Here is a 144179-nt window from a genome sequence, read left to right on the forward strand (position 1 = left end):
TATGAGCTTCTTATTGGAATTTTTCTAAAAATAACAAAAAGACATGACCAGAGGGATCTTCAGCACAAAGACATCTAAGAGTCCATTGATGATGATGCCTGACTGGGATCTCTTCCTCTTCCCACACCAACACCACCAGTTTAACACATCCAAGGCCCACATATCACATTCTTTTAAATGAAATAATCACATCATTTGAATAATTTATACAATGCAGATGCATATTTACACCACAGTAATTACATATTCAACATTATTTATGCACAGGAACTGATGTAAACTTTACATCGTGAGATAGATGGATGGGGGGGTGGGGGGTGGGGGGTGGGAGGGGTTGCCCATCCAGAAAGTTTGTCAACACACGACTGCACAAATCTTCATCTGGCACACAGTCAACACTGGTTGACACAAGTCATCATCCTCTTATACTTTATGGATGACTTTTGTGCCAGGTTCCTTCTTACTCCAGCATCATATTTCCCTCATTCGTCCAATTTACTTGACATTCAGGGAAATAAGCTGCGTATTGAGTGCATAGAGAGCAGTGTGTCAGGCCTGGGGCAGTAACGCAGACAGGATGATGGATATGAAATGATAGAAAAATATGACTGTCTTAATTATATGGAAAGGCAGTTTCAGACTTTTGCAGATTCAAACTCTGGAGTCAAAGCAGCTGCAAAAAATTAATTTTAAAAAGGAATAGTTGGTATATTTGAGGAAATATTCCCTTTCTTGCTGAGAGTTAGCTGAAAAGATTGATAGCACTTTCATGTTTGTTTCATAAATATGAAGTTATCATCATTAGCTGGTTGTCTTAGCTTATTAGAAAGACTGAAAACAAGGGGGAGGAATGGCTAAGATGACTCAATCTACCACTAAAACTCACTAATTATCAAGTTATATCTGGTTTCTTTTATTAGTACACAAACCTAAGTGTATAGAACAAGTTGTGATTTTACAAGGCATCATGTGCTGGACTGTTGACCTTGAAAAATGAGTAAAACTTTCTACAGCAAAGAGTATAAAGCAGCAACCTGCCACCGGTTCTTTACTCTTTAATCTTTATTGAGTTTTGATTCATATCTTAAAAATCCCAAAAATATAAAAACTTGCATCGTCAGACAAACACACTAATCTCCCTACAAAATATGACTTTTTATCCGCTGTGATTAAACAAACATGAATTTTCAGCTCTGTTTAGAATATCTAGAGAAACAACAGATAATGAAGAGGACACAGCTCGGTGCCATTAATGTAATTATTAGACAACAAACATCATTTCATATAATCAGTCTTCAGATAAAAGCTCATAAAACAACACTGATCCAAACTCAGAGCCAACAGTAAACTTAATAGTAGATAAGCTCAAATCTTCTATTTCTATTTTAAAGTGCTAATATTCTCATTTAACTCTCTGCAAGAAAGCAAATACACACATCGCTTCCAAAATGTCAAACTATTCCTTTTTTTGTGTTTTTTATTTTAAAGCACCCAAAAACAAAAAGGTCAAACAATAAAGGAGCTTTTATTCTGTAATTCCACTTTTTGTGCCTTCTTCCTTTGAACACCCCAACTTCTATAATGTGAGGTTTATGTGTGAGTGTGAGTCAGGTGGGGAAAAACAAAGGAATTATTTACAACATAGCAAAAAAAATAAAAAATAAATTACAGCAGTGTCTTAACTATAAATTGACAGTGTTGCATAGAAAGATTGACTACTACTGAGAAGGACAACAAAACCAATAAATATTAAATAAGTAATAAATATGTATGCTTCTGCACAATTCAAAAGTTGACCTTCTGTGTTTCGTGTATCTCAAGAAAAAAAAAAAAAAAAAAAAAAAACATCTGTTGATATATGTGTTTGGTTCCAGTGTTGTAGCAGGAAAACATTAATCAAGTATAATAAGATTCAATGCTATTCATACCTTTTGACTTATTTGTTGCAACCGAGTGGGGGTGCAGCATTTTTCTTCATGTGCTCGCTTTTTAAAATCTAAATGTACCAAATAAACAAAAAACAATGAGAGACTATAACACATACATTATAATAAATACAGACAGTCCTAGATGAAAAGCATTAAAGTAGATAAAATGTCGATTCCATTTATCTTTAAAGTATCCTTTTTGCAAAACAGATTAATTATTACAAATTTTTATTCACTTTGAGATGTCAAAAAAATGCCTCAGCTGACACTGTGAAGATTTTTGTCAGAAGAAATCCCCCCACCACTCCCTTTGTCCCCGCATGATGTTTCAATCGCTCTCTGTTGTATTACATGTACTGACATTTCAATTGTTTTCCACTTGATCAGAGGATAAATTAATTTGACATTTGAGCTGACAGGCTGTTTGCTCGCTGTCAGGCCACCCTCGCCGTTTCATTTTTCAGAGGAGAAAAAAAACACACACGTCTTTTCTCCACCTGGTGAAACGCTGAGATCAGAGCAATAAAGCATTTCCTTATTCCTAATAACGATCCCTCTGAAGCCATTTGTAAACACTTGGTATCAAACGGCCCAAATGTTACCTCAATATTTCACTTCATGGTGCGAAACCTAGAACGTGGTGGTCCTGTGAAACTTCCTCTCATGAGTTTAGTGTTCACCTGGTGCATCACCACTTGCATATGGCCAAAACATTGCCAGATTAAACAATTATGGGAATTAATTCATTTCAACCCATTTTAAAATAAATATTTAATTTCCAATTTTAAAGGATTTAGTGTAATAATTGAATGGGGAGTGCACAAGCATTAAAATAAAGGTCTTAGTTGACCAAATGCAGTTAACTTGAAATAGCTATAGATAGCTAGAGATGAACAGTCTCAGGCCATTGTGAGTGCTGATGCAAGAGGGTGGAGAACATAAACAGGACAAACAAACACAAAGACATTCGGTCTCCAGTGGTCTCTATGGACAGGATGAACAAAACTGCCTCAATGAGAGACCGGTTGGACCCCTGCTGGGACATTTTTCCACTCAAGCATCAAAGCCGAGAGCACGGAGACGCACAGAGTCGATTATTCCAACATCCACTGTCCCTGCACGCCCGACGCTTCTGTCCTTTAATGTTCTCTGGGAAACCTAATGCCTGATTTTCCTGCGTTTGTTCAGTGAACCGCGACTCCGGCTGCGACTGCGGGTCCCAAAGATTGAGTTCCAGGATGAACTTCGACTGTAGCTCCTGTAGGAGGAGTAACTGTGGCTCCGGCTCCTGCTCCGGCTCATGCTGAAGATCGGGCTGCGACTGCGGCTGCGAGTGAAGAGGCTGCTCCAGGAGGACACGCTGGTGGATCGGCTGCTGGAGGAAGGACTGGGTCTGAAGTAAGGGATGGGGCGCTTCCTGGCACTGTGGACAGTCAAATAGATACCATTAACAATTTTTAATGTGAAAGAACCCACAAAGGTGCAATTCACCTCAGCTCTATGGAACATTTTAGTGTCCTCTAGCTCTTTTTTTTGGTTTTACAGACTACAGTGATACTGTTTTGACTCTCTCTCCTCATTGTGTTGTTTTCAGTCGAAGCAGGCAGGTGGAAAAACTTTAAAAATTTGCTGCTCAGCACCAAACAGCTAACAGACACAGTTGGAAACTAGGTGGTTAACATAATGGGGCATTTAGCAGCTAAAGAGACAGATACTTTCATTGGGAGGCAAAAACAGAGTTGAAAAGAGAGTGAAGATGAAACTTACAGTCTTACAGTCAGGTGGACACAAACATGACTCAAAATGAATGCTAATATTGCTTTGTATCTATTGGATGGGTAAATGAGAAGTTGTTAAAAAGTCAGGGTCAAAAGCATCAATTAATGCAGTTTAAAGCTTGGTATAAATACATATTTTGGGAAAAAAACTCTTCTAGCCATATAAAGATGTTATAAGTGTTACTAAAACAATGCTTAATACCATACCAGCAGATGACATTGTGGACATTCAGAACAGTACGAATTTTTCGAAGACTTTGGCTGGGAAAGCTAAATCAGATCTTGGTCTGCTATGTCCAGTGAGCCCAAAGGAAACCACAGCCTTGCCTGGAGCTGCACAGACGAAACACTGCAGGTGGTGTGACTGGATGTGGAAGTGGGGAGTGGGGCGTGGCGGAGGGCAAGTTAGGTTAACTGCTAAGCCATTCAAACTGTCACTTCCAACAATCATGCTGGCTAACGTTCATTCTCTGGACAGCAAAATGGATTATATATAACCCCCACATGAGCGTTGGTCACTCATTGACATGTTGGTTTTTTTCTTGGGACTTATAGTTTTTGGATATATATTTTTAACTTTCACTGTTATGGGCTGGCAGGAACAACGTTTAGTTTTTTTGAGTATGCATATACACAAGAAAATGACAGTAATTAAAATTAATTCTTGAATCCAGAATCTTGAATTTGCATTTATTTGGAGTCCTGCTTCTGGCCACCTCACAATTAAGTCCAGTATTGTTCTCCCCCATATAACTGGGGAAATATCTCTCTTTTTAGCCTGCTAGTCGTTCCACTGTGTTTGCCATGTGATGCTGGGCAGGCAGCGTACAGCAGATGCTGGAAAATGGGGTTGATGGGAGAGGTTGCAGGCTATAAAACCATGAAATGCGGCTCAAAATTGCCTTAAAAGCTTTGTAATGCAGCAGACTTGGATGCTAATTCTCTCTGGGTTTTTAAAGTATTGATTAGCAGAGCTTTAAATAGCGCTATAAGCACACAGTTCATCAACATGAGGGAAATATTGCAGATTGGGGAATTGTCCAAATAAGGGGGCGGAGGGTGGGACCAGCACATTTGTTCACTCCCTTTGGGCACAAAAGTGAATATTGTGGCTATAAATCACCACGATGAGGAGGCTTTACCTCGTGATTCGGCGTGCTTCTAGATGGCTCGGCGAGTCTCTCCTCCTTTTCTTCATAGGAGAGTAGGATTTGCGTCTTCGCCTCTTCCGGCTAACCTTATGCTTCACATCTGTGTCTCTTGAGCTAGGTGTTCTCTTTCTGGAAAGTAGGTATTAATGTGAAAATTTAAGCACCAACAATGGTAATACTGTATATATTGATCTTAATCAGCAGCTGGGCCATTCATTGACATTCACCTGTCAGTGCTGTATCTGGAGTAGCTTCCTCTGGAGCTCGTGCTGCTGGCCACGCTGCCTCGTCGCCTCGGATCAGATGAATAACTTGGTGAGCGTGAGTACGAACTAAAACCAGAAAATGAACGTTAATACCTCGAGTCAAGCAAAGCACCAGTAGATAAGCCTCTATAGCAGGGGCGTCAAACATGCGGCCCGCGGGCCTGATGCGGCCCACCAAGGGTTGCAATCCGGCCCACTTGCCATCCAGTGCTCTTTTCCTTCCTTCCATCTGTCCTTCCTACCTTCCTTTTTTCCTTTCTTCGTTCCTTCCTTCCATCTGTCCTTCCTTCCTTTCTTCCTTCTTCCCTTCTGTCTGTCCTTCCTTCACTATCTCTCTTTCCTACCTTTCTTCTCTCCTTCCTTTTGCCTGTCTTTCCTTCCTTCCCTTCTTATTTCCTTATTTCCTTCCCCCCTTCTTTCCCTCCATCTTTTTAATGGTCTGGCCCACATGAGATCAAATTGATCTGTGTGTGGCCCTTGAATGAAAATGAGTTTGACAAACATGCTCTATAGAATATTAATTAACTTTCATGCACATTTCACGAAATTTCAAATCAGTTTCCATCACTGCAAAGGAATAGGTACACATTTTCCCGCCACTATTTTGTTCGAATGTCCGAATTGATAGTGAAATTCATACATAATAAAAAAAGTTGTGTCTATTAATGACCCCATAATGAAATGTGTTGCATTTTTATGATCATTTTATCACTCTACACCTGTCAGGAATTATGCTAAATGATGATAATGTATTGCTCCCTATAGTATAGAATAAAGTATGCAGGGAGTGTGTGGATGACTAAATGAGGAACATGAGCACATTAGCCCCACTAAAACCACAACTTCCTGTTTGTAGACATTCAATTCTTTGTATAAAAAGATATAAAGTGTTAATTAGTGAGCTTCACAGGCGCCAGCTGTTCCCCCGTCTCCCAGTAAACCAACCTGCAAGATGACAGCGACAGGCTTCGAGAGTAGTGTCCCGAGTATCTGGAACTCCCCGATGATGGGCTCCTGCTCCTTCTGCTGGATGAGCGGTGTTTCAGCCGTCTCCGAGAAGACTCTCTCATCCTCTGCGAACAGCTTGAAGTCTTTGGAGATCTCACAACCGCTACCTGACACCCCAAGGTTATCTGCTCTCTTGCAAAAGCAAACAACATGAAGATATTTTCAGTGCCTTTGAGTGATAAAACCTAAACCTTATCCTGGGTTGCTTTTAAGAAATGCTCTTTCCTTATTCTGGCTTGTAAGATGAATATTTAAAAAGGAAACAGACTGTGGGAACAAAAAAGATAAACAGCTTGAAATTTCCCTGGGAAGCATTCACTCAGATACACTATTTATCTTGAACACAGCAGTACCTCTTGCCATTTCGACTGAAAAGTGTAGCAGACAGGCCGTCCTCCCCGTAAGGTTTGCACAAGGAAGCGTAGCTGGTCACAGAGTTTCCTGAGTCAGAGGCATTGTCTCTGTCAGTGAACTTCAGCTTCTCTGGTGAGGCCGGACGTTGACAGTGGTCTCGCTTTCTGACAGCGACACTCGCTCGAGAAACACCAGTTTTGCTCGACGGAGGCGAGGACGTGTCATTCCCCGAATCGTAATCGTGCGGAGCGTCGGTCTGGCTCAATAAATGGTGAGACCCTTTTCCTTGTAAGAGCTCGCTTCCAGGTTTTGAGGACAAAATCTGCAAACAGACAAATAAGACTGCAGCTTAAAACCAAGCGTTTGTCGATACATGGAACCTGCTACCTGTTTTTGAATACTTTGAATACTCTAGCACAAAAAGGCACATATTCCCTTGAAAACACAGAGAAGAGATTGCTTTCTTTTCTTTTTTTTCTTTTTTTTTTCTCTCGGGACAAAAAACTTTGAAAGATAAAGACATCATGCAAATTTTGAAGCATGCGATTAACCTCAAAAGAAAGTCTGAACTCAACTAAATTCAAAGAAGTCAACAGAAAAACAAAAAATTTAGAAGAAGTAAGTCTAAAACTAAAACAATTATATGAAAGGAACAACAAAAGAGGCAGAGAAGAAAAGGAAAACTATGCGTTGAAAGATCTACCGGATCTAACTCGAGTGAAAGAAGAAAAAAGAGTAAACAATAAGCCCCAATAGAAAAAGCCTCATTTAAAGAACATTGAACAAACATCACAAAAATGGGTATTATGTAAAAATGAAAAAGGATTGCAGACAAAGAGAGATCCCATCAGTCTAACTAAGAAAGCCCTCAGAACAGGACAGATGACTGTGCTCTTTTCTCCTGTAAGAAGTAAATAATTAGCCTGCACCGACCTACAAGTAAATCCCTAAATCTGCGGATAGCATCGACTTACCAATCAAGATTTCCTCCTTAAGTAGGTAAGGTGTAAGAAAAAGGGAAGAGCGGGCAACATAAGTGCATCATTAGAGTCGTAAATTGCAAGAAAAAGACAATAACCCTCTCTTCAAACCCAGAGCCAGATAGACTTTTTATTGGCATGTTCCTTTTTCTTTCCTTAATTGTACATTTGTTTGTTGTTGTAGAGATTTTTTCTGGAGCAAGAAGCCCCCCCCTCGAGTACTTTACTGTACATGTGTGCTCGTATGTGAATTCAAGGGACTGCACACAGAATTTAGAAACGTCCACAAATGGAAAATGGAAAAAAGATATCGGCCCTCCAAGGACCACAGTTGACTGATCTTGTTAAAATTATGATCTCTCTTTACTTATTGATTACAAGAAACTCACAAGGTTTAATCCAGTCTGTCCTTCTGAAGGTTTTCCTATTATCTAGTCTAAAGTCGACACAACAGACCAGCCCTGAGGGAAATTTAAACAAATCTTTACCAGTCGCATCTGCACACAATCTGTGAGGCACACACAGGAGTAAAAAGATTTCACTATCACAGAGACAAATCTTAAACAGACACATTCTTCAATGTCACCTCAAGATTTTTTGACAAGGCTGCCTGCTTCAAATAAATATTTCATCTCTGTCTTGATCTTTTTTTTTTTTTGCAAATGTTTTTTGTGAGCTGTCTTTTCTCTTTTGATGCTGCATTGATTCTTATGTTTCCATCACTTATATTTGTAAAAAGAGGTTGACATATTTATTTATAATCAACCACATTCATGTAGATTATTTATATTCATGAAGGTTTTTCTGTTCAGTGACTGTACTACATACCTACCTTTCCCTTTATGGATTGCTTTTTTTAAGGAAAGAAATATTAAGCAAAGAAAAAATACTCCATTACTTTTGAAATGATCCAAACCAAAGCCCGTAAATAAATAAATGCAAACACCAAATGAATAACAGTGATACAGTAGGTCTACCCCCTCAGAAACCAACTGTGAAGTCCTCCTAAAATACTTTGGGATATTGAATGCTAGGCATGATTCAATCTATCAATTTATTGAATTTCAATTAAAACCCTGTGGTGTGTAATTAAAAACACCCGTCTGTGCAATTAGCATAATTTAATGATTGCTAGAGAGAAATTCAATATATTTTATGCTCCAATAAGCATGATACAATGAGTTTAAGGACATAGCTGCATTTATGAGGCTCTCTGGGGAGAATATGGCTTTAAAAAAAAAAAATCAACCTGTAATAAACAGCACAATTTTAAAATTCAAAGTCAGCCTTCTGGAAGTAGCCAATCACACTTTTAAGATGTTTGTTTTCCCCTCGGTTTCATTTCAGCTTCAAGTCAGGTCTGCAATCTGAACAATTGAAACTGTCTGCTGGCAGTATAAGATAAAACAGACGCAATGACTGGAGGGGATTGAGGAGGGCTAAAGTGAAAAAGGTAATATATATATATATATTTTTTATTTGTCACTTCAGTATCATGAGAAAGCTCCAGGCTCCCGGAAGAATGCTAGTATGCAAGTATTTAGAGGTCACAGACAAAATAAGTTATTTCAGAAAACATATTTTGTATGCACAGCAGGACAAGATGCACCAGTCTAATTCGCTGTTTTAACCACACAGGGTTTCATTAGGTCAGTGTATGAAAGTAAATGCAATTAACTTTTGGCATAACTTTTGGTAAATCCTGTCACCTGCCTTTTGTGCCTTTGTTTAGGTCTAAAGGGGAATGAAAATGCAAATAATTCCTAATTATAAAATAGTTTCAAGTGTTAATTATCCATCTTAGCCTCCTGCTCCAACACACTGTGTACTGCTTATGTTGCTGCTAGACAAATACATGAAATCCACACTGTTCCACAGAAAGCTGTTTGCCATTTATATAGCATGGCATGAACTAATGGTTGATGTCGCATCTCTAACCTTTAAAGACCTTTGTGGTAACTTGGCTCAACTGCAGTCATTAGACAATAAACAGCTATGTGCTGCCGGCTGCAGATCACAGTTTAAGAAACACATGTTTTTGTAATTTCTGCTCATTATAAAGAAAAAAATGTTTCACTTCCTATGTTTAACTTTTAACATTGTTGTTGTTGTTGTTGTAACTGCACCCAGTGTAATTAAAAGCCTTGTGCTGGCAGGTATTGGTGACAAGTGACTGCATGTACTGTGATGTTTGGTGCGGTTAGGAGCTAAAGAGAAAAGTTTCAACTATGCTACTCCTCTTTCAAAAATCTAGTAAAAATAATCAAATCATACTCTACTACAGTTGCAAAGTCAGTCATTCACATCATTAGAGAACACAATCTGGGAATTTAGGTCTGGTATAATGTACTGAACATACAATAACATGATGAACAGGTGATAATTAGTGCTAAGGCTGTGTGAAGTCATTCTATTATTTGCATTGAAATATAACCCATTATATATCTTAACAAAAGGAAAAAAACAAGCTCACAAATCTTCTCACGTTGGTGTAATTTTTTTTTTTCAGAATTGATTTGTTGTTGTTCAGAGTCCCTTCTACCAAGTGTGTTACATACTTAATGTTGTGGGATTTTTTTAAAAACAGAAAAACAAGAACTTACTGCAAAATGAGGGATTACAAAATTGAGTTCAGAGTCAGGCCATGTACCGTTTATTTAATATTAAAAGATTCAGTCCTTACAGGGTAGCTACATGGGTTTAGACACAATTTCCAAAAAATATTCTTTCTGGGGCTGAATGGTAATTTCAAGAGCTTTTATACAGTAGACTAGATTTGAATCCTAATTGTGAGCTAATTAAGAAACTAATGAATGATGAATTTATTGAAAAAAAGTCCAAACCCAAGTACCTTACTGCAGGTATTATTATATATTTTGACTGACAAAAAGCAGTTTGACATGGCCGTAACTGAGGAACCAAACTGAACCTTTGGCAGCATTGTTAGAGTCCCAAAGAGTACTTACGGTGCCGGTTGAGAGGATGGAGCGATATTTTGGAGCCGTTTTACACACTGATTTGGTTGCAGGTCTCCACTTCATGTCCGTGCGGTCCAGCACTCCATTTGTTTCCGCTCTTACAGCTGCCAGGTCTCCTAACGCCTGATGTACCACAGATTTCTGCACATGGCGTCTGTGGGGAGATTTTGGATTTAGTTTTCATGACACAGCATCGTGACATAAGAGCTTCTGCTCTATTACACACAATACAACACTTCAGGGAATAATGCAAAAACTAGTATGAATGCATAATTGATGTCAATGAGTCATTTGAATTTATATGAGCGATATTTTTCTTCTGTCATTTTGTATTAGCTTCCCTAAAAATGACGTGCAACCTTTTGTGTAATCATAGAACAATTTGTAAAGGGAATGGCTTCTTAAGTCAAGGTGGGAAGATCCACTGATGAGAGATTGTACTTCAGCTGTATATTTGAGTTATGCAAACATCGTTTAAAGCTCAATATCCTTTTTTTCCCCCTTTTTTTCATAAAGTATATTTTTGGGGCTTTTTGCCTTTAATGTATAGGTTAGTAGAGAGAGAGACAGGAAATGGAAGGCAGAGAGGGGGGCAATGACACGCAGGATAGGACCGCTCGGTGCAGGATTTGAACTGGGGTCGCCTGCAGTGAGGACTGTAGTCTCAACACATGGGGTGGATGCTCTACCCACTGAGCTAAACACCGTCACCAAAGCTCAATATCCTTGATTTTAACCGTGATAATATCCTACACAAACTCTAAATGATAAATGAGTGATAAATGTCCGGGAATTTTCCATATTTCGGGTCAAGGTTGGGCTTTGAGGTCCCAGCAAAGGCAGCACTATCATGTTGACAGAAAGACATACAGTACTGTCTCTCCTTGAGTCAGTGAAGGCAACAGTCTGTGGTGTTTTGACGAAAGCAGAAGTCACTTTGATAACGGTGACGCAGCGTTGCCGTGGCACCCAAGGTCAGAGGATATGACTGTGACTCCCTAAACACACAGATGGGTGTTTCCTTGTTTGTAGAATAATGAACCAATAGGCTAATTCCATTACTGTATTCGTGGCACTATCTGTGAATATTACTTTGATTCATCTTGGCCAAGCTTCAATAAACATCCTTTGCACTTTTTCTCCACTGATGATTGACAAACAAATTCTCCATTAAAAGAGCTCCAGACATATTTAAAATGTTGATTTCAGGATACATTTTTGATTATTTGAGTCCTAAAATTGAACCGGACTGTACATAAATAATTGATTAAGTTCAACTGAAGTAAATATTAGGTGTCAAAGTTCACTAACTGAGCCGTGCCTGAAAATGTCATTCTAGCTCTATATATAATATTCTACATTCAACAGCAACCAATGAATTACTAGTGGGTTATTATTATCCCAGCAGCTGCCAGAAATGCTATCAGCCCTGTTCAGTGTAATCCATAAGAGCTGTCAAAAACAACATTTTCACATTATCACATGGCCAAGATTTTTCAATATGTCATCATAATTTAGCGCATCGATCCGCAGAGTGAATTTGGGGGCATTTCCTGTGAAGCTGTGATAAGAGCCGGTCTTGCCTGAGATCAGGAAGTCACCTCTGGCTTATCAGTCATCGCTGTGATGTGACCAAGAACTCGGCAGACACCTTGGTCTGATAAGATAAAGTGAGGATCAGGGGGCGGAGGGGAGATGGATGAGCTCCTACCTGTCCTCTGTGGAAGATTGGCAGGAGGAACTGTCCGACTCTGACCTCCGATAGCGTCGTCTCCGACGTGAGTGAGTCCGGGAACTGGAGGAGGTGATGAGGAGAGCAGAAGAGGAAATCACTCAAGTGGATAAAGAGACAAAAGCACTAGCACCACAACGATGGACTTGATTTACAACCAGTTGATTTACAGAAATTATTTAGGGAGCAGTTTTTGAAATTAATTAATAATTTAGACGACATTTCTGCTTCTCAAATGTGAGGATTTCCTGCCTTTATCTGTTTTTATTACTGTTGTAAATTGAATACATTTGGATGTTTGACATTTGAAGCCAGCTTGGGTTCTTAAAGATTGAGAGAATTTCTGAAGTTTTGTTATTTTCATAGTTTTGGCCATAACGTGATTGATGAGATCTGTTAACACGCTGACATTGCAACATTGAAGTTGTTTGGGATGAGAAACAGTCGTACAATCGGACAGGTTTTAACAAGCCAAGAGATTATCTAAAACAACTTTTATTAAATTCCACTTTTATTATTAAAAGTGAGCTGACTGCTACTGCCTGTAATAAGCCTTCATTGCACGTATGGCAAGTACGATAGGTCAAAGATAAACTAAGAGAGTTGGTCTGTTTACTGTTACAGAGGATTACAGTGTACAGTTTAGTCTGGTGGCTTATTTGAAGCCCCTGGAAACATATTACTCTATAAAAATAAATATTCAGGGCTAAATAGACATCAGCAAAATGCTTCAGCTGAAAAGAGCACATACTGTATGTAATGTTGGTGTCATTTCCAAGTATTTGCAAAGTATCTTGTTTTCTGACCTTCTGAGCTGGACTGTAGGGAAAATGTAAGTATCTGTCTTTCATTCACCTGTTGCATAGTAACCTTTCTCTGTTAAGGTGTTGCATCAATCACCTCTTTTTTTTGGCACTGTTTCCTGATACATTTGCACAATCATTACATGATTTGGATCAGCTGATGTATATGAACTGTGACCTTGCTTGCATATGTATGAAAGGTGAAATAAAGGATGTGACAACACTCAGTCAACCGATGAAGCCAATGGTGTAACTTCATCACTCAGTCAGGGACAAACTTTTGCGTTTATAGGGCTTGCCCTCTGCGGTCCAGCCAAAAATAGGACAGCACATCAGAGAGATAAGGGAAAGCACAAAGGAAACAGCAAAGACATGAAAGAGCAAAGTGATCAGAACAAAAGAGGAGAGAGTTGTACTGAGCTGGAAAGCAGAGATGTCTGTTGAAGTAAGCAGCAACTGAACTTGGCTCCGTGCTTACACACAACAGCCCGCTCATCCAAAGTCGAATTATAAAACGTTGCAAGATCACAGCATGAAATTGGTTTCTCTTACCCTCTTTCACCCCCTTTTTCTCTTTGTGGCTCAAGCTTTCAATCTGCTTTCCTCTTTACGAGGGTTTTTTCATGCTTTGCCAAAAAAAAAAAAAAAAAATAGCTGCATGTTTGTGTATTCATCCATCGTGCCCCTACACGAGAGCGTTTTTGGAGGATCCTTTTTCTTTCTTCCTCAGAAAATGAGTGCTCTGAAGGAGGATGCATGGGCTTATAGCATTGGGGAGGAAAATGGGGTACTGTAGGGGGGTTAAAATACTTGTGTAGGATTTGGAAAGTACATGTTTCTGATGCAACAATCACAGACTGACCTTTTCTTGTGCTTGCGCTCATCCTTCCTCTTATGTTTTAAACTTGAAGAGCTGGTGGGATGAAAGAGAATGAAATCATGAGTGAGGAGTATTAAGACCGACAAAGCCTGCACAGACACCCCGCTTTTCTTGCTGATACATAAAGGGCATTGGCTTTTAAAAGGTGGAAATTCAACAATCTTATGGAAAACAGGCACTAAATGTTATGCCACGTGTATGACAGAAATGAATCCAGGTCAGAACCGTTTGCCTTTGAAGTCTCTTTGAACTTTTAATTAAATATTTGAACCTTTAGAAAATTACAGATACAGTACACAGTCAGAAAACATGCTCAAATTATGCATAAAGCAATCACATACATACCTGTGTTTGGACTTTTTGGAGGTATACCTGGAATTTAACAGAAAAAGAAAGTTGTATGTTACATTAATATAAATATTATTTCATAAACAATGTATTTATCATGTATTGTAAAAGCAAGAACTACCTATGCCGCTTGCTTTTCTTGGAGCTCTTCTTCTTCTTCTTTTTCTTCTTCCTCAGTGGGGAGAGGCTACGGGAAGGAGACCTAAAAGTGAGACGACAAATAAATATGAATTCTCGAGAGTACTGAATATCCTTCTGTACAGACACAAACATCACCTAGACGTGTCCAGCCATACACCTCCTCACAGGGAGTCATCTCATTTTGGGAACTGACCTTCTCCTTTTCCTCTTCCGTGCGGACTTTCTCTTCTTCTTCTTCCCCTTGGGCCTAGGAGAGAGTTCCTCATCAAAGGAGGGGCTGCAAGCAGAGATAGAGCAGAGGGGACACTTTTGTATTTATTCCAGGGATGTGCTGAAATGTGAAATCTCAGCAGTGAAGCAATAACATTTTTGGACGAGAGTTATAGTTTCTGAACCCCGGTGTTTGAACTTTTGGACTTACATAGTCAGTCTGCTGTTAAAGTGTTTCACCTGAGAGTTCACCACAGTGTTTTTCCTACATACATACAATGGAAATTAATGGAATTCCACCTGTTGGGCTAAAAACACATTTTTTTCCAATCTGAACTACTTTATAATGAAGAAATAGTCTCAATGAAACCAGTTTACAGTGTATCCTGTTTTAAATGCGTTTTTTAAAATGCTGTATGCACCACTGTGGCCCCCCACTGTGGCCAACTGTGGTACAATGGGGGGAAATTAAGGTTAAGGTTAAGGTTAGTTTGACGTGGTGCTATTGGAGCTTTCAGAGTTGGCTCCCAAACAGCAAACAGCAAACAACATGAGAAGAAGAACCAAAACTATTGTAGCAGTGCAAAAAACTCCAACATATTGTATTAAGCTCTCACACATTATTATAATGACTGTGAACTTGCACAGAAACGCTTATTATAATACAAAAGAGCTGTGGCTTACAGTTTTTCTCTGTGAATTTTGTTCAAAGTAAGTGTGAAACTCACTCTATAAAAGTCTGCAGAGGCTGTGAAAATCCACAGCAAATATTTGTGGAATTGGTTCCAAAAGTAGGACGTTTGCAAGTCCAAACTGAGACTCCAGCATTCAAATGTACAAATATTTTTATAGAAACTAATAGGTTGGAGATCCTACTTACTCAGAAAGCTACAAAATACTACCAAAAATATATTCTTTTGAAGTTTGCTGTAATTTTTTTTGCAGACAAATAACCCGAACAGAATGGGTGGGGTAAAATAATCCTCATGACTCATCATTGGCATCGCATAACTGCACATAAATGCTTCCTGATTCCCTCTCACAACAATCATAAACAAGATTATCTGTGAGCCGAATGTCCTATATGAGATGATCCCATCACAACAGGATGATGAAATCCTCTCCAGACTGGTATAAAGCAGAAGACTGATCGCATGCCAGCGTGCTTCACTGAAGTCAAGACCGATTGTGACATGGCTGCACTCACTGAACTGCATTAACTGATGTTGGATTGTCCCTTATCCTTTTTTCTACTTTTCTTACTGTTTCACACTAAACATAAACAAAACAGAGTGGGACACAAATTTGAATATTAATTTCATATAATGTTATAAACCTTAGTTTGTCAGCAGCAAAGCCTGTCTGCCCTCATAAATGTGTAATTCAGTTGTTTAACCCTTGTGTCGTCCTCCCGGGTCAAATTGACCCCGTCTTCTTTCCTCCCTTCCTTCCTTTCGTCTGTACTTCCTCCACCCCACTTTTTTCCTCCTTCTTTCCTTCCTTCCCTCCTTCCTCAGTCTCTCCTCTCTTTCTTTCCTCTGTCCTTCTTTCCTACCTTCCTGCCTTTCTTCTTTCCTCTGTCCTTCCTTCCTGCCTTCCTTCCTTCCTTCCTTCCTTCCTCCCTCCCTCCCTCCCTCCTTACCTCTCTCCCTCCCTTGACTCGAGGACAACAGGAGGGTTAAGCAGAACTGAACAAACATTTTAATTTGTTAGTGATGCTCCTGATATTGCAACATATAACTTATCAACAAGGTACATGTTGGAGAGCAGAATACTTAAACAAAGTCAATCTTAAAAGTTTACTCCAGTGATTTTATGCAGTAGTAGTATTGCATTTCATAAAGCAGTGGGAGAGACGCTTATCTTAAGTACTTCCAGCTCCAAAAACACTGAATCTTACACTTACCATAATAATCCAACTAAATTGTGTCTTTCATTATGCTGTGCTAATGTTATGTTGTATACCACAATTACCAATATGTAAATACTGTTCAAATCAACATCCACATCATAATCACAACTCTGATATATCCGATTTGGTTCTAAAGACGAGCCTTAAAGAAGCAAACAAACGTGAATGCCTCCCATCAGCCAAACTCAGTGTATAAGGTATAATTGAGAACAATTTAGTGCTATCTTGTTCATGACTAGTATTTTTTGACCCTCACATGAACAGCTCTGACCTTGAGCAGTCATTCTGATCTCTACCATCAGTCCAGAAGGTAGTTTAAGTGACACTAGACCTTCACTGCCAGGCAAATGAGTCTCTCAGACATCATGCACACTAGTTGTAATGCAGTTAAATATTCCTATTCATGAGCCGCCCCTATGGGTTTGGGATTAAGACTCACACTAGAGACATTTGTTGTATCTCTCCCTCTCTTGTGTCCTGTATCTCTCTCTTCTCACTGTAATAAAGACATAAAAAAATCCCTCCAAAAATACTCGCTATTCACCAAACCAGGCCTTAAATTACTCAATGATGTCATTCATTAAAGTATTTTCTGGAAGAGGACAGATACCTTTGAAAAGTCTTTGTCCCTAAGCAGATTTGTAGTCCTTAGCATATCTAGTAGAAGCTAATGTTATTGTTATTAACACATGTAATACATGCATTACTGACTCTGCAAACAAGGACAATAACCTTCTTTCTTTAGGCTCTAATAATTCTCCAATGGACCTTTGTGATGTCGGCATTGGTAGCTGCAGATTTGTGATGCACAACAGACACTACACACCTGCACACTTTTTGAACACACACATTGACACACATACTCATAGCTAGCCTGACATATTCCAGTCTTTCAACCATCTCCCTCTGAAGGTGCGAATTTGTCATTATAAAGAAAAGGGACGTGTCAGATTCCATCTGTTGACCAGCTTGATTGCTGTCCAGAGGTTCACTTCATTTGCTTGCTGGAAATGACTGATGTGGAAATGGAGATGAAGGCCTTTGAAGCACCACAAGCTCATTGAATGGGCCTTTCATGTATAAACTGACTGAAATTCATAAGAAGCAAAGGCAGGAGGGAGTTAGCCAGCATGTAAGGCGATACAGACTAAAGCAGAGATGTGCAAGACGATGCTGTTGACTGCAATTAACTCGGGCAGCCTCACCCCAGCTTTAATAATATCGTAGAAAATAAGCTGCTTTTTCTTCTCTTTTTTTTTTTGGAAAAGTGGAAAGTGTATCTGGAGTAGGTTGAATCAGAATTGATGTGAATATTATGGAGGAGTGATGGGGAGTATTTACACCATTAATGGCAGGCGAGTAAATAAAGGAGAGGAGTGAGCTGGCATGGAGACACGAGGCTCTTATTACACCAACATGCTCATTTACTATCGCACAGACAGATAAATACATGATTACATGCACACACAATGCCCTTTTATATGAATCAACAAATGAAGCTGATTATGACTGATGTTTCTGTCCATGTGATGTCATTATTATCCGACACAGAGCGGCTAGGAGCAGTTATATGTGAGGTGTATTATTGCAATCAAAGAAACATGTAACTTGTGAAGCAATGCTCATTTAAATATTTTTATTTTATTGGAATTGTGCACCCCAACCTGCTGTCAAAGTAAGCCTTTCAGCTTCATTAAGGGAGAAACAACAAATCATTTGCTCTTCTTAACCCATTTACTCATATTTTATACCAACAAAAGTTTAATTTCAGGGCTGCATCTGATTATTGACATTATCAATTACTGTAATGATTATTTTCTTAATTAAGTGATTAATTGTTTAGTCTAGAAAAATGTCAGAAACTAGTAAAATATGTTAATCACAAGAGTCCAAAACCCAAAGACATTCAGTTTACCATGATAGAAAACTAAGAAAAAATAGCATTTCATTTTTTAATTTTCTGTTGGCTGAATATATGATTAAGCGACTAATTGTTTCCACGCTACTCTAATTCCAACCATGGAAACAACCATTTAAAAGAGCAACACAAGTCTTTTGAATCGCTGGGCAAAATTTGAGATTCAAAGGTCTGAGGCTTCAACAAAAAGCACTTTGAAGTGGAATCAATTGAAATGAATTTTCTCATCTTTGAAGGCAAATATAGATCAATCATTTTTGCTGTTTGAAATAAAAATCAAAACACAAAAAATATTTAGAATAATACAAAAAAGTCAAACTAGAAATGTGTTTTTTGAGATAATGAATTTTGCATTTGACATGCTTTTGCAGGGCTTTTCACAAGGATATGAATTATGAAGTAGTCATTCAGTGGTAGAAATGGGAAAATGTCGCCGAAATGTGGTGTCACTATTCAATCGTATACACTGATCTTAGTTATTGCATGTTTTAATTAGTTTGTAAACATGCAGTTCATTATTGTAACAGATAATTAGACTTCTTGTGCGTTTTAGCTCACACAGTCTGTAAATAGCTGTTTATATATTTAAACCCACACCTATTCCTGACTGATCCCAACCTTTGTATTTAAGTCTTATTTATTGATACCTTCACTGTAAAGTTGATCAAGACATGTCACAATGATGGTTAATATATTGTTTTTTACCAGAAACACAAATGCACTCTTATTCTGAAAATAAACAATAAAGTTATTTTAAGGGGGGGACATGTTTTTTAATCCCATGTTTCATGTAGTTTATGTGTTGGTTTTAAATGTGATTATTTAAAAAGTAAATACCCCCTAACTCTAACCCTAACCATTTTCATCTTCACTATTATCTTTATTTTGAGTTTGAGACATAGCCTATATTTTCCTCATATGTCTCACATCTGTTACTTTGACACCATTGTCTCTTTTAGTGTGACTCTGCTTTAAAAAGCTCAATGTAAATAAAGATAAATAATGTATTTGTTCTTTAAGCCATAAACATCTGTGTGGCACATAGGGACAATGCAGCGGCTTCAGTGGACTTTAATATTTAGGCCTACAATCCTAAAGCTGCTGCCATCGATGTAATGAGGATGCCCCCTCTCTGTGCAATCATTGAAATTCTTCATGTGTTTTGTCATCAATCATTTTTCTAATATCTCTCAAACACTGAAGATGACTCTCTACTTTCAACTCAGTAGGAAACAACCTCTCAGCTGAGCACCCACATGCACACACACACACACACACACACATACTGGTTTCCATGGTTGATGGGGACCAACTTTCTAAACATCATTTGCGGGGACCACCCTTTCTAACTATTCTGGAGGTCTGGAAAAAATCAGACACACTAATGTAAGCTTTGCTAGCTTATACACGACCTGAAACCTCAGAATTCTTGACACACACACACACACACACACACACATATATATAGAGCAGCGTGTGGGGGCAGGACTAACACAGACAGACTCATTTCTCTATCATCATTTTCACACTGTTTTGAAGCAGAGGTTAGTATTTGAAAATGTACACGCATACAATCACAACTTGTTAATCAAAACTATTTTGTTAGAATCAAAAATCAATATAATAAAGTAGGTACTTGGATTTAATTGAGTCGTCAGCTGTTTGGCTGGCAGCTGGCGTTTATGGAAAGCCTTTTGTTTTAGTAAACTTCTTAAAAAGCGTATCCAGATTATATTTGAAAAGCAAAGACTTAACATTAATCTAGCTCTGGTAGGAACATAAAATAACTATAAAAAAGACATATTGTTAAACACTTTGCTACAATCCTCATTGGAGGGTGATCGTTTAATGTATGCGTCAAATTCAATGAGATGTACCTGCACGTTACACAAACAGCAGGTCACGCACACAGGTGATTGTTCAGGATTGGTCCAGACATTGACAAACTGCACTCCTTCTTGATAAATGCGACCACAGAGCTCTGGAGACTATGTGCCTGTTTCATTGGATGCAGAAGACTGTCTTGCTATAATAAATGGCCCTGCTTGGTGTAGTCGGCAGTTTGGGAGCATTAGGAACTGAAATGCATTATGGCTGATTAGAAAGACCAAGCCCAAGTACCCTCTCCTGGTAATGAGAGCGCTTTGTCACTCATTAACACCTCTACCATTCTGGCTTTATAGTAAGAGAGCACAAGGCAAGCATTTGCATTTTTTTTTTTTTTTGATGGCAGAAACAGTTTCTTTTGATGAGGTAGAGAGAATGAAGGGGAGAATGAGAGCACAGTCAATTGCCAGCTACACTGTGAATGGTGATTGTGTGAAACAATAGTGTATAAAAAAAGGGATTTGGGGACATCTGATGAGAATACGCTCAATGCTGAATGCAGCCTGTTGTCCTGAAGAGCATGTTGCTTTTTTTACAGGCTGCAATCATGCATGAATACTCACAACAAATACATGAGACCACATCCTAGATATGTCATTACATTAAAAATATATCACTCGCTTGCAAAATGATGTTGTGTTTATTTATGTATTTGTCTGCTTCTATGTTTGCAGTTTGTCTGATTCAACATAATTTAAGGGAAATTATTTATTTTTGTGCTCATAATAGACTCTGAGGCTTTTTATATAGTGAACCATATTTGGCTTGCTTTCTCAAAATCACTGTAGCTATCGTACTGGTTCTACAAAAAAACAGCATCAGTGGCTTTTGGTTTCATGTTATAATTAACATTGGTTGCTCTGCTAAATTGGGCTGCTGCTGGCCAATTAGCAAGATAACAATCTGCAGAACAAACGTCTCTCTCAATGGAGGTAACTTCTTCTCAGGCAGCTTGCAGTGCAGCATGTCCTCACAAGAAAAACGGCAATATAGGTCTAAAATTCAGCAGACCAAAACGACCTATCGTAACGTTTACGTCATGTAGCGGGTGAAGTAATTATAACCCAGAGAAGAGGATGGCGACAAAGTTAGATGGCAAAAAGTTGCCTTTGCTGCAGGAGACCACTGTTCACCTCCTGTTTCCAACGACGAGTCAGCACATTTAAAAAAACAAAAAAAACAACCTAACATCACTGTTCTTACTGTTGCCATGACGATGAAGGTTCCTTTAAGGGAGTATAAACCACGTTTCAACTGATCACTTGAACCCAAACCATTATCTTTCCCATACCCCTAACCAAGTGTTTTTTGTGGCCAAATCTAACCGGACCTTAATCATGGTGTTGTCACCCATAATCATTTTTAACAGTGATTTGTAACAGGTTTGGGAAGCTGGAGTGCAGAACAACGGCCTCTAGATGGCGTAGTTACCGGAATTTGTCACTAGCATATGTGTAGAGCTATGTGAAACTAAAATTGGGATTGAAAGGAAGAAGATTTATCATCATGGAAGAAATCCAAGAAGAATCACAGGAAGCTTTGAGTCTGGACATGGTGACAAAAAAGGACCAAAGGAAATGTTTCCAGGAATGGGCACTGGGACAAGTGTATCACATCTCAGTATTGAAGGGGATTAGAAAGGTAATACTGAAAGAAACTGCTGATTTACAATAACAATTAACAGTAGTTAACAATTCTAAGATTTTTGGGCCCCCCTTGTGAATCTGTTATTCAGAAAGCCTTCAGTATTTCTCAAGATGTATTCAATGATATTTTATTTTGTCCACTTGGATGGTAGTTTGGGTTTATAAATATTTGGCAGTGTTTAAGCCCACAATAATCATAAAAAACATAATTACCTAATTGATTTCAGTGAGTTGCTTTGGCACAGTGGACTATTTGGCGACACAGTTGAACCAGCTCAACGTTATCCTGGCTGGACAATCATATTTATTTAGGGACGCAATATTAAATGAATTTCTACCAAGGACAATGTCAGTCTATTGTTTACCACATGGAGATGGCAGTTGTAAAGTCCTGTCTCGTAGCATCATAAACTGCTGTGTAGTGTTTTGGCATCTAGGGCCTTCAGACTCATGGATGTGTTACTCGGAGTGGACATCATGGGTCGTATTTCATTGTCTTGTGAAGTACGTGAAGCAGAACTCTCCCCCCTCCAACACAACTCCTGGTATTTTTTTGTTTTGAGACTGAATTCAGTCTTAGTGAAAACACACATGCCTCATACTGTAAGTCTACATCTCACAGAAGGACTCAGATAGAGTAAAGGTAGGGTCTCTGAAAATGTCAGAAGAGACAAATTCAATAAAACTATGAAATGAGCTGATTTAAACTATCATCTAGTAAATATATTGATAAAGAGATGACATACATTGTTCACTTTAGGGTCCTTACTTAGGAATAAAAAGCTTGTCAACATGATGCTGTGTCCACTTTACTGGCATCATCTCCTGAAATTCCTCAGTACTTAAGTTTCAAACAACTTTATATATCTCTCTGCCATTCGGAGCTGCTGCAAAGAGAAGTCTAGTGTAGATTCCACTCAAGGAAAAAGCTCTCAATTTCAAGGATAAGAAATGCTGTAAATCTTTCTCACTGCTCTATTTCTGACAGATGTCTTCAGAAAAAGTGATTATCAGAAGCTTGTCTGCGTTTTTCTGTGAGCTTGCTGCTGAATTAAAAAACAAAGAGAAGCAACTGTTGGGTAATGTTCATCCAAAGAGATCCTCCCTTACACTTCAGATGCAGCTTCAGTCATGTTTTTACATATCACTGGCTGCTTCCCTGCTGTGTAGCCGCAAAGGCTTTGAAGGTGTCAGATTAATTAAGTTTTCTTCAACAACAACAACAACAACAGCAACAAAATCCACCTGAATTGCTAATTTCAACCCCAGAAAGCTCTTCTCAGAAATGTGAAGGTTTTGGGCTAAGGGGTAGGTGAAAGGGAGGATCTTAGTGACACATATGATTTGATTCTGTAATTTATTCTATAAATTGTTATATGTTTTTTAATGTCTGCAACCCTGTTAATTATGCAGATGCCTGTCTCGTCCACGACACTCTTGTAAACGAGATTTTTAATCTCAATGAGACTTGTCCTGGTTAAATAAAGGTTAAATAAAATGAAATAAATCTTTGTACTTCCCCACTGGGTCCAACCTGATAAGACTGTTTACATTCCCTCCACCAGAATATAGAGATTAACTGTGTTTCCTCACTGAGAGTCAAACCCTGAAGGAGTTTTGGTGTAGTGTTAAAAGGCTTTATCATCTAGCAGAGTAGTCTATAAAAATCAACCTCCAAAAAAAACAAATAAAAAAATAAACGATTCATCTTCTGAAACGTTTCACTCCCCTGCATATTTAAAGGACGTCAATTTCTTGACTTACTCTTTGTAAGCTCTCGTTCTTTGAGTTGAGAAAATCTGCTCGGTGGCTTTCAAGCATTGCTGCTGGGCATTTTTTGAAGGCATAACCAGTGACTCACCTCCTGACCCTGCGATGACTGTGGTGTTTGCGTCCCTTTCCTTTGATGCAGCAATTTCTCCTGTCTCCTGTGTCCACTCGGGTGTCTGCGTCCAACCCTTTCCTCTCATCAGTCTTGAGCGGCAGGCAGGCTGATTTCTCTAAGCTGTGAGGAAAGAATAGAAGACAGAGAGAGAGAGAAAAAAAAAAGATTTAGTTTTTGCTCTTGTGTGTTCTCATGAGAACTTTTCCAAGTGATTTTTCTTGTTGTCCGCACAGTTAACGCTTCCATCATACAATAGCGAGCAGGATTTAGCATGCTTGGTTAGCCTTATTCCCTCTGGTCTACTGGGTATGTCTTTTATTCCCCTCCATTTCTCTCTGCAAGCAATTCTCTGGGGAAATTGGAGGTCAGCCATTTACCATTCAAATCGAGGTGTCAATTGAAATGTAGTTATTTACATGCTTCAGTTGCCCTGACATTTTTGGAAATTAAGTTTTCTATCTTGTGCTGGGCAGATGCGGCCACAGGAAATGCATCATGGTCATAAGAATGGTTCTCCTTGAAGAGCTTCGACTTTTTTTTTTTGCTGTCAATGACATTGTACACACTGAGTTTCATTTTTGAGCCTATGCTTTGCAGTTTTAAAATCATGCCGACTTATTTTATTTTTGGCCGCTTGATAAGGTTGCTGTAGGTCAGGTGTTTAGTAATTCACCTACTTCCACCTGAACCTCACCAAAAACCTCCACTGGCAGACAAATGCGGCTGCAGAACGAATGACTAAATAAACTGAATGATTAGATGTGAGCACACAGTTCTAGCCCTGCTTATTATCCTCTGTTTTAGTCATGGGAGATTTGAGCGTAATTACACATTCTCCTCTTCTTCGAGTGGTTCCCGTCTGATTGTAATGAGAAGATAATCAGAGCCAGAGATTAGGCCGTCAATGCCGCCTCCTCCTCCTCTTCCCCCAGCGATGAGCAGGCAGGAGCCGTCGCTTTCTATCTTCCTCACCTTGGCTTTCCTCTGCTTCTCTACATAAGAGGGATTGCCCCCGGCAGGGAACCAATAAAGAAAAAAATGGCAGACTGGATGCTCCAACATGACCGAGTATTTGAAAGGTGATAGTAGAGATAAAGTCAGCCACGAGTAGGATGATTAGTCTGATAAAAGAGGGCCAAGAAGAGGAACCCTTAAAATATCCTGGTGATTTGGGTTATGTTCTCTTGACTGTTGTTGGAGATGCAAATTAAACTCTGCTTATAATGTTTGCTGCATTGTTGTCTGACACTGAAGATGTTTGACAAGGTGAAAAATGACTCATACCTTTGACGGTAAATTAAAGCTGAACAGAAGGACCATCAGCTGTGTTGTGCTTCTACATTTTCCATCTTATTACATTATTGATGGTACTTATTTACATTTGACTGCAGACCACTGAATCATCACCAAAATTTAGTTGTTATGTCTGATTTGTTCAGTAGATTCATGAAGTTTTGGTGTCATGCTCATTGACAGCTCTTTTTTTTGGTTGGAGAGACAGTCAAAGGTTTTTAGGCAGATTAAGGATGGAAACATCATCTTCACCATTTGTCATTTTCATCATTTTCATTTAAATCAGACTAGACGTGCACATCTCAGTGGGATTGGTGCTTGACACAAAACTATTTATTTGCATTAGCATCATTTTAAACAACTACAGGTCTTCCTCAGTGATCGCTTTCAATCTTCCTCACCTTCGTTTGTTTGTTTGTTTGCTTGTCTTCCATCTGCAGTTAGTTGATATGTCACTAATGAAATTACAGAGAACTGTGATTTAGTGTATCTTTGTATTACAAACATTTAAGTAGTAACTAAGGCGACACATCTTAAGTAATATGAGCCTGTATGAGAGAAGATATCAGGGTGGTGAGCATCCCTGAAGTGTTTAGCTTTTTTTCTGTCTGGGTTTATTTGCTAACGTAAATACACTAAAACCAACGCCAAGCTCAATGCACGGTTGTCCAATCAAGAAGAGAATGAGTGGACCGGCCGGCATTCTTTTTTTGTTGAATGGCAACCAAGACATTTAGTGTACGAAATGGCTTGCTAGTAGCTTTTAGGCTACTTGATGAGATTGAAGCAGTTGGACATAGTACATCACTTGTTACTGATTTGTTAGATTCAATTGTCAGGTTATAACTTCCACAAACCTACCAAGCAACCGTTCTATTACATTAGACTCAATACACAAAAATTGACACAGAAGTCTACAGCACACAAGCAATTTAACTCCCCCCACCTCCACTGTCTCCTCCTGTGCTGTATTAGCATTTAGATTTACTGCATGTGATTCTGAATGTTTCTTTCAATATGTGTTCATGTTCAGGAAATATATACTCCAGGCTGTGCTACCAATGGAAAAAACAGACAAAATGAAACAAAACAGTCAAATGAAACAGGTAAGTTGTTTGTGAATATATTACGTTTTCTGTCTCTGTCAATCAATCAAATACTCAAATCTATTTATCTTTTTTTTGACCATTTTGATAATCAAATAATCATTTAAGCAATCCAGTGAAGTATCATGGGTTTCAGTTCAATGGGCTGACCCTCTCTTGAATGGACATACTGTACCTTTAACACCTTTAGTGGACATTATAGACGCTAATTTTATGTCATTTGCTCCTAAGACACATCACATTACATCCTGTTTTGTGCATGCAACAAAAATAGTCTTATCAAACTTTTTACCGACCTCAAGTAATCCAATTTAACACAAGCATCTAGTTAAGTCACAGTCAATTCACACCTACCTACAAAGACTTTCCAGCTCATTACATAAAGGACACACTGCACAGTAAACCACCACAATTATAGTACAAACTATTTTATAGTTTGCCATTGAACCTCCCTGCTTATAATAGTCATTTATCTAATCTTAACTGTCCGTGGAGACCTTTGGCTGCTGAACTCGACCAGTCTGACAAAAGATATGAATGTTACAGCCAGTGGTAGTACAATGGCCATACTTCCTGCAGATATCTGAACAATATACACAATTTACTTGACACAGCAGAACAAAAAACATTTGCACTCTTGAACGCTCTGCTCCTGCGTCCCTGAATAAAGCAGGAGTGGAAAGTGGCCCGAAGCTCCTTTTTACAGCTCCCCTCTCTCCCTCTCTCTCTGCTTCTTTGTTATTTGCTGTCACTCTAAGAGCAGCGTTTGATGACTTCTAAATGAAATCGATTTCACCATCACAGATGCACATTCCCTTGATCCGGCCACCGCAATTTATGGCTGAAACCTTCCACGCTATAAGCACCGGGATTTATCGCAGGCCGTTTGTATCTGTCAAACAACACCTCTCGCTCACTCCACACCCACACACAAACACATACATTCAAAACCCTCTAGCATGGACAATCCTTTTTGTAGTCATAACTCATGACCAGGCAGTGGTTGAAAGTGCTTAAAGGGACAATTCAAAGTAAACCAAACTGGCAAAAAGCTTTATATGAATGTAAATACTGAGCGGATTAAGTTAGACTACTTGATGATGAAGAATTATGTGGACAGTAATCCTCCAAAATCCTTACTGGATTTGTTTACCATAAAACAGGTAAAATGGAGTCATACTGTAGATTGGGATGAGCTCCAATAAAATCCCCCCTGGAATATGGCAGTGATGGGAATGCCACTGATTGAAACCATTGTCTGTGTACAGCAACACTACATATGCAGCCAACATCCCACTTCTTGACTTTCTGACCTTTCTCTTTCATCATGTGTATTATACAGCACATGTATGCACCTGCTCTGCTCCCTTGCTGACAAAGTAATACAGTCATTGGAGGCGGAGAGAAGTGACCGTGCTGTGACTAGCTCGTGTTTCAGTCTTTGTCACAGAGGGAGCGTCTCACTCCTCTCGACGTGGGGTTCCTCAGCTCGTCATACATCGCTGCTGTTCACTGTCACGTGGATGTGTAACAAATACTGACAGATGGTGCAAAAAAACATGCTGCAACCAGGAAGAGAAAGGTTTGTTTAGGAGGGTGAGGACGTGATTCTCACCACTGTGCATTTCCACATTTGGATGGAGACATGGGTGCACTGCAGGTGTGTGTGTGTGTGCCATCCCTGTGTTTTACGCTACTTTTATTATGTGTTATTTTCCAATCTAGAAAGAGTGGTGGCTCTTATAATGCCATAATAAAGTCATAAGGAGGGGTTTGTGGTTGATGGTTGAAGGCAAAATACACGTGACTCTGACATCAAAGACTAGCATTGGCAACCTGCAACCTGTTATCTTTTGGCTCCTAAAACACTTGCTTAAAGAATGAATCTTGTGACATGTCTTTCGTATTGTCTATAAATCGCATAAAAAAAGACCCGAGCCAACAATGAAGTGTTCTCAATAACAAGTCTGTGAAATAGCATCTTCCTCTTCCTCTGTGCAGGAGAGCTCAATTGTTGTCTAAAAACCATTATAATCATATCAATGAGCCACTGGAACAGGTTCTTCCATTACAATGATCAAGGGCACTGTAGTTTATTTTGAGTAAATGCACAGCTGAGAAGTCCCGAGCAAATACACACTTAATCCTTACATACTGTTCAGGGTCAAATTTGACCCATTCTTTTTACAATGGAGAGCTGTAAAAACACCCAATACAAGTTTCTTTTTATACAAAAATGGAAAAAAAATTGCACCATTTTTAAAAATGTGCAGCCAATACACATTTTATATATGTAAATGTACAAATTTGACAAGTGTTTATTGAACAAAATCAAAAATCAGCAGTCAAATATGTTATCAGTTTTCATATGCATACCAGATTGACCCATGTAATGATGTTGGCAGGTTGTCATAATTTCTTAATGTAGTTTTACAATTATATAATTTTACAAATATTCATCATATTTTATAAAATGTTCTTAACGACTATAAAATAGTGATTGTGAATGTCTTTTTTTCCCTAGAAGATTAATCAAACATTTATTACTGACTGATGGGGAATTTATGAATGTGAATTATGAGTCAGAAAATGAACAGTGTGTCAGGGTTAATACATGTCTCTGTATGTCTCTGTGAGTCAGACTATTGAGAGAAACACATCTTGCCTTTCTCTTGCTTGCTGATTGTCAGACTTATTTTATAAAATACGGAAAAATAATGGTTATTGAAATAGATGACGCATCCTTTATAATGCTTCAAGTCACCTTGGTCTTTTCCTCACCTTAAGTGTTTTAGTTGTATAAATCCAATTAGAGCTGCAATAATAAATCAATTAATTTGATTAGTTTGAAAGAAAATTAACCGCCACCTATTTTAATAATTCAACTAATTGCATTAGTAATTTCTTAAGGATAAGTGCCAAACATTTGCAGGTGGTAGCTTCTTAAATGTGAGGGTTTGAGGTTTTTCTGTTTTGTAAATGATTGTAAACTGAATTTCTTTGTATTTTGAACTCTTGATGAGAGAAAACAAGACTGTAAAAAAAATACCACATGCATTTTTCAGAATTCTCAACAACAAATGATCAAATAATACAAATCCCTAAACCTAACCATTAAAATGTTACTCATGCTTTGGATGCCACAAGAGGATATTGTATGGAAAACCATTTAGTGCAGTTTGCAGATATATTGAACGTCTTTGTTGCGCTGATAAGAAAACGATCTGGGGGCAATTACATCTTTAATGCAAATTAGCTGTTTATGAATGAAATCCTCAGGAGATGGTTGGATTGTGTATGTGCATGTAGGATTGCAATTTTCAGTTTTCTTGGGCCTAATGAAAGATGTGCAACATTGCCAACAGAAAAAAAGGAAAGGCAAAACATGTCTAACCTTTTAGTTTTTTTTTCCTAGTGAACCATCTGCTTGTCTGTTGAACTTTCAGCTCTGTGCAGAGATATTCATGAAACATCATCAACTGCCAGAGCCACAGGAGGATTATCGTAATTTGTGTACAGTTTCATTGTCCACACCCCATTGACGATGTAAAATTGAGATAAAGTGCTGCGCTATCTGCCAGGATCTGCTCAGTAATCTGCCAGCTGCTTTACACAACACCGGCTCGCTGTTGGAGGGCTCAAACTCACAACATCAGCTGACATCGTACAGGTGTGTGAGAGGCACACAGGCAGCCATTAAACTAACCAGCGAAACAGTGCTACACAGCTCCGGTGTTTGCATTAAAAATGAGTCAAAATCACAACGGCGATTAACACAAATTGCATTCTCAGCTGCCCCAATTACATTCTGCAAGTTATGTTTTCATCTGCACTCTTCTCTTTCAAATCAAGTGTTTACTTGAAGCGTGAGAAGAAAACTGCCTGACAGTTTTGCTTCAGCAACCCTTCCGGGGCATTCGAGTGTGCCAGATGAGTCTGAGGGGATCTATGGGGAAACAACAAAACACATAGCACTCAAATGCAACCTTTTCCCTTTCCTGACCTCCGTGTCTGTAGATACCCCGATATGACAGAATGAGATCTTAGAAGATAAAGTTATGAGACACACGAGGGGCATTTATGTATTTTCCATTCTGTGATCGCATCTATTCTCGAAAGCACAAAAAGACAAATGTACTACCTTATAGTTTTGTTTTCTCAGCATGAATCTGTGTATCCTCACAACCTTTGCATCCAGGATTCATTTAGTTCAATTAAATGTCTTTAATTATCCATGTGTTCAGCACCTGCAGACACCTCATTATCCTCGTGTTCGCAATGCAAATTTGGAAAAAGTATTGTTCATTTAAAAGTGGTGGTGCAGCATCCCTTGATTACTGATTGATTCAGGCTAGTGGTTTTACGCTCCGTATCTCAGTACTTGTGACCTCATATTACGTTATCATTTCTTTTCTCTGATTGATTAATCTAAGGGACTTTTAGAGGCCTGAAGAGGTTCAGTTTTAAAGAAGAAGAGTGAAAAGGAAAGCTATAAAAGTAGTTTAAAAATAAAGAAGTCTATTTTGTTTTTCATTCCTTTAATAATCACGCTAAGTCTTTCAATTTAGGCTAAACACTCCAAGATTGGGAACTAGCAGTCTGGTTGTGTCTAATCATGGTCTTTATGGCATTTCAGTAGCTTTTCCACTATGCAAAGAAGAAATTCCGGGTCTCTGGCACGCAACTTTTAAAATCTAAATCCAACAAAAACACATATTTTCTGTCTAAAGTCAGTTTACTGAATCATTGAATGAAGTAGGTGCCAGCTTTCGGAAATCCATACTGGTCGACCCTCTGTCATTTTGGTTACCATGCCATCCTAATAGTCGCTCTGTCCTGCTGAGTACTGAGAAGCCTAATGGAGCAAGTGAATAACAAAGCGTGGCAAACAAGTTAGGGGATGTGCATGGAAGGATCAATACGGCTAACCCTACAGCAAAACAGGAAAACATCAGTCGATCGATGGATGATGTGTCACCCTAGATTTGTAAAGCGTGCATGATTTCAGTTAAAAAACGCTCAATTAAGAAATCATTGAAAATACAGGTTACCATTACTTATCATCCAAATAAATAATATAAGAAAAGAAATGTTTCTGAGCTAAATGAACAATGGAGTGGTCCTCAGTCTAACAATCCAAACATCATTACACAGAGTGGAGGGTTGCCAAATTCTCCAAATTAGCACTTAATTATGGAGCTCTGTTATAAGTTACAATCTTGTAAACATGTCGAGCCTATCAGAGCTGATAATGGGGGCTGAGAAAGGAAGTGCATGGCCTCATCCTCTCAGGGATCAGGAAGAAAATTGTTGTGGTGACAGGAAAGTGTGCAAAACAGGGATGATTTTATTTAGTCTCCCCGGTTCCACAGATGATTTAAGAGTTCCCAAGTCACTCTTGAGGTTCAGGGAGGCTAAAACACTTTTCATTATCCTTGTCAAAGCAGCCAGCAACAATTGATTATCATTATTATAGGAATGATGATAGTTGAGATAATTACCAGGGAAAGAGATGATCTACAACCACAATTAAAACCCAACCATGGTGGTCCAGAGGCACTTTACTTTAATTTACACTGAGTGTGTTTATCCAAGTTTCAAACTCAAGTCAAGAACAACTTCATTACCACTCAAAGGACACAAGCAAGCAATTAAATCCAAGTGAATCTAACACATTAACACTTAAAGTCACCTAAAACCTGTTCAAACTTTTCAGTGGACCCTTTGGGTGAAGTATTAATGATTAAATGTTAAGAGATTTTTAGGCAATCATTCAGCTGAAGTCTCACACAAATACAAGCATGTAATCAAGCAGTCTCAATCTAACAGGCACATAAGCAAATGACCTCGCCACTTGATCACTAAAGCAGCTTTCAAAAGTTGAGGAAAATGTCATGAGGTTTCTGTACTAAAAGCTTCAGCTGCATTCGAATATTCAGGAAACACTTATATTTAAATGAGCTTCTGAGTGAGCTGGCATTTATTGCAAAAGTATAATCTCAGATATCTGACTATTGAACACGTATGCTGCCATGTGATTAATTGCTGCTCTTGTGGAAAGCAGTCCAGGGGGTTGTCATGTCCCCTGGAGCAAGTCTACTCATGTGAAAAGGCTGTTTCTCATATATTCTCATATATTCTCTTCCCACTAGTGGAGGTCATTTTTCACAGAACATCCCTAACATGCACAGATGGGAAATAGATATTTGGGGGATATTCCTCCTACTGGAAAAAAATGTGAGGATAGATGCAAATCCTTTTATAAGTGGCTGAGATCTGCCCCTAATTGGCAGCCTCTTCCTTACAATGCACGGTGGGAAGTCAGTACGATAGAAGTGACCATCAAAGATTTATTTGTTCAGCCCCAGTTAGGAGGTATCAATCGCTCCAAGCAATTTTTATTATTTGCTAGTTTGTTCTAAATCCCAGTTCAGCATGAAGCTTTGACATTACATTAGGCTATAATTATGTAGTGATGGGTGTGTGTTTTCTGTTTTCTATTCTAATTTCAAGGTTCATGATTTATCATAAATGAATTCTTTCTGAGCTTTTATTCACTGCACATTTGTTCAAAAACAAAATGGATCATTTGGTCCTACTTCCGATAATGTGGCTTTGTGATTCAATTTGAACAACAACAGACCCTGATTATACCAATCAGAAAGAATACATTGTCTTTGAATATGAAATAAACATTCTCGCCTCACTATCAGCCACTCAGCAACAGCGAGCCCTCTGCCCAACCAGCGGGTATGTACGCTGCAAACAAGAGTGACTTTGAAGACAAGTAAGGTTGGTTTATTCAATTATTGTGTCCTGATGATAAAATGGGAGCAACATAATGGCTTGATTAATTTCCTTATCACGGTGAGCACAAAGAGTAATTACAACCAAATCCACCGCTTGGTGAACCACACATCAATCAAATTAAAGCAGCCTCCACTCGGCAGCAATCACTTTCAAACTGAACAAATGAGTCGATTGGCTCAGACCTCCGCCTCCGGCCGTGGAAGTGTTTACCTAAGAACTGTAAGTCCAAGAAAAGGTTACTCAGGGCGATAAGAGCACTTTGAACATGTCAAAAACCTTAATAGAAATAATGTATGTAATGAAATAATGTATGCGCATTTATAATGCCATTGTGAGCGAGGCAGTTCAGGACCTCTGTGAATGTATTTGCCTAAAGCAATCATCAAGCTCGCAACAATCTTGACAACTGACCGCTTCAACCAGCAGGAGAATTGCATAAATGTGAGGCTGCGTTCAAATGTCAATGCATAATAAAGCACAAGCAATTCCATGACCTCCAATCACATCCACCAAAGTGCTCACAATGCCAATTTTCTATGATGAGAGTGTAGTTACACAAGTGTCCAACTGAAGACCTTTCCTTTATAATGTGTGCAGTGGTAGAAGCAGTATTCAAATCTTTTACTTACATAACATCACCAATAGAGCAATGTAAAAATCCAGGATGAAAAATCCTACTTACAATAAGTAAAAGTATACAAGTATTAGCAGACTGACTGATATATTGCTATAAGTAATATTGTTAGATTGTTAAGCATCAATGTGCTTGCAGCATTTAACTGTTGTAATTGCTGGAGGTGGAGCTAGTTTGAATTATTTGATATACAGTTAGCGAGTTCAGTGGTTCCAAAGGGTCATCAGTGGTTGTCTGGATGAGATGATTAATGGGAACAGAGAGAAGAAAAAAGCGGTTTTGGACTTTAATATTTGATTTTTGGTGAAATATTGGATGACTTGAGTATTTACTGAAATTAAACAATTTGAGAAGTTTAGAGGGAAAAATTGCTATTCAGTGGAGCTGTTAACAACTCATAGACATCTGTAACGTGACCCTGACTCCACACTGCTTTTTGTAAGACGTCAAAAGACAAAAAGGTTTGAAACCACTAGTCTAATCTTTAACATTGTGTTGTATTTCAAAAGTCTGTTCTTTAATCCATGGTGTTAAATCTTCATCCAAAAAGTAAATAAAGCCATCAGATAAATGAAGTGGAGTAGAAAGTACAATATTTCCCTCTAAAATGTAGTGAGTGGAAGTATCAAGTAGCATACAATGGAAAAACTCAAGTTAAGTACAAGTACCTCAACATTTTAACTTCAGAACAGTACTTAAATTATTTCCACCACTGAATGGATCAGGATACAATTGTTTGGCAAACACTAAGCGGTCTGGCAGGTGTACTTGGAGTGAGATCGATAGAGGAAGAAAACTATGACCTCTTACCTCAATACTCACTCTTAACATGGCTGTTCATTAGAGCAATGGCACAACTCAGCTTCCAATATGGATTTTGTCATAAGCCTTAATGATTTGTAATAAATGCTCTGTGCCCAAGTTAAATAAAAACAAAAAAGGAGGTTATAAGATACCACTGCTTGCTCATTTGACAGATGTTACGAAGCTACAGAAAATTCATAAATCTGAGGTGCAAATTTACAAGCCATGCATGACAAGATATTGTACTCACAACAAGTAAATAAGAACAATTTAAGTCAAATTTGCTCTACACTCATAAAGAGAAAGAAAGTACTCCCACTCACACACAAAAAACAGAGAATGTAAATGTAATACAGTATAAAATACAGCAAACACTGTTACAGCCAGAAGGTATTTCTCCTGCTAATTAGCCATTATGTCTTAAAATACTGCTCTACTCAAACTATTAAAACGAATGCCAGTTTTGCAAAGTTCAAAATTACATATATTGGAAAATGTAAATGTTAAGACAAAAAAATATCAGAGTGTCAGTAAAATCAGACCGGTGTATTCCTAAAACTGGTCTCTGAGCCACAGAACTAAAGTCAAAGCATCTCATTAAAATTTATATATCTCTACATGTTCCTCTCTAGACTTGTGTAAATGAGGAGTACAACACCGACTGGAGGATGAAGCCTTTTAGAAAATAGTTTAATTTAAGTGTGAATCACAGCTTAAAGGCTTCACTTGACTTGGGTAAACGGGCTGGACTCCACTTGCAGCTCTTTCTGTTTGCCTTCTCTCTGTTGAGCTCAAATCAGATCAAACCACAGCAAGAACACTCGGTTTCACATGAGCTGTTAGCGCTGTGGTTCATTACAAAAGCCACTAGAGACTCAGAGGAGGAGAGAACTTGTAGGAAGGAAATTTAAGGACTGTTAACATTTTGAATAACGTCTTCATCATAGACTGTATAAAAGAAATGGACGTAACATCTGTGACATTAGTTTGTGGACTGCTGCTCGGAAGCCAATAGTTTCGAATCTAGGCAGCGCCATCTTGAAAATTTCAGGTGCATGCTGGGAAAAATAAAAACACGGATTCTACTTATATGGGCATGAGGTGGAGCCATGGGCGGAGCGGGGAGGTTGCGATTGGTTACTAGGGCTGGATCTCGAGGACATTGGGCAATCAACCTGGTCAATCACAACGTAGCCACGCCCTACCCTGCTTTATCGTCAAATATAAAATCAGGGAGGCCAAAATTTCACAAATGAACATCATAATGCATTGAAAAAGACTTTAAACTAGCGATTGAGACCATAAACACATTTTGAAAATGTTTACTGAGGTTAGAAATCAAGTGAGAAGTTGGTGAATTCTCCATTGACTTGTATAGAGACGGAAGTCCTTTTGACACCAAAATGGTCGCCCCCTGGTGGCCTTCTGCTAAAATGCAGTTCTAAGTTACTTCCGCGTTGGCCTCATTTCAGAGGACCAGAACTCCCCGCCTGGTCTTCATATGACATGCTGCTGCTGCTGCTGCTGCTGCACAGTTGAATAGGAAATGCCTTACCGGACAGTGACATGTCAAATATGGTTGCATGTATGTGTCAGTGCATGTTAATATTTTAACAGTGTGAGCTCATGTCAGAGTTCAGGCAGCAGTAGTCCTTTAATGTGAATTGGATGTTGAAGCCCTGGAGCTCTGAAAAAAAAAAAAAAAAAGATGGCACCATTCCCTCTAGCAACTGCTTTACATTTCATTTCGGTTACGAGACGCTTTTGGCCTGAGAAGCGAAGTTTATTCCAGTGGGGAGCACAGAGCCAAAGGCCAATGGAGTAGTCAGCAGCAGTTCAGTTCCAATAGGAGAACAAAGGATTTTAACACAGGCATAAAGATTGTGCCCCCAGCAACCGAAATATGCACAACAAAGCTCGTGTGGCTCTTGATTAGCCTACAACCTCATATGAATGCCAACACTGTGGCGCAGTCATCATCATCATCCTGCTGCCATCATCATCATCACCGTTATCATCGTCCTTATGCCCTTTGTCATCAAAATCAGCACTATTTTAGAGACAAGACAAATAGCTGTGGCGTCACATGGTCCTCTTAGCCCAGCCTGTTAACATCTAAACTGGTAGTATTTCTCCTCTTTCACGCATCATAAACCTTACGTGTGCATCAATTACTTGTTTCCAAATCGAGTTAGAAGTGATTAGAGGGTTCTTTGTGCGAAGGCGGAGGGAGGGAAGCAGGCGTTGTTGGGTTTAATTAGCAGCTTGTGAGGCACACTTCCTCTTTTGCACTTCTTCCTGTGTGAAGGAGATTACTGAAGAGCCTTCTGCAGATGCTAATGTATATGGAGTGCAGCGAGCAATAATCATTGTGCACCCTGTGTTTAATTAGCACAGCCATGACACCAGAGATGAACGACGCACCAGGAGGAAGTTGTTCAGGGGAAAAAAAACAAAAAAAAAACAGCCTCTGGGTGATTGACAGAAGGTGTTCCTGCAGAGTTTGACCAAGGAAGACAAAAAGTCAAGTCTTTCAAGAAAAGTTGGATCAGGAAATGGCCTGCCAGTCTGAGCTATGAAAAGGGGGTATATTTTTCCCAGTGAAGTGTAATTTCACCATTCAAACAGCAGCTGACAGATGGGTTCATGATTGGACATTTCAGCTGCTCTGTTTCAAATGTGACTTTTGGGCTTCTGAGAGGAAACTATTTTTTTGTGCCAAACTAAACAAATATTTTAACTTTTTGCAGCACACCTTTCCCATTTAATTGAGCATAGATAGGGAATAAAAATGCCATCTGGCTGAAACTTAATCAGCCAATTAAACAAGTATTATTTACCAGCAACTGCAAAGGAACCCGTAAATAACTTTTTTCCGTGACACTGAGGCTAATTTAAAATCTGTTTGACAGACCATCAGCCACAGCTCTGTGCATTAAGGACCCCGTGAGTTGCCTTTTCCCATTTCTGCCTCCAATTATCCACCATCACGTCTCGTAGTTGCTCTGTGGGAATAATTCCAAGCAGTAACTTTAGGGTTTCTCCACACACCTGTCTGGATGCACAGACCTCCATGGGTGAACAGATTGGGACCCTACACTTTGCTATTTCAATCTCCCCTCTGCCTTAATGAGCAGCTTGGGTTCCACACTAATTTGTGTCAGTAAACATATCAGGTTCGCAGCCAGCCATGACAAGCAGAATGAAACTCAATGGGGCAATCGACACCTCAGTGTGGGAGCGAGAGTAGGGGAACTCCTGACAAGATCTAGATCTACGCTGCTAATTAGTGAACTGGTGAATGGGCCAACATGTTCTATTAATCTCAACTTTCTATCTACCTTTCTTTTCCTTCACCCTCATCCTTTGCTGTGATGCCCTTTACAATGCAAAGTAGCCATGTGAATTATGCATGATGGCCCTCTTATGACCACATTTCACAGTTTCTGTTCCCTCATTAGATAAATAATGTCAATGGAATAGAAAATGCACCCTAACTGTGAAGAAAGAGGATTCCCTCCCCTCTCTTTATTCTGTCAGTATATTGATAAACACTCATGGGGAAGTGAGCAATCTGGCAGGAGAGGGTTGAGGCTTAAAAATGATGTCACAAGCAACATCTGGATTCCTGGATAACAGCGCGTTTTCACTCTTCCATCTTGTGTCAGTCTAAACTGTCGCATAAAAATGATAAATTAAGCAGATGTAAAGGCATCACAGCTGTCTGAATATATGTAAATATGTAAATTCCCTCTTGGCCAGAAAGTTTCTACCTGTAAAGCTGATGATTTTCAACTTTTACCTGAAACTGAGGTGAACAGATTAAGACTAAACTTCCTTTTTAATCAACTCACTGAGATGAGTACACAACATAGACATAAACATAAAACTTTCAGAGTTATATTAGGCTCAAGAGTTAGGTAACACCTGCCTTTTTCCACTCATCTGTGGTATTAGTTTTCCCATTATGTACTCTGTCACATCATGCTGGTTTTGGCATGAAGACATGAACATGTGAACTATCCTCATGATCTTTTTCCTTCTCATCACAGCTCCGTCTTTGCCACCTCCCATGTGTGGCACACGGGCAGATGGAGGCTCAGCATCGAACAAATCCAGCAGACCTAACACCATTTCGATGCTATAAATGTACTTTGGTGGATGGCATCATTCGCTGTCTCCAGCCAAATAACTCCCCTCTTTACTCATATGCTTGTATCAGACCTCCAGGCTTGTTCGTCTTCGTTTCTGTGCTGCTTTAACCTTCTGTCTCTGTCTGTTTGAGTCTTGTCCAAGAAGCTGAGTCCCAGTTTTGTAGAGTAGAGCTCTACAGTCCCATAACACCCGCTGTCTATGGCGCATCAAAGTCAGGACCTCCTCCCACTCTTGCTGCTACACCCTGTGGGCTGTTACATGGGCCATGGGTGTCATACTCTCAGTGTAATCTCTCTCCTTCGACATCTCTCTGCTTTTTTTTGGGCTTTTTTTCTGTTTACTTGGCTGCATTCTCTGTCCCTTGTATTGTCTCTAACTCTGTTGTATATCTCTACTCATATCTCATTCCAGCATCCTTACAAAGGCAATTTTAGACATTGTTGTTAGCATCATTCTTTTCTAACACCCCACCATGTCTACTACTCACACACAACACCATTTGAAAGCAGCAGTCCACCTCTGACTGGACTTTGTTGAGCCAGTATTACCACACTACCCTCTACACATGCATGTATGTACCGCTTATCTACATAGGGGTGTTTGCAGGCGACGGTAGAAGTGTGGCTTATAAATTCTGGCTCTCAAAGAGACTTACATTAGCTATGCTAAAATAATCATCTTAGGGTTGGAGCAGGGCAAGCAGTGTGTGACGACTACAGAGAGCAATCAAGACACCCTCTGATTTCCCTTTCCTCCACGCACCTTTCCCTCTCGATGCTAATCAGTGTGGGTGCTCCTGGCTGCCTGATGGACATGATCTGATTTTGAGATGGAAATGTTGTTAGTCTCTGGAGGATAAGGAGAGAAACTGACACAATGTAGTGTAATCAGAAGTGGCATGGTGGTCCAGTGATCTAAGTGTTTCTGAGGGACAAACTGAATGTTTATCAGCTGCAGTGATGCTGGCGTCTGATCTCTCTTTTAGGGTTGAGAACTCATTTTACTTTCCTGTTTCTCTTGCCATTGTCTGTGTAGTAAGGCCCTCTCTTATTTATGTACAATAAAGTTGTTGTGTATTTGGATCTACTGGACATCAACTCTGGAATTACCTACTGGATAGAAACCATGTTTTATTTAAATATCTTTTAAAATCACATTATTTTAGACTTCAGACTTAAATTGTTTTATAATCTGTGTTTCTTTGTGCTCTTGCTTTCAATTTTATTTGCTAATATTTCATTTTATTTTTACTTTGCTCTTTTTGCTGTGTTCAATTTATATAGTCTCATATAACATAATATGAGCGGGTGTTTTTTTTTCTTAAAGCTGTAGCAGCAGACACAGATGGAAGTTTTATTACCTGTCTGTCTTTTCAATTAATTGGAAGATTTATGTTTCAGCCCAACAACATGATTTAGATTGATAAGACTGGCTTTACAACAAGCTTGTTTAGAGCAGGTTTTACACAATATATCATGTATTTGAAATCCCCCTCTTTTACATTTTGGATAGTTATTATGCAGAATGGGTTTAAATAAAATGTAAAATGTCCTTATCAACACACACACACAGTGCCTCTATACAGTTTATATCCCTCTTCTACACTGCATGGGTTTCATCAGGCTCTTTGTATTGTACCAGCACAAACATATATATATAATAAATAATATATATTTATCAGAGAGTCTGCTCTACAAACCGAATGTGTGGAAGTCAAATATGCAGGTATTTGTATTTAGTAGACAGGAAGGGTCTAAAAGACAGTCACAATCAAGTTTGATGAACGGAGTGTAGGATCCAACCTTTTTGGTTCACTGCTGCATCATATTTTTTTTTCTTGCCACTGTTGCCAAGTGCTTGCTCATGTGGGGATATTGGGTCTCTTTAAAATTAAAACCTGAAGAGTTCGGTTTAGAACCTGCTCTATGTGTAAAGCGCCTTGAGATAACTCTGTTGTGATTTGGCGCTATACAAATAAAGATTGATTGATTGATTGATATTTGATCGTTATTTTCTTAATGTGCCTCTTGAGAGTCTGCTCTTTATGTATATAATACTAAGTATAATACTAAATTGATGGATTATCCCTTTAATTGTGCTACATTTTTACAACTTAACTTTTATGCCAGTAAAGTAACCATTTTTCTATTTTAGTAGAAAATGTTGATACTGTTTCCACCCATGCCATCATATCATGTTAAACTAAAACCCAGTTTACAAAAAACAAGGATTACGTTGCAACAAATTCTTAACATTTAACGCTGCTGTTCATAAAGACCAATTTCCTCTCATCACCATGAAACCACACACATTCAGTGACACAAGCCAGTTTTAATCTAAGCTAAAACAACGCTCCTCAATACATCTTTACATACTTCCAGTCCACCTGCATGGCTGGAGGTGACCTCGGCCCATGTTGGTACACATAATTATCATTTCCCTGCGGGGGAACCTGTGATCAATGAGAGGGTGACCTTCCCCCTCCACACGCACCTTACTCAAAGTCGGATAATAAATTGGTTCATCTCACCTCACCTACCGTCCGTGTTATTTAGAGTGCTATCCGAGGGAGTCCATTACCTTTTTATGGAAAGGAGGTTCATTCAATTTGCTGGCGATCCAATAAGAAGTTCTGTATGGATGCACGGCAAGGGGCTCAAGGGCAAGTGAATTATTCCATTATCTTTAATGTGCGGGAAGGCAAAAGCCGTCAAGGTCCTGAGGGGATTTATTTAGCTTTGTAACCTCTGTTCCTCAAGAGGGAAACAATGAGAGTAAATAAAAAGTGACAAATCGGCTCCTTTTTGCTTATTCTGTCAGCTTTAATTGATTTGAGAGACATAAAACTTCTCTGCTCTGGATTTTAACATCATCATTATTATTATTGTTATCTCATTTAGTTTATATGCTGTGAACTCCTCACTCATTTTGTAGTAGTTAATGATGCACCTTTATAATCCTGATAATTAGCTGAGTATTCTTTTTAGCTTCTTTATTGCAATTATTTGCTGCTGGTCTCTGTCATACATGAGTGTAAACTGATTGTCTTTGGATTATAGACTTGTAAAAATGTCACCCTTGGTTTAAGGAAACTGCAATTTTCAATATTTTATGACATTTTGTAAATCAAGAGATTAATCATTTAATTCATAACATAATTGACAGTTTAAGCTATAGTCTTATAACTGTAGATTCATAATTTACCTTTGATTTTGACTTTAATATATATTTTTACATGTGACCAGGCTGAATTTTGTCAAATCATGCAGATTAACTGGGTAATCTGTACCGGTACTCTGTCTTGATTTTTTCTTCGTTCCAGGTTGTATCCTGACGTAATGAACAGAAAACTCTAATGACATTTAATTGAAAAGCATCACAGTCATATGGTTTGAAATGATTGGCTTAATTAAAGAGTATTCTAAAATTTGGCTTAAACCTTATTAAGGGATAATCCCCCTCAAAGTCAAAGGTGGTTTTTAAAGGATTCACCATGCGGCATAGTCAGGCTGCACGTACTGTGCCCTGTCAATGTGGATATAAAGCGACATGCACATATGGATAAAGACATCACAGCTGTCTGGCCATTTCTATTACAGAACAAACTTCACCCACTGTGATTAAGTCTGAGAAGGTTTAATAACTGAAAATAAATATGTTTCTTTTCCTTCCTTGAACAACAACAACTTTTTTTGGTGGTGTATTTTCTCTTGTTTCTTACGTTTCTCCCAAAATACTGTCTAGCTGTGTTTCATCTTGTTTTGTAACCAATTTAGTGAGTGGATGACAACCTAAACACAGCTGAAAAGCTTTTTAAATATATGACATCTGCTGTATGAAATAACATCTCTGCACTTTTCACCCTGAGTTTAATGCTTTATTTCATAAAGTTTATTAACTTTAATGATGTTATTGGAGATTTTTTTCTTTGTTTTCAGGAAATAGCTTACCTCCCCTATAAAACACCATGACAACTTTAGATGCAAAATAAGCAGTAAAAGGAGAAAATGGCCCTTAAGATAGTAGAGAATGCATCCTCTTCACTAACCGGGAGCTTCAAGGGAATATTCTCACATTTTGGAAAATCTGCATACTTGCTCTCTTGCTGTGAGTTGATGAGAGGATTAAAAAGGATTCTCATATTTGTTGTTTAAATATGAAGCTAGATGTATAGCCACCAGCTAATTAGCTTAACTTAGGACAAATACTGGAGAAGGCTCAAAACAAAGGTACCAAAAACTAGTATCTCTATCATGTTATAGCTACCAAAACCAAAGTGTAAACTAACCATAAATCATGGGGTCTTGCCATCACTATTCCCAGAAAAGAAATAGTGCTTCTAATTTCACTTTCAATCATAAAGTAATTATGTGTAAATGCAGAAGTATTACTTTACTAGAAAAATATGAATTATGCACAATATGTTTTCTCTATCCGTAAGTTGTCACCTGCTGTCTTTGGGTTGTTTGGGTCATTCTGGGAAATGTAGGAACACTCAATACTCTATAAACTGTGTAAAAATGAAAAATTGGGCAATTCTTAGTTGTTTTTTTGCTTCTTTTGACCAAAATATCCTCCCAGCTGGGGTATAATATTGCTCCATAATGCAATACATTTCAAGGTGGAATTACTGCATGCAACACGACACGTAATATGTAGGCATACTTGAATTTTGATCCATTTTGAGAGCTCTCTGAAAAGCTTCACTGCTTCATAACATATAGATAAACAGGAGTAATGTTATAAATTGCTTATTTCATATGGTTTTCCACTGTGCAGGACATATTGAGAAATAAGATATGTTGAAAAATAATCCCTTCAGGCATGTATGAGGCATTTGGCGCAAAGCCTGTCAACTGCTTCAAACATCGTCAGCGTCCTGACAGCATGTTTTTTGTCACCTTGTTGGCAAACGCAGCCGTTTTCTGAGCGAAATGAAGAACAGCGGTGCTCAGAAGTGTGTATAGACGTAAACTTGAATCTCTTCCCTTTGTCACAGAAATCCTATAAGCACATTTTCCAGTGAGGAAATAATAGCCAGGGAAGGTTGAAATAAAAGTGACTCGAGAGTGAGGAGTCCACTTTGCGCTCTCAGGGGGAAATGAGAGGAGACAGAATTTAAAAAGAAGGTGAGTCTGATCCTGTGGTGTTTGGAGCGGAAGCAGATTAAGAGAAAAAGGAGAGACTTGATGAACAAATGACTAAAGCCTTATTCTCATGGGGCCATTACCATAGAGTATGTTGAGTATGTATACAACAATTATTGAATAAACATGTCAAGCTCTGTATCCATGACTACAAAAATCTCAATTTGTAAGTTGTCAGTCTGTATGTAGGAAATGTGCAGTAGTATTTTCTATATGCTCATAAGAAGCCAGATTTCAGGGAAAAATCAGTTTCTGGCAGGAAATTGATGAACATGGTCACTATAAATGTGTGCTTTTACATACAGCAGGTATAATCAGATTTCTACAATACACAGGACTGCATATTTTAAATTCATTAGTATTAAAAGACACTGTTTCCAGATTTAGTTTTTTTCATTTTTGGCAGACCATTTGGACTGACAGCACAGTGAGGATGATCTCTAAAGTCTAAAGTTCTTTCTTACAATGAGAATGTGAATTTTACAACCAGTAGCTGTAGAAAATGTATGCAGACGTCTAGAAGATGACATTTATTTTTAAAGTTTTAGTGTCACTCTCAGTCCATTTGGTGAGACTTGGATTGAATTATTTTGGATAGAGGGATGTGCAGTTCTTAAGATGCTTTTCCATCATCCTGCCACACTGCTGCCACAACAATACCTTCCCTGCCTCAAGTCTTCGTCATGCACATGTGCTCTTGAATGCACCCTGTTAGGAAGCTGGTTACATGTATACGTTGGCCTACAAATCGGATTTCTCCAGCAGATATCTTACCATGTTAACCAGGTTTCTCTAAGTCCTTAACCCGATTACAAGAAACGGTTTTCTCGTTAACATGACATTTATAGATATGGTGTATTACAGACAGCTGGCAGCTCAAGTACATGTACAGTAAATAACTGTTTCCATCTCTATCTCCATTTTTCAGACACTGACCGTAGTAATGAAGCAATGGTGCATTTAAAAAGGAGTGAAATACCACAGTTTGATTTAGTTTTATCAGGGGACCTCTGTCTTCATCTCAATCATTTCACAGTTAGAAATTTGCCTTCAAACCTTAACTATACTTAAGATGTAGATTTGCACAGAATTAAAATCACTATCAATCTTTAACATTATTGTAAAACCATCTCATGTTCCCCAAGCAATATTGCTCCTGTGAGAATGGGGAACGGTGCTTTAAAACAGGATTAGAGCTAAGATAGCACAGGCGGTCATCCACAATGATAACTTGAGGCCTAGAGTTACGTTGCTAACTGGCTTTTAAACTCCACTCCTCCATTCTGACGTACCCTCACCTTGGCGGCTGTCAGTCAGTCAGTGAGCTGGTCTGTAAGTCAGGCAGGAGGACCGTTCTCCCGCCTCAGAATTTATGAGAAAAGATAGGGTGTCTGTGAGATTATTCCTCCTTTCCAATACCATATTAGCTCCTAATCTCCTGGCTCTCCCAGCCCATTCTCAACAGGATGAGGTGTCGTTAAGGGCAGCGACAGATGGAGAGAGGGATGGTGGAGGACTTTGCGAGAAAAGAAGTAAATATGTCAGTCACTCGAGGCGCTGAGAGGTTTTTCTTGAAGAGGAGAGGCAAAGTCAACAAGCCAAAAGCTTTTCTTCCTCTCCAAAGTCTCTACAGCTGAAGCATTCAGACATATTACTACAGCAGAACACAAGTCTCCTGGATAGTTATTATGCAGAACGAGTTTTAATAAAAATGTTTCCTTATCAACACCCCACACACACACTGTGGTTTTGATTCATGTGCACCCACCTGTATTTCAAAAGTGTTGCATTTCAAAAGCATTTTTTCATCAGAATGAATAACGAGGCAAATGTGCAGAAAATCAAAGACTCAGATAAATGGATTAAAAATAGACTCCATTCTGCTCTTTGACTTTGACGTTGATATCTCAGTGCATTAAGTTTGCCCTTTGGCCATCATGAGACGGATTATGCCACCAGTCAGGATCTATTTGTTTACGCAAATCATCACCCCCCTATTCCCCACCCTTCCCCCACCTCAGCTGAATATATCAAACGAGATGAGATGAGGGCATCATGAAGTCAAATTGTAGCCGGCAGCTCAGTGTCCATCATATGATATGAGGTACTATGCTGCATTCTACTGCAGTAAGTTGTGAAATACTATCCACATGTAGATGATGTAGGTTAATATAGAAGGTTTTTGGGCTAGGCAGATGTTTCGGCAACTCCAGTCTCTAGGAGACATAATTATTGCAAATATGGTTCGAATTCTTTTATTATTTTAAACATTTGGATTATTTGCCAAAGGTTCCCTCGGTGCAAGGCAGGAAAAGATAAATCAAAAAGTCGAAAACTTCTAGCACAGCCTTAATAATTTAGCAGCCTTCTCCAGAACTAGGAACTCATTTAGATGAGGACAAAAGGCAGTCGTGCATGGCCCTGGTCGGATCAAAGGCAAATCATTAATTCTGAGGCTCCCTTGTAGTCAGATCTGGTGTTTTATTGCGACTAGATTTCCTTAAACTGTCCTCAGAGTCAAAGAGAGTGCTGAGACAAAGCAATTCTATTTCTCCTACAAGGACACTGCTGAGCCCAAGTTTTAAATTGAATGCCCCAAAATAACCGTTTAATTATGTGGCTATCGGAGAGGCTTTCATGTTTTCCAAATGAATCAGGGTGAGTGAGATAACCAATTCTTTCATTGATGCAAAACTGAGAAAAAAAAGTCTTCCCTGCTCCTATCAAAAGTGATAGAAAGCCCCTGAAATTAGCTCACATGCCAGAGACATTAATTATATTTCTTATAATTAGGTAGAATATCCCCAGATCATCCTGATCCCTGCCAGATAAATTTAATTAGTGGACAAATTCAACAGCACATGCGGTGTCCATATCTTTATATGGCAGTCCTTCTGAAGTTGGTAGCTGTCTTACTTTTTCATGTTTCACTATCAAGCTGTGGTCAAAGACAAATTTCTACCACAGCAGGCAACAGAGCTGTATTGTACTGTAGATTGCAGCGCAATGTTGTAGTGACCAAATCTCTATAAAACTGAGGCACTTCATCTTAGTCAAAGTATGGATCAATAGTATTTCACAGACATGCATACTCAATAACAAATGCTCAAATGTTTTCATTTTGGCTTCTACTTGAACTATGCGCGTCAGAGCAAAGCTGTCATCCAGTGAAAAAGGCTGTGATTCATTTCATGAAGGCTGCCCATACCTAATAAATTACTGGCATTGAATATTTAACAGATCACCACTGCAGGGTGAGGAATGAGGCCAAATCTGAAGACTGAAAAGTTTATTCAAGATTGCGTTGGACTTGCTGACACAAAACTTTAATGATTATTTATGGATTTACAAGACACGTTACAGTAAAGTGATTGCACTTATTTCTAACATGGTCTCAAGATGTTGAAGAAGCCAAGAAGAGAAACAGAAAAAGATTAATTAAATAGGAAAAAGGCTAAATTATATCTTTGAAACTCAAATCAACATAATACTGAATACAACAATAACAGAAACCATAATAATAACTAATGTAAACTCTGTATTATTAATATTCCTGGCAGGCTAGTTCATTATTAAACTCTCAAACTACTCCAACAAACTCTGACTGAACGAACTGGTCACCTAGTGAATGACTCAGCAATGCATTTGTTAAATTGCATCTGCAGTGTCATCTCTGTATTCACGACATCCTTAGCTACCGAAAACCAGCCGCGTTCAACATATGTCTAATGACCAAGCGGTTCACGAGGCTGTTACTAAACTTAATTAAGGAAACAAATGAGCCATATCTAAAGACCACAGCTTGTAGTGTTTGTGTGGTATGCTGATGTCATGTAAAAGTGATATCATTCTTTTCTGCAGTATGCAAATGTGAAACTACACGGTGGACCTATACTTTGCTTAATTATAATTTGACAGATCACCTACTTATCAGTGACCAAAAAGAGAAATAAAGATGTGCCTTTGCTGTTTGCTTTGTTAAAGAATCAGAGTTGATAAGTTGACTATGACTATGAGAAGAAAAAGTATCAAGTAGTGTGCTAAAAGGATCATATCTCCTATTTTCTCTCGGTGTGATTTGGTCTGACAAAACAGGAGATTTCCACTCGACTTCCTAGCATGTCTCTCTCGTTCGGAGAACAGCGACAAACCTGTCAGCTCCATTTGTCCTAATCAGTTCTCAGTGGGACTTGCTGGCTACTGGATTGTCAGTGGGAATAACAGTCACTTGGGGAAGTAGCACACTTGGAAGAGGAGCCTTTGAACAACAAGTCTGCAGCTCTCTACCTGCCTCTAACTCAGACTCTTTGACCTTGAAGCTGACTTTCATATGGCATCATCTTCCACTTCTCAGAATCAGCTTCTTGCTCTGATATGGGATTAGGAAGCTCAACAAAGTAGCTTTAAACATTGGTTAGTGAGTCCACATGGCAATGAGAGCTCCCATTTTCGACTCAGCTCTGCTTTCTATTGGTCATCGATATAACTTTCCTTTGATTTTGGTGCTAAATTGTATGTTATATTATATTAAATGCTTGTGCTGTGTGACTGATCTTTTGGATCTTTCAACACTGCACAGACCACACCAAGAATAAATGAACTCATATTTATTTATCTCTTATCTCTCATATTCTCTAACTTGCTCACTCATGCTTATCTGAGGGTGAAACAAGTGAAATGATCTTCTTATCCTGCTTGGTTATTATCAATTTCTTCTCAGTCCATCACGGTCGTGTTCTTTTTGTTTGCCAATCCTGTCTTCATCCTAGCCTGGATAAACCCAACAACATTTCACTTCGCTCAGAAAATTAGCATGGCCACTAATTCAAAATTTTCCCCTGAGATAGGGAACCAATCACAGAACGGGGAGGCGGGCTCAAGGCGATGGCGATCGTAGAGAGACTCTGAATACATCCAGCATGGCAACCATTTGAAGCAGCAGTAGATTGTGTGCTAAATAAATTGGAAGGCAAGTTCACTTTGAAAATAGAACAAAAACTTGGGCTGAATGATTTTTCCTTCATAAACAGGAAGTGTTCGCGCAGCTTCCTACAGGCTCTGAATACGTAATCGTGTATCGTTGATATGATTAGCTGTAAATTTGTCCAGTAGCGTACAGAAGCATTTGATTGACATTCATTGATCCCGCCTCAAATACGAGGAAATGAACAACTCCTCGCTAGACCCTACCTCAATTGTGATAGGGTCTAGCATTAGCCAGGCTATAGTCACATCCTGATCCTAATGTTATTCACATTTCATCCCATTTCAATCCCAAGTAATTGAGTATAACAGAGCTTCTACCCATTGAAGGTGATAATGTTGAGGCTCCTGCGATTACCTTTACTAATCCAGCTCCAATTTATGACAGAAGCTTGATGTTTAACGGATTTTCTGATCTGACAGCCAACAGACTGAACCAGAATCATTCATATACCTCCTCCCTTCTCTTCTCCTCTCCTCTCCTTTCTTTTCTTTTCATCTCTTCTCCTCTGTTCTCTGTGATAGTGCTAAACTGTGAAGGGTGCCTCACAGTCTGTGACACTGTCCTTGTTACATTAAAATCTCCCCTAGAGCGACTATAACTGCACTAATGAGTAGTTGTTATATGCTGGGAGTGTCTTGAATTTTGGAGTCACCAGTATTGATCAACAACCCTGTCAGCCCCTCAGATATAATATAGTCATTTTACTGCTAAAAGATAATAAAAATTTATATTACCACTTTTAAAAAAGCATGCTGAAAAAAAAAGAAACCTAGCCAGTGGGTACACTTTTATATGCTCAAATAAAAATGGTAAAGCACGATATAACAAAATGTATTGATTATTTATGACTGAATATTGTAAACAGGAATAATGACATAATGAGACATTTTAGGACTACTTGACTGGAATCATAAGAGGTCCAATGGCTGTTTGAACTGTTCACTTTCATTTCAGACTCTCAACAAAAAGCAACTGATGCAACTTTGCCGGAAAGTTTCTGCTGAGTATTAAATACAAATCAAACTTTGTCTTTCACCTGACATGAACCTGAAAAAATGTGTCATTGCTTTGGCCTGTCATTGCGTGACATTTCATGCCAAGAAGCAACGGCGGAGGTGAGAACGAGGCAGAGGAGGGAAGGAAGCAATGCGGCGGGCTAATTAATTCCTCGGCTCCCATCTCCGATTGCATTTGTGACATCAGCACCACCGCCACCGTTTGCACCCCTTACCCCTACATCAGTTATGCAAATGGTGGCAATTTCACATGAATGGCAGATCGTCTTCCTGAAATGAGGATGGGCAAGAAAGCGAAAATGAAAAATGGAGGACGAGACTGAGATGTGGAAGCCAGTCAGCCTTGAAATGATTTAATTTGTGTGATGAGGAGTTGACTTTGATAAGTTTGCATTTTAATAATGAATACTATGACCGCTTCAGGGGTCCAGTTACAAAAAAGTAGCATACTCGACAAGCAAGCAAGCAAAAAAAAAAAAAAAAAGAATCAAATCATGGTAAGACAAAACTAAGACTGAAGCCCACTGTCTGAATCTCCTCTGTGTGTGTGTGTGTGTGGACCTATTGTAAATAAAATGTGCCTGGAAGTTTTTTTTCTTTTTCTTTTTTTAACTCCAGAGTTAAATTTGCTGCCAGGGGAAAAAAGACTTCAGCCTATTATGTAGGATTTTTCAGATTTTCCAATATGCCAACTCTGGGGTGTGTATGCATATTTAATGAGGTCTTTTCCTCAGTGCATTTTTAGACTCAGAAGGATTTCAGCCTTCTGTCATTATGAGTGATTGTACCACCTCTTGGCACATATGCAGTTGGATGTGGCAATAACTATCTGTCTATCGCCCAAAGCACCTCGGATCTTATTATGATTATGACATTTTCGGCCGCTGTATATTCAAAACCTGTCGCATTATATAATTTACGTTGGGTTTCATACAAACTTGGGAGTTTATTATTAGATTAGATTAGACAGTTTTATTAATCCCCAATGGGGGAAACTCTTTTGCCACCAAATCAGCTCACACAGACAACAAACAATATCAAAGTTGCATTCATGGTACACAACAAATAAATAACACCATAAGAAGTCATTTGACACATGATGAATATGGATCTCGACCATATCTTACAGTGTTCATTCAAAATCTGACCGCTGCTGGTCGTTCAATGGGGGGCCTTCAAAATACAGATCTGTCTTTAGAGCCGGTCCTCGTTCTCTTTTCTACAGCGACCTCAAGTGAGTCTGGGGTAAAGCCAGTAACTGAGCTAGTCTTCCTGATCATCTCATTGATGCTGTTTTTATCACCCCCCCCCTCCTGCCAACAGACTAATCCATAAAAGAGGAATCTAAGATAAGATTCCCTCATAAAAAACATAAAGCTTTCCGCTGATATCGCAGAATCAAAGTTTCCTCAGGAAGGATAGTCTAGACTGGACCTTCTTAAATAAAACCCTGGTGTTGTTTTTCCAGTTTAGCTTACTGTCCAAGATATTTTTGTAAGACTGGACGATTTCTATTAATGTTGATCTTTAATTATTAATGGGAAGACGTTCTCCTTCTTCCTTCTGAAATCAATAATTAACTATTTGGTCTTCCCAACATTCAATTTTTGAAAAGATTGCATCAAACCAGCTGATTCCATGTCTCTTTTGTGGGAGGTCAAACTCTTGGTTAAGTAGACCAAAAAATAAATTCAATAAAATGATCTCTCACCAAACCAGTTTTGAAAGTAACAAATAATTCACCTATTAATGTTTCATTTATAATATGCAGTGGTGTATAAATATTGGTTTATTTTGTTGAGTGAAAAGTTTTTTGTTTTCCTCTTCAAGTCATAGCAAAATATTTTGGTGTTATTATCCCTCCCTTCTATCAATCTCAATCAATCATGTTAAATGATTCATTAATCTTGATCAAGGCTTCGGTGTCTCTTTATGCACACGCTGGACCATTTTTCCTCATTTTAACAATATATGGAAGTTGTATGTTTAGAGCTGCAGCAATTAAAGTGATGAATTGATTAGTCAATCAACAGAAAATTAAGCAGCAATTAATCTTAGTAAGTAAGTAAGTAAAGAATGCCAAATATTTGTTGGTGGCAGTTTCTCAAACACACAATAGCAAACACAGTATCTTTGGATGTCGGACAAAACAAGACATTTGAATATGTCACCATGAGCTTTCAAAAATTACAAAAGGCATTTTTCATCATTTTCTGATACTGTATAGACAAAATAATTATGGCGCTTTTCCACTACACAGTTCCAGCACGAATCGACTAATTTTTTTTTCCACTAGGGAGAGTACCTGGTACCTGGTACTTTTTTAGTACCTGCTCTGCTGAGGTTCCAAGCGAGCCGAGCCGATACTAAAATGTGACGTCAACACACAAGAATACCGGCAACAGTGTTACAGCCATACGGCTCAATGTTGTTGCTTTGTGTGTGACAGAAAGCCACATACAGCAGCAAGTACACCATCGCCTCCATGTCCTCCATTGTTTATGTGTTTGTGTTGCGTATTAAACGAAGTCACAGCAGTTTCGCGGAGCCGTGCTATGACGACCCCGCCCACGTTGAGTAGGTACCTTTTTGTAATGGAAAAGGTCGTTCCTGGAACCGAGTCGAGTCCAGTGACGAGTCGAGCCGAGTCGTGCTGGAACTGTGTAGTGGAAAAGCACCATTAAACAGTTAATTGAGAAAATTGTTCATTGCCGCCCTATTCTTTTTAAAATAACATACCTTACATCCTTTAACGAGAAAAATGTCTTCTTTGGATTATAGAGTTTCTTGTATGTAATAGTGATGTTATAATAACTCAAATATCTTGTAAGAAAGAGAAAATGTCCACTGGGGTTTCAGAGAAGAAAAAAGTAAGCAGTATGATCATATTATAGAAGCAAAGTTCTGTCATCTTTGGATTTCTCACATTAAAAAGTGTTTTTGTTTCTCCGTCAGTGTGGTGCCTCTTCACTGCAGGCCAATTGGTTAGCAGTTAAAGCTGAAAGTTGGCTTATATCTTTTTCATGTCCGGGGACATCAATGGTTTGTGAAGATCTAATAGGACGTAATGAGTGAGCCGTCCCTCTCTAAGCCACCACACTCATTGGTAATGAATCGCTCAAAGGAATAGGTCATCTCTTACTGTCTCTAAGATTTACTACCGCCCATTTCATGTAGAGGACAAAGGAGTGTTTCACCTTCTGTCACATCGTCTATTATGAGTTTATTCAATGCTGTACATTATGTGCCTCCATATAATTCAATTCCCTTTGGCCAAGACAGGATTTCTATTCATGGGGAAGAAAAATAAGATATTCAGTAAAATGTAATAACCTTGGCTGCTCCAGTGTCCTGAAATGGACAATCTCCAAATCTCACTCACAGAGCCTCCCCCCTCTCATTTCTTCATTTTCCTTTGTGCTTCCTTCTTTTCCCTTCCTTCCTCTTTCCTTTATTTCTTCTCTTTCAAACAGTTATTACAGTCATGCTTTGCACTGCTCTCATATTGATTTCCACCCTACCTCTTTATTGAAAATAATATCTATTTCTCCTTTTCATTTCTCATTTCCCTTTCCCTCTCTCTCTCTGTCTCTGTCTCTCTCTCTCTCTCTCTCTCTGGCTCCCAGTCTTTTTTTTTCTTTTACAGAAGCCAATTACATTAAGCTGATTGCTGCTGGACATAACCCACAGCGAGTGTTTTTCACACAACCTTGTAAACGTAGAAGACACAATGTATGAAACTACTGCAAACTCTGTGTTCTTTGTCTTTTTTTAGCCTCTTCAGTTGAGTCAGCTTTAACCTTGTTATGTTTTGGTTTGTCAGTGTTTCAATGTCAAAAAAGTACACAAAATCTTATTTTAGACAAGGTTAAGCTATGCAGCAACTACAAGAGACAAAAGCTGAAAGTCCACTGAAGTATTTGAGGGAACATCTGTCTGTATGTGTTAGTCACAACTCCAAAAATAAAGCTGACTGGCTATAACATTATAGGGCCAAAGCTCATAGAGATAGAAACCCTCTAATGAGGTTTGAAAGACTAAAGCTAGTGATTCTCGACAGTTTCTGTAAAAATCACACGCACACACACTCACACAGACACACACACACACACACACACACAGATTCAAATGTTTCACTTTTTGACGAAGAAATCTGCATCTTTACATTTCATCTACATTTGCATCATTTGTATCTCCATCTGTTATATTTATTCGTGCCGAGGCTGCACTCTGCAAACTGACATCTCGTGAATAAGCAACATAATTTACTATGTTAATGGCCTCAAATGCCACAAGCCTTTTTTTTTAATGTCAGTGCACTCGGTTTTAACATTAAATAAGTGCAACCAGGTGCAGAATACATCCATCCTCCACTTCCAGTTCCAGTTCAGTCTAGATTTGTGTACGTGAAGAGTTCAAATTCCAGTCAACATGACAGTTACTTTCAAACGGGGTTTTTTATTTTCTGTTATGACTGTGGAAATAAACTAATTCAGGCGTAAAAACTCGAGCGCAAACAAAATTAGTTCCCCCCTCTCTGCCATTGAAGCAGAAAATTTCTCTTTACAACATGGAGGATTACATTCTAGCCTTATGTTTTACTGATGCTGATTGAACATCTATATCTTCCAACACAGCGTTAATAGAACTTTTTTTTTCTTGTCTTATTTTCACTGTCAATGCTCCAAGTTGGAAAGTACACTTATTCAAGCACCTAAGCATATTGAAGATATTTTCATTTTGTGTGTTTTTAATGAGAGATTATTTTATCATGTATTTAACTGTAATCATTTTACAAAGACATGAACATATATTTTGAGCTCATATTATTTGAGGTTAAATTAGTTGATGTAAAAGATGTGTTGGCTTCATTTTTTAAAATATTTTCAGTGAATCAGCCAGAAGTACATAGTCTATTAACCCTCCTGTTGTCCTCGAGTCAAGGAAGGAAGGGAGGGAGGGAGGAAGGAAGGAAGAAGGAAGAAAAGGAGGGAGGAAGGGAGGAAAGGAAGGAAAGAAGGAAGGAAAGGAGGGAGGAAGGAAGAAGAAAGGAAAAGAGGGAGGGAGGAAGGAAGGGAGGAAAGGAAAGAAGGAAGAAGGAAGGAATGGAGGGAGGAAAGAAGGACAGAGGAAAGAAAGAGAGAAGGAGGGAGGGAGGAAAGAAGGAAGGGAGGAAGGAATAAGGAAGGAAAGGACGGAAGGAAGGAAAGGAGGGAGGAAGGAAGGAAGGAAGGAAGGGAGGAAGGGAAAGAAGGAAGAAGGAAGGAAAAGAGGGAAAGAAGGAGGGAAGAAAGGGGGAATGAGGAAGTACAGATGGAAGGAAGGAAGGGAGGAAAGAAGAATAAGACAGGGTCAATTTGACCGGGGAGGACGACACAAGGGTTAAGTGTATAAGTGACTATTACACATTAACTTCCTTTCTATGCCTAGAAACACTGTAATATGTTAGTCTGCATTTAAGCCTAAAAAACTGACTTCAGTAAAATTCTGAACGCAGTACTTTGAAGTTTCATTTGGAGATTTTATATATACTTTGGAAATCCTTTTCAGATGTCAACATACGTATAGTATATATATTATTCTATATGCTATAGGACATCATTACTAAATATGTGAAACCAGGGAAGGTTATATTTCATAATTCAGAGCTATTCAGATATCAAGCATATGTACTGTGCATTTCTTCACACATTTTATCGCTGGGATACTGTGGGTTAAATATGCACTCTAGATCACAACAGTAGAGGTAAATAAGTGGGATGAAAAAAACACTTGATAGTAACGTCTTTGGATAGAAATGAAAGTGTGTCTGGAGGCTGTGGAGCAGTCAAAGACATGCTTGCACAGATGATAAGATACCAGGATGATGTTAGAATCATACAGCAATATGAATAATCCGGTTACTTATGTAATATATGTAAACATCATATAACTAAAATATTGATATTTGGTTAAAAACGATCACAAGTGTTGGTTGTCTGATCCCAAAAACGGGGCAAAAAAGGGCCAGAAACCAGCCTGCACCCTACAGATTGTGATTATACTTGACCTTCAGGTTTGTAAGCAAAGTTTATCCCAAAACTATAAAACTATTTCCAAACTACATAAAAATGTGGCACATGAAAATCTGCTTGACCTTACAGCAGTCAGGAGCTGCAGGAGGAAGGCGATGTGTGGCATTTTCTTCACAGAGGTGGACCACAGGCTGAGAACTGTGATCCCCGAGGGGGAATTTCACAGCAGCTTTGAGCTGATGTTTGAAGGAAAGGGTTAACTCTCAGCCCTTTGCTTTCATCTTCCAAAATGCTGCTGCTGCTGTTGCTGTTGCTGCTGCTTCTCAGCTCTGGAGGATTTATCCCTCTATATGGTGCACTGTCAGTCACCATATGTACTGTATGTATATATTCTCTTATACACATGCAATCTGATTATGTATTCAGTTGTATGTGCTTCTATAAGAGCCAATATCTGCACAAGAAGAGATATAAGAATGATAATAAAGTGTTTTCTATTCCATTCTATTCTATTCCATTCCATTCCATACCATCATATTCTATTCCATTCTATTCCATCCTATTCTATTCTATTCCATTCCATACCATCCTATTCTATTCCATCCTATTCTATTCTATTCTATTCCATCCTATTCTATTCCATCCTATTCTATTCTATTCTATTCCATCCTATTCCATTCTATTCCATCCTATTCTATTCTATTCTATTCTATTCCATCCTATTCTATTCTATTCTATTCTATTCCATCCTATTCTATTCTATTCCATGCTATTCTATTCTATTCTATGCTATTCTATTCTAAGAATGAAATCCAGAGTAAAGTCCTCAATTCATCAAGGTTTGTTTTGTTATTATTTTCACAATATCAGATTATATTGGGATGAGAGTCGATGTTCGGGTTAAAGCAACAATATAACTGCTGCCAAAACAAATATAAATAAATATTTGCAAGCTTATAAAGACCAAGGGGCATGTGTGCCGAAAACAAAAAGTGCTGCAGTGATGCCAAGCATCAATAATCTTCCCTGTGACAAAGTGTCTCTGTTTACTTTTTCATCCACTGTTTTTTTGTTTCTGCACGACCATTTTTATAATCAATTCTTCAAAATGTCTTGCTGAACAAATTAAAGGTTGTCTGTGTCTTTATGATAGATTCGAAATTCTTCTGTCGCCTTTTCACCGCAGCCGCTCAGAGCTTATGTCATTTCTATTTATGTTTTTTTCTAGGTTAAAGCCGCCTCTTTATATTGTCATATGTTGCTTGTCTGGGATGGAGAGTAAAACAATGAATAATACAAAACTGTGTAGTTATTGTACGTAGATTTGTGTGAGTTTGTGAGGAGTGGATTTAGACATGTTCTTCTTCATTCTTTAGATACTGATGCCTTTAGGGGTTTTGGTGCAGTCGACCACTGTACACAGTAATAATAAGGCATTTATAATATGTGTATGTGTGTGTATGTGTGTGTGTGTGTGTGTGTGTGTGTGTGTGTGTGTGTTTATACTGCCCAGAAGGATTCAGAGCAGCTCCATCCCTCTGATTCATAACCACAAACGAGCACACAACCTGACATCTTCTTATGAAGTATATATGTGAGAAGAAAAAAAGAAAAAGCATGGCTGGATTCAAATATCAAAGACACTTCTGAGCTCTCTATTCACATATATTTGCTGCTTTCAGGCACATTCCTTGTTACCCAACATGCTTTGACTATAATAATCGTCTATCACAGGTTAGCACTGAATTGGAGCATTTTTTTTTGTCTCACAGCATCTATAGGTGTGTCATTACAGCTTAACTCATTTCTCACCAGTGCCAAGATTGTTCCTGAGTGAGCCAGAGATGAGAGTGAAATTTTGGAAATGTCAAAGTGAGTTTTAAAAGCCAGACATATCATCACTTGAAGTAACTGTTGAGTCATTGGCATTAATCGATAACACCTTCAAACCCCACCACTGATATATTACAGTCATTTTATGCTATGAGCCGGTGAATGTCTTTTTTTATTCTTTAATGTGCAGCTGTCAGCTTTTTGGGCCTGTTTATAAAATGAACAACCCTTTCACTGAGTCATCCGCTGAATAAAAAAAAAACATTTGTGCCAGACAACAAAGTGAGCTTTAAATTTTTCAAACTCTACTTAATACTTGGATTGATGCTACAGGACCCGACTGGCAAAAAAAAAAGAAATGTGGATATTCACAGTGTTACTAATTTGGAGCTGTTCAAGCAATTTGAGTATTTGGCCTCGGCAGGTTGCCTTCACTGTGGCCTACATGAAAGCATCACTTCAATTTCCACTCAAAACCAGCTCCAAGTATTTATGAAAGCCTGTCTTTTTCATTTTTCAGTGATGGAATAAAAAAGATGCACCCACAATTTAACTAATTAAAAGTGCACTATGTAAGACTTGGCCAGAATTCTAGTTTAAAACATTCAAAAAAAGAGTAATGTAAATGTAAAAAAATAACAGTTTTGACATAATGACTGCACTGGGTTGTAGAGATATCTATTGGAGTTAGCATACTAATCATCTCAGCTGATTGATCTCTGCAGCTCTTTGATAATATACTGCTGCCTCTAATGTCTCCGTATAGCATTATGATATCTTGACCATGCCATAGCACAGATTGATTGTAAACAGTAAGCTTTACGCTATAGTCAGTGATGGATCATTTCATGAGAGTGGCGGCAGTGGCGGGGTGATGTGTTTGGGAGGAATTAGAACGGTGTGGTGGGTGCTTTCTACTGATATGCTGCCCCCTATTTGTTTGGAGCAACGTAGCCAAATCTCACATTAAAGTCTATGCATTAACAGCCCTCAAAAAAGCCCCCCATCCTGCAATATTATAGATGCAGTAGAGCCAAAATGTCTTAGTGCAATAACAAATAATTGGTGCTATTTTCTAAAACAGTCTTGTATTTTTATGATGATTAAATATCTGAATTTATTAAATAATTCCCCTTAGTGGTGGAGTGAACATGGAGCTTATCGTTAAATATAGAAAGCAAGCAGAAACATTTAGATTTTTTAAGACTACATTTGCAGTCTTTTGGTGAGATCGCCAAAAGTAGTCATCACTTTCTATACTGATGTTAAAATTACTCTTTGGTTTGCTCTTGTTGGGTAGAAGACTTTGTGTCTGTTCTGGGCTACTGTAGAAACATGACAGGCACTGTGGAGGAGACCACACTCCCCATATAGATATAAAGGCCTCATTTTAATGTGATGAAAACACATCACATATTATTACAGGCGATTATACTCTAATAAAAGCACAAGTATGAATATTACATTCTATTTTTGCCAAGTCCGTTCTGCTAGATGTCATTAGATTCTACACACTGCACCTTTAAATGGCTTGTAAAGCCCAGCTACATGCTGTGACAGTGTATCAGGTGTTAATCATGAGACACTAGTTTGATTCAAATGGATTAGCCATGCAGAAATCAATGTCAAATATAAATCCACAACACCAATTTGCATGTCTGCTATAGCTCCTATTCCCCTGACGTACTCAATGCATCCTGCTATAAATCACAGTGGAACGGTGCATCAAGTGTTAAGCCACAGACACTGGTTTGATTCACATGGATTGGCTATGCGGGAATCAATATCAAATGTGAATCCATTTTGGCGATAAGCCGTATTCCAGCCTGGGGAGTCGGCATCATCTCTCCTGCTCTGTTGTCAGCATGCCTCAGCAGCCGCATCCTGTGTGCTCTGAGTAATGTGACACAGACACAGAGAGGGCGAGTTAACGCACACTGAAAAGATACTGAGAGAAGGAAGGATAGAGATACTGATGTGACTCTGGTAAAGATACTCAGAGATGAACGGAGCAGAAGCACAGACAGAGAGATGTGTAACGGCAGACAAACCACTCGTCTGTCACTAAATCACGTCTGTCATTCTCACAGAAGTAGAAAGAGAGAGATTTGTTGTCCCAGGGGGGAGCTCTGATTGCTACTCTTTGATGTTTTTGAGACTCTATAGCTTACATTAATCTATTCCCACATTTTTTATGCCTGTGTTCTGTGTGTATCAGTACAAAGATGGCCTCTAAGTACCACGGTATTACGGGATACAACGGTATTTAGAAATCCAGAAATCCTTTTTTAACATATAGAGACTGTCTGATACAGAGATGTTCTGTTAACATGTACTGTAGTGCACAACACATTCCACTAGAGGTCAGTCAGTTATGATATGGTGGAACAGGCTCAGTTTAACAGTAGTTTGGGTTCAGATTCGATAATCCAGGTGAGCCATCTGACATTTGTTCGCACCAAGTTAGTTAGTTGTTTTGTCTGGCAGCACTACAGGACAGAGTGAAGAGCTGGGAAGCTATTTGAGCCTCCGACAAGCAGTTCTGAAAGAGTAGTCTGGCCCAAATCATTCGCACCTAAAAGTGCATCATCCATTAGCTGCTGCTTAATGTGAAATGTTGGGGATGTATTAAGGTGCCATTACCACCCAAGCCTAATGACTGCCATAGATTTGGCAAATTGTGCGATGCTAATGGAAGCCACACAAAAACAGGATGATTCTAGTTTGGGAATGAACTTAGGAACACAATAGTTGTTGTTGCTAGAAAGAATTTGGACAGATAATATTCTTTATTTATTATCCTTAAATGAGGTTTGAATATACTGTTTCGAAAAAAGAGGTTAAGTTATTTAAACCATTCCACTACCAGTCCACTAATGGATTGTACTACTTGCCAAAGAATATTTTTAAAAGTTGGTTGACTAGGATGCAAGAAACCACATAAACAGAATTCATAATAAACAATAAATTATAAATCTTAATTCATGAGTAAAACACCCCTTTACATTTAATGATCCACTTTTTATTAAATCGCTTTGAAGATGTGTTGGTTTGATTCGAGTCTGAAGTGAGACCGCACTGCATTGTAGTCTAAAGTGTTCCTGTTATTTTGTCCACCCTGCCGAACATTCCCCACGGTGCTGTCAGTGTACAAGCCCCTCCAAACCCTCTTCCTCTCTTACTCGTTAAACCAGCATCTGCTAAGAGGCCTGAAACCCCTCCACACACACACACACACACACACACATATACACACACACACACACACACACATAGGCTTTCTCTCTTTCCTTGCCTTGCACTCTCAAGCCTGCCATCTGCCACGGAGTTGGACAAGACCCCACTAACACGGCAGCAAAACCCACACACACACACACACACGCAAACAAATACACACAAGCACACACACACACACACACAAGCACACAGGCACACGCTCTCATTTGAAACCCTTGCAATTGCTCGAAAACATCTCCAGTACAGATGCACATGAATGCTCTCAAACCCTAAGACACAAACACACACACAGACACACACACACACACACACACACACACACACACACACACACACACACACCCCAAAGTTAGCCAAGCTGCATTTTTAATGAGAAGCCCCCCATGAACAAAACAGCTTGCAGGGTCATAATGGTTTCGAGCAAAGCCCCACCCCGCAACACAGAGCCAGTGAACTCCTCCCCTCCTCTCTGTGACTGGCCTGAAGAGGAGGAGACAGCGAGGACAGGGAGAACAACAAACTCTAATTACTCCTCTGTGGCTCTCGGGCCCCTCCAGCAATTGTATTTGAGGAGTAAAGAGAGGAGGAGGAGAAGAAGGAAAAAGGAAAGGCGAATACAGACAGAAAAGAGACCCGTGCTGATTGAACATGAAACATCTCACTGCGGCTCTCCTTCTGTCTTCTCTCTTTGCTGCCTCACTGCTTGTTGTACATAATTCCCCCCCTCACTTTCGCAGCCTTTGTTCATCACCCCTCAGTTATCCACAGTGAATAATGATGTTTCCTCTTGGAGAGACAGAGGCAGAGGAGCAGGCCTAAGGCCATGCATTCTGATGGTCTAAGCATTCCCCAGTCACACTCTTCTCAGGCAAAAATCAACAGTGAAGTAAGGGAGGGAGGGAAGGAGGGAGGGAGGGAGGGAAGACGCCCGAGTCTCCTCCTGCATCCATATTCTCTGGGTGTTCTGTTTGTTTGTCGTGTTTTACTCATTATTTACAATATGTATCACCCAAAAGTCACTCTGCATTACTCCCTCCTGCAAATATACACACAGAGGTAGAGCAAGAAGAGCGACGGTGGACGACGGGGACGCTGCTGTCATCTTACACAAACAGAATCAAGCGAATTAGCGACATTATGTCTGCTCTCTGGGGATATACGCTCTCGTTTGCCCCTGCCATGCTGCCATAATCATCACTGTCACCCGGACGGAGCCCGTGGAGGGGCAAAGCCACTTGAGGAGAGCTTCCTTCCCAGTGATGCTAAAGCTGAAGAGACAGCTGGGCCCTGCTTCAGAGTCTCCGGCTATTTCAAAAAGGCTGCTCAATTCATGGCAGCCAGCCACATCATATTTCTTTTATATGGTGGGTTAATTTTCTTTGTTTCTAATGTTTTTTTTTCCCCAGTTTGTCCAAATAGATTAGACTCTTGCTGGCTGATTGACAGGAAATGAGGACTTCAGGTATTTGCTTGGATCACTGCGCTGGGGTACAATGAAGTCAAAGCATACTTGGTCATATTCTTGCAATAAAAAGTGTTTTTTTGGTCATATCCTACAAGCTAATAAAATCCTTTATAACCAGGCCATGTGCAGCATTATGGTCCTGCTGTAATAGAAGCCATTAAAGACACATTATCTGGTTCAGTGTGTCTTTCCGCAGCCTGTGCCGATGTAGGATGAAATGGGCCATTCTAATCCTCATTAACATAGCTAATTTCACATAAGAGAAAGTTGATAGTGGGTGTCAAAACTATTCAAAGGTCACTCAAGCAAGCTACTTCATTTAGTATGCATGCATATGTGTGTGTCTGTAAAGTTGTGTTAATGTTTCGACCTGTTTGAACATGTATTATATGAGCTGTTGCATGTACAGTAAGCCTTTAAAGAAGAGCATTATTAAAACAGATAGAGTCATCAAAAGCCAGAAGGCAGTGGTCAATTGTGCAGACAGGAGCTAAAATGGGACAAAAAGAAAAGAAGAGAAGAGTAATAAGGAGGAGAAAGGGCAAAGACTTTCATCCTTCCCTCTCCTTCCTCCGAGGCTGTAAGTGTACAGCTAACCTTTGGTCTGAGGGATGAAAGTGCGAGAACAAACACGTGACATGTTGTTCCTTCAACAGTGACGCTGGCACAAAGCCATGTCACAAGGGAGAGAAGGGACAAGTCTGACATTAGAGGCCCGGCGATGCTGCCTCATGACCTTTAAAGGGGACAATTAACTGAACATCACACCCTTCATGCCAGCTGTGTTTGGTTGTATGTCACATGTATCCTAACGCATATAGAAGCACATACTCGTGTAGACATGATGGATCAACAGCTCTTTACCTCTTGAAAGGTTCAATACGTTCTTGTTATTGGGTCAAAATGATGTTTTGGCATCTGTAGCCACATTTTGTTGAAAAATTCAAGTTTAGGTAACAGAGTATAACCATGACTATATTTCAAGCAAGCAGCAGGTTCTAACAACATACTATTTATCCCAATTTCAATAAGAAAAGCAACCAACTCCCCCCCATATAGCATGATCTATGAGGAGAGGATGTCTTTCAGAGAATTGTCACAAAGACCAGCAGAAAAAAATCCAACCAAATCTGGATTTCTCAAACTTATATCTTGCGTTAAATGTTAGAACCTTTGGAACTGAGCATCTTATGCACTCATTTCTCAGCTTGGGGACTCATTAAGGATACCTTTGAGACACAGAAGATTGTGTAAATCTAAGATATCAGTAAATCTAGAACACTGTTAAACAACAACTATCAGGTTCCAAAAACTTGCTGATGCTCAATTGCTCAAAAAACAAAAAGCTTGACAATCTTTGACAACATTCATCAGGGTAACTGGATAGCAAATATCTTTCAAAAAGGGAGACTAAAACACAAGATGTGCATGTTTTTTCATTGCAATCACAAAGTAGAGAACTCACTCAGTCACCCTCCTGCGGGCGGTGATGCTAGCCATGATGACGCTCTCCGGTCTCGGGGTTGCCACAGCCTTGAAAGTCCCCTTCCAAAACTTCTCAAAGAGCTGCTTCTCTTCCAGCCGCTGGAGACTAGCGGTGCTGCCCTGCGATCCTAAGGATGGAGAGGGGCCACAGGGGCCGAGCTGGAGCGAACAAGGGGGCTGCATTTTTTTTTTTTTAGTTCTTGGTCTCCAAACCAAAACCTGTGCTGAGGTACCTCACCAAACAAGAGTCTACAACACTCATGGAAACAAAACACTCGCACTGGTTGCTGCTCTGGAGCTGTCCAAGTACTGAATCAAACTGTGTCCAAGCTCAGCGTCTGTTTTGCACCGTCTTCTCCTCTCTCACAGCAGCAGGTCAATGTGTCAGCGCGTCCGTCTGCTCTCCGCTCTTGAGGGGAGGGGGGAGAGGGGGGGGGCGTGGGGGAAGAGGGACAAAAGCTGACCCTCTCCAACTGGAGGCTGGGGTATTGTTCTCCCAGATGAGGGAAGGAGGTGTGGGGGGAGATTGCGTTTCTCTCTCTCCGCCTGTCACATCTGCTGCTTTTGTGGGATGGGGTCTGGTCTGGTTTGGGGTTAGGAGTCGGGAGCGCTCCTTTTTCCCCCCACTGTGTGCTCCCGTCGGCAGCTTCACACAGATTTAGGCATCACTTACGAGGGATGAAGCATGTTTCAGTCCTTCTGATGGAGTGAGGAGTGAGAGACCAAAGTGGCTGTCTTGTTGTTTTGAGTGCAGTGTGTGTTTTTGTGTGTGTGTGTGTGTGTGTGTGTGTGTGTGTGTGTGTGTGTGTGTGTGGAGTTGATTGGATGCCTACGCACAGCGGCTGAAGGCTGAGCGGGTGTCGAGGCAAGTGTTGCGCCGTGTCTGAGGGCAGGCATGGATGTGTGTGAGAGCGTGTGCGAGTGGAAATCGAGTGAAGAGCTCAGCGGAGAGCGGCTTGTTTTGTGTCTCTCAGCCTGTGACGTCAAAATTGGGGGCTGGACACAAGGGAGAGGGACACCTTCTGTCATCATCTCTCTCTCTCTCTCCCTCTCTTTCTCTCTGTCTCTGTCTCTGTCTCTCTCTCTCTCTCACTCTGTCCGTGTGTCTGGCTTTACTTTACCTTCAATTCGATTCACTTCTCATCCTGACTCATGCACTCTTCACTTTCTTTCTTTCAATTTCTTTGTCTTTGTTTCTAACATTCTTTGTATCTACCTCCTGATTCCACTTCTCTATTTTCTTTCTTCACTTTTCCTTATTTCCTTTCATCATTTCTTTCGTTCAGTAAATAAACTGGAACAATTAGTCATTTCATCGATTAGTTCATCCATAGAGGATTCAGTGGCAGATTATCTCACCATCAATTCATCAAGTTAGTCACTTTTTCCAAAGCTTTCACATTGTGAGGCTTTGCTGCTTTCTCTGTTTTATGTCATTTTCAACTGAATATTTGGGTTTTAGAAAAAAAAGCCATTTGTAGATGTCATCTTAGGCTCTGGAAAACTGCGAAGGGCATTTTTTAATGAGGCCAAAGGATAAATCGGTAAAATATTTAGAAAATGAAGTAATAATGAAAATAATCCCTAGTGAGGTGGACTGTTTATTTCTGTATTCTCAATAAATAAGAATCCCTTTAATTATCTACATTTTCTTTACAGTACAAGTACAGTATACAGAATATTCTTGAAATGGTGTAGAAAATATGATAATAAACAAAATAATCAGAATTCCTTAGTGTTTTGATTTATCACCTTGTAGTTTTTAAATCTCTTTTATGGAGGTGACATAACTTCACTCCAGGGACTTCATAACTGTCTTTCAATTCATTGGCTTTTGTTGTTGTTTTTGTTGCATTTCATTACATGCAGCGTTGCAAATTTCCTATGTATGTGTATGCATTAATGTATATATGTATGTATGTATGTATGTAATGAGGGCACACAACTCACATCTGTGTATCTGCAGCTGCATTATGTGCCCTGCTTTACTGAACAAAGATGATATGATGAAAGTATAGGGGAGAAAATGAACAATATAACAGGACCTGGATGTTTTCAGTTCAATAAATAAAGTCTATTAAAGAAAGAGGCATAGTATAGAATGGTATAGTAAAGGTAAGATATTGCTATTATTATTATTATTATTATAAGTGTGTACTGTAAGTAATATATTTACTATATATATGCAATATGCTGGAAACTCTGAGTCTCTTTCTTCCTTTTTCTTGTCTTTTTCCCCCTCACACACACACACACACACACACACATACACACTCTCCATCAGTGTCTTGGACAAAAGGCAGAGTAAATCAGCATAACAAAAAGGCCTGGCTCTGTGAGGACCAGCCGGAGCATGTGGCTGACACAAACCTCCCCCAGGGGTTTCAGCTTTTTCCCTGCCGTTGGATACCTCCTCCTCTCCTCTCCACTCTACTTCTACATGACACATAACACAGAGCAACAGCTCAGCAATCCTACCCCCCCCACCACAACCACCAAAACCTCCCTCCCTCCCTCCCTCCTCTCCTTCTTTCTTCTTCTCTGCTTGCCACTGCTGTAACGTATGAAACTCTGCGTGAAAATCTTGGTAGGGATTATTGATGTGGGACAAACTACTACAGGGATATTACAGGGTTTAGGCTACATACAAGTCTGTGTAATGCTTTAAAAGGACAAATACTATTTATAGACTTGTGGAATTGGTTACAAGCTGTAATATGAGACAGCAAACTGAGCTGATAAATGCGGAACTTCACTTTTCTTACTATATCATGTAAACTGGAGAGGCACTAGTACTACCACTGAAGGACTGTGCACTGTGCAAATATTTCAAAGCAGCTTTATTACCTTTTAAAATACTAATCTGAGCTATTTCATAGACAAGATTTTAAGCAATTTCCTTAATCAATAGTCGGCCATGTTGACAATTAATAGTAGATTAATCGTTTATAATTCAGTACACTCATACACAGTACATTCAGAATTTAAAGAACAGATCAAGTAAACACTGAGTTACTTGAACAAAAAACTAAACAATGACTTCATATTTTGGAGCTCAACAAAATCCAAAGTATCAAAAACAGCAAACAATGCTTCACAACTTTCAGCTTCATTAGAGAAGACATAAATTAGGTAAGATTTAAATTTAGGTAGGTGTATTGGACATATCTAAATTCTTGTTAAAAGTGCTGTAGACTGTAACACTATCGAATAAATATTAAACTAATCTCTGTACAAGGGACTACTCTATGTTGTTCACTATAGCTAACCTTAGTCCAGCTGCAGGAAACAGCTGCTCAGCTGAACAGATGTCATGTGGATGCACAAATACTGCTGCTTCAATTTAATCAATGCAGGAAATCTTCCAGTACTCATCCAACACTAAAATGCATTTATGCTCAAAGCAGGGGAGTGTCACTTACACAATTCATCACTTTACTTTTGACTTTGTTCAAAGCATGTGTAATTTGAGTTCTGCTTGTCCTTATGCTCAGCCTGCATTAAATGAGCAGCTGTTTCCTGCTTCTGCTGAAGATGTAAGTTTAGCATTTACATGAGCCCCAGATAGCTAGCTTAACTGGACAGCCACCACACCACAACTTCCCAGTGCATCCATCAACATGACTGTCACAGTGAGCAGACTAAAGCACACTGTAACTTTTCTCTCTTCTTTGAATGCATTATCAATATATTTTTGATTGATTAAACTATTAACACTAATCGATAATTAATGAATCATTGACATGGTCTGTTTTGTCTCAACATCGCTGACTCAACAAGTCCTCAGTCATGTTGTTAGTCATAGTAGATTGTGTCATGTGATGAGTTAAGTATTCACAGCAGGGGGAGAGAAGGTGCCAGGACAGCCGCTGGTCCTTTCAACTATTTACTTCATTGTAAATACAGATAGCTGATTGTAAATACATCAGCGCTGGATGACTCCGACTAATTTCTACTGTATAAATGATCGTATCCACAGGGCTCCCCAGAAATGTGTGTAAACAAGCTGTCATTAGCAGGTTTTCACACATTGAACTGAGAACATTGTCATTTGAACCTCAATTTCCCCAAATTAAGAGTTGTGGGGGCGTGTGTGAGAAGTAATATCTCTCTGCTAATAGGTATGCATAAAGACGCAGTGAGGTATCATCCCTGGATTAATAATGCATATATTAGCTGATAACACGAAACCTCGATGTATAACAACACCAGCCACTTAATGATAAGTGGCTGCTTCATCTGTGCGCTTTGCATAAAGACAAAGCCGAGGCGCTCTCGAATCAAACCAGAGGGCAGAGTCGAGCCGGTCCAGCGAAACATAAGAATATGTTTCATTTATGGTGGGGAATATCAAACAGGCGTTTCTGCCGTGAGATGAAGTCAAGGTTATATCGGAGGGCTGTGCCGAGGGCAATGGGGTGGACTTCCTCCTGCTGAGTGTTTTTATGAAGTGCTTTTGCTAGCTGTGGTTTTTATATGGAAAGTTGAGCTGAAGGACATAAAGCTGTTGAAAAAAAAAAAAAAAAAAAAAAAGTCATTAAAGTGTGGAGAGACAATCACTTCATGTTTTAGCCCTGGCGCTTTCATGGAGAGAATTGCACCTAGTGACAGTAATTGCTTTTGAAGTGTTACAAGACATCACACACACATATAGAAGACTTCATAACATTCATCATGATGGTTGTATTAATGAAAAGAAAGCACATAACATCCAAAGCTGGAATCATTTCTGATTGAGCTTGTTTTCTTGAAGCCCTACAGCAACAACTTTAAGCCAATTAACAAGACAGCTGAACAGTCATCCACAATTTTCTGGGTTTAGCTGATACTCTGCCAACGTGAAGAGCATCCACTCAAAGTAAATCACAAATTAGCCAAATTTAAAAGAAAAGAAAAAAAAAAACTTAGAGGGAATATATAAAAAGTTTTTGACGGGGCTCTATTAAGTCTCACTGTCAGATTTCAAGCTGACAGTAATTGCAGTTGTTAGAGCAGATGGATTTGTCTCTGTGGATTTTTTTTAAAAGTCACATATCTATGCATCCAAAAAAAGCGAAATGGCAAATTGTTGAGAAATGTTCCTTTCTCTTTACCAATAAAAGTTCAAATCAATTTGTTTCTTTTTTTGTGCTTCTTTTGCCATCGATGTGCAATTTAAAAGTTATTTTTGTTCTGGTAAAGCTCACATAAAATATAAAAATAAAAATAAAAAAGGATTTTTTTCCCCTTTTAAAGTATTGTTATTTTTCTTTTTCTCTTTTCAGCATGCACACCTCCACAAAACTTCAAGAAGAAATCAATTGCTGGTATTATCTGGGGATAAGCTGTCACCACAGGATTCAGGACAGCCAAGCTTACTTTTAAAAAAAGTTTTGAAAAGATATGACAGTTAGAAAGTTTATTGGTTCTACTTTTTTTACTCTTGTGTTATTGTATATTTACTTTTTGTAGTTTAAGACATTCTTTATATTTCACTTAATGAGCCCTGAAAACGAGAAATGTGAAACTAAGAAAACTTGTGCAGTCTCAATATTTGACAATTTCTGTTTTCCCAACATTTGTGATTCATGTTGTTGTCACACCATGATTAACGATGCGTCTGTGCTTTTTCCACAGGTGTACATCTGTCCAAGTTGGGGGGCTGCCTTAGGACGTTTACTACAAAAGCTGCATAAGCTGCACTTTGCCTTACTTCTTGTCTCATCAATCATGCTTGCACAAAATTGACAAATGATGCCAGAAAAATACTACCAGGGAAATACACATCAGTGCCTGGAGGGGTAAAGCAGCTTCCAGATCAAGATAGGAGCAAAAGAAAGATTTATTAGATATAGGATGGAGAATTTCAAATAAATTGTATATTCAATGCAATTTTGACAAGCATATATTTTTCAAGGCGATGATCAACAAATGTAATGTAAGTGTTATATGATGGAGTAAATGCATTCAATGTGGAGTTCAAGGTGGATTCATACTTGTGAGTTAAGGGGTTACGCTGCACCTCCGTGGGCTCTGAGGTTACACCGATGGCTATGCTCACATATGCCTCCTTAAAAATGTAACACATCAAGGGTATGACTCGATGTGTGTTTTCATTCAGTACATCATATTACAATGCCGACCTTCAGTTCAACTCAATTAAAGAACTCCGTATGCACAGATAAACGCAGCAGTCCTTGGTTGCATGCAGTTCCAGTTCTAGTATGTAGCTCTCTGTCACTCTATCAAATATATATATAAAAGTATATAAACACATCAAACCTATGACCTGAAACAGCAAATATGTTCTGTAGGAAATGTAACTGTGGCTAAACATTTAACAGTTTCTCCCAACACAACATGATATGACGTTTAACTAATGCGTTCCAGTTGTACTCGGAAGTAACACCCCCTAAAGTTGGATCACAAACTTGGAAAGTCGGACGTACCTCACCAGCCCTGACCTTAAAATCCAATATGGTAGCCCGGTGTATCAACAGTGTGAACATTGTAGTAACATTGCACACATGTTGCACACACACAGTACTGTCCAATTTCTATCTGTGGACACTGCACTGTGCAAAATACAGCAAAATATGTCTTTATCAACTGGTACTGCTATCAATAGCTAACCTTGCTGACACTGCTTTTCTGACTTTCTAATTGGAATGACACAAACTCGGGTGTGACGTCATTCCCAGCTCCAACTTCCAACTTCTGAGGTTAATGCAAGGCAGCATAAAACCACGGTCTTTTACTAACTTTAACCAAAGTGCTTTTGTTGCCTATACTGATCCAAAATCAGATTCTCAACAAGGACACCCATTAATCCCTTGTATTGATTATAAATCCACCTTAACTGTGAATTAAGTTGTAATTGATAAAAAAAAAAAAAGGTTGTTGGCCTTTCGTGCCTGGCTTGAGAGAAGCATTCAAAAGTGTTAAACTGATCCAATAGGTAGAGACTCAGGGATATGACCTAGCAAACTCAAAAGACTGCAATTAAATTCATCGTTACAATGTCACACAATTTTGACCGAGAAGAATAAATAAACTACATATTCTCAGAGGGGCAGCACATTGGAGAACATCCACATAAAACGTAAAAGATCTATTCTCCAAGCAGCACTTGAAATTTGTGTTCCTGTGGTCTCTCAAAAGATTTATGCAGCCAAAGTGCTTTGAAAGCGTTTTGATCAATCTCTTTGTCCTTTTTGTATGTCCCTGGTATAACTGTTGTTCACAAAAGTGGTTTACAAAAATGAGAAGTTTATCTGTGGCCCATTTTTCTCTGTTGCTCTGCTTTCTTCATAAAAAAGAGAATGTGTGCTTCATTGTTAATAGCAGCGTTAGTAGTGTAACTGTATTGAATGTACAGTAAGTGGTTTCATTTGCAGATCACTTACCCAGGCTTGATCACACCTGGACAGAAGACGGCTGATGGTGAAAATGATGAAAGAATGAATGACTTCTGAGTGGAAGAGTTAAGACTATATTCTATCTTACAATAAAATGTTGCATTTTATGGATACAGAAATGATCGTTGTCTCATCATTGATGCCAGCGATGGTTCATGTGCAAAATCTCAATGTCACTAGAGAGAAAAACAACTTTAAACATTGGCAGTAGATCAGGGGTGTCAAACATGCGGCCCGTGGGCCAGAACCGGCCCGCTGAGAGGTCCAATCCGGCCCAGTTTCCTTCTTCCTTCCGTCTGTCCTTCCTTCCTTCCTTCCCATCCTGTCTTCTTTTCCTTCCTTCCTTCCATCTACCCTTGTTCCCTTCCGTCTTTCCTTCCTTCCCATCCTGTCTTCTTTTCCTTCCTTCCATCTACCCTTCTCTTCCTTCCCATCCTGTCTTCTTTTCCTTCCTTCTATCTACCCTTCTCTTCCTTCCTTCCTTCCATCTACCCTTCCCTTCCATCTACCCTTCCCTTCCTTCCTTCCTTCCTTCCATCTACCCTTCCCTCCCTTCCTTCCTTCCTTCCTTCTACACTTCTTTTCCTTCCTTCCTTCCTTCTACACTTCTTTTCCTTCCTTCCTTCCTTCCTTCCTTCTACACTTCTTTTCCTTCCTTCCTTCCTTCCTTTTAATGATCCGGCCCACATGAGATCAAATTGTGCTGTATGTGGCCCTTGAACTAAAATGAGTTTGACTCCTCTGCAGTAGATGAACAAGTGAGCCATTGAGGACAGGTGACCCCCTGCTTTACATCACTGATGATGTAACTATGGCGACCATTTACACAAAAACGTTTGAAATGTTTCACATGACTAAAACAAATGTCCCTCTGGTAAAACTTTGACTCTTCTCTTTCAATTATAAACTATAAATTACTTTAAAAAGGAGTACCAACACATTACAGGATAAAACCCAGCGCTCACTGTTACTGGGTAGCAGTATGACTGCCAAGAAAGACACAAGCTGGTCGATTGGTTTAATGGTTTACCCAGAATCCCCTCATTAACATGTAAACCCCAAATTCTTAGTGCCTTGGCTCAGGCTGTTCAAACCAGATAAGATATTTAATTTTCAGGCCATAACAATTTTGAAATGACTTCCATGAAAATGACATTTTGATCATCCCCCCAACTCCCCCACCACCAGCACCTGAAGGTAAATAGACCTGGTCTCACTCTATTGTGTGACGTGGCGCTGGGGTGCCAAGGTGTGAGGAGGTTTCCAGATAAACGTAAAATTAACAAAGAGGAGAGGTGTCAGAAATGCTGCAAAATGAATGCAGCAGGTTGCAGAGCTAATACTGTTGGTATGTTTGAAAAATGTACCGTAGCATCCAAACACAGACATATAACAGAGCTACGATCAAGAAGAATGATTTAACCTTAAAGAAAACCAACAACACAGAGCAATATGATAGGAAATGTCAGATGTGTTGCTTTACTGAATCTTTCTATTAAACATATACAGGATAAAAATTAATTATCACCAATGTCATAGAGATGGGTGGAAACCTGTGAAAAAGTGTCTCATCTTTAGACACATTGAATAAAACAATGAGCAGTGAATCTCATAGTGTAATTACCCATCATGCCGTAGCTCATGGCTCTTCTTCCTCCTTGTAGGTAAAGAGATAAAATAAAGATTATGCCTCACACCCAAACTGACTACATTGCAGTGCAGGTTGTCACCATAGAAACCTGGAGCCTAATGCATTTTCAGGACAGTAAAAATGTGAAAATTGCTCAATTTAATATGTGCTTTAACCCAAAGAGCAAATAATAAATAGGTGGAAGTCACACAGAGAGTGCAATGTTGAAAGGTTGCTCTTTGTTGATGATGGCAAACTTGTATTCATGTACTTGTGCACTTGTATATGCATGATATTGGAATTTTTGCCAATAACAATATGCTGATATTTTCCAACTCACTTTGGCCGATTGCGGATGCCGATACCGATATATGTATGTTTTTTCCACCTGGCTAAGGAGATCATAATGTATGCCATCAATTGTGCTATGACTATGATTAAGAAAACAACCTAAGAACAAAAAAACTTAGGAAGATTGGAGTTCAGGAAGTCAGCATTAAAACTTTAATGAACCTGCCAAGTGGGTGGAGCAATAGAGTTTTATTTGGGCTTATTAGACAGACGCGATTAATGAGTACGATTTAATCTCTGGTCCACACCCCGAAGCAGAAGGTGGCGGTAATGCATCTAATACATTGGATGCCAACTGCTGTTATAAACAAAAAAAAGCAGATATTTCAAACAAAGTGGTATACCCTGTCAGCTGAGGTGTTTCCAATCTGTGCAGCTGAAAACAGCAGCTCCTCCATAGGCTATTTCACCCTGATGGTCCCCATACTTGCTCCGCAGCCTCCACTTCATCCAGCTGCCTGACAGACCTGCTGCTTCTTCCCACTTTAACCTGAATAACAAACTGGGGCTCGGTGATCCGGTCGGATCCACGCGGAGGGCCGGAGACAGCAGGGGGGCTATCGGCAACCGCAGCATGGCCAGAGGGAAGCACAACCAGCTAGCCTCGACTAGACTCCCAGCTATCCCCGGCTCTCTGTGTGGATCAAAAAAGACAAACTGGTTTTTATTCAGGTTAAAAAAAAAGGAAGAAACAGCTGGTCTGAGTGAAGTGGAGCCTGTGGAGGAAGCACTGGGACCACCATCAAACAGTCCACAGTGGGAGGCACAGTAGAGGTGACACATCAGTAGAAATGTTTATATTTCATTTTACAAACTATATACCAACTGATACCAATGATGTGCCAATAATATCACATATTCCTAAATATGTATATGCATTACCAGTCAAAAGTTTGGATGCAGTTTCTCCTTCAAATGAATGGGAATGTGTGTCCAAACCTTTGACTGGTACTGTATGTATGAAAATGTAAAAAACTAATTTTATATAAACTATGCACAGAGGCACCATATCATGATGAACCTGAGCAATATTGCTCCAGTGCAGCCTTTTTCAAATGAGGAAAGAAAAAGAACAGTTTAATAAAACTCCTCATTGTCCTTTGATGGCTGACACCTTCACACATGGCATCAGTAATCAATACATCTTATTGTCTTGATAAGCAAATCATTCCTATCCACGTAAACAAATCTGGTGACACTTCAAATCCGATAAAGTAACATGACTGTAGGGAAATCTTTAAAAGAAAATCCCATTGCCAATGAAAACAAGCACATGACTTTGAAATGAACTTCTCACACTTCCACATCTGATAACACAGGCATGAAGACAGGAAACAGAACTGTTATTTGCAGTAGTATTAATTCAGTAAGTTTGTCATGGGGTGGTATTTCAACTCTGATGAGAGCAAATAACTGCACAGAGATGCTTAAAAACATGATTCTTATTCAAAACTCAAAGAAGAAGATTGTCCTCACTATATCTTTTTGTAAAGCTGCTTAAACCGATCTATGCATACATTTTCCCTTTGTGGTCACGAGTACAGATTCTGTTTAATGACGACTGCCCTTGTAAAAAACAGGCAGACGTTTTTATGTTGCAAATCCTCTTAGCGAGGAGAGCTGAGTGGATGGCTTTATAAATTGATATCAGTTGACCTCATAGACAACTTTTCACTTCCCTGTCTTGGCGGTATTTTTCTTTCAGCTATCACACAACCTTCCCCTAATCTTGAAGCACAAGGTTGGCAATTTGGTTCTTATTGTCAACAAATCTCCCGTGTATATACGTATAAACCAACAATGACCTCAGCCTACTTACAAGTACTGTGAATGTGTCTAACATCTGATATAGCTTAATTCCCCTGAGCCGTAGATCTCCATTGTTGTCCCAAAAACTATTAAGACACATCAATGAGTTACACTGTGACACTGTGTGACACGTTACTTCATTACGGAGAGTTTAGACACATTTATTTCTAGTTTAGTTTTGAAAAATGGCTACAGAGACTAACAACAGCGATCGGAGGCCACTGAGCATGCACAGTGCTAACTAGCAAGAATGTAAAACTTTGTTACTGATGGTTACTGCTTATTAGGCCTACCACAAATATAATATCAAACTGTACGACCCACATTTTCTTCCAAAGCATACTGCAATAAAGCTATGTTTTGTCCTGTGTATTATAATTTAATGACTTTGCCCTTCTTCTTGAGATTAACACAGGTGCTCTTGTGCTGGAATGATTGTACAGAAAAAAATAAAAAAACATGGAAAGCAGGAGAGTGCGATTTTAACTTTCCTGATGAGTTTTCTGGATTGAAGTTCAAATATTTCCTCTCACAGGGATTTGTTGTTACCTTAAGTGTGAATCAAAGCACTCAGAAGTTTGAAAGACTACCTATTTATTTCCTTTAGTTTTTGAACAGATAAAAAAATAAATGCATATCCGAATAAAATTTATAAGAAGTAGGACAGGGAAATGTATCAATATAATGCTGATATTGTCTTGGATTCTGGACATTGTAATATTGTGATATTGCGTAAGTGTTGTCTTTTCTTGGTTTGAAAGGCTGCATTACAGTTAAGTGATGTCATTTGACTGCTGTAGCTGTTTTATAATTTGCCTTCACCTACTTAGTCGTTATATCCACATTACTGATGAATATTTATCAAAACATTTCTTATTGTGTAAATAGTTATAAAAGCACCAATAGTCACCTCTGCAATATTATTACAATAATGATATCGAAATATTTGGTTAAAAATATTGTGATATTTGATTTTGTCCAAATCTCCCAGCACTACTCAGTACAACCATGAGCCAAACATGTGATCTCATTCAAATGTAGATCTCACAGTAAACGATCAGAGAAGAAAACAAGGCTAACAACCGTCTGCACATCTCTACATAGCTCCTATCCTACGTAACAGACATGCAGACTCTAAAATACTCTATTCTGTGATTCAGCAGCAGGTGAAGAGGCGGTCAGGGAGGAGCGTGTGAAGGAGAGACCCAGCTGCACAGGGCAAGGGTAAGAGGACACTCCCATCTTGCTAAATTAAATCACAAGTCTCCATCAGGGTAAATAAACCGGAGGGTTAGGGAATGACTCTGTGCAGCGAATCTGCTTTGCCATGAGCCCAGGGGATACAGCATAACGCTCATTCATGGTGATTGTCATGCCAGGCCGTGGTACATTAACGCAGAGTCCCTAAAGTCAAGTTAGGGTCACCTCATGAGCCGTCATCTGAGAGGACAGCAGTCGTGTTGTAATGCTCACCCACAATTTAAAACACTTCTGGCAACAAATGTGGGGAGGGAATTATTTGCCTTTATGTGGTAAAAACTGAAATGATGAAGTTTGAACAGATGTTTTTTTAATGGGTCTGCCATGAGCTTCCTGCAGTAAAACCCCTAAATTAAGCTTATTCAAGTTTAACAACTCAAAACTGCTGTAATTTTGTATTATTGTTCTTACTGATTGCACACAGTTATATTTTATTACAGGATGCTTGCAAGTTACAAATGAGAATCTGTGTGCAGCCAAAATAAACAAGATATAATTTGATAACACTGTTTCTAATGAATTATTTACCTTTAAATACACAGACAACACAGCATGGCTGGAACAAATGCAGCTTTGAAAACAAGCCCACTTGACAGATGGCAACGGTCCGGCTGATGCAATTGTTGCTCCTCTCGACGTGCAGCGTTACCCTCCAGCACCTCGTGACAGAGTCCTTTTATCTATAAATACAGTTGACAATTAAGAGAAGGTGGTAGGTGATGCCACATGTCTGATGTTCATTTGCAGGGTGAAACTTTCTGCTGCCCCGAGAAGACCTGCTGTGACACAGGCCAGGCCCCCGTCACTCTCAGTGTCACTATTAGCATTATGCACTGTAGGCAAGTCTTTGTGTGTATAGCTGTTATTTGCAGATGAACACTGTATTTTGCACTCATATTTAACTTCTTAAATACTTTTTGTTTCCTCTGTTAGGGTCATTTAATGAAAGGTTCAATCAACTTTTTTTTTTACACGTTTTTCCTGTAGTGTACTGTAATTAAAGACAACGTTTTAGGTACTTGTACTTGAGTATTGAGCTGTAGGTATTGGTTGATTCTCATTGATTAATTGCCAATTACTTTTAAAAATCAATTAATTTTGGGTAATTTTTATATATACTAGAAAAAGCGGTTATATGCCTCCACCAACGTACATCCATGTCTGTCTAGAGTCATTTAATACTTGAAGAGAAGACTTAGAGGGTATTAAGTGTATTTTCCTTGTATATGTTACATACTTGGTCTAGAAAGGTGATTCTGAAACTAATCATGACAATAGACAGTGTTATGGATGTTGCTGCAAAGAAATGTGGACATTTAATACACACATCTTTAACCCAGCAGCACCCAAGATTAGTGTCACCATCTCAGTATCCAACCAAATGTGAACTAAGGTCACAATCTCTCCTTCTGTTGCTGAGTTATGGTGTAAAGGCCAGAAAAGTGTTTTTTGGAGAATAGTATGATGTCACAGTAAAGTTGACCTTTGACCTTTTGGACATAACATGTCATCACTTCAACGTTTTATCCTATTAGACCATACTATGTGTAAATACGTTGTCATAATTATTTTATGAATGAATGAGTTAAGGATAAAAATGTGTTTTGTCAAAGGTCAAATTGACCTAAACTGACCTTGACCTTTGACCCTCAACATCTAATCAGTTGATCTTTGAGTCCAAATAGACATTTGTGACAAAACTGATGAAATTCCCTCAAGGCATATGGTCACGGACTCACGGCTGTCAGCAGCACGGAGGCGTAAGAATACTGACATGTTCATTCTTCAGTGTGAATTGATCCCCTGTGATAGTAACTGAATCTTTGTATTACTACTCCACTACATTTCACTACACTACACATATTGCACTTTTTATTACAGTACATTTATTTCATAGTTATATATATATATATACACACACACACACACAATTATTATTACTACGGATTAGGCTACACAACATTATAAAAGGACAATACAATATATGTTTGTTTGTTGTCATTGTGGCTGTCAAGGTATTTATGGCACAGTTGCTGAGTCCAAGACAAATTTCCCTAAGCGTAAGTATATTGTATTGTATATTTATACATGCTGCATATATATTTGATCATACATTACATAAATGTAACACTAAATTTGGACATTTTGCATAATGAGGTTTTTTTTTACTTTTGATTCTTAAAACACATTTTGCCGGCAATACTTAAGTAACAGTTAAGCTTATGTAAAGTAAGATTTTGTAAGCAAGACTTTTATTTGTTATGGAGTAATCTTTCATTGTGGTGTTGCTACTTTTACTAACACTTATACCTCTATTCCCTCTCCCTGCTCTGTTACAATCTGTACCTTCATCTACATCCTTGTGATCATGAGCACACAATATATTGATTTATCCCCCGAGACTGGAAGTAACACAGCTCTTTGATTGTTTTAAAGCAGGTATCTTGTGTGTAGACATTTTCCAGCAGCTAATGCTCGCTTAGAGCTTCGGTATGAGAGGAGTAGTAGCAGGAAGTGTGTTCAATATCTTTGTGATAATATAAAAGAAAAAAAACATAAAATACTAGTAAAAGTTCTCAGTACTTATTTTTAATGCTAACATCACCTCCTGAAACATACAGCACACAATGCCTGTAACTGCCTGTAACTCTCACCACAATTCACCACATGAAACACACATGCCTTAAAAAAGACTCAGAAGGAGCTTTTGTAACAAAATTTTTAATGAGCTTTAACCGTGAATAAATAATCCCTGTTCTGCAGCATGCAACCCATTTAATTGCATTACTTATCAACTTGTCAGAGAAATCCATAGCTGGCCTGGACGGGAGAGAATATCCCACAACAAACACTGTCTCTTATGGAGCTCAGTTTCATAATGGGTCGTGTTTGTCAGAAAGTCATAATTCTTCTTTATCTTATTTAAAATGACTCATCCGTGTAGAGCAGAATATGGGCATGGCAGATAAAGAGAGACACAGACAGACAGACAAGGGAGTGACAATGATGTCAAGAGACACAGAGAGAGGACAGAGAGAGTAGAATGCATTTAAGGTAAAGAGAAAAGAAAAGGCAAGACACTGAGAAAAGTGAAATACCTCCAGGCAATGCCTTTTTCAAGTCACTCCTGTTGGGATTCAGAGTCTGCCCTGCTTGCCACTGTCTTTATAAACAGCAAAATCGATATGGCTGCTGGTCTGACCCTAGAGCTGGAGCAGCCCATCAGTGGATTCACTTACAAAACAGGCTGTTCAGGAAGGGCACAGCTCAGCACAGGACAAAGAAAGTTTTTACAGGTGATCCATTTTGCTTTAAAGCTCTAAAAAAACTATTTACTAGATGTTCTGACCTGATGTAGTAAACTGTGGTCTTATTGTTAACCAAAAGACGGCTTGAATGTGAGTGTAGTTGTGTCCATCGATGTCATGCAATTGAATACAAGCTGTGTTTGAAATTTTACAAGCTAAAAAGGGTTTTGGGGCATTTTTGGGTTTTATTTCAAGTTGACTTTTACATGTATATTTGTGCCCAGATTAAACAAACAGGATACAATATGTTAATGAATGAGCTTCAGAGGTGTTTGTAGTGTTTCTTTAACTTTGGGGAGAGCCAATATGTAGCTGTTTCCATCTGCCTTCAGTCACTATGTTGAGCTACACTAATCACATCTGGGCTTCGGCTCCATACTTAATCTCACTCTAAGTATATTTCTCAAAATATTAAACTTTAATGCTCCAAATGGCAGAAAAACCTTTCATGATTGACTATTGGCATATAGTATTTGAATAGAGACGGAATAAGTAGTCTAATAAAAAAAAACAAAAAAAAAACGTCCTTTATCAAGACTTATTATAATATATTAAGCTTCATAAAGGAGGGATCTATTGCTGGGCTGTTGTTTTCAACCATACATTTGATTGTACAGGCCTAGATAATAAATTGCTAGCTCAGTGTATAAAATAACCTCAGCAAGCAGGACACAGCATGCTCTTTGCAGTCAGCTCTAGGGTTTATTTGCAGTGAAAAACAATACAAAAAGTATTTGACTTTGGGTGATACTGTGGAGGCCTAATGTTTAAGATGTATACCATATACTGTTGATGCAAAGTCCTGCTTGAGGCCTTTTTACATGTCATTACCCCTTTATCTCCCCTCATTTCCTGTTGCCTCTCTAATATCCATAAAGGAAAAGACGAAAATAAATACTTCTCCTATCTGTCCTATGTATATAAAATTCAAACTGATAGGTGAAGAAACAAATGCCTTTTTACTTTAAAATAAAAGATAGCATGCACACGTTTAGAAATAAAAGCTAGCAGTGGGAGGGTGGAGTGAATGTGTGTGTATGTGTGTGCCCGACGTCTTCCTGGGATGACATCTGACAGCACAAGGTAAACGTAGCTCCCTGACGAGCACGATGGCCTTCGTCTCCAGGACAGCGAACAGCCGAGGTACAAAACAAAACAGAAACCAGCAGACAAACACGATCTGATGGCCTCAGCTTCATTCTGCCAATCTTTCCTCCCCCAAAAATACCCTTTTGACTTTCACACCCTCCTTGACATAAAACAAGATCCACTCCCAATATCCCGACGGAATCTGCGATTTATTTTTTGCGTACATGCCTGTAAAATAGACTCTTATGCAAGTGCTCCAGTTTTTAAAGTGCTCAGAGGGGTTGAGAGTCCATATTGTGCCAGTTCTGTGCACTGAGGGAGAAAAAAAAAGAGAAAAGAAGAAGATGATGATGACTTGACTGAATCCACTCTAATTGATGGGTCCCTTGGCCTGAGGCATGAGTGTGTTTTTGTGCTTGTATGTGTGTGTGTGCACTCATTCAAGTGCGCGCTCATTCTGTGCACACTAAATCATTGTAATGGACCTCTTATGCCAGAAGAACTCAATGGGAGAAGACACTCACAGAAGATGGCCCCATAACAAAAAATCATTTGAAGGCAAATTGCTTTTATGTGTGGGTTCTCATTGAAATGCATCATGGTCAACGAGGTGTTTCGTAGCCTTTACCCACTAGACATCACTAATCGCTGGACTGTTTGACAGAAAGAATGGTTTGTTCATCACTATATCTTGGGGAAAATCGGATTTGGAAGCTTACTGCTGTTCTCTTGAAGTCGGTTTTCTGCTTAAAAACATCTGATGTTGGAAAGGTTGATGAAGGAGATTGTCTTAAAATGTTGCTTCGAGCAACACTTGAAAGGCAAAATTGATAACTTTGTGTATCAATTTTGGGTTTTTTTACATAAAACTTTAGATGTGATTGTTCAAGGCCGCAGTTTGAGCGTGGGCCGTAGAACAGATACAATCATGACAAAAAGAAACACATCTTTGAATTTCATTCCTTTTAACTGGAACAAATGCTGGTAATTTTTCTGACTACCATGCAAATATTATTTAATATACTGTTTGGCAGTGTGCAAAGCATCTTAAGGAGAGCTGTACATGATGCTTTAACTCACACTGCATGTTTGAATCAGCCAAAACCTACAATTTCTATGTTCACACAGATGTTCATTATGGATCAATTGGACCACAGAACCACAAGCATAATGTGTTTGCTCACACTGAAAGATCACTCAATATGTGTCCGTTCACTTCTGCAATAAAGTGTTATTAAAACATGATGAACACATCCTCAACAATGCTGACAAAAAAAGGACAAAGTGTACTTAAAACAGAAGAAAGATTGGAAATAATGGAGAGAGAAAAAAATACAGTATATAATTACAGATGGTCTGCCTGTTTTACAGTTAAGTTCTGCTTTATTTATATCATGACAGCCTCAAGACTACAGTTAACCCTGACATTTAATAGAAGTAATAATAATGATGATATGAAAACGAGCTTTTGACAGCAGCCATGTGGGAAAGTGGACTGAACAAGCTACAAGACAGCTAAAGAAAAGCTCTGACATGCCTGAAATCCATCCAATTAATCAGGTGTTGCAATCTCCCTCCAACATAACATCAAAGACAGCCCATCTGACAGAAATATGGCCTGATGCTTAAGAAAAATCCAGCATGGGGACTTTAAATTAAGATTACTTGTCAGTTACTTGTCTAAGTTATTTACAGTGAACTAATGAGGTGTTATAATGGTATAAATTGTTGCCTTGTGTCACATTGTTGCTTAATATAAAGACAAAACATAATTGATATACTGCAAGTCAATTATATCATTAAAATATTGACCTACAATATAAAGGATATGATCTATTATGGCAAGGCAAAGTATTTCATTTACTGAAGAGACCAACAGTTATATTAATGGATGCAAACAATATCACCAAAAAAACAAGTGAATCACTTGTGACTGCCCTTCGTGCTTTTAGCACATGCAAGAAGAGAGGTGATAGTTTCACAAGACACTCTGCCTCTTCTTGTGACTGTTAAGCTCATAAAAATGTCACACCATGCTCTGAAAAGTCTGGACATTTCTTAAGAATCAAAAACACACTGACTTCATGTGGCTTTTTGTCCTATGACCAACGGTACTCCCTCTAATGTAAAAAGCCATCTGGCATATGGAAAAAGATGATGTACTGTATTGTGTGAGCATAGTGATTATAATCCTGCTGTAGATGCAAACCTTCTGAATGAATACATGAATAAATATGTGAATACTGTACAGTTGTAATGATGAATGGCTGCGGTGTGCGTTACAGATGGTGGTGTTTTGGGGATATCTGTATGCTCTTCCTGGACTGTCTTACACACTGAGAGCTGAAGGATTAGAAAAGTCAATACAAACAGAAAATTATTTAAAAAAAGACACATTAATTACCATGAGAGGAGGAAAACAAACTCCACTACCAGTATTTTCATTTATTTTTGATCAAAAGGCCAAATCAATTAAAGAAAACACAATCCCTATTTTATGCATATTGTATTATCTGATTATTCACATTTATGATGGTTTCTTCATGGTGTAAACAAACACTTGAGGTAAACTGTAAAAGTCTGTAATAACTCGACTGTGGGCGGCATTGTTTTACACACATATAGCACATCGCATTAGCTATGCACCGGCATCTATCTCCAGTATTGGTTTTGCACATATATTACTGCCAGTGTAACTGATTTGACGAGTTTCAACTATAATGCAATGAGACATAAGAGCCTAAAGCCATGCTAGCAGCTCTGTGAGGCTGGAATTAAGCACTGTGCTGTTTTAAGCCGAATGCTAACATCACATGCTAATATGACCACAAGGATGATGCTAACGTGCTGATGTTTTACAGGTGCAGTATAATGTACTATGTTCACCATTGTAGTTTTGATTGTTACTATGCTATTATACAGGGCTCTCAAGTTTCATTGGGGGGGGGGGGGGGGGGGGGTTTGCGCAGTCACTCTCTAGCGTGCAACCCTTGATCGTTCACTCCAGATTCCGGGAGATTGGAGATTGGATCTCATTTGCGTCAGGGAGCCGCTATCAATATGCAATATGGGAGAGTTGGGATGTCTGGATTACCTTCTGTATATAATATATTAATTTCTGTGCCCTGGGATCTATCATTTCTCAGCGTGACAAATGACAGGAGTGTGGTACAGCGCGTATATGAACGTACGAGTGTGTGTGTGTGGGGGGGGGGGGTACTTCTGATTGGCGCTAACTCGGGATTGTATGAAGTCAGTGCAGAGGTCTCACTCCCCACGTACTTCTGTGTGGTGCATTTCAGCGTGAGAAATGCCGTGAGACCGTGAGAACTGGCTTGAATGCGTGACTCTCACGGCCATTGCGTGAGACTTGAGACCACTGTATTATAGTATTTTTGACTTATTAGTAAGTTAGTAGAGAGGCTAACAGGAAACAAAGGGGGGAGAGAGAAGTAGGTACGACATGCAACAAAGGTCCCTTCCCAGATTGGAACCAGGGACAAGCTGCAGGGTGCTCCTGGTCTGATTTTTAAAAACACTGAGCAATAAACTAAGCAACATTTTTTTGGACCCCATGACTAGAAGATCTAATTTTCCTAGTATCCATCCATTATGTTGAGTCTTATTCTTTAAAAAATATATGTAAAATCTGGGAGTATCAAAACTGTCAGTGCCCACCTCAGATTTTATTATAATTTCTCACATGAAAATCACACGTTGGTAAAATGTCAGAGGGTGCGTTATATTTTCAACGCACACCTGCACCCTTGTGTGCCATTTCGGTGCAGAATCAGTTCCAACACATTATGTTAATAGCCACCCAAATATTCACATAATATAATTTAATTTTCAGGTTTATTACCTCCACCAAGGCGGCAGTAAGATCCAGAAGCAGAATAAAACCTCCAAGTACTTTCCATTATTAAAATAATAAAGGTGAGTGCTTTCTACTCATTATTTCATACTGACGCTGATTCTGTTTTTTCAGTTTAAAAGTGACAAGGTGCCATACTGCTCCTTTTCTAAAACTCTACTCTCCCACACACTTAATGTTTGGCTCCTGTGATAATGACTCAGTTCTACTTAAAAGTAAAGGAATGAGTGAAGACTCAGAAATTAAGGACATTATGTGTGTGAGAGTGTTTGTTTATTTGGCCATTAGCGTCAGCATGATTTGAAATTACTCTATGAAACTTTTATGATGTGAATTCCCTCACACTTGTAACCATTAGTGCAACTTTTCTCTGCGTTAAAGCTGCACTAATTAGTTGACAAAAAAGTATCTTGATGTTGGTTTAATCGTTTAGGCACATTTTCAAGCCCAAATGTATGATTTGATGATGCTTTTTAGAGTTTTGGTTGGACTGTTGCTCGGAAATAACGCAAGACACCTGATGACTTCACCTTGAGCTCTTAAATGTTTACAGTGATTTTCTGATGTTGTATTTACCAAGGACAAAATAACAGAAACAACTCATAATGTAAAGCAATTCAATATAACACCACAAAGTACAGCTTCAAATTATCATACAGTGGAATCAGCACTTCTCTCATATTATTAGGCCTGATTCATTCTCAGACCTTGAAGGCATTTGCCAGCTGGGGGAGACAAACAAACATACACAGTGTTGATGAAGAGTTTTTATCCCACTTTATTACTGTATTATTGAAGAAGTTTTGTTTGGTTATATTTGGGGTTTAAAGGCTGGAATGGTGAAGCAAAGCAGAAAGCTGGAGATGAAAGTATAGCATGGGTAAATGTTTTATGTGCCGTGTTGATCCCTAAAAATCCCATGCTGCTCATTTACAGCTGTGATAAATTAAAGTAATATAAAAAAAAGACACTGTGTGTAACAATTTTCTGTTGAATTAATTTAGATAATGACCCACACAAGCAATATTGAAACATGTTCCAAAAAGAAACAATCAGTCATTTCAGTGGCTGACTTCACAGAAAATTACAATTATAAAATGACAATTTGACAATTATAGTGAACTTCATGTAAGAGTAATACAGTGTATATAATGATAAAATCAAAAACAAAGCAATCTGAAGAATGAGTTATTCTAATTCTCTTCTTTAAGATACATAAGTGTACTGATTCTACATCGCAGTGCCTTCAAAAGACAATAAGCTCTTATTTTGAGCCCCTTGTTTTTTTAAAGTGAGGCTTCTGTGTACAAATCAGTCTCAGCAAACGCTCTTAACTTGTTGTAAATTGCTCGTTTCAGCTTGATGAATGCCACTTGTTCACGGGTGGGCGCTCATTTGTAGGATTTGTTTATTATTGACAAAATAAGTTTCATTTGCAAAAATGTCACCCAAGAGTAAAAACAACTATGGCTGCAACGAAGTTATTCCTATTATTGATTCATCTGCCGATAATTTCCTTAATTAATCATTTAGTCGATGAACTGTATTCTGTCCTTGCCTGATGAGTCAATGGCAGACTAGACAGATAGCTGACAGTTGATCCAATAAAGACTTGAGGCTTGAATAAGTTTAGGTTCATTACCAGGTGGCAACCTCTGGGGTAGTAGACTCACAGGTCAGTCTGTAAGTGCTTTGCTCAAAGAGACTGACAACTATCTTCCCGGTTTCATTGTTAAAACTGGTTGGTAGTTAATAAAAAACTATAAGAATCAAAATCAGTTCAGTTCCTTGAATGACCACTTGAGGCTGGCTCCAAATACAAGTCAGTCCCCATAGACCTCCATGTCTTAAAAAAAATGGATTTGGTCTCTATAGCTTACCAGTTTAAATTTTATTAAGCCTTATATTTAAGGGTGTGGCCACTTTGGGACCAGGCAAGTTGCTACCATGGCAACAACTTTGATTAGGTAATGTGTTTTTTTGTTCATAGCTACAGTCCACAACCCAAAGATTAAAAAAAACAAAAGAAACCAGAAAACACTGACATTTTGAGAAAGAGGAATTGGGGAATTTCTTTAAAAATGACTCAAAATAATTAACAGATAATAAATCAAAAATAATTGAAACTAATTTAGTAGTTAGCAACTGATCAATTAAATGAGTAATCACTGGAGCCATATTGTCATGTTTCTCCCCTGTGTAGGAAGGTAGACAGGAAGTGTCTGTTGTATGACTCACAGGTCTGGACTTAATTTGTACCGAAGGGCAAATTGGTGAATAGAACCAGTTCCTATCAATCACTTCTTTGTATGAGGCCCAATTTTTCAAATATTTTCATATAGATTCACAGAGTGGTGCACTGTACTTGTGAAGAGAAGTGTTGATATAGCTATTCTTAAGCTACACGTTCCTTGCTGGTTGTGTCATGAACTGATTTACATTAATTCAACTGCTCTGTGGTGATTTGGTCCTGAGACCTAAGTGAGGACCTGCTGAGCCACACGCTGACATTGCATCAGTTGCCATGGGATTAATGATATGCTGTAGCTCCCTGAAAAAAAGAAAAAAAAACAGTCTAATGCCATTGTTGCATGCTGTTCATTATAATTAGCTTTAGATTGCCTCTCTGTTCTCTCAGGGCATGAAGGAACTGGAGTGTTTTTGAGCTGCTTTTTGAGTTTTTCTTTGCTGATGGATAGCTTTGTTTATTAACCGCTTTTCATGCTGGTGGAGTTAAATAATACTACCAATCCTCACAAATAACTTATACTAAAGTGTTGCAACAAACACACAATAAACAGTCGGCTGAATGTCACAAATATATATTTCAACAGTGAGTCAGGATGACACAGAGGGCACTCTCTTTTAAAGGAAAGTAATAACACAAATGATTAAAAAGCAAAGCTCCTTACTTAAGACTATGGTAGATGATATGCTACACAGAGCTTGCACTGCTGTAGAAACACATAACAGTCAAGAAGGCTATTGCTTGTCAAACAATATCCATGACAGACTTTCTTCCATAGACTGTATAAAAGAAATGGACGTAACATCCGTGACGTCACCCATTGGTTTGTGGACTGCTGCTTGGAAGCCAATAGTATCGAATCTAAGCAGCGCCATCTTGAAAATTTCAGGTGCATGCTGGAAAAACAAGAACACAGATTCTACTTATATGGGCATGAGGCGGAGTCATGGACGGAAGTATGGGCGGGGCCAACGGCGGAGCGGGGAGGCTGCGATTGGTTGCGAGGGCTGGATCTCAAGGACATTGGTCAATCAACCTGTCAATCACAACGAAGCCACGTAGCCTGCTTTATCGTCAAATATAAAATCAGGGAGGCCAAAATTTCACAAATGAACATCATACTGCATTGAAGAAGGCTTTAAACTAGCGATTGAGACCATAAACACATATTGAAAAAGTTTACTGAGGTTAGAAATCAAGTGTGAAATTGGTGAATTCTCCATTGACTTGTATAGAGCCAGAAGTCTTTTTGAACACAAAACGGCCGCCCCCTGGTGGCCTTTTGATAGAATGCAGCTCTAAGTTACTTCCGCATTGGCTTCTTTTCAGAGGACTGGAACTCCCGGCCTGCTTTCTTCACAAGCCCTCACATTTGTTGTGTGTATAGTACAACTCTTGTGTGAAGTATGAAGAGTCTTTGCCTATGAATGAACTCAATTTACAAAGAGTGCTCAGAGTGCTCACCTTTATCCTACTCCAGTCACCAATGGCCAGTGTAACCTCTGACCCATGATTTCATCAGGTTCCTACAACCTGCCAGGCCTGCATAGCCAAGACTGCACTTCAGCACCGGAAACAAACTCTTCCCAGCCTGGCTTACCAACAAATGAGGGAATCACCAGCTCAATGAAGCAACAAGCCAAAAATCCCTCTTTCTTCATGGACTGGTAACAAAACTGGTCATAGCACAGCATCTCATTCTATCATTGTACATGTACTCATCTAGTTTAATGTTATTGAGTTTTACAGTTGTGATGTCCTGTTCATGGTTAGATCATTGATAAGCTTTACTGCTAAATTAATATTAGTGGATGCTTCACACGTGTATTCATAGGACTGGAGTTACAACCAGCAGCAGTTAGACTAACTTGGCGCCTTTCAACTCAAACTCAAATTTCCTGCTTTATAAACAGTTTTGTTTTTGAACTGGAAGACAGAACAAATAAACACACACACACACACACACACACACACACACACACTCTAACACAGTATGTAGTCCAGTCGGCAATCTTTGATTCTGCCATCTTGTTTGTAGTTTTTCTTTGTCTAGAGCAGCACATGGTCTGAGTTCCACCATTTTGTCTTTCCTTTTTGCAACTCACACAAACACGCAAACATAGACACACACACACATATAAATATCTACATACAGTACATTTTACCACCGTTGTAAGCTTGAAATAAATGACGTTGAATATGTGTGCTGTCTATTTAATGTTATAACAAAAATGATGACAGTAAGGTTGTTGTTGTTGTTGTTGTTGTTGTTGTTGTTGTTGTTGTTGTTGGGGTTTTTAACCATTTTCTGAAATCAACAAAATAATCAACGGATTAGCTACTCAACAATTGAAATAATTTTAGTTTCAGCCATGTATGAGAAACTTCAACTTCAAAAGAAACTTCTTTTTATTTAACCCTCCCTCCCCCCAGATTTTTACGTCATTTGGAGGTCTGACATATGAACACAGTCAAAGAAATATAGATATAAGAATAGTTGAAACACTACTTGTAATGAGACTAAATGCTGATGGGCAGCAGCTGTGTAAGCACATCATTAGGTCAGATGCAATGGAAGCTAATGGGCAGCTAATGTGCTATGAGAAAGGCAGATGAAATATCCACCAGATGCTGAACATGTCGTTTCCATCTGATTTGACCAAAAAGCAGTACTTATGATATGCTATTATTAGTCTATTAATAAGATAATGTTTGGTAATTTTCCAGAAGTCACCTGGGACCAGCTGTTTGCAGAACAAAACAACTCTTCAATCTACATAATTGAGTTAAATGCTGCTAGCGAGCACTTTTGCAGCTTTTTTGTTGATTGAAAATTACATCAGTGGAACGGATATATCCCTGCTTCTGATTTGTTGAGAAAAAAAAAAAAACCTAAATACCACCCCTTCCCAACCATGAACAAAATGTCAGGCAGAATAATTGAGTGAAACAACGCGGAAATCTAGGCTGATGGTCAGGCAACCAAATGTGAGCAACTAATACATGTTATTAACCTACTATATGAGACTCACACTTGACTGGCCACAGAAACACCTCTACAAAAGGTAAAATGATTTCACAAAGTATATTTCCTCACACAACATTTGGAGCTTTTGCACCCTCCTACACTCATGCACTTATATTAATCATGCAAGTTACATCAACTGAAGTCTAAATGGGTAGTTATTTAGCCAGTTACTGGTCGGCCAGATCTGGCATTTTCTATCAATCATCTAACACCTTTCAAATAATGCCAACGCAGGAATAATTTCCACCTCCCTCGGTGCTTTAGAAGCTTTTTTAAAATTTAAAATAGACTGATCTCCTGCCTGCTCGGCTCATTCTATTCTACATGGGTAATTGCACAACTTGAGGTCTAAATACAGATACAGAAGGCCAGCGGGGCGTCTATTCTTCTGATGTATAATAACAGTATATTCTTGTCCTGGACACAGCACACGCATTACAGAGAATGGGCGAATGGGGAAGCAAAAGAATATGTGACAAAACACTATGATGTTTGTTGTTGTAAATTGCACTCTATAGAGAAGAAAATCTATGTTGTAATTTATTCTGGGATTAAAGAGGCATTAAGAGATCTATAACCTCCTTCCTATTTATTGGCGACATGTAGAAACTACAACAATAGCATCCTCTCTAACTCTCGTCTCCTCCGACTTGATTTGCAGTGAGTTATTATTGATATCAGTTGAGTCCCATTTTCATATGACACAATTAAATCAGCAAAGATTTAACAAAAACAGTAATACTTCACGCCTTCATAGATATAGTCATTTTATGCTACCGAGCAGTAATCCTTCTTTCTGTCCTGTGTTTATAATTAATGAAAATGTCATGCTTTCATATTGTGCATTCTAAGACAGATGCTTGTGAACATGTACAACTTTATCATAAAAGCCTTTTTTTTTGCCTCTGCTGACTTAGCTGTGCTTTGTTTGGCTGATGGCCAGAAACTCAACACTGCCATTAGACCCCTGCCAAACCTGACAGGACCGGGGCAAAAACAGCCATGACTCAAGACCTGACTAATTAGGTTTAAACAACACTGGCCACAAGATCAGGCTGGCATAATGATTACTGCTGTTTTGTTTTTTTAAAAAATGCAAGAATCAACTTGGAATAACTCCAACACCAACAAAATAAAAACCTTGCAGAAATAACAAACTTTATTTTATCATTTTAAGTTGAATTCTCACAAGTGTAGATGTTGTTTACGGTGGTCTTTCTGTCTCCCATGGGTGAAAGCGTAAATCCAGGACCAGGCTGTGTTAGTTTTATTTCAGACATCAGCTTGATTATCCTTGAGTAACTGAGGAATTGAGTTTGAGTGTTTAGCTTCCATTTATTCAGTTACTTTTGTGATATTATATACTATATATACTTTTAAATATTTGATATAAACGTATTCACAATTTTAAGTGATTATCGCAATGATTACACAAAGTATAATTTTTTAAGTTTAAGCAAAAAAAAAAAAAATACTTCTGTAATTGTTGTATTGCACTTCCATCAAGGGATATTCCTCTGTGATCATGTCCTTTGGCTTTATGCTATTTCATCTGCCTTGCTGGTTTTATTTAGTTTTTGTAAAGCACTTTGTAACATTGCTATGAAACATGCTATATTGACACAGCTTTGAATTTTTTCTGATTATTGGACACTGTGTGACTGGGTAAAATATGATTTGCTGTGTGCAGTATGTGGTGCAGGAGATGACATATAGGAAATTGTTTATACATTTGTTGAACTATGTGTCATTAGGCTTCAATTCCTGTTGCCTGTAGGCAGCACTACATAAGTGAAATATTAATGCAGCGATATATTTTCCAAGGGCAGCTGTCATGGATATATATGTTCATGAATATTGGACATTGCATGTCAGAGATAACTCCTACATCCTTTGAATTTCTCTAATGACCGCCTTCGAGCCATTTTGACACACCCAAACCCATATCAGATATCACGTTTTTCCACTTCTGATGTATTTGCAATGTGTTGTGAGTTTCTGAGCACCACTAGCACCTCATAAATGCTAAAAGTGATTAGGGGGCGTTATAGAGCCGCCATATCATGCACAAGCCCAATTGTGACATCAATTCCAAAGTGGCTGACTTTCTGTTGGGTGGAAAATGTCCAAAAAACTGCATTATATCGCAAATGATGACAGCAATGATCCCACTGAATTTCATGTCCAACAAAGCTAATTCATCCCAATGGCCCAGTCGCTACAGAACCTTGTAATTTTCACCACTTTTGACATGTGTCCCAATTTTCATGAGTTTTCGAACATCCCAAGCAATGGTGACCTAGAATCATTTTCAAAAACAATAGATTCCTCACACTTTTAGTGCCAGGGATCACTGGGCTTGACATGCTGGAGTCACTTGGCAGAATCTTGCTGGTTTATTTAAAGTTTATGAATATGAAACATATATTGCATGTACATATTGCACCAAGTTCAACACTGCACTTTGTTGTGTCCTCAGCAAGACACTTGCCAAGTGTGAAGTTGTAAATTAAATTAACAGTTGAGGCGATATGCGAAGTATAGACACAGACAGAGATACAGAGATTCCTCCACTTAGAAGAGAGATGTTCAAGGCAAGGAATAAAGCTTGGGTTTTAGTGAGCTATACCAGTGAAGCATCCTATTGGATAATTTTAAGACAACTCAGAAATAAATGCACATCCTCTCTGAGAAAAGCAAAAGCCAATTATTAGACAGAATTCATCTCTAGCACTTCTACAAATCCATCAAAACACTGGAAAGCTGTAAATATAAATAAAAACTAATCCTCTACATCTAGTCTTCATGTCATGTTTAATGACTGCCCAATGAGTAAGACATCAGAGATTTGCTATGCTTCAAACACACATTGTGCTACTGCACCTGCTACACCGTTTCTGTTCAATATGGTGTAGCCTACTCAATATCAGCTCTAAATAATAAGCCCTAAAGTCATGTGCCCACCTTAAACCGTACCCCTCAGTTCCCCCTGTAGGCTTTCACTCCTTCTGCTGATAAGGACAGTATCGAATGCAGGAAAGCAACTGAAGAAGATAAACTAGACCCTCATTTTTTTTAAAGCTCTGTGTCCCATTTACTGTTGGACAAATTATAAGTCTTTTTAATCTTTCTATCTCTAGTAGACTTGTCCCTCAGGTCTGGAAATCTGCACATATAGTCCCACTTCATAAGGATGGTGATAAAATTGATCTTAATTACTATTAGCCAATTTCCAAACTGTCCTGTCTTGCTAAAGTCCTGGAGTCATTAGTTAATGATCAGCTCAAATCATTCCTCTCAAGAAATTCTGTGTTAAGTCCACACCAATCTGGTTCCAGAGCTAGACACACTGTCATTGCTACTCGCTGTAATAAATGATATTGTATCTGCTGATGATGAAAGGAAATATTGTACTGCCCCCTTTGTCCACCTAACAAAACAATTTGACACTGTTGATCATGTTATGTTCTTACAGATGCTATGTAATTATAAGTCCTGTATATGGTTTCCTATAAATGGTTTCAGGACTACCTATCTCATAGACAGCAATGTGAGGTCTTGGGAAATTATCATTCTGTATCTTTACCACTGTGAAGGGGGGTTCAATATTAGGTCTGTCTTGTTCACAACCCTCCCCCGTATTACTCTCTGTCATGCATGCTAACTTATTTCCTGATTGTCAATGTTCAGGCGGGCGTAGTTTTAGTTTCAGTTGTCACATGTCACTCACGCTATCCAAACGCACAATGCCACACTTTCATCATTAGCCTATCATCTAGCTGCAGTCTTTTTAAATATATCTCTCTTTGCTCCCAGTCTGACATTCAGCTGTTATGTACATCCCACCACCTCATCATCCCTGCCCAGTCTCCACAGGATCAACAGTCCCATCTTCTCATCAGCCATACAGACCCTTTCCAAAAAATTAGAATATCATGGAAAAGTTGTTTCATTTCCATAATTCCATTCAAAAAGTTAAACTTTCATAGATTATAGATTCAGGGCCCACAATGTAAATGATTTCAAGTATTTATTTGTTTATTTTTACCTAATTTGGGCTTCCAGCTCATAAAACCCACGAAAACAGGAATTCAAAAAATTAGAATACTGTGAAGAAATCAGCCCAAATTTTATTTTTTTAATTAAATTGCTTCAGTGTGGTTCAATTGTCTCAGTTTGGTTCAATATGGGGAAGACTGCAGACATGACAACTGGCCAGAAGACCATCATTGATACCCTCCATAGGATGGGTAAGCCACAAAAGTTCATAGCGAAGGAGGCTGGCTGTTCACAGAGTGCTGTGTCCAAGCATATCAATGGAAAGTCTAGTGGAAGGGCAAAATGTGGCAGGAGAAGATGCACCAGCAAAAGAGATGACCGTGGGCTTCAGCGGATTATCAAACAGAGAAGATTCAAGAATCTGGCAGAGATCCAGAAAGAGTGGAATGAGGCGAGAGTCACAGCTTCAAAAACCACCACATTCAGACGCATCCGGGAGATGGGCTACAACTGTTGGGTTCCTCGGGTCAAGCCACTTCTGAACCTGAGGCAACGTAGGAAGCGTCTCTACTGGGCCAAGGAGAAGAAGGACTGGACTGTTGGCCAGTGGTCCAAGGTCCTCTTTTCCGATGAAAGTAAAGTGTGCCTTTCATTCGGGAATCAAGGTCCAAGGGTTTGGAGGAAGACGGGTGAGGAACAGAACCCAAGCTGCTTGAGGTCCAGTGTGAAATATCCACAGTCAGTCATGATTTGGGGTGCAATGTCCGGTGCAGGTGTTGGTAAACTCTGCTTTCTTAAATCCAAGGTCACTGCAACAGTCTACCAGAATGTTTTAGAGGACTTCATGATTCCTTCTGCTGAGGATCTGTATAGAGATGCAAATTTCATCTTCCAGCAGGACCTGGCCCCTGCCCATACCGCCAGAAGCACCAAAACCTGGTTTGATGCCCATGCCATCACAGTGCTTGACTGGCCAGCCAACTCGCCGGACCTAAACCCCATTGAGAATCTACGGGGTATTCTCAAGAGGAAAATGAGGGGCACCAGACCCAACAACAAAGAAGAGCTGACAGCAAGCATCAAGGAAATCTGGGCTTCCATAACTCCCAGGCAATGCCACAGGCTGATTGCCTCAATGCCACGTTGCATCGAGGCAGTGATTAAGGCAAAATGATTCCCAACCAAGTATTGAATATTGACATATCGTTTTGAAAGTACCATATTTTGATTGATTTGATGTGATCCTAATTTCTTTCTTTTTTTTCTGCAAAAACTGAGAAGTAAATAGTGATTTCTTCACAGTATTCTAATTTTTTGAATTCCTGTTTTCGTGGGTTTTATGAGCTGGAAGCCCAAATTATGTAAAAATAAACAAATAAATACTTGAAATCGTTTAAATTGTGGGCCCTGAATCTATAATCTATGAAAGTTTAACTTTTTGAATGGAATTATGGAAATTAAACAACTTTTCCATGATATTCTAATTTTTTGGAAAGGGTCTGTAATTCCCATCCAACACATCAGCATCACCACTGCTGGTGTCCTCATGGAGTTCAAGCACCAAAGACTTTGTCTATCACATTGTACTTATATAAACATCATTCTTTTCTCATTGACTTGTCTCTCCTGATTGAAATCAGCAGTACACCTGGTTTCTAAACTGCTGTGATTAGAAAGTGACCTGTTGGTAATGTGATTACACATTGTGTCCTCGGGCTATGCCAGCTAAACTCCAGGATGTAAACTTCAGGATGTAGTTTGCTGCCAGCATATTGCCAGTTAGATGATGTTACAGCTGCCACAACCGTGAGCTAATGATGTGAGAGAAATTGTAGCATCCTTATTGTAAACCTTATTGGTCTCTGTATTATATGTCCCGCAGCCCGCAGGCAGCAGTATACAGTGCCTCCCTCAAGTGAAGTCCCATATGAGGTGCACAAAATGGCTTTAAAGTGTTTCCAGTAATTGATCTCGCTTCACACAGAAAAGGAAAGAAAACTATTCTGAGACAAAATATTTGTTTCTTGAAAGCCATCTTTATACAGTACCATCTTCTTTCCACACCTTGAATTTCCTATGCACAATATAAATGCCATCAGTACATTAATTGACCCTGAAAAGTGTTGATACTTACAGGAATTCAGACATGGTTGATAGGCAGCTTTTCATCAAAAACCTTGTTTTTTTATGTGATTTTCTGCCCCTGATTGTCAACAAAAAGCAAGATATAAATGCGTGCGTCAGCTTCTGGCACTTATCATCACAGCAATGTGATACAATAAAAACACCTCTGCGTGAATATTAAATGGTAAATGGACTGTACTTATATAGCGCCTTTCTAGTCTGTGCGACCACTCAAAGCGCTTTACATGACATGTCATATTACCCTTTCACACACATTCATACACTGATGGCAGGGGCTACCACGCAGGGTGCCAACCTGCCATCAGGGGGATCTAACCATTCATACACATCTACACACCGTTGGCACAGCAACGGGAGCAATTTTGGGGTTAAGTGTCTTGCCCAAGGACACATCGACATGTGGACTGGAGGAGCAGAGAATCGAACCACCAATCTTCCAATTGGAGGACGACCGCTCTACCTCCTGCCCACAGCCGCCCTAATATTACTGTGCTCACATGAAAGAAACAGCACAAAAATGGAGCTACGTAACAGTAAACAAGTGAAACACTACATATGGCCCTTGCTATTTATTTTTTCAAAAAGTAAACAGTTAGAAATGGGTGGGAAATGCATTCCTATTGGACAGATTATTATTTTAAAAGTAAACTGAACATTTTTTCTTTTACATTAACCTTTTCACTTACGGTAATACAGTGACTTATTATTACAATTTTGGATTTCATCTTGAAGTTAAGATGTGATTTCCTGTTCACAGAGAAGAATTTCTACCACTACCCATAACTAACACCAGTACCATACTTCCTTTTGGACAAATCAGATCAATCTACTTATATCTACCAGCCTAGATCCTGTGAATTATTCATTGCTCCTGTGGCTCGCTCTTTTCTATTTAACTGAATGTCTTTTCAATGGCTTTTTTGTTTTTGTTCTTTTCAACTAAACTTTAACTTTCAACTTTAACAACTACAGCAGTTTAACATCCAGGTGCACCACACTCAGATGATTTTATAACTGCTGCTGCATGTGTTAATACATACATACATACATACATACATACATACATACATACATACATACATACATACATGAGAAATAAATAAAAAGCATCATTCAATTCAATTTCTACTGTGCATCAAACCACTAAAAAAATGTGTCTCCAGTCTAGTAGCTAATCACCATATCATTTGATTTATTTGATGTATTTTTGTTTTTAAAGCATCTTGCACAAATGTTTATTATGTGTTTAATGAAATTCTTAGGAATGCTAGAATAAGGATTGTGTTACAGAAGTGGTTCGGAGAGCTTTTGATGTTTGTTGTGAAAATAGGTCAGTGTTGGAATCTACTGTAACCGTAAATTTAAGCCGACCACAGCTGCCCGCCTTTTTAAATCTACCTTTTAATGGCTTGTGTATGACAGTGGCACTTCTGAAAGATTTAAATTACACATGTAATACAGTGTGCTGCTGCTGCTATGTTTGCAGAGGAACCAGTTACATCATCCCTAATACTGAGCGCTTATTTTAGCAGTGGAGGGGTTCAGCAAAGATTAGTGAGGAAGTCGAGTCAGACACAGTTTACAATCAATTATATCCCGCGCCGACAATAATGACAATAAAAATACCACTCTGATTGTTGGCATCTTTGATTGAACATTACTTGTTACAGTAATGTTTTATAAGGTGGTCACACGAAGAACATAAATCCTAATAAACAGATGATTGCCTGGAGCAGCTTGACTTCATCAACAAACAACATTGAGCAGTGGCATACTGTGGGCTATTCCAGGAAGCAGGTTGAGTGTAAACACTGAGTTTGTTAACTCTGAGATGAGGTTAAGTCTGAGTTTTCAGTTCCAGGAAGAGAAATAACTTGAACTCAGGGTCAGTTACCATGGTAACTGACTCTGTGAAGCTAACCTACTTGCTGGCAGTTTTACCCTGTCTCCTCCCTCTTAAGAGCCAGAAATGCTATTTAATTTCCTCATTCATTCAGTCCATATCAAAGTCATTAGCTGATGTATACTGTATGTCAGCACAAAATACCTGATACAATCCTTGTTACTCAGGAATATCTAAAGTTTTATGTGCTTTATTGCTTTTATGCACTTCTTTTTGCTCTCACATTTCAAATATTACACAGCGTGAATTCACAGAATAAAACCATGCGTTTCCTTTTTATAACACTTTGACTGTGCACATAATGTTCAATAGCTCAGTTTATATTTACAACATCGGTATGAGGCTTTAGACATGTAGGATCAATGAATAATTATCACTTCCAATTGTGATGTTGTCACACTGATGGAACATAATTTCTATAATATGGGAGATCATATGTTAATATTTCTGAGTGGGCTGGGTGGAGCAGCCAAGATACAAATAGATTTTCAAGTGCTAATCACCAAACACATTTTTACTGGATCAGATTGTAAGCTTACAGTCATGTCTCTGTGTCTTTGATCTTTATTTCTAAATCTTTAACAATATTTTTCATCTTCTGTTGCTGCCCTCTGTGTTTTGTCCCCTATCAGATAAAAGCTGAACAATTATATTCAAAATGTAATGTAGGCTACAGCCTGATACAAAGTCAGATTCCTCTTTATCATCCATTAAGGAAACATAATTCTGGTAAAAAAAAAAAAAATGAACAATGCTCAGTAAAACTTCATTGTGTTAACGTATTGACATTTACCCCACTCTGACTCATGCTCTTTTTATAAATGTGTACCATCAGCACATACATTAATACCATATGAATATATAGAATACAAAAACTACGAGCAATATCATAGATTTAAATTATTCATAAACATCAATATGTATAAATGCATGTATCACATACATGACTTACACGCCCCTCAATACCAGTCAAAAGTTTTTTTCAAGTTGTTTACTCCTCATAAATCTAGCAGATAACAATATAAATCTCACACAAATTCCACTAAATATGACAGATTTGTGTCAATAACAGTACTTAAACCATAAATTAAGCAGGCCATTGTTTAATGTGTGGATAAACTTCCAATCTCATTGTATAACACAGAAGATATGTTCTGTTTATGAGTCAATTGTGGTCTAAGGAGTATTAACATAAGCTGCTGTAAATCTATTCACTGTTGTTTACTTATGGGAATTATGACATCTGCTCTCAGATTTAACCCTAAACTGTTTTTGAAAACCAATTGTAATCTTAAATAAACAAACATATGTGGCTATGTTCAAGCTAATTACTGCTGCTTCCCCCCCCCCTTTTTTAAGGATTTAACAACTACCAGAACCACAAGCACAGAAAGTGAATATAGGTAACTTGATAACTAAAAGACATACAACTACAACTCTTTGTCTGTTCTGCCTGTGTAAACATCCAACACCACAATCATGTCAATGTCCAAGCAAACCAAACACATTTAACCAAACTAAAACAAACATCAAAGACATCAACAACTCAGTTAACTACAAGACATGTTCGCTCAGTCATGGCTGCTCTTTAAGCATGATTGAAGCAACATAGCAAAGACAGACAACCACAGAGAAAATATACTTGACTCACCCTATTTGAAGAGGCCATTCTTTCTTTTATAGAGGCGAAGTGTGGCTCCACTTGTTGCTGCCATGGCTTTTGTTGCTTTCCATCCTCCAGCTGCCACCAAACCAGTCATAAAAACAAGCTAGGGTGGCAAACTTAGCTAACACTCTTCTAAATTAGAAGTTACATATAAAGACCGTGTAAAGTGAATTCAGACATTTTCTTCTAAACACATTAAATAGGTCATAAATGTATTTCTAAAAAAGGTGTAAAAAGCATTTCAACCATTTAGATTTTAATTGTGGAGCTAGGCTTCACAAACTGTGTTTCAAGATTTCTGTGTTCGTGTCTGAAAATCACCACCGCGTTAGCATAAACCCGCCCCTGCTGCTGTAGAGGTATAAATACATTCAGCACACACTACCACTACCACTTATGAACGTAACATCCGTGACGTCACCCATTGGTTTGTGGACTGCTGCTCGGAAGCCAATAGTATCGAATCTAGGCAGCGCCATCTTGAAAATTTCAGGTGCATGCTGGGAAAAAAAGAACACGGATTCTACTTATATGGGGCTGAGGCGGAGTCTGAAGAATGGGCGGGACTAACGGCGGAGCGGGGAGGCTGCGATTGGTTGCGAGGGCTGGATCTCGAGGATATTGGTCAATCAACCTGTCAATCACAACGAAGCCACGTAGCCTGCTTTATCGTCAAATATAAAATCAGGGAGGACAACATTTCACAAATGAACATCAGACTGCATTGAAGAAGGCTTTAAACTAGCGATTGAGACCATAAACACATTTTGAAAACGTTTACTGAGGTTAGAAATCAAGTGAGAAGTTGGTGAATTCTCCATTGACTTGTATAGAGCCGGAAGTCTTTTTGAACACAAAACGATCGCCCCCTGGTGGCCTTTTGATAAAATGCAGCTCTAAATTACTTCCGCATTGGCTTCTTTTCAGAGGACAGGAACTCCCCACCTGCTACTACTACAGTCTACAGTTAGCCAGTTAGCTGAGTTAGCCTCCGAGCTAGTAGCCGAGTTAGCCGCCAAGCTATATGCCAAGCTAGCAGCTGAGTTAGCAGCAGGAAGCTCTCAGACATAGCATTAGTGTTTCGGATAGAGGTGGTGACTTTAATTGACAGGTGACACTTGGTAGGGGACGGGGTTTCATTTCATATATTTGGCGATTTTTTTAATCATTCAAATTTGGCAGGGTGGTTAACAACACACTTTTCTGTGGTAGCTATGTCAAACTCAGAACACATATTTATTCTTACTTTACACAGACTTTAACCTGAATGACATTTCTAGCTTCTTCTTTCTAACTTCACAGTTAGTCATTAATCTTACTTTGATGTCATATTATTCAGATTATAACAGCATTCATGGTGTAAAACTATCCACAGGTCAAAAACAGGAAATGACAACAACAATAAGAGCCAAAGTAGGCTATGTAAATCCCAGTAATAGTGCACACATGTATATAATCTCAGGAATTTATGCATATTGCAGATTTATTTACACAGAGATCCAGTTTACTGTATATAGTATTTTATTTAATGTATTTATTTTATCACTTTCACCCTCATGCTACTACTTTTTTCCACTGTACTGTTGTATCAATTTGAATTTCTCCTAAGGAGGATCGATAAAGATACATCATGTCTTATCTTATCTTACTGATACTTAAACTGTACAATGTTATTATAGGCTGCATATTGCATCAAAAACTAAACACCAAACTATCAAAAAATGATTATTTTTTTTTTACAAATTATATTAAGGACTTTTATTTTTTACAAAGAATAAAGTCAAGCTCAAAATCTGCATATAAACAGAGTGACAGTTTAAAAATCTGCCCTTTTCAGGACATCAAGTTCTGACATGTGAAATAAGCTTTGATGTAATTTTTTTTTCTTTAATCAAACATCCACTATCCAACATGATTCAAGCACCCATCTATTCATAAAACCATCCAAGAATACACTAATAAGGAAACTGATCTTTCAGGAGGTCATTCAGATCAAGCACTAGTCAGCTGGTGCCTCCAGACTGTGCAATTACACAATCTGACATTTATAAATTGGATGAATACAGAGTGACATCAAATGCATATTCATATTTTATTTATATTAAGGAGTTTTTACAAATTTAAGGAGTTGTAAACACCTAGGTGTGTATACTCTAAGCTCATATCCCAAAATATGAAGATCTGAATATTGTATAATACAGAATGTAAATGCTATATGTTGTTCATTTTTAGGTTTGGTATAAGTATTTCCATGGAGTCACAAGGATCAAAAGAAGAGTCAACTAATGAACATAGTTTGAATGTCAAACTGTAGAAAGTTAAACTCTTCATATTATATAACTGGCATTTCCATTCAGAGTAATACCTGAGTTGAACTGAGGTTTAAATTTAGAATATATAAATATGCATGTGAACTTAAAAAAGTTCTCAAAGTCCACACATAATAACTCATAAAGGCACTTGTGCTTAATCCAGATGTAGAATGATATTTATTGGTTGTCACACACACCCATGACAATTACTGCCAACATCACTTCGACAAGAAGTTGCAAGGGCCCTGCACAAACAATTGGATTGTTGCCAGACAACAGCTAAGTTTGTTTCGCACGGGCTAGCCAAGATAACGAAAATGTTTCAAGAACTAATCTGCATGTACGAGCTATTCCAACTGTTAAGTATTTTTGTGTTGGCGCCCTGTCACCGAAAAATCCACCATGTCCAGCATTGATGATGTATTTTCCTGTTACATCCTTGTTGGGAATGCATCAGGACACAGTAACGTTTACAGTACGAAATATATGTGGTCAAATGCCTCCCAGACCACCTCGGCAAGTGGTTTTGAGTGATGACATCATAATGCGTCCAAAAGACATTTTAAAACCAAGTATAAACAGTGTTGTAGACTTTTGAGAAAAATGGCTGTACAAGGTTTTAGAACGGATCTCACATCAAGCATTTAAACTGATGATTACACTATTCAGAGCATATTCTTACTTAAACATCCTGTACAAATTATAGAGGTGATATATTTAAGCCAATCACACTAATGCAATGTTTATCAGCGTTCAGTGTATTTCATTCTGTCAAGCCTCCCTCATCCCTCATAAGTTCACTTAAACAAGGCTTTGCTGTGTTTGAAAATCCTTTGGTGTAGTTGTGCCTTGAACTGTCACTGTGACATTTCCTTGGCTTGGCGCCCGTTGAATTGGCAGAAGCAGTTCATTGTTGTCCCAGTGTAAATCCCAGACAATGGAAAATAAGCATTTCCCAGTTTGCTTTACAATGCTTCCCCCAGTCATGTGTTTGAGAAAGCAAGGGGCGACAGGTGGCAAGTGACACTGGTGCTCTGTTATTGAACATTTTTATGAACTATGCTGTTTTCTTTTAATTTTAACCTCCTGTGCCCACCAGCTCCAAAGCCTTTGTAGTTCATAATAATCCTCTTGGTGATCTGCCATTACTGACTGCTCTACATGCAACACACCACTGCAGTCTTTTTTCTTTCATATTTGCATTCTGTAACTTTATCTTTCGTTTTTACATTTTCATATAAACAAATATCAGTTTTGTGACTGGTCCTGACTGATAAAACACAGTGATGACTCAGCCCTTTAACAGTTTGTGAAAGCTTTTACTTTTGGTGTGAAATATCTACAGCAAAATCCTCTGGTGTGTTGCATACATTAAACAGAAAAGCTAAACAGAGGAAAAATAGCATGGGCAGCAACAGCTATGTTGATAGGAAACTTCACAAACTATATCTAGTGAGAATGATGAGTGATCAAATTCAGTATTTTAAAAAAAAAAAAACTCTGAGAAAGCATTTCAGCTACTCTGAGATTAAATTAGAATACAAATATCTCCTTTTTTAAAGTCAAAGAGATTAGGGAAATATTTGCAACCACAATATCGAACTGTCCACCTCCCCCACCACTACCTTTGCCAGCAGTATGCATCACATTTGTGTCCCACATTATACAACCCTGCCTTTTAATATTCACAAGGAATCCTCACAGTAGCGGCTTGGAAATAACTTAATTCAGGCTCCAACTGCTGTATAATTCTGAACCTCGAAATGCAATTAACACAGGGGCCAGCCCTATTATTTCTTGGCAGTCGTAAAGTATTTCTCCGAAATGAGAAGATTGGCTGATATGAGGAACCGTAAGATATCCTGTGTATATTAGGTTCAGTATTTACTGCATGCACCTGTAATTGTGACTGTCTGTCTGTGTGTGCGTGTGTGTGTGTGTGTGTGTGTGTGTGTGTGTGTGTGTGTGTGTATGTTGGTGGTGGGGCTTCATTTCTGTTCCAATCTGTGGTGGAAGTTTCATCTTCCTCCCTAAAAAGGTCATGTGGTTGTCACTGAAGAGGAAATTATTATTGAGTTATCAGGAAACATTATTGAGCCTTAATTTAATGCTACTGTACAGCAGTGTCTATGATATGCAGGGAAGCATCCGTTGGTTACGTGTGTGTGTGTGTGTAAACTGTGACCACAGTGTGCATCAGATACTGCAGTAATGATTTTTTGTTTTGTTTTTTCCCCCCAAAGGATAACTAAAGGAATTGTATGTTTAAAATGCCACACTCACAAAATCATAGCCTGCAGCCGCAATAGAGAAAGTTTTTCTGTCCACATTTAAAAGAGAAATATATAATAAATGTGTTACTGAACACTTGGCAAAGTCTATATATTTGATATTCCAAAACAAATGGTTTTCAGCTCTTTCATTGTATTTATTAAACATTACTATTTGCAGGAAAAGATAGTTATGAACAGTTGGACAAAAAGCTCAAGAATACATTTGGGATAAGAAGTTTGATTATTCTTTGGTATAACTTCATATTATCTAGTATTTTCATTTAAGTTCATGATATAGAATTATAGTAGAAGTGATTTGTTATTGTACTACAAGTTATATATGTCATTTCTTTTGTGTAAATACTATAGTATAGTAAGCTGGACTGAACCATGCCAGATCTTGAACCTCTCTCACTGGAGTAAAGTGGTCACAGGCTGGATGAGCTGGTTAACTGTGCTGTTTGTAGCTATTGATGCCAGAGAAGCTAGAGACATAGATCAACACAGTTTTACTTAATGTGTACATTCATTATTCAAACATGAGGCATACTTTCTAAACACTTTTATTCCAAATTAACACAGCAGAAATTGAGCAAGCACCTGCTAGTGCAAACTCATTATAGGTACAACATTTCATGGATATTGGTTTGCCAAAATAATTCCAATTAGAGGTTTACTCATTTCCATTTCCAAGAATGTATTTAAATGACAGCAAGAACAGTGACATATTGTTAGTAATGTAAAACTAGCTGCATCTAACTAAAAACAACTCATTCATGTACCAACATATTGTAAAGAAGGCATTTGTATGGATACCAGGAGTGACCACTGTTGCATTTTTTGCAGTCAGACCCTTTCAATTATCTTATCACAACAACAAAATAATTTTCTCATAATAAGAGATTATGTTGTTATCTCATGGAAACATAATATTGTTCTTGTCGAGATAACAAACTAGCAGAATAATTATCTTGTTATCTTGAGAAAAGGTGTTTGTTATCTGAAGATGGATTAATTAATTCAAACAAATGTCAGATGTCACTGTGGGAAAATAATATTTCTGTGTAGCAGATGATTTGCGCTGACAATATCAGATTCATTATTGACCCATGAATTATCAGCACAGTTGAGTGTACTTCACTCAAGGTCCAATATAGTCAGAAAATGCATTTGTCATGTCAAGAGATAATATTCAAATCAGTCTTCCTCATATAGGACTACAGCGCACAGTAAAATGACTGCTGTTATGGGCTGTTCTTATCACTCTTATTCTGAAGATAACAATCTTTTTCTCATCAGAACATCCTTATCAAGTTATCTCAAGATTTAAAAAAAACATTCATTTTTATTGAGGCTGATGATCTTGTTAACTTGAAATGAGGACCATCTGTTTTCTCAAGATAGTTATAATAATTAACCTTGCAATAGTCATTTTATGGCCACTTGGGGTCAGCAGAAACAAGTTGTTAACACATCATTGACATATCACCATCTTTTAAGTGGGGAGGGGGGAGAATGCAGTATCTTTATTCAAATAAACTAAAAATGAATAAACCTAATGCGTGAATCTTACATCAATAATGGACTAATTTTACACATGATCCATGACAATGAAAATGCTGAAAAATAGAACTGCATGGAAAAATAGCATATTGTCAATATTTTAGAGACCTGCATGTCTTGTTAAGAGGAGCTCCCCCTGGCTCGCCCTGGCTCGCCCTGGCTCCCCTCTACTTAGCACCCTGGTTAATATGGTGAACTTCTTAGCAAACAGTTGCTTATTTACACATGCAGCCAACAGTTACTTTTTTGGTCTCTTCCAATTCCTTAGAGAGATATCTATGTTCACTTAACACATTTAGTGTACTGTGGGTCTTTGCAACCACAAATGACACTATGAGAAAGCAGTGAAAGTGAACATATAAGGCGTTGTGAAGCTATAGAGCTCTCTAAAGCTGAGGGGAGCTGTAGAGTCAGATGATAATTTGATCTTGTCTTCCCAAGAAAAAGACATGGCCATTTATAAATGCAAGTGCCCTAGAACGACATGTATTTATGTTCAAGTGACAGAAGCCTTCTAGCAGCCATTGTAATTATGTTGGGAGTAAAAGAAGAAATCAGATGATGTTTCCACTCTATTGCTGCAGAGAAAGACATCAGATTAGGAAATGCAGTGCATGGACAAATGATGTATTTAGCCATTTGATTGTTGATGATGATGATGATGAACCTTTATTGATCTCCACATGGAAAATTCACTTGTTACAGCAGAACTGTACTTTCATCACTTCGAACAATGCCTCTCGTTACAGATCTGATACATTGCTATAAAAAAAATATCTTAAGAATTAAAATATGATCTTGAGATAATGTGATTCAGAAAAAAATGTGAAAAAACTTGTAATTTCCATTGTGTAAATGTGAAAGTACATTACACAGTATGGGCACATCATTTACAAAGTGGATGTGTAACTTTTGGAAATTAAGTTCTTAATATATTCCCCCTCAATATCTGATAGTGGGAAACGTTCACCACAAACAGCCTCAGGGTTTGAGAGGAAAACACAAGATAAGTGGACTGAAGGGATGAGAAGTCTATTTTATTGTTTTATCACAAGAAAACACACTCATGGACACATACACATACACACACACACACACACACACATCTTTGTCAGTCTGCAGTGCAGAAACTGTGTTCTTTCCTATTAATTACAACAGAGATAAGCTGTCTCTTTGCCCTTAATTAAAATGGCAGGATGGTGAATTTCCAATACTTGTGAGAGTTTTAACCCTCAGCTTCGTGCTAACTTTTTAAGTTAATTAATTTAACCTCACAATGGAGGCACTGATAATTTAGTTATACATTCAATCTATCTTAAAACTCTATTGAATCAAATGTGTAAAGGAGGTTATGGCATTTAAAATAGACAAGATCTGACAAGAATGCACACCTAAAATGAAATGTGCTTTACTTCATGCTTGGTGGCTAGGAATGTCAAAGTCTAAGCTTAAGTCTATCAAATGCATTTCAATAACACTTATGTACCACTTATCTAAGCAATCTGGTTTCCATTAGCCCCCTTTTTAATGCAAAATAAATAAATAAATGTCCAAGTGGTTTTTCCTCTGGCTAAAGAATATAACAGGATATGCTTACAATAGAAAGCATTCATCAATGTTAGTGCTTTGTTCAGTGGCACTGGGGTGGAAAGTCTGCACCAGTAAAAACATCTTTTTTTCTTGTGAGGGTGGCATCAGACAGACTCATGCTTGTTCACATTTTAGTCTCCTTGTAGACAGAAAGAAGATGGAAATAGCAGAGGTGTATTTAAGTATTATATCTTCCACTAAAATGTAAATTATGTTTAAGTTTAAGTGAACATAGATTTCAAAGTTTTGCTGCGTTAGAAATGGGCCATATCACTGTTTTGTGCATGAATTCATAACCTCATCAGATTGTCTCATGTACATCTTTGTAATGTACAGCTTAAGTCTCTGTTTTTCTGTGTATTTGTAATTGATGATTGGTCAAGTCAAGTCAATTGTATCTGTATAGTCCAGTATCACAAATCACATATTTGTCTCAAGGGGCTTTAAAATCTGTACAGCATAACAACTTCCTCTATCTTTAGACCATTGATTTGGAAAAAGAAAAAAAAGCAAGAGACCTCAGGAAAACAGAAGGATCTTTCTTCCATGACGGAGAGACATGCAACATACAGCACATCCTCACAACAAATACAGCAATAGTATATAGGTCTAAAATTCAGGCTGGCAAAAATGACCTACACTTAAATGTATAGGCTGTAGTAATTATGACCCAGAGGAGTGATACAGTTCATCAATATAAGGTGACTTTATAAGGAGATTTTGCCTTATTAGGAGGACCATGTTTCAATTGATAATTTTAACCTGAACCATGATCTTTTCCTAACCCTAACCAAGCGGTATTTATACCTAAACCTAACCAGACCTTAACCACGGTGTTGTAATGCCACTTAAACAATTATTACTGTCCTATAGATTGTTTTGGAGTGCATTATAACTGCTGCAAGATGGCTTAAATATAACTATAGGTCAATTTTTGCTGGCTTAATTTTAGACCCAGACTGTTAATAATATATAATAAAAAATATATATATATAATTATGAGGATGTGTTGGCAATAGGTGTTGTGTGTACAAAATAGAGCAGATAGCAAAATTACAGAAATATAAAATGGAAAACATCATGACAAAATTATACATATATTAACCCTTTAACTGCCCATGTATATAGTGAAACGAAGATATCAAAACTTCATTACAGAAATGTGGTGCTTGCTCTCTCCATATTACAGGTGAATAAGTTCTGTAATATTATGTATGTTAAAGCATTCTTCGAAATGTCTAAATGTGGGGCAGGCAGAGGGAACAGAGTTTCATAACCAAGTAACAACAGGAAAGCAGTGAAGTCTCAGACTAATGGTACTCTAAATTATGTTGCAAAAAGATTTGGGGGTGGATTTTAGCTTTTAGAAGAATATCGTCTGTCTCATAAAGAGCCTTGACTGAGCACCACATAAAGATCTTTTTTTTTTTTGTTTCTTTTTTTTGTAGCACCTCTAAAAAACAAAGTTACAATGTGCTTTCCATAAAACAGACAATTAAAATGCAAATGTGAGGTTCGTAAAACACAATGAGAATCAAGATAAAATGATTCAATTTAATGCCATAATCATCATGGTGTATTGAGTTTAGTTAACTGATAAATGATTTCTAGAGTTTCCAATAACGTTATCTCTAGGTAGAGCTGCAGATGTTGTAATGTACTCCAACATATTTTTATAAATGGCTCCCATGAATCCCAGGATGCTACTCAGTATTGGACTCCTTGTTTACTCCACAGATGACAGAAACTCTAAAAATTAATCACTCAGCTGGATTATGAGGAGTAAACAAGAAGGCTCCCTTCACACTCCGATTGTTCTGGTGAAGGGCAAAGTTGACAGCGGGGGGTCAACATTAAAATCAATCACAGGGCAGAGACTTATTGATCCAGCAACCCCTCCCACCTCCAGAGACACAGTAACTCATACACAAGTATAGATCAGCTGTCATGAGTGGGATTTGTGGCCCTCTCGTTCTGTCTTTCTTGCAACCATAATCAGCGAAAGCATGAAGGCAGTATATTTTTCATGAGAACAGCCAGATGGCGACCAGATTTCTTTCCTTCCATATCCGCCCTCATTGACTATAACTATCGACTTTGTTGCCTCTCAGTTCATTTTTTCTTGTTTTGCAATGTGACTGATGACACTCCCAGAATATGATGAGGTAAAACACTAAATAAAAGATTTTTTTTAGAAGTAGATTAACTGATACTTGCGTCTCCATTCGCTCAGCTGTCTTCTTAATACACTGTATATAATGGTAATTGGATTTTTTTGCTTTGTTTAGTGTCTTATAGCAACAGTTTGTAGCAACAAGTCAACCAAGCTTAAAGGTGTAGTGTGTAGCATTAAGCGCCATCCAGAGGTGAGATTGCAAGTTGCAACCGACTGAATGTACCTCCCCTTCCTCTCTTCGTCCAAGCATGTAGGAGAACCTATAGTGGTCACAAAACTTGCAAAAAACACTCTTTAGAGCCAGTGTTTGATTTGATTTGTCTGTTCTGGGCTACTGTAGAAACATTGTGGTCCAACATGGAGGGCACCATAGAAGGGGACCCAATCCGTTTGTAGATATAAAGGTCTTCTTCTAAGATAATGAAAGCACAACTATTCTTATTTTCAGATATTTATCATAGTCATCCGCGTACAACCCTTGCAGACATCAAAGAAATTGTTAATGTAAAAAGAAAACAAAATAGGTCCAAGTATGGATCCCTGAGGGACCCCTACTGGACAGTCCAGGTATGGGGATTTGACACCGCCGACCACCACACACTGCTCTCTATCTGCAAGATATGATCTGAACCAATTGAGGGCCTGTGTAGAGAAAAGAAATTTCGACAGCTTGGTTAACAGTACTCGGTGGTCAACGGTGTCAAAGGCCCTTTTAAGATCCAGGAAGACAGCTCCCACACACCTGTTCCTATCCAGGAAACACTTGGTTTTTTCAACAAACATACTTATGACCGACTCTGTGGAATGGTGAGTCCGGAAGCCAAACTGCATCGGATGTAATGCTGTATAACCATTATTGAGATGTTCTACTAACTGTTTACCCACCGATTTTTTAGCATTATTAGTGGGGTAATTTACGAGATACGCTGTGGTCCCGTTAGCGCATGTATTAAGCCATTTGGCTGATGGCTCAAACTCCACTATTTTCTGACCAAATGAAAATAAACGGCTGAGCCGCTGATTAGATAGACCTCATGGTGCATATGACGCTAGGTCAAAATTATGCCCAACCATTGCTTTAACATCCATCTTATTTGTCATTGCCTTTAAAAAACTGTTACAAATGACCATTACGAAACTTTTTCTAATCTGCCACGTGTTTAAAATGTTAGGTTTAGGCATGAAAACTACCTCCAGATATTTTTTTTAAGAATATATAAAGTGTCTGATATGGGTTTCACACAAATCTTTGAAATGACATCTATTCTTTCTCCCTCACTGAACAATCCAGTATCTATGAATATGCAAATATATTGACAAGATATCTCAAATTTCCACATCATAATTGGTTCAAAACTAGTAGTAATGTCATAAATCATGCTCGGCTTAAACTCAGATATTTGGTGAGCACAGAGAAACTTTCCACTTTCAGCAGATTAATGTGAAAACAGCCTTCCAGCGTCAGACTCTACACATACATCATTCTGCACAGCGAAGCTGAAATATTCAACTGAGGAAACAAGAAGAAAAACGCATTTACTGGACTACAACTGACTCCAAAATAGTTGTGATGTCACAAATCATGCCTGTGGGTGCATGGTTATTTGGTGAGTAGATGAATGTTAAAAAACAGCCTTTGAGTGCCAAACTCTGCACATACATCATTCTGCACAATGAAGCTGAAACATCCAAATGGAGAAGCAAGAAGCAAAACACATTTTTGACTGGAGGGAGACTTTAAGGTTAGGGAAATGCATTGTTAACAGAAAACAACATTGACAGTTGGTTGAAAAAAGGGAATTTAACAGTTGACTCTATGTGTGTGTTTCAGTCTGACACTCTCCTGACCAAACCACCCACTACAGCCTCCTTCTAAAAAAGTGAGAATTTATACAGCAGCAAGAGGTCCTTGCCAGATAAACATAAAACTATTGTCTTACATATTTTCTTGCCAATCTAACAATAACAGTAATGTGCCTTCATATTCCTCACATTTTCCTCTTGTTCCTTTGGTATGTTAAATAAACTTTAGGGGGCATACAGTAGTCCTATCCATGGTGGTGATATGAGGCTGCCTCTGATCTTTGCTCTTGAATCAGTTTGGACCAGGTCAAGCTCGGGTCATGAACAAGCTTTTACTGTGGAATTACTGAAGAATTAAGGGTGGGGTGTTTGTTGCTTCTTTTTATCACACATTCATTGTGTTTTTATGATAAATATAGTATTGTAACTGATTTATAGGTCACTTGGATTAATAAACAACTCAAGCTTAGATTCAGGCACATTGTGGTGAAGTTAGTGAAATGTTAGGATTTGTTCACAGCTTTTGGCTGCTTCATAACATTTACTCCATTTTCCACCTTCAGATACAGATTAGTTTCTCCACTTTCTTCCCCTAACCACTGTGAGCTTAACAGTGCTTTGCAATGTTTGCTGTGCTTAAAAAAGATATTACAAACACTAAAAAAAGCTTTTCATTACAATGTCTTTGACTTTTTTTCAGACAGAAGGTGCACTCCAGGAGTGGAAAAGCTAAAGATTACTCTTAAAATGACTCTGTGCCCTTGTGTGGGAGCGAGTTACTCATATCTTCACTGGGAGTTCTTCAGGAGGAGATAAGGCCGTCTGCGCTTCCTACCACCTTCTCTCCGACAAGACCTTTATATCACAAGAGTCAAATCTCAATCAGAACTGCTGCCTGCCTGAAAATACCTGGGGGAAAAAAGGAAATCACAGCCTGGCCCAGTGCTCAATAGACTTAAAAGGTTTTTTATTTGATCTTTATCACTTCTTATTAACTTAAAAACATGTTTCGGAGACAGGGTTTTCAGAAGCGCCATCCTCAGATGTGTTCTCATTAAATGTGTCTCACTGTGTTGTCACTTAGATCTGCTAAATTCTGAGGAGGTTTTAAATCCACCTCATATTACTTTTTGCTACAAAATCGGTCTTAAAGAAGCCAAATACTTTGATATTCTTGATCAATGATCCAAAAATGCATCCATCAACGAATGGACAGTCAAGCAAGACATCACCATCAGTCAGTTTTGCTCCACAAGCACATCATCAGCATTACTGAGATACAGAACACTTCCTCTTCACTTTCTGTGAAGAGGTGATGATGCTCAGCAGGAAAAACAGATGTTCCCAAAAGTATCATCCAGCTGTGAGTAGATGGTTAACAGAGTTTTTTAATGGCCTTGACACAGGAATTAAAGTAACATGTGCTATATAAGGAACTCAAAATCACACATAAATAAAAACACGAAATTATAACAGCATTCTGTTTGAATGTTCCCCTCAATATAAATGTGTCTCAGTGAATTTGCCAGGATACGCAGATACATAAAATATGTGTTGTTGACAAATGTGGAAAATATTTAATCACTTAAGAATGGTAAATGGACTGCATTTATATAGCACCTCTCTAGTCTTATCGATCATTCTAAGCGCTTTGCAATACATTCCAACATTCACCCACTCACACATACATTCATACACTGATGGCAGAGTGTACCATGCAAGGTGCCAACTCGCTCATCAGGAGTGATACAGTGCTTCTTATCCAAAACACCCCACAATACTTCATATGTGCTCACACACCAATGGCACAGCTATCGGGAGCAGTTTTGGGTTGAGTATCTTACCCAACACTTGCAGACTGGAGAAGCCAGGGAGGCATCTAACCATCGACCTTCTGATCAGTAGATGACCTGCTCTTCTTCCTGAGCCACAGCTGCAGAAATGTAAGGTTTTGAGACATTTGAAGTGATTGTTGACATCAGGGTTCAGTGCTACACTTGTAAAAACATATTTTGACAGAGTTTTTGACCCACAAAGACATTGATATTGATTTGTAGTGTCAGCAAATAAGAATTACATCTTAGAAAAAGCTTATATTTTCTTTCTTGTCTGGAGTTAAATAATTAGATTGATACCACTCTTATATACATTCGTTAAGTTTGACATTAAAAATGAAGCCATTAGTATGTCTTAAGGGGTCAATATGCTCCATCAGAACTGCTTGCCAGATGGCTTAATAGCGTAATAGCTAAACTGCCTCCCCCAACACATTTCCAATGTTGCATTAGCAGAGGCTGTGTACGGCTACATCTGTAACTTTCCATAACCAACGACCCCGGCATTCAAACTCACTTCACGCTGCAACTGGCCAGCTTTGCGAAGGTGAAGAAAGAGCCATGGTTTGAACTCCTCTCTCTAGCTCTCTTTTCATTCTTGACATATTTATTTTTTTACTCTTCACATGAATGAAACTGAGTGCACCACTATGAATTCCTTCCAGGAGAAACCACTTGAAAACATGCACCTTTATTGGCATATTTACTCATTGGTCATTCACAAACTAGTTTTGAAATAAAAAATAAATAAACTGACCTATTCTATAAAGATAAGGCTGGGTTGAAACAGCTACCTTTACTCTTTCAAGGTTAATATTCATGCCAACCCAGATCTCTAAAATGTAAAAAAATTCATGTTGTATCAAAATTGTTATGATACAAATCTAAAACCAAACTAAATGGACAGACATGGGAAGAACACAAATAAGCTTATTTCCCAAAATGTTGAACTAATCCTTTAAAATCATACATCTTAATAATTATATCACTGTGTATGAACAACCACACACACATACACACTCATACATAAACTAAACAGGCTCCAGTGTGATAAGGGTGACTTTCCTGGGAACTCAAAAGTGCCATTATGGGTCTATTTTTCTTCTAGGTATGTTGTGATTAATTCCCAGAATGTTTTAATCTGCTTCCTCACTGTTGATGTATTTAGCTCTTTGCCACCAGTCAGGATCATTCCCAGCAGGGCCAGAAGAGGTAACAGCCAAATCTAAGCATGACAGGGAATGGTAATGTGGCATTTACTCAAATAATTTCTTTTCTTTTCTTTTCTTTTTTTTGGTCCTAAAATCCACTAACCTAAAAAATATGGACAATAACACATTTTAGAGCCGAACAAAAAAACAACTAAAATAAATCCTTGAATTACAGAGTCTTTTGTAAAGTAATGGGAATACAACAGCCTCCCATTACATCAAGCGTGTTTGTTTGTGTAAGTATGTGTGTTTGGGGGTGGTGGGGGTGGTTGTTTCTATAGACACATACTCACATACACACACACACACACACACACATGTAAAAATGTGCTATCTCCCTCAGTCACAGGCACATACTGTAACACACACAGAGCTGTATTAGACTCTATAGTGAAACTAATCCTGTTACAGTGTCTGAAAATGTGTCTGCTTTTGCGCCCTGTAACCTTGATTTTGCTGAGACAGTCGCCCCGGTTACTAAAAAAAAAAAAAGAATCAGTGTTTTTTAGCCTTTCCTCTCTCTCTCTCTCTCTCTCTCTCTCTCTCTCTCTCTCTCTCTCTCTCTCTTGTCCTTTTATTTTATCTACAAGTGGCATGCGGTTCTCGTCTCTGGGCATTCTTATCAATGGCTGTCCAGAGCCCCACCCCCTAACCCTCCTCAGCCCCAGGAGTGAGTGAACTGTTTGACTGCACATGCACACGTATATTTACAGTCAGCCTCTATGGTTTTATGTGTATGTGAAGCTTAGGGTTGAAGTAAGATGCTGTGGAGATTTTGCGGTTTAAGGTTTTTGTCCCAGTTCCCTACTGTTGTGACACAAAAACAGAGGCTCAAGAGGTCATGATAAAATGAATCCAACCTTTAATGTCCTTTCATGGCTTGTGGAAGTCATGCCAGTGGAATAACAATGATCTATAAAGCTCTACAGTGAAGGTTTGGAGGTCCATCATTTTTTCTTTTGTTTTTTAGTCAGGTTTTTCTCCCTTTATTTACAAGCTTAGGGCAATAGACTGTAGATGGAAACAGCAAGCTGTGACATCACCCGTTGGTTTGCATTGGCGTCTATTTGAAACCCAGAGTTGCTACTTAAAATGGAGCCAGGACCCTCAAGTGAAGTGAATGCTAGTTTACTGGGAAAATGTAGCGGTGCACACTGAGTGAACTGTCAGTCAATGCCCACATGGCAAACACCAAAGCTACTATATGTGTTCAAATCTTAGCTACTTAGCGATAATTCCCAAAATGACCATCAGCACACTTATTACAGGGCCCAAATTTAGTAAATGAGACTATGCTGACTGAAAATGTAGTATTCATTAGGGGCTTTGCTGAAGCCAAGATACTTCCTCATTGGCTTCATCCATAGTTGTTGCAGCTTGTTTTTGACATGATAACCACACATCTTGGCATGTCATAGATATTACACATTATTATTGTGAAATTAGACAGGGGAAAAAAGCATCCCTTGGCATGTAAGAGGTACTATAGATGTTCTACATGTTTATAAACAAAAGGTTATAAACAATTTCAATTTATATTTTCACAAATTTTAGTGTCCATCTTTATTGAAGATACCAGGAGCAGTGTGGAGGAGTGCACCAGCATGGAGTATGCCTGGGTATAACATTACGTCCAACTGAAAGTTAAAACCAACTTAAGGTTATGACCATTTAAACCATTTACCCTGTATATGTTGCACCTACATCTAACATTAAAGTCTAGTTTGGAACAAGTGTAAATTGAAAAGTCAGACTAGTATTCATGATAACAATAACGGAAAAAATAATGACCACCCAACCAGAAAAGAAATGGCAGCACGTCTCGTTCACAGAATAGATAAGGACAGGGCATTAAGATGAGAGTCATCTGAGATCAGACAAACCCACTGGACATCTATTCAGAGAGTGAGAGGAGATAGAAGAGCTTTCACTTTGGCAGGCAAGCCTTGTTTGAACTAATCAAAGAGCTCTCCCCTCAACTCCAGCATGTATCGGACAGAAACGCAGTGCTGTCCCCCGCCCTGCAGGTACTGATTGCACTCAGATTTTATGCTAATGAGGCCTTTCAAAATACTGTGGGAGATATGATCAGTGTACATCAGACAACAGTTGCCGAGTTATTAGAAGAGTGTCCTTGGCTCTCCAGTGCTGCCTTAGGCATTATATCTACATACCCACCCAAGAAGACGCAGCAAAGCCCAATAAGGACTTCTATTTAAACCAGGAATACCATTGATGGTACTCACATCTATCTCCAAGCCCCCTCTGACTATGAGCATTTGTGTGTCAATGAAAAAGATTTCCATTCAGTATATGTACAAATTGCCTGCAGCTCGGACATGGCCACTGTCGACCTCATTGCAAGAGGACCTGGGTTGACCCTTGATCCTTGCATTGTCAGAGAGAGATCCCATCATCAGGACTTTAAGGAGAGAAGTGTGAACCATCTTTTCTTTGGAGAGAAGAGGTGGTTAATGACTTCTGACATTACAGCAAGAACTGTACAAGAGCGCCGCTACAACAACGCGACACTAGACTGTGTTGGCCATTAGCCTATAGATTATATTGATTTCTGTGTCGAAACATGTAGGGTAACCTAACTACCAATGCTTTACCAACTGAATGCAGCATAAACAGGAGACTTCAGGCTCAGAACTGATTGGAGCCCATATAAAAAAAAATGCATATATCCATTTTCACTCACAACAATCCACGTTAGTCCATTTAAAATGTTAAATTGTTGACTGGTGCCTGTGTAAAGATAGATTTTCATTTCTGCTAAATGTGTCAAATTACAGTGTTTTAGATTTATTTTGTACTTTTCTGAAAAAGAGTATTTTCAAGCTCCTGAAAAAATAGATTTTTTGGAGTTACACAGTTTTCATCAGCCTGCAATTGTTTACATTTTGGCAAAAAATCGACTTTGTTTTTTTCCATATGATCTCCAACTAGGAGGTGAACACAAGGGTGAAAAAAAAAGTTTTGAGTGGGGAAAATACTGCCTAAGTGAACACACAATGGGTCGACAGCAAATGTGAAAGAGGAAGAAATGGGAAGCAGATATTATTTTTAGATTTTGTGGTCTTTTAGATTATGCATGTAATAAATGTACAGTGTAGTTACAGTTCAAAGTGCGAGCAGCAGTGTTGGCATGTCTATTCATATTTCGGCATGGAGAAACCTGACATGTGTCAATCAGCTTTGTCACCTCTGGCACAGACCTCTTGATCCCGTTCACCCTCCAGCCCTCTGACTGACAGCTCACATCTGTGGTGAGAGAGAGAAGGAGAAACATAAACTGTATGTACAACACAAGAAGATATAACACATCCACAATGTAAAAAATCTCAATCTTATTATTGCACTTTACTTTTTCTAAATATAAAGCTGTACCATTTTCCACACCAAGTTTGTGAAATATGCAGGTTCAACATCAGTCCAATAAATTATAAATGTTTAAAAAAAAAAATTAAAAAAAATCAATGGTACAATATTTAAGCAACTTTAAATTTATGCTCAACTGAGGATATCATTACCAATAAAATCATGATGCAATATTTCCATTGGTTTTTGATATTTGATGTATCAACAGGATCTTTCAAGTATTCAAATGTCTTCCTAAGTTTCCAATTAAATGAGCTCAAAAATTATTTAAAATAACTTTGTTTTTCATGTTCACCAATCTTCCTAATGGGTTGATTGCATTCATTTTCCATTAACATTATACAGGACTCTAAATCTGCATAAATAATGTAAAATCAATCATGAAATAAGTTAGTTATAAAATTCAATAAATATTATAGTAGTTTTGGATGCGGAATGTCACCGAGATGAGACTCAACTCAACAAACTGTAAAAAATTGATCTAAACAAGTTGTGAAATGTAATCATATCGAAGGATGAACAATTAAAGTGAGGTCTCAGAGTTTGTGTGGTATATCTGCAAAGGAGGTGACATAACAGGTCTGTGAAATTAGCCTCCTGCTCCTGCTTGGCCCCTGGCTGTATGAAATGCCCTTTATGTGACACCCTTGTTGGAAACATGAGTTACTGAAAGATCAACTGGAAGTTGACCTGCAGTATTTTCAAGCACCCTGTCACCCTGAAGTCAAAGAGGCTTTAATGAGATTGTAACTCTGTGTCCCTGCAGCAGCTTTCACTTCCAGCTGCCGATCTCACAAAAGTGATGACATGAGAGAATTAATCCATAACGTAAAGGATTTTTTCCATTTTATCTTGTTCATAAGACATTTGTGAGAGCCTTCGTGGCTGGTAAATTATTACAGTGCATTGCAGGAAAAAAGTAAACAACATAAATCGGTAGAATATGTTGCTACTACCATCACTTTGATAAAATGTCCAACTCACAAAGATGACACAGTATAAGAAAATGGTGTCTTTTTTGGGCTTTTTCAAACTAGCATATTCACTGTATTTTCCCACTGTAGCAAAGCCTTTACTCTCAATCTGTTGTGTTTATTGTCATGTGTCCAGCATTCACCATTAACTGGTGGACATGCAGCTTTGGCCTTAGTCTTTTTCATGTGAGATCATATATGTTGCCAGATTTGTAACATCTTACAGAAAAAGTCTGCTGCTATAAACAGCCTTTTCAGATGTGATCGAACCAAATGAATAAAACTCTGATTGTGAAAATGAGTCATTTCGTGGGGGTTGTGGCGCTCAAAAACATGTATCTGCTGATTTACAGATGTCTCTTTCACAATGTAAGTCTCGTGAAAAAGTATTTTCAGGCCCAATAGCATTACATGACATTGTAATTACACGGTTCGGCCACTATATCAAATAGGCTTCAAAGCTTGGCACTCCTTCCTGGGGGCTTGGCCACTTTGCTTCACCACTAGATGCCATTAAATCTTACACACTGGTCCTTTAACAGCAGTACGTGATACGGAAGTGGGGCCAACGTTCAATTGGCAAATAAAATTGTCCCATAAAGGACCACAATAGACCAATAAACACACCTATAAACAACAAAAACTGCTTTAAAAGAAAAGTTCACTTCTTATCCCACCTCATTCATTTTTGCTGCTATAGATCAGTACAGGCAATGAAGGTCACAGTGGGGGTGGGTTTGCCTGCACTTTAAAAAGACATGTTAGTCATATCTTTTGCAAATGTGCATGGAAAACCATTGAATTCTTCCTTTCTCTCCACTATGATCACATGCTCTTGTGCCTCTGAGAATGAGTCAACGCTGAAAAAGAATGCAGCACCTCTGCTAAAGATATCAGAAAAGTGCACACGCCATTATCAAAGCATGGTGAAGAATGCCTGTTTCCAATGGATACCAAATTGAAATCAAGCGAGGCAGACAGGGGGGATGTTTGATTTGTCTTATACCCTCAGCCTCCTCCTCCTTATCTTCCTATCCCAGCATGACATTGTCAGAGAAAAGCCATGCAGGTGGAAACAAAAACTCTGGTTGCTTAAACATCCGACGGCCGAAAGAGGTCACAAATCAGTATGAACAATTTAATACCTGCAGAGATTAGAGAGAGGCATTTGCACTGGTTTCGACAATAAATAAACACTTTTTTCCTCTCAGTGTTGTTGTAAAGAAGGTCCTTGAAAGCAATGGTGAAAAAGTTTACCATCATCTTTTCATATGGAGAGTTGTAAATATCAAAGGACTATAGGATTGTGATTATGAAAGATGAAATACAAACATTTAGAAACTGCAAAGCGTTGACATTATATTTATTTATATCATGGCCAGTATTATGGTTCAGAAGCATTATCAAATAGTTTCAAATTCAATTTAATTGCGTGTGCTGTGTTGCATTCACAGATATCATACCATCAGTTGGGGCACATTGAAGAAGAGCACATAATAAGATAAGAGAATTAAAAGAGCGCCAGTCAAAATCAGTGTTGAAAATATGTGGAATTATGGCATTTATACTTGTTTCATGTATTATATTGAAGAACATTACAGTCCTCTTATTGCTCCACACAGACCTGATGTTTTCAATGGGATCAAGTCACATGCTACACATAAAAACATTTTGCAATATTTGAAGGTTTTTAATTTTCAGCATTTCCACACAGGTTTTTTAAATGCAATAATTGAAACCTTAAATAAAAACAGGCAAACACACCCATTGAAATAACAGACGTACTTGTTCCACATACAGGAGGTCCTGAGTCAGAACTACTACATTATGAATACATTTATTTATGTGATATGCATCAAGGTTTAACTGGGAGATTCAAACTAATAAAGTGATCAAGTTTGATTCATTCATTAGAGGAGGCTCATCAGTCTGTTTTGTCTTGCTAAACTGCAAAAACACAATCATAGAGTGATGTTGAAGACTGGTGTTTCTTTCTCTAACAAACAATCTTGGCCATGTAAAGCCACAGTCTTGGAGAGCATGTATTAACAAGATATTGGCCAACTTTTGTTAAGCGAAACCTTCATTTACAACAACTGATATAATCTACTGCTAGTGAAGCTTGTCATTTCAAATAGTGAAAACAACAGTCAGCCAGCTACAAGAGAGAAGCCTGCTATGAGAACATTTGGTGCATTGATTTGTGTTAATTTGTTAATTACAATTTCATTTAACAGACATCAGAGCAGACATCTGAGAGTTGATACAACACAAGAAGGGATCTAGTGGAGTTTGGACCAAGAAGCAATGCACAGAGGCAATGCAAAGAGTGCATAGAGGCAGATTTGAATTTTATTTTAGTCCATCAGTTGCAGATGTGTTGCTGCGTCTTTGGTGTTTTCGTAAAGATTGAGAGGAACTCTGGATTGAACAGAGCTTGGTAACTCATACCACCGCTAGGAAACTACAGAAGAGAAGAGTCTGGCTGGTGGCTTCAGGCTCTGTTGTGGTGGTACCTTCAGGTGCCTTTCATATGCAGAGTGTAGTGAGCAGAAGGGAGCATAAACCTGCAGGAGGTAGTTCAAGTAGGCAGGAGGTGTTTTAAGAAGAAGAAGTTGTGCCTCATCCTCAGACATCTGATCTTCCTGATGTTGTACAAGGCAAATTGACACAACTAAGCAATTGAGGCCACATGGGCCTTAAAGGTACGTTGGTCGTCAGTCATGACACCCAGGTTTTCTGTGGGCATGAATTGGATTGATTCAATTTGGAAACTGATCTCTACTTCTATAGAGGGACTGTCTGGGATAACAAGGAGGTCTTAGAGAGGTAAAGTTGAGGGTGGCATACTTTCATCCATACCAATATATTAGTGAGGCATGAAGAAATCCAAGCTGAGACCGTGTCAGCAGGAACAATAGGAAGAGTTGGGTATCATCAGCATAGCGATGGTATGAGAAACCATGGGAGCTGATTATTGCACCAATTGAGGTGGTGTATATTGAGAAGAGAAGGAGACCCTTACGGAACACCTGTGGATAAGCTATGCAGTTTCTCTCCTCCAAGATATCCTAAAATATCTGAATGAATGAGCACAGGACAGATCTTGGGATACCCAGCTCAGTGAGTGTGGAGAGGATGATTTGGTGGTTAACCATGTCAAATGCAGCTGCCAGAACTAATAAAAACAGTGAGAAGGAAAACAGAATTTGATTAGAAATTTGACTCAAACATACAGTACTTCCAATAACATTTCCAACACCAAAAGCTGTTCATAAGGCACCATTTCAACTTGTCAACCTTTATGGCCAAGAATTGCCTGTTCAAACACATATATCTTTGAGCTCTGAGCAACCTAAGACTGATGCTCCCCTTGCATATTATTTTATTTAAACACACTTGCTTTTTTCCCTGCGCTAGAGGCTGTGGTATAAGTGCAACAATAACCTCAGAGATGTTTTGATATTAAAAACTGACTGAGAAAAGAAATATCTCTTCACTTCATGTCATGGCATTCTTCACCTCAAAATCCTTCCTATTATTACCACACAACAGTGGCCAACAACCGCCGTATAAAAACTGTGTGACTAACCATAGAAAAATCATTTCAATCCACTAATGAATTAATATTCTTTTATTAATACTCTGCCTGTGTTTTATCTCTTTCACTGAAATTCAGCTCACATTGAAAGTTTTAATCAGCCTCTTTGTTTATAATCTTCTTTGTGTCTACGGTCCAAGTGATTGATGCCTGCACATACCAGTCCACTAGCAATTATTTTTGCATGTGTTTGCTTCAGATGAATCTCACTCTGGTCAGTAGTGATGAATGTTGATGAATGTTGGAGGGAATGGTGGTTGACAGCTGGAGTGGGCCTTGTGCGAGATGAGTCAGGGAACCCGCCAGACTCTTCCCAAATGATGACATTTGATTTTGTCTGGTGCTCTTTCTTTCAGTATGGCAGGTGCAGAGGCGACAATCAATAGCTCTCTCTTATTCTCACTTTCTCCCCTCACCATCCCTCCGACCCTGCCTTTTCTCTCTCCCTGTGTATGTGTCCATGCATTTTCTTTTCAATCTCTCTGGCTCTATTGAGCTCCCTTTTCTCATTCTTTTGTATCTTACCAAGCTCGTCTCCTACTCCTCTTTCTGTCTCCATCCCGTTTCCTCCTCGCCATCCACTTTGTTCTATCATCCTTGACTATCAGTGGCACATATCTGTGGATAACTAATGATAATGGACTTTGCTCCCTGATGTGGGAATTCTGCAATCAGCCACTCCACATGACACATGCGTTGATGGCCTTAATTTTCTCAGACTTGAATGCCCCTCAAGATCATCAGGACTGAGGAGACATAGCACACAAATAAAAATTGCTAACAAAGAAAGGGTGATTCATTCTGCCAGTGATAGTTTGCTAATTTGATGTGCTGGTGCTTCAGTCAACTACAATAAATACTATGTTCTTACTACATCACTAAATGTAACTCATGACCTTTACTGCATGGTTTCCTGTCTTGATTTCTCTCCCTTGTCTTTACTGATTCCACTAAGATACAGATAGTCACTGTATTGTCACAGACACACAACTTGATCATGACACATTTCAGTGTGATTTTCTCCTCATAGCATCATTCATTATTTTGTCTGGTGCAAAGTAACTCGTGCAATTCTGCAGGGACAGATTATAAATATATCAACCACTGATATTTTAGAGGGAGTATTAATCTTTGGCACATGCATCAAAGTATTCAGTCATCTGGAGAAGCTCATTATGAACTTAGTAAATAATTGATGTTATAGCAAACATGGAGTTGCCATTAACGCATCCTCATCCATTACTACTTCTACTTAAGTTTATTTAACACGCACATCACCCAAAGAGTCCCTGCACACCTCACATGTGAAAGCACACACAAATACATTTAATAGTGTTTCGATCTCCTGGTCAATGACATTAGGAGAAGCCATAGCACAAAGAGAAAAGATGTGTTTTTTGCCTGAATTTGTACAACTCAACAGAGCTTGCCTCCCAAATGTGCAGTTAAAGTTTATTCCAAAGAAGGGGAGCTCGGAGGGCAAAAAGGCTTTACCACCAAAGATTTTTTGTTAAATCAAGGAAGAGTTATAGTAAGTGTCAGCATTAAGAGAGCCTAAAGGACCGGCTGGAATATACAGAGTAATAAGGCTGGAGATACACAAAGGAACCAATCCATTTAAAATCTTATGAGTAAGAAGAAGACATCCGCTCTCACTTGAGTTGGTAATACAAAGACATCAGGACAGATGTCAATTATACCTTTTACACTGAGTCCCAAAAACTCCCCAAGCTCACTGTCCTCAGACCCTGTGTCAGTCCCAGAATGAAACAAAGTATCATCTTCTGATCCATCTGGTGGAAAAACAACAAAATGAGTGAATCTTTTATTCTTCAGATCTGTGCTCATACTGCATGTCTCTGTCACAGCTCAATAAAACCTGCTCATCTGTGCACTTTTGCATATTGCGCTTCAACATCTGCTGCTGTCCCAAACTAGAGTCTGAAATATTTTTGATGAACACACTGAATCAGCACCCGCCAGTGAACCCGCCTGACTTTATTGTTTATATGTCTATACAACATACAGCAGTAACAGGTCATCAATAGCTTAACTATTTTCATTAGCTGTCAACGCAGCTAGAGCTCACAGCATGTGCTTGACACCGCTGCTTATAGGTCATACATGTGGATGCTCACATTGTTATATTTATAGTTATTGTTGTAGTTATTGTTATTAGTGTGGACAGCCTCTTACATACTTATGATCATATCCAGATGAAACATTTTTCTTTATTTTACTCCTGTATAGGACACACCGGTGTATAAGACGCGTTTAAGGTACATCTTATAAACTGTATTTTACGGTACAATCCAACTTTTTAGATCTTGTGAGAACTCAGTCAGCTAAATTTTGGAGCACATCTAGACCTTTTGTTGCTGTCATAGGTATGCCAAAGAAATGCACATTAAAATAGTCAATTCTGGCTGTTATGAAGGCACTTACAAGGATTTTACTGTTTTTTACAAAGGTAAAAGAAGGCAGTTCTTGTAATATACTTGATGTGTGGCTCAAAGGTAAGAGAGGAATCAAATACAATTCCCAAATTCTTAACTTTATAACTCTGATAAATCTTGTCTTGTGCTTATGTGCATTCAAAATATAAGAAGTTGCCAACTTTGAGATATGAGTTTGATTTAAATTCAGTGAAAGTTTCGGACCATTTTAATTCAACAGACCCATTCCTGAGAAAAAAGCCTATATCGTTAAACATGCATAACTTTTTTCCCTCTCACATCTCCTGCAGTATATATTATAAGTTTCAAAGGGTCACATCTCAGAATTTCATCAGCAGTATGCAATCAAATACAAATTAGATGGGATGCCGATCTAATTTGTCTCAATCACTTCTCACAACAGATATCTCCCGTGGGAAAATCCAAATGATTTATTACTTTTTTTTCAGAATGTAATATAGATTTTTCACACATCTGCACATATTGAGGCAACTTTGGGGATTTAGTGTCTTGCTCAAGGTTACTTCAACATGTTAACTGGAGAAACTGGGATCAAACGAGTACATCTGAGTCTTAATGGACTATACCTGCCCACCAACCTGAGCTGCAGGCACTTACTTCAGTTCATTCTGCTTTAGTTGATTTTCCTTATTATTGTGTTTTTAATTGTTTGTTTATGTCCTAAGGGAAACTTTTTCATTTTCCTCTATTTAAAAATTGCTATACAAATTTATGTCCTTGCAGACAGTCACAGAAGACATCACATCAATATCAAAGTGTTATATTTTAGTTTTGTTATTTATGATGTCACTGTGTAAATTTAAATAGGTCATGTCTTTGGTACCACCCTCTTATTAAGAACATGAGTATAAATGAGTGCTGGTTCTGTGTACAAGCCACGGAAGAAATGCTGTTTTTGCAGCCAGAGAAAAGAAGCTGGAGTACTGGGCAGAAGAACAATCCAGCATCACCACAGAGTAGAGCCAGTATCAAGAGCCAGCACCAGCTGTCCTGCTTTAATCTTCTGGGCTGGTCTTGCGAGGATCCTGTCTGCTTGACCGGCCTGATGGTGTCATCCAGCCTGACTTTGTTGTCCCAACGGACAGGGGAGAATTGTGAGAGCTGTGGTTGGATACCTCTCCACTCCTCTCACACAGACTTCTTTTTCTTTCTGCGTGTGTGTCATGCATCCTCAATCTCAATGTCCCATTTTGTCTTTAATCTGTCTGTTTATCACTCTCTGTCAGAGACACACACACTCATGCACATCACTGGCAGAACATAATGTTGGACCTGTGATCGCCCATGGGAAGAAACAGGAATATGTTTGTGTGACGCTACAGTGGAATAATGGCAGATAATCAGAGGCATCTGCTCCTTCATAGTGCCAGCATCATCTCAACACAAGACAAGCCAAACTAATGGATGAGCAAAAAATATATTTCTTTTTTCACCTCTAAAAGAAAAAAACAAAAAAAACAGCACACAGTCATATTTGGCTTAATCACTTAAGGACCTATGAATTCAATATTTAGAGTTTCAACTGTTGGTCAGAGAAAACAAGCAATTTGAAGTTTGATTGGTGGTTGCAGCAAAACAAAAGAATGAGCCTCTCCACAAACCTGCACTAACCTTGAGGAATAGTAATACAGTTTAAATGCTGATTTGAAAGTCCTGCATTTAAAAAGCTGTCATCTAAAAATGGTCATTCATTTATAATTTCCATTACATAATTGTATGGTTTTATGGGAAATATAATAACACCAATCTAATCTTTGTATGGGGAAAGAGGAAATGTTTACATTAAACATGCTGGCAAAAACTGTCAATACAAAAATGTTCATGCTCAACTCATCCACAAAATGAAGTATTTCATTAGTTTTCTACAATATTCATTCCTGGCAACCAAAGTAGGATTAAGGGTTTTATTGTTCTGTTTGGGTGACTCACAGCAACCGATTAATTTTAGGGAAATATCATGCTTTTTGTAAAATATTTAAAGTCAATGCTGGCTTGAAGCACAACATGTTACCAAACCACAATCTATCTAACTTTAGCAAAATGTTCCACCAGCATGAAACTAACAATGCAGGATGTATGGAAACTGTAGTCTTACGGTCAAAGTCCTATGTTTTCTCCTCTCAACCATCTACCCTGACCTCCTCCCATGACTTCCATATCATCAAATCTGGACTGGATAGGAAAAGATGTTTCCAGTAAACACAATCCAGTCAGCAATTACATTTCATCCAATGCTTGGCAGCAAATAAAAAAGCATCTTGTGTTGAAGACAGGGTTGGGATTTCAGACAGTTTAACAAGCACATGAACACAGCAATATGACTAACGCTGTGTGTGTGTGTGTGTGTGTGTGTGTGTGTGTGTGTTATAATGACCACCTCATGGCAGAATTCCCCTATTCGTTATCAACTCCAAAATCTAATCTAACCATTGAGCCTAAAGATATCATTCCACATTTTTCAAATATGTTGCTACAAACAGCCAAATATGACTGTCAACAATATTTCTATCCAATTTCACTGGCAGGGGTCATCCACAGCTTCAAGCCTGGATCATCTGCACATATGCAAGGTTCAGGGGAAATGTGTCTATACAACCGGTGTTTGAAGTGTGCTTTGGGGCTTCTGCCAGGCTGTAACTGGGAAACACAGCTGCCCTGCGGCTGATAGCTCCAAAGGAACAATCTGCAGTTACTGGATGACCGCTTGTTTCTGTAATCTGTGGGGGCAGGTGCAGGCAGGGTGTCACAGGTGAATTAGGGTGAAGACAGGGAGGCGAAAGGAGGGAAGACATCGAAGAAACCGAGAGTTAAAGGTGGTAGCTTGAGCTTTGACTGTAAAGGCGTTGGGTTTAATGACCTAATAATTCATTAAGTCTTGCTGCAGTGTCACATCATCACAGAGCACAGATGGTGGTGAGCTGGGAACAGTGTCTTCCCCGCAGTTTTATGTTTTAATCTGGTAGGAAACCAATTAAGCCTGACAGATTTAATATTACGAGATGGAGCTGGGGTGAGGCACAATATAGCTGCTCCCTGTGTATTTTGACATGCCATATTTGTCATTGCGTCCAAACTGTTCCCTGCACTACAGTCAACGTTTTCACAGTTCAGGATATTAGATGGCACAAGTTATTTAAAAATGATCTTTCTTCTGAGAAACACAATAAACTGTGTGCGATGGAAAAGAGTAAGATATCTCTGTTTTTACGATACACTGAAAACGAAAGATTTTTATTTATTTATCTAGAGAAGTACTATGCGTCTGCTATATCTATTTAATTCAGTTGTAATGCACTGGCATATTCAATGTTTTTGTTTTGTACCCCTTCACATTGGATTTTTAATGAAACCATGTTGTTGTTGATTCTACACACCCGTCACTAAGACCTTGCGGTGTGCAGTAACATTTGACATTTTGAGGGTGTAGATCATGTTTATCTTTATATAACCTACTGACTTACTGACTTCACACTGCATTATTATTATTATGTATTATTGCATTATTAATCATTATGTATTATTGCATTATTAATCATTATGTATTATTATGTGCCTTATCTGAAGTGGATGATGTTTGCATGGAACATAACTGACCTGGTTATTCACATATATTTTTTACTCAACAGAGCAAATGAACCATGGGTCGTAAAATAAGCTGCAGCCAGTAATTTCTGTTAATGATATGATATTAAGTGTCAGCACCCAGCTAAGGGTCCTTCCACAGAGCCGTCAATCTGGCCAGTCACAGAATGATGGCCTTTAAAGTCTAAATAAAATCACATTTAATCATCCATCCTTGCAATCATAAATGATGTCAGCATGTCTTATAGGCTGCATTCACACTGCAGGCAAATCTGATTCAAATCTGATTCCTTCTCAAATCTGATTTTTAGGCCTGACTGTCCACACTGTTTTTAGCAAGTGTCCAAATCGGATTTGGCTCTGTTGAGACTGGGCCACATTAATGATCAATCTGACAGGTTGCCATGGCAACGTTGTCAGACTGGAGTCGTCATCTAGCGTGTATTGTGTGATGTCATATAATTGCGACAGCGACAGCAACAACAAACCCTCGAGCTTCGCTTGAACCGAGCCATCTCCCCAAAGAAGAATATGGTTTGGGCCTCTGTCCATGGGCTGATGTTTTCGACGTCCTCCGTTGCCTCCAGGGATATCAGCTAGCAACAACAACTGGAATAAGCGTTGGTCTGGTGTCCCATTGAGTGACGTAGCGTAGACACGTAGAGAGACGTCACGGACAGTCAATCCGATATGAGTGTATTTGGAGCTGTTCAGACTCACACACATCTGTCCAAATGCGATTTGAAACTACCTCCCAAAAGTGGTTTCAATCTAGTTTGCAAAAATCGGATCTCATGTGATTTATGACTGTTCAGACTTCATAAGAGCCATCTGGTTCCAATCTAGATTGGCTAAAAATCGGATTTTGGCTTGCAGTGTGTACACAGCCTAAAAGTATTGTTGATAGTTACTGGTAGTAGACAAAGTAAACAAACTACTATAGCCACAAGTCATGGACAGACAGTATGTGGTTTGCAGGGTTTTTTAATAGCAATGAGAAAACCTGCATCTGAAAGGAACTAAGTGTCATTGCAGGTATGTTGCACTAGAGCAGAGCAGCTAATCAGCTACCTGACCTGCTAACTGACATCAGCAGTGCACCTATCCCTTGTGAATGTTTGCTTTGTGACTTATTCAACAAGCTAAGGTGCAGGACAAGATGTGTGATCATGTTTGTAAGAGAGATAAGATGGAGACTTGAGCAGGAAAGCTAATGTGGTTTGGAGCTCAGAGTCTGTGTCTCTTGTGTTTTGTAGCAGGATGCTATCAGGCTCAGTGTGATCGTCTGCTCTGCAAGATTTGAATTGCTGCATTGAAAGAAGACCTCCAGCTAACTAACTAAGCAGATGACAGTATTTAATTGAAATAATATAAAACGGGGGACACAATCAAGAAATCAAATAATTGAAAATATAAATTTAACCCTTTTGTTGTTTTTTATCTGGATGGAGGACACAGAGCAAGTCATTTACATAGCAGATATTCTCGCTGTAGTCGATAAAACAGAGAATTTAATTTCTGTTGGACTTTAAAACTCATTTATTGCCTTGTCTGATTGTTTAAAATCATTGTCCTGCTCGTCCTTATATTTGCAGGACTGAATATATTAAGGGCTACACGAGTTATCAGTGTTTACTTAATATAGTAGTGGCCATCTTCAGAGACACTTAAAGTAAAGCTGAGAGTCAGCACTTTGAGCTCATAGTTATTGTTTCATTTTAAATTCAATGCGCTGGTGTACAGAGCCAAAACCATAGTTAGAGGCTGCACTGTTGGGTTTCCGCAGAGGAAGAAACACGCTGTAATAAACCACCCACCTCATATCCATACAGCCATAAGAAACCAGGACAGGGACTAAAGCTGAGTGCTTCATCTAAGCCAGAGGCCCAGAATGGCTGATGGCTACACTTTAATTTAGAAACTATCAGTTGCTTACTCAGTGAATTGCTTCAGTGACTTTCAGACATCTTATCATGGTAAAAGCTTATATACTTTACGCTGTACGACTATAGTCAAGGCAGGCATTAAAGTGTGTGTAATAATGTTTGGTGTCAGACATCTTGGTATGAGAAAAAAGGCACAGAGACCGAAGCCTTCAGCATTCCAGAGTCTGGAGATGTAATGGATAAAAGCATATTTTATAGCTGTTTCTCTCAGAGTTAATGGCTAGGTGCAAAGAGAAGAAATCACTGGGAAAGCATCTGGTGGGCAACAACATTGATAACATGAGAGGTACAGCCTCTTTTTCACTTCACCATATAATTAGTGGTGTGATTCACTTTGGCAAAATTGTGCACTGGGTAATTCATTCATATACTTAAAGGTAGTTAGCTCTAGTTGAATTCCTCTGCTGTTCAATCAGACCTTTCATCGTGCTGGAAAAAAACAAGCTCCACTAAGCAATAATTTGAAATTAAAATAATAAAAAAGCCTGTTTTATGTGCTGAAATTACAGTTTAGCTGCAGTATGAGACCATGGCCTATTCCTCCTAATGCAGACATGAATATGATTCAAGAATCTTTATTGTTACATCTCTACAGTACACATATGAGAGAGTAAAAATTGCAGGTTTGGGATCCTCGACAATGCAGTGAGCCATAAGAATAAGGAAGCAGCGAAAACATTTGCTCTGTTTGTATTGAGGTGTTGAGTGATGTGGGGAAAATGTGGGAAATCAGCTCTGTGTTATACTGAAGGAACTAACCCTCCAACTTTGAACCTTTTTGTTTCATTCATCTTGTCAAATCCTGTATATTTATGACACACACGATAGATGAATTCTGGGTAATGAAGTTCAAACTTGCACATACAAATTTATATTACCTGCTGGCATTTGCAAAAAAGAATAACACTGGTTCCTAACTAGACTTGTGGCTCAAGAAAGAAAGAAAAGCTAATAATGTCTGAAACGCAGCATGTAGTTGAAAAACTGTTCCTGAAAAGTTGCGTCATCTAAATATCAATTTTTAACCAACAACTTGTTTATTTATGATCTTCTCTCATGTTCAATAAATGTTTCCCTTCATCCCATGTTATGTCTGATATGAGTTGTGAGCACTTCATCCAAAAAATGTTTTATTTCATTTGAAAAACTTCTACAAGCCCAAATAGGTAAGTGTAAAAAAATTAAAACATAATAAATAAATCATTTTGTGCAACAGTTTTTATATCACTTTTTCTCCGGACACGTCCATTGCAAAACAAAAGAGAAAAAAGAAAAATGATTTTCCTCAAAAGAACAAAAAGTAAAAAGTAGAAATTCTTCAAAAAACTGGAAAAACTTGTGTAAAATATCAAACTGTTCTGTACTACTGGAGTAAATGCATGATCCTGACACTGAAGTTTGGATTTTTCAGTCAGCATCCAACCTGCTGAGTTGCTAAACAGCGTAGTAATGATTAATAACAGTAGTAAATTTCATGGACGGCTCTATCAGAGTAATTACTTGGAAAGAACAAGGAGACTATTTGCCAGAAGTGGACACCAATAAATTTCTATTGATGGATTATGGCCTCTTACAGACAAGAAAAGTCTTAAAATGACACGTTGGATGGAATTTGACACTGAATGAAAACTCGAGAGCTCAGCATAATTCATCGGCTCTTGTTTTTTATTCCAACACAGATGTATTCAGTTATCATTTCAGGTAAAACTTGTCCTACATTGATTTATCATTTAAATGGAGCATAATGATTCCATCAAAGCTATCAAACTCATCAACTTGGTCACCATCAAGGACAAGAGGGTGGTTATGATCTTGCTACTTCTTCCTCCTCCTCCTCCTCCTCTACCACCACATCTCCTTCAGACAGTGCAGAAGATCATTAATCTGAGCATGTGCGCTTTTGACTAAGCTGCAAATAGGCCCTAACTGCCTCCCTGCAGTTCCTGCCACAGATGATTATCACTGTGACGATTAAAGCACTGAGTAATGCGTCCCCACAGGGGCTGCCGCTGCCCGTCTCCTCCATCACTGCCACTGACCCTCTTGTTAGCCCAATCCTGCCCAGTGGATAGAGGAAAGAGGGAGTGCTCTCCTGTGTGTGCCTTTGCCAAGAGGTGGTTGAATCTCATGTGACGTGAGTGCATTAACAAGCCTCATGGATTTGTTTCATCTCCAGTCCAGTCTTGTTTGATAACAGCCTGGCTTCAAATATAATTACATAGTTTTTTACTCTATGTATTGTTTATATGAGTCAATTCATTCAAATAATGTATTGCTACTGCTTCAGCTGTGGAAAAAAATGCACAAGTAAGTAGAGTAAGTAAACTAAACCGTAATATCCTCTTTCTTGCATTCTTACAAGCTAACAAACATGTTTTCACAAGCTTCACCCGCTGACTAACTAACCCAAGTTTCTCAGACTGTCTCATTAATAAGATACTTGAGAAGTTTATCATTACTCAGCACAACACTTAATCATTTTCCCTCCAAATCTGTGAGTGTGTTTTTTGGAGTGTGAAATTGCTCAAATGAATTGACTCATTTTTTATTTCTGCAACATAATCGCTGGATAATGGGCTCAGAGCTGAAGGCGTGGATGCTAATTTCACATCAATTAATGCTATTCAGGGAGAACCCAATAATTGATTGCTGCTACAGCAACACAACCCAACCATATTGCTTTCATTTTCAGTGCAATTAAGGGCTTGTGAATGTGGATCTCATCATAAATCTCAATCAGGAATCCTTGCATTCATAAATGGATAATGAACTCCTGTACCCCTTTTAATTCTGTTTCTTGGGACTAGGGAATGACAATGGAGTTAAGCTCAACAGGAACAGTGAATGACCTGTACTTGACACTAGACAGTGTAATTTTCAACAAATATTAAAATCAGAAAAGCGCCTTTTAAGAAGAAAAAGAGTGTATAATCATTTGACTCCCTTAATGAATCCATGGGATGAATTTCATTTTGAAAAATAATTGCAGATCCTCATGAATACACTTTTGTGACCATGTATTTTATTCCAAGTCGAAGTGAAATTACATTTTACCACTTTACCAACTACATCATAATCCTATCTGCTCTCTAAGTCACTTGCTGTGTGTTAAATACAAACTAAAAGGGAGTAAAACTGGAGTCCTTATTTAAATATGGCAAATCAAATCTTGAGTAAAGCAATAATGTTGATGAGTTCAATCACAGACAGAGCAGATGGTCACACTGAGGCTGACAGCATCCTGCTTCACAACACAAGAACCACAGACTCTGAACAACAACCAACATTACTGTAGCTTTCCCACTGGTCTCCTTCCTTCTTTTCTAACCTGCAAACAGAAACACACTTCTTGGCCTGCACTTTGTTGAATTAGCCCCCAAAACAAACATATGCAAGGGAAAAGTGCACCATTATTGTCAGTCAGCAGGGAAATTACTACTAAGCACATTAAACATGTTGACATACCTGAAAATGTCACTGCTGGTTTGGTCGTTGCTTTTCATAATCCCTGTTAGTGACACATTGTCTCTCCAAGATTTGTAGCTACAGCAATTGCTTTACTTTGTCTCTTGTTGTTATTCTTAGCCTGCCAGCAGCTGTCAATCAAACACAGACGCCGACACACCCTTTCAGCCAGGTGGAATAAAAAGGAACATTTCTAATGCTTGCCCTAATGACTTTTTCTCTTTCGTCTAGTAATAGAAACCTATGAAAATACATTTAAAAAACACATTAACATTATTTTAAGCTTTTCATTTCTGCCTCACTGGGTCTTAAATATGCACTTGATGGCTACATGATGGCAGCAAAGGTAAGGTTACCTGCAGGGCATAGCCGCCTGTCGCATCTCCATTGGTGCCATCAGGCCAGCTGCAGGGTCATCAGCTGGGAGCCATCCTTCTTTGATGTTTTGCTCCATTAAGCAGGAGGGCATCTCCCCATTGCCCACTGCAGTCATGTCTTCTTTAGTATGACTCCAGTCACTTCCATGCAATACATCAAGTTAGAAGAGTCAGGCTATAAAGCTACATTTTACATTTCCCGGGCAAACAGCCAGCATCCTCATGAGTTGATGGCCCATGTAGAAATAATTATAATGAAAAATATAAGGAAAAATATTGTACTATAAGGAAAATGAAAAATGCACACTTACATGCTTGTTTCACACAGCATTATACTGAATTAAAACCCACTGTTTCAGTTTATACCTTCATCAGGTGCTAAAAATGGGTTGAAAATAACTTTTTAATACATTTTCAAACATCATTCAAGGCTTCCTGTAGGATGATTACATAAGTCAGCCATAAAGTCACCCATATTGTTACTTGTCTTGTATTTAAACATTGTGGCCCCATGCTGTGGTTCAATTAAATCAAATCAAACCAGATAATAGAATAAAACACACAATGAATTCCAGCAAATTCAAGGTTAATAGTTAAATTTAGCTTGTAAAGAAAACACCTGTAGCTCTTCATTTAGTCCATGTGATCATAGTGACTTTAATGTATGCACTCAAAAATGCCTCACGATTCAAAAGCAATAGAGTCAGATGCTGCCTCACTCATTGCAAGTCAGTTTTTCGATGCCTTGAAAGCTAAGTTTAGAAATGTTGTGGCTGCGTTATGAAAAACGTTTTGCAACAGGAGAAGTAAGATCCTCTCTCTAATAATGCCTTTGTGTTCTGAAATATTAATTTCAAAAGAAGTGTAAACTTCCCCAAATCCAATAAAGATGCAATAAAGTCAACCTACTCTGATACTGGAGCATAGGTGTGGGAGTTAAACACAGTGGATGTGCTGGTCCTGAACAGGAGTTTTTCAAACATAATCATAACCTACCTTGTAAAATAAAATATTGTATTATATTATGTATAAGTCCTGGCCTCGGATGTAACATACAACCCTCAAAAACTCAACATGTTGAATATAACTCTCAAACAGCCACACTGCTTTAACATCTAGAGATACTCAAAGACTTAAAAGCCCGCCTAGCCATGCTGTGCTTAGTTACGGTTGCTAAGCTATGATTAGAAAATTGTGGTTAAGGTGTTGTTTAGTGAACATCAATTGTGGTTTATTTTTGCTCCATTTGTGCGGGTTATTCAGTTCCAATGTGAGAATGTCAAGATATCTTTTTCCATGAATCAATGACACAACCCCACACACTGCTCACCAGCAGACTGCGGTTACCCTCATGACTGTCCTCCTCATCGCACTGTTTTCATCACTGCGGTCATTTGCGAGCACCCTTCCAATGAAACTGATCGACAGCATGAGTGAGAGCGACCCTCTTGCATTGTCCTGTGGAGTGCCTGCCATTGAAAATTGGTCTTGAATCTCAAACAGCACAGTATGTGAACTCCATACAGTAAATCAAATGTCTCACTGAATGAAAGTCTTCTTGTGTTGAGCTGTAACAGCACTTGGAATAGTTACATTGAATTGCACATGTGGGCGAATCAAGAGTCACATTATACATCAAAGTCATTATACATGAAGTCTGAAATGTTTTGAATAACCTTGATTTTTTTTCTCTGCATTCATGAGTCAATTTGTTCAAAGGTAAAGCTCTTAAGTGTCTGTTAAATGTTCCTCAAGCTGAGAGGAAAGCTGAACAATTTTTTTTCTTTGTTGTTTGATGTGCACACCTCTCCTATGTATCTTCTCTTTGACGAAAGACATGGATAAAAAAATTACATTTGTGACCGATAGTCGACCTGTAATGATTTCTGCCTTGCTGTAGTCCACCTGCCTACATTTGTGACCCACAGCCCTCATATTCACCCCTCACTCTGACTACAATTACCCCTCAACATGAGCCAATATTTGTTTCATTAATTACATACACACGGTTCTTCTCACCCATGTTTTCCATATGACAGGGATTTGCTAAGCGAAGGGTCAATGTGAGAAGACTCAGCCTAGCTTTTTCTCAATCCTACAGTTGATTTACAACCACAATAAGCTTTCTCCCCCACCCCATCTCAGATCAATACCAAGAATTGACCCTGAATGCAGTGTTTGGTCTTTACAAATTGGCATCATAATATATGCACACACTGCAGAAAGTGTTGGCTGGTTGCAAACTAAAAGGGAAGACATCGGTTATACTGAGTAATAAAAGAAAATTAACAGACAAATACTATCTACTTTTTCTGGCTTATTGTGAACACAGTGACACAAATGAGTGACAAACAATACCGTATACAAGGTGGCAGGTAGATTTGTTGAGGAAATCTTGTTCAGCAGACTGTTTCAAAGTCATGGGCAGGGACCCTGAAGGACACCTAGGAAGAAGAATGGGCATCTCTGGTGCATTCACTAACTGGGTGATGAATGAATTACAGCTCCTAAATTTAGCCGGGCAGTCTACCTTGAAATCGGGCTAGACTTCCATCTTCGAGGAGCAGACAGGCTGCATATTACGTCAGAAGCCACGACCTCTATTTCTGCATTAAGGATAAGGAAAGATTGATGCCTCACCAAACATTTCATGGTTGCCAGAATAATACGTTGGAGATGGTGTGTTGCTTAGACATTTGTCTACCTGGTCAGAGTGTCCTGGCAGCATCATTTTATCTGAAAGGACATCAAGCACCAGATGCCAATAATGTGTACAAAAAGACTTTTAGGAATGCAAACACTTCTCGGAGGCTGTGCAGCTCCAGAAATACCTGGCAATGACTGTACTGTATTTTCATTCATTGACAGGAACAATTTTCATCACCTGGAAGGTCATCAGGTTAACTGACTAGCTGAAGACGGTCCTCATATCAAACAATAAAAAAGGAACTGTAAGCTACACTGATCTACTCAAGAATTATTTGACATTTAGGAAAATATTTTTTTCTACAGAAGTTACAAAAGGGATCAATACTATTCTTATTTCTGTTCTTTCAGTATATCTACAGCCAGTAGCTGGTTAGCTTAGCTTAACATAAAGCATAAAAGCGGGGAAACAACTGGTCTGACTTTATCAAAATCTGCCAAGTAGCACCTCTAAGTTCTTTAATTAACACATTTTATCTTGTTTGTACAAAGCCACACAAACTGTGCAACAACTAGAAAACCTGTTTGCTCGTTATGTGATGTGCCATTTTTTAGCCATGAGCTGTGACTTCCATGAATCTCTGGTGGTTTCAAGGAATCATCACAGTCACAACAAGACTTCAGGAAATAGTATATTAAAGAATACTATACAATTGTGAAAGAATAATATCAGGAAATAGTAATAATAGTAATAATAATGTTATGATTATTTTAAAATCAAACCTCATTTAAAGTAGAAATGATAGTCTTCCCAGGTATCTATTCCTATAAAGAGCACCTTTCAACTCTAATTGTTATATAGTGTACATTTTGTTTGATGCTTTGTGATTCATTAACATTGAGAAGAAAATTCTCAGTATAGCTTTCAACCACATTTTTCTCTTCTGTACATGTACATTTCCTATATTACAGTACATATTCTACATCAATGAAGCACCAAGGACCTTGGACAAGAGACTGAATGCACATGTGGACATCAGCTGTCTGCACACCACAATAAAACAGCATCAACACGACATGACCATCTATTATCATGTGAACAAAACTCTCACTCACATGAGGACAATGACATGTCCTTGAGAACTGAGCAACTCCATCCGCTGACAGACTCAGAAGTCTCAGAAACACAAGGTAAGTGGATCTTTAGTTGAAGAATTTTTAGTGTGTGTAATTGATATTTTTGTTGTCAACATTGATCCATTATAGACCAAGACTTAAAACAGATATAAGGCTTTAGCTTGCTTGCATTTCCTTATTATTAATTGTTATAGAAAAATTACCTGCTGAAGGTAAATAAATGTACCTTTTCCTTTTCATCTTTCTCAAATCCTTCCTGTCAAATCCATCCTCACCTTTCTGAAACTCAGAGCATAAAACGCTTGAGGGAAACTGTTTGGATGACTGACAGTCGTGAAGCGAGCTGATGGGTCATCTTCTAAAGTACGGGAAAATTCAATTACTGTACAGAAACTGCAATGGCGACAGAACCTGATTAGAATGATCCACGGCTCTCACGTAGAAGAGGGGACACGAGAAGAAATGTAATTTTCAATGCTGATTGGCACTTAACAGTGAGGGATGTGTGACAAAAGCTGGAAGCAAGTGGGAACACACACAAAAAAAATCTATTTCACACAGATCCACCACACCCACACCCAACATGCCAGAGAGGAGAAATAACCCAACATCAGTTTGTTTAAATTTATTCACTGTCATTTTAAAGCAGAGCGTGCTGACAGAAGCTCCTCAAGTCATGAAATAAAATAGCTGACACTTTGCCTTCCTTTTAAATTAAGTTAAAATGGACCGGCTTGAAATATAACTGTTAAATGTGTAACATATACGTTATGTATGTGAAATCTAATTTGCTTAGCGCTTTAGGGTTTTTTCTCCCCTCATAAACACTTAGTGCTTACCAAAAATAATAAGCAGATGTGTCACCTTCGATCGTGTTTTCACATCTATGTCACAGAGGTGATGTAGCTGTACATTTAAATGCAAATTTAATTTAATCCAACACAATTAAATTTTATTTAAACAGCGCCACATCACAACAAACATTATCTCAAGGCATTTTTCGCAAAGGGCAGGCCTAGACTGTTCATGCTAATTCGTTTGCAGAGATCCAACATTCCCATCAGCAAGAACTTGGTTACAGTGGTAAGAAAAAACTTCTCATTAATGGAACGAAACCTCAAGCAAAATCAGGCTCTAGGTGGGCGACCATCTACATTGAATGAAGAAAAAGAAGGAAGGAGAAAGGAGCAAGAGAGAGACACAGAGAGGCCCAGTAATAACAATGATAATATAATAATAGTAGCATGCATGGTTGTCAAATAGGACATGATGGTGCTAGGTGGTGCCTAGCTTCATAGGAACCTGTGGGATGAAATGATTTGTATACTTCGTGCTCAATCCTGAAGATGTTATGATGTAAAAAGACAAAAAGAGCAATAAAAGGTGCCTTTCTGCTAGAGAGATGGTTCAATTCAGTTAATGCAGTTTCTATTTAAGTCTGTCAATGCAGCAATTAGATGTGAGGGAGAAATCATGAGAAAATATTTTCATACACATCTACATCTAATTTTAAGGAGACTATATATATATATTATAGAGATTTGGGAACCACTGTGGGAACTTCAAATGGTAAAATATAAACTGATGCTTCTTGCTGCACTTCTTTCAAGATTAGAATTTAAAAAAAAATCTGATCTTGTACTTTTCCTTCCCTAAAATACAATGTGGACCAGGCAGCAAATGAATGAGACTTTTATGACCATCTGTTTCAATCATATTTCAAAGATGGAGAGGATTAAGAAAAACCTTTAGAGCAGATTAGAGTTCTTCATCTGGATCCATCAATAACTGTTGTCTTGGCCGGCATGACAGGATGTCACATGGGAAGTTTCTGAATTGGTCAAATCACAGAATTTAAAAGAAAATCTCTTCTATTAATCTGTCTGTCTTTACTGAGGGAGCTAAAACTGATTCTTAAAGCTGGGAAAGATTTATGTTGCAGCTGTCATGTCAGTCATTTGGTTTAATCAGCCTGGAAGCCAACAGTCAGTTTAGTTTTATTTGTTGTAGTTTTCCTTTCTGGTGACATGGGATGCCCTGCTGGAATACATCCTTTAAAACCGTTAACAGCTTGTGAGAAGATGGCATTACAATTAAAAGAAAATGTTTGACCCAGAAAAAACACCCAGAGGATTACTGGCACACATTTAAATAAATCTAGTGTCTACAGCCTGTAGCCACTCTGTGAGGCTGTAGACTTTTGACCAGATGAAAGGTCAGGGGATCAGCAAAATTATTGCTAACAGTCCTTTAGGGGACAAGATTGTATGAAGCAGCAATCCACTTCAGAGATGTTGAAACAATTTGCTAAAAAACTAAAATGTCAACCTCACAGTCACACTAGAATAAACGTCTCACTAAAGCTAGTAGGGTTTTACCTCTGGGGACCATGAATAAGTAGTAGATAATTTCATGTTGATCCATCTAATAGTTGATATTTCAGTCTGGACCAAAATGGTGGACCAAACCACCAGACTGACATATGGCGCTTTTCCACTACAAAGTTCCAGCACTACTCGGCTCGACTCGACTCGACACGGCTCCAGGAACGACCTTTTCCTTTACAAAAAGCTACCTACTCAACATGGGCGGAGTCATCATAGCACGGCTCAGCGATACTGCTGTGACTTCGTTTAATACACGACACAAACACATAAACAATGGAGGACATGGAGGCGATGGTGTACTTGCTGCTGTATGTGGCTTTCTGTCACACACAAAGCAAGAAAATTGAGCCGTATGGTTGTAACACTGTTGCCGGTATTTAAAAATGCCGGGTTTGATTCTTGTGTGGGACGGCTCATGACTCTTTCAGCGACGACTCTCTGACCAATCAGTGGCCGGCAGTCTGTTGACGTCACATTTAGGGTTGGCTCGGCTCGCTTGGAACCTCAGCAGAGCAGGTACTAAAAAAGTACCAGGTACCAGGTACTATCCCTAGTGGAAACGCAAAGAAAAAACGAGTCGAGTCGAGCTGAGTCGAGTCGAGTCATGCTGGAACTGTGTAGTGGAAAAGCGCAATTTGTCATCCATAGAGCCACGCTGCTAGAGGGGAAGAAAAGAGTTGTTGAAACAATTTGCTAAAAAACAAAAATGTCAACCTCATGGTCACACTAGAATAAATGTCTGAGGCTCACTAAAGCTAGTAGGGTTTTACCGCTGGGGACCATGAATAAGTAGTAGATAATTTCATGTTGATCCATCCAACAGTTGATATTTCAGTCTAGACCAAAATGGTGGACCAAACCACCAGAGCCACGCTGCTAGAAGGGGAAAAAAATCTGAAATGATGCTCTGTTTACCATTTTCTAGAGCAGTTGTCATGAATTTGTTGTGTTCACAGTGCACAGTAAGCTGCTTTTTGGGGACATGTGGTTGTTTAGCACTCTTTATACACAGTACATTTACCAGTGTTCCTTATGTCACTATCACAAATGGACAGATGCAGAGCTTCAACTTAACCATTTTGCTGTTTCTTCTGTATAAATTCCTTTTCCTCTGAAAATGGACAAAAAGCTAAACCATGAAAGGAAATCTCAGCCTTTGGATCACTGCAGGAAACAGAAATGGACCCTAAAGAAAAAAAATCCTACTTTCACGCTTTGTTTTATTCCTCTTCTTCATCTTGCTGTCATGAAATGAAAAAAAAACCCAACCTTTTCTGTCTTTTCACTGCTTGTTGGTGTGTCAAGCATTCAAACTAGAAGTTAAAAAGAAAAAAAACATGGCTGTCTATGAATCAGCAATGTGTCAGTATGTGAGTGGACAAGACAGCCTCTTCATGCTTGGTTAGGTTTTCACTCTCATACTCAGTAGGGCAGAAGGTTATGCCCATAGGCTTTAAATCACATTGGAAAGGTCTTTCTTTCTCAGCAAGGTATTGTCTGAGGTTTGCAAAGTTTTTTTTTTATCCTGAAGTAGAAAAATATTAAACAATATGTCACAGTCAAATAAAATAAAAATGACAAAAAGAAAAGCTGCATGCTGAGGGCTGTTAATCCTGGTTATGGGCACATGGCAGCACCAAACAAATGTATAATGATGAAAAGATGAGCTGGTCCTTGTTCCTTTTGGTGCTTTGGGAAGTGCCATACTCGATTAGGCCCTACATGTCTGCCTGGGTATTACGGCTGACATTAAGAAAGCTGTTCTCCGTCTCTATCACCGCTTCCACACAGCCGTGACTCACCAGCACCCCCACAACTCATTGTGGCCGAGCCCCGAACACTCCCCCAAGAAAATCCCTCCACTGGCCTGGAGCGACAGCGAGTACAGAGACAGGATTTATCCAGTTTGTGCCCTCAAAGCTCCACTCACAGCATTTAGAGGATGTGCACTGTCAGTCGCAACTGAGGGCGAGAGGACGGTTCCTCTTGTGTTTGGCAGTCGTTCTGAGAGGGGAATGTGCTTTGCTATGACACATTTACGCTTGATTAGGTTACTGTGTTCGCTACAGATGTGTGTTCTTAGTCCTGATTTAGTGTTGAAGCCTCTACAGGGTGCCTTTCATAAGCTCTTTATATATTGCCAAGATGATTTTAAGACACTGATGTGTAAAACATGTATTGGCAAGAGGAATCCTTCCTTTTGCTGCCGAACAGGATCTTGAAATGAAATGAAGTGCACATGGTAGATGTGTTTGGTACTTTTCATTAAGTGATGGGATTATCGCATCAGAGGGCTTGTTTAAAATTCATACAGACTAAAAACAGAAGAAATGTCACAGTGTGCAAAACCTTGAATTTGCTATTTCAAGTCAAAGTGAGTGATGCTGTGGTTCACTTTGAGCACAGAGTACAGTTTATTAGAGGTGAAAACCGTAGCTTAGCGCTCACAGATGAGGCTGTGATAGATCCTATGCAATGCTTTTCTACTTGATTGAAGGTCTTATTATAAAGTCTGTTTACAGGCCTTAGGGAGTACTACTATGTATCTGGGGGAAAAAAGTTTGAAAGAGAAAAAAATACTAGCATTTAGAGTTAGAAATAAGTGAAGATAGCAGACCTCTGCAGCCCGCTCTTAATCTCTGCTTGAAGATGTGATGGCTGGAGGCTACATTAGCCGCTACGAGCATAATACAACCAATCTCTGAACCAACTGTCGGTGGTTAAATTGAACTGTGGGTAATGTAGTTACCAGGTTTTTGACAAGGAAGAAGTGTATGAAGAATAAAACAAAAGGCAATATATCTAGTAAACTGTAAAAAATTCATTTATAACTGTCCATCATGAGTCCAACAATGTCATAGGAGTGTAATTATAAATCAACTATGCACTTTTTTAATGCAGCGGTATTGTGACTACATGTGAATGATATACTGTGGCCTTCATAATTACTAGATTTCAATTTGGAAGATTTTGGGGCAACTTTTTAGACATCGCTTCCAACTAGAGGTCTTCACAAGTCAGTTTGGTTCCTAGTTTTCAAGAGTAGAACCAGGATCTGAGCTTGATCACTTTCTGAGTTCAAATCATCACTAGAAAAAAAACAACAAATGGTTTTGTGTTTTTTAGTCAAGACAAACTGATGATGTTTCCTTTATCATGTCCATTATAATGGTTTATTTTCACTCATCTGATAGCCTACTATAAAAAGTAGGAGTGTATAGAAACTGTGCAATCCACATTAAAAGAGGACAAACAATGTGTTAGGGGTCATTTTCTGTATTCTTGGATTAAAGTTGTAGGAAACTCCCCTCTGTAAATGAAAAGGATACCATTGATTTTCTTTCTAGCCAATTACCCAGACAAACAAAACCAACTGGCACACAATCAACTTTTTGCTCTTCTCCGATCGATTGCAGGAGTGGTCAAACATGCACACTCTGTTCACGTTTCATGGGTGTGTGTGTGTGTGTGCGTGTGTGTGTGTGTGTGTGTGTGTGTGTGTGTGTGCACTGTAATACATTTCTGTGTGCACCTGGTTTGCATTCTTACTGTGTCTGATTCATCTGAAAAACAGATGCTCTGAGTAATTCCACTTACGGTCAACAAATTATCTAAGCGGCACGACTTGGCCATGAATACCTTAAAAATGTTGAATGAGAATGAAACTAATTATTTTGGAGAAAGAAGTGTTAATATTCTGGCAACAGAGAGAGAGACTGAGTTTATGTTTTTTGTAATGTGTAATTTTATTTTCATCTAGGATTAGCATTTGGATGACAGTAAGTGATTCTTTTAAATAACTGCTTTTAAAATTCAGATGATGAACTGGTCTGGGTTGAGAACAGAGTGAGTCTAGCCAAACAACACATGTTATTTGTTCATATGAATTGTTTTTGACAAATAGGCATACAGGAAGAATCTTAAAAGCCTCGGTGCTATACT

General features: G+C 38.6%; 1 protein-coding gene across 1 annotated transcript; it reads right to left on the reverse strand.

Moving 5' to 3' along the window:
• Positions 1-3086: 3086 nt before the first annotated feature.
• srrm4 (serine/arginine repetitive matrix 4) lies at positions 3087-63974 on the reverse strand. Its single transcript, XM_053324644.1, has 13 exons — positions 63772-63974; positions 23782-23925; positions 14541-14624; positions 14328-14408; positions 14204-14230; positions 13841-13891; positions 12155-12238; positions 10432-10597; positions 6485-6807; positions 6069-6263; positions 5084-5189; positions 4849-4997; positions 3087-3351 (listed from the first exon to the last, which is right to left on the reverse strand). The coding sequence occupies exons 1-13, from the start codon at positions 63972-63974 to the stop codon at positions 3087-3089; spliced, it is 1878 nt and encodes a 625-aa protein (XP_053180619.1).
• Positions 63975-144179: the final 80205 nt, after the last annotated feature.

This window comes from Scomber japonicus, chromosome 9 (assembly GCF_027409825.1).
Source record: "Scomber japonicus isolate fScoJap1 chromosome 9, fScoJap1.pri, whole genome shotgun sequence".
Taxonomy (NCBI): domain Eukaryota; kingdom Metazoa; phylum Chordata; class Actinopteri; order Scombriformes; family Scombridae; genus Scomber; species Scomber japonicus.

Excerpts from the sequence above, each read along its gene's own strand:
- srrm4 (XM_053324644.1), bottom strand. The coding sequence starts at position 63,974 with ATGCAGCCCCCTTGTTCGCTCCAGCTCGGCCCCTGTGGCCCCTCTCCA. Across the intron at positions 6,808-10,431 it reads CCATCCTCTCAACCGGCACC|ATTTTGTCCTCAAAACCTGG; the intron begins GTAAGTACTCTT and ends GTCTGTTTGCAG. Across the intron at positions 3,352-4,848 it reads GAAGCACGCCGAATCACGAG|TGCCAGGAAGCGCCCCATCC; the intron begins GTAAAGCCTCCT and ends GACTGTCCACAG.